This window comes from Cervus canadensis, chromosome 1 (assembly GCF_019320065.1).
Source record: "Cervus canadensis isolate Bull #8, Minnesota chromosome 1, ASM1932006v1, whole genome shotgun sequence".
NCBI classification, from domain to species: domain Eukaryota; kingdom Metazoa; phylum Chordata; class Mammalia; order Artiodactyla; family Cervidae; genus Cervus; species Cervus canadensis.
The window spans coordinates 93,141,676-93,285,854 of record NC_057386.1 but is presented as its reverse complement, the minus strand read 5'-3'; the positions used below and the strand labels follow the sequence as shown (position 1 = coordinate 93,285,854).

General features: G+C 39.1%; 1 protein-coding gene across 4 annotated transcripts; it reads right to left on the bottom strand.

Moving 5' to 3' along the window:
* Positions 1 to 31,111: 31,111 nt before the first annotated feature.
* On the bottom strand, positions 31,112 to 102,564 carry TRPC3 (transient receptor potential cation channel subfamily C member 3). Of its 4 annotated transcripts, none has more exons than XM_043487254.1 (12): positions 102,006 to 102,563; positions 80,077 to 80,848; positions 73,777 to 73,965; positions 64,388 to 64,552; positions 61,488 to 61,704; positions 59,506 to 59,739; positions 56,892 to 57,156; positions 52,712 to 52,907; positions 51,255 to 51,464; positions 47,994 to 48,077; positions 34,336 to 34,411; positions 31,112 to 31,734 (listed from the first exon to the last, which is right to left on the bottom strand). In XM_043487254.1, exons 1-12 carry the CDS (start codon positions 102,221 to 102,223, stop codon positions 31,592 to 31,594), a joined length of 2,769 nt encoding a protein of 922 aa, XP_043343189.1. In that variant the 5' UTR covers positions 102,224 to 102,563; the 3' UTR covers positions 31,112 to 31,591. The 4 variants fall into 4 exon arrangements, with proteins under 4 accessions (XP_043343189.1, XP_043343211.1, XP_043343217.1 ...); XM_043487276.1 differs by having other exon boundaries at positions 64,475 to 64,552; XM_043487282.1 differs by lacking the exon at positions 102,006 to 102,563 and adding an exon at positions 100,764 to 100,919.
* Positions 102,565 to 144,179: the final 41,615 nt, after the last annotated feature.

The window sequence follows — 144,179 nt, the reverse complement described above, 5'->3', positions numbered from 1 at the left end:
TATACCTATGACATCAGTATACCTATGACTGATTCATGTTGAGGTTTGACAGAAAACAACAAAATTCTGTAAAGCAATTATCCTTCAATAAAAAATAACTAAATTAAAAAAAAAAAGTACTGTGCCAGCATTTGTTATACCGAAGTTCCTACTATATGAATTACATATATATATACATATGTAAAATGTTAAAATGCAAAATGTTTCTAAAAGAAAAACAGATTTATGAGAGAAAATACAAGAAGTAAATAATTCAAATTGCATTTCAGAAGTACCTCTTTGGGACTTTTTTAGAATAAAGATTTGACAGATAATAGGGGGTGTAGAGTTGGAGAAGGCAATGGCACCACCCTCCAGTACTCTTGCCTGGAAAATCCCATGGACCGAGGAGCCTGGTAGGCTGCAGTCCATGGGGTCGCTAGGAGTCGGACACGACTGAACAAGTTCACTTTCACTTTTCACTTTCATGCACTGGAGAAGGAAATGGCAACCCACTCCGGTGTTCTTGCCTGGAGAATCCCAGGGATGGGGGAGCCTGGTGGGCTGCTGTCTATGGGGTCGCACAGAGTCGGACAAGACTGAAGTGACTTAGCAGCAGCAGCAGCAGCAAGGAGTGAAGAGTGGTTTTTGAAGATAGAAGAGATTGCACAAGAGAAAAGAGCTTTTTTCACACAGGAAACTGAAAGTAGGCCACAGTGACTGAGAGTGCAAAAGATAAATGAGAGAAGATACACAGAGACATACCATATACCACAGGGACATACGTAGGGTCTTGCACAAATGCTTGTAAAATATATATTTGTATGCCTAAGACAATGGGAGGCAATCAACATTTTTTCATCAAGGTAGTGCCATGACTGACTAAAGTATGGAGTCATATACTGTAGTTAAACTATGGAAGTTGATTTGACTATGTCAAGTTCAATTGATAAATTGTGAGAACCTGGTAGGAATAATAAAGAAGTTAGAAGAATTTAAATGTGTTTTATGGAAGAACAGTGGAAAATTTGAAAATGCTGTCTAATTTTTAAAAGCTATTTCATATTTCATTATTGAAAATCAGTAGTAGTTGATAACAAATTTGAGGAAAATCTTTTCTAGCAATTATTACATTTTTCTGACCTTCACAAATTTATTTTATTAAAATATATGTGACATATTATTTCCTAAAAACTTATAAAAATAATCTTCAAGATCATCTAGTCCAATGCCCACAACTTAAAAAAGATAAAAAGATAGATCTGGCTCATTACTTTTTAGTGCTGGTCTTAGTTGCTCAGTTGTGTCCAACTCTTTACACTCCCATGGACTGCAGTCACCAGGCTCCTCTGCCCATGGGGATTCTCCACACAAGAATACTGGAGTGAGTGGCCATGCCCTCTTCCAGGAGATCTTTCTGACTCAGGGATCAAACCCAGGTCTCCCACATTGCAGGCAGATTCTTTACCACCTAAGCCACCCTATTTAAATCTGGAAAATCATAGCACCTGAATATTCTGACTACTAATGAAATAAAATCTGCCTCTTAATTTTTATTTAAAGCAACTTAATTAATGATTAAGATGAGCAATGTTCACTTGAACTTTCTTAAATGTCAAATCTTGGGCACATGTTTTAAAATGTTTGGTCTTCTTTGTTGTTGTTAATGTGACAACCTAGAATGATATTGTAAAATCATTTCCTGTCCTCATTTAGTTTTCTTCAATTTTGACATTTTTACTGATAAAAGTTTATAAAAATCCATCACTGGCTCATCTACTTCTTATAAATTTAAATATTAGATTATCTACAAGTGATCTACTATTATTTATATCCTACCTCTGAAGCAGTTTAATGGGAAATAGTAAAATCGCTGGACAGCTCTGTGTTTCTTTCAGTCTGTTATATTGAAATACCAGCATTACTGGTGTTCTCTTTCAGTTTATTGTTTATTATTTCAATTTTAATCCAAATGTTTTCCATCAGTCTTCCTTTCTTGTTCTTTAGTTGTTGTGTTCAACTCTTTGACAAACACATGGACTGGAGCTCACCAGACTCCTCTGTCCATGGGATTTCCCAGGCAGGAATACTGAAGTGGGCTGCCATTTCCTTCTCCAGGGGATCTTCCCACCCAGAGACTGAACTGGCAGGCAGATTCTTTACCACTGAGCCGCCAGGGATAATAGATACACTCTGGACATAGCATATCACCTTATTCTGCATGTTTATTCATTGCTAATTACAACCTGTTCTTCAGTGGTATGTTCCATTCTTTTGCCATATTCTGTCAGTATTTTTGCCTTAGGGTATATTTAAACCCATCAGATGGTCAGTACCAAAATCAGATTGATTATGTTCTTTGCATCCAAAGATACAGAAGATCTACAGTCAGCAAAAAAAAAAAAAAAAAGACCTGGAGCTGACTGTGGTTCAGATCGTGAACTCCTTATTACAAAATTTGTGTGTTTGTGTGATTATACAGAAGGGGTGACAAACAGATTCAAGGGATTAGATCTGGTAGACAGAATGCCTGATGGAGGTTTGCAACATTTGTACAGGAGGCAGTGACCAAAATCAACCCAAAGAAAAAGAAATGCAAGAGGGCAAACTGGTTGTCTGAGGGGCTTTTACAAATAGTTGAGGAAAGAAGAGAAGTGAGAGGCAAGAGACAAGGGGAAAGATATACCCAGCTGCATGCAGAGTTTCAGAAAAGAGCAAAGAGAGATAAGAAGGCCTTCTGAAATGAACAATGCTAAGAAATAGAGGGAAAAATTGAATGGGAAAGATAAGAGATCAAGAAAATTGGATACATCAAGGGAATATTTCATGCAATAATGGGCATGATGAAGGATAGAAACAGTAAGGACCTAACAGACACAGAATAGATTAGAAGAGGTGGCAAGTATGTACAGAAGAACTATACAAGAAAGGTCTTAATACCCAAATAACCACAATCATGTGATCACTCACCTAGAGCAGGACATCCTAGAGTGTGAAATCAAATGGGCCTTAGGAAGCATTACTATGAACAAAGCTAGTGAAGGTGACAGAATTCTAGCAGAGGTAACTAAAGTCCAAAGTGATGATGCTGTTTAAAGTCCTGCACTCAATATGTCAGCAAATTTGGAAAACTTAGCTGTGGCCACAGGAGTGGAAAAGGTCAGTTTTCATCCCAATTCCAAATAATGGCAATGCCAAAGAATGTTTATACTACCATACAATTGCACCCATTTCACATGGTAGCAAGTTCTTGCTCAAAATCCTTCAAGCTATATTTCAACAGTACATGAACTGAGAACTTCCAGATGTACAAGCTGGGTTTTGAAGAGGCAGAGGAACTCGAGATCAAGTTGTCTACGTTCACCGAATCACAGAGAAAGCAAGGGAATTCCAGAAAAAATGTTTATTTCTGATTCATTCGCTACACTAATGTCTTTGATTGTGTGACTCACAACAAATCATGGAAAATTCTTAAAGAGATGGGAATGCTAGATACCTCATCTTTCTCCTGAGAAAACTGTATGTGGGTCAGGAAGCAACAGTCAGAACCAGTTCAAGTTCAATCTTGAATGTTCATTGCAAGGACTGATGCTGAAGCTAAGGCTCCAATACTTTGGCCGCTTGATGCAAAGAGCCAATTCAGCGGAAAAGGCCTCTATGATGGAAAAAGGTTAAAGGCAGAAGAAGAGGACAGCAGAGGATGAGATGATTAAATAGCATCACTGTTGAATCAATGAACATGAATTTGAGCAAACTCCAGGAGATAGTGGAGGACAGAGGAAAATGGCACGCTGCAGTCCATGGGGTTGCAAAGAATCAGACACAGCTTAAACACTGAACAACAACAACAACAAAGACTTAAATGATGAACAGAAAGTCATGATATAAACTTTTAGATTATTTCACTGAGGATTTGCTATCCCTGTTCAGATATAATCTGGAATTTTCTTTGACACTGTTAAACTGTGGCAGATGTTGCTACTCAAATTCCTCAGCGTTAATAAATGTACCAAGACATTTTTGAAGTATAAGTAATGTTTACAGAAGGAAAGAAGGAGCACACTGCAGATTTAATTAGGAATTTGGTAAGTAACTCAAAGAATACCTGTAAATGTATTGTTGAGTAGTTTAACAAAAAACTTTACTTAGAATGAATGAAGAAAGTGTGTTAGTCGGGGAGTCCCTGGTGGCTCAGATAATAAAGAATTTGCCTGCAATGTGGGAGACACAGGTTCCATCCCCAGTTTGGGAAGATCCCCTGCAGAAAGGAATGGCAACCTACTTCAGTATTCTTGACTGGGAAATCCCATGAATGAAGAAAGAATAAAACATTAGTTGAAGTCAGAATAAATACAGTTGTTCTGAATAAGACCTAGTTAATGAAAAAAAGTTATAAAAATGCTATTTTTATATAATATACAGAAAGAAGAACCTGAAGTACATCCATCTAAAATTTTTCTGTCACTGACCAGGAAACAGAAAGATAAATAGGTAGTTAAGGAGCCAGTAGCTGAGTACTTGAAAATGCCCTAGGAAGAATTCAGTGCTATAGATGAACCTGTTTCCAGGGCAGATATAATAGAGATGCAGACATCGAGAATGGACACGTGGACACAGTTGAAGAGAAACGGAGGATGGAACAAATTAGGAGACTAAAATTGATGTATATACACATGTACACAACCATGTGTAAAATTGATATCTAGTGGGAAGCTGCTTATAGCACAGGGAGCCCAGTTTGGTACTCTGTGATGACATAGAGTGGAAGAATGTAGGAGGGTGAGGGGGGCCCAAGAGGGAGGGAATATACCTATGTGTAAGGATGATTCACTTCATTGTACAATAGAAACTAACACAAATTATAAAGCAAGTATGTCCTAATTACATATATATATGTAATTTTATTACATGTTTTCTCTTTAATTACATCTTTTTGATCACTCCTATCCTCTGAAGTCAAATTCCATAAATACTTAGGGTTCCCAAGTAATATAATGATAGAATGGGTTGTCCCTAATTTGATTTCTTCAAAAGGCATTTCCTGAACATCTAACCTATTATAGGAGAAGGAAATGGCAACCCACTCCAGTACTCTTGCCTGGAGAATCCCAGGGACAGAGGAGCCTGGTGGGCTGCCATCTATGGGGTTGCACAGAATCAGACACGACTGAAGCGACTTAGCCGCAGCAGCAGCAGCAACAAGCTATTATAAACCAGGTGGTGATTAAAAAAAAATTGATAAAAATAAAAAATAATCTTTGTAATTTCAGGGTTTCTAAAAATTAAAATATAAATAATTATAATTGGCATAAATATGTATACATATGAACACATGTGTGTGCTATACACATGTGTGTTTACAGCCTGTGTATGTGTATTCTCATTAAATAACATGATGTACCAAGAAGTGTCCAGAGAAGTATATTCACCTGGAGATTTTTCTGCCTCTCAGAGCAGCAGATTAACCAGCATATTTACCTTTTAAAATTCTTTTAAGTTTTTTGAAAGGTCAATTATGAGAACACATACATGTAATTTTAAAAACCAGAACTGAATTTTTGAACAACAAATGTAGATAATAAAAATAGAGAAGTTCCTTTCAGTTTAAGGATGTCGCTCAAGTATTGGTTGTTACATTCAGCCCTTAACCAGCTGGATTTTGTCGATTGATTCCTGGGACAGAAAGTGTAGCTTCTCAGGCGGGCTGTGTACAAGTTAAGGAAGTGTCTCCACTCTTCTTAAATAAGGAGAAGGTAAACAATGCCATTGAGCTCAATTAATCATTACAAACATAAACATGATAGAAATCATGTGAAGTAGTTCCCAAGGTAAATTTCAAAAGTATAAATGCCAATTTAAAAGTGAGAGGGAAGAATGAGGAAAACACAAAGCCAAGTAGATTTTAAAATCTTTTAATTTAAAAAATTTTTATTTTATATTGGAGTATAGAAGTTGGCTTAAAGCTCAACATTCAAAAAACTAAGATCATGGCATCTGGTCCCATCACTTCATGGCAAATAGTTGGGGAAATAGTAGAAACAGTGGCTGACTTTATTTTTCTGGGCTCCAAAATCACTGCTGACAGTGATTGCAGCCATGAAATTAAAAGACGCTTACTCCTTGAAAGGAAAGTTGTAACCAACCTAGACAGCATATTGAAAAGCAGGAGCATTACTTTGTCAAAAAAGATCTGTCTAGTCAGGGCTATGGTTTTTCCAGTAGTCATGTATGGATGTGAGAGTTGGACTATAAAGAAAACCAAGCGCCAAAGAATTGATGCTTTTGAACTGTGGTATTGGAGAAGACTCTTGAGAGTTCCTTGGGCTGCAAGGAGATCCAACCAGTCCATCCTGAAGGAGATCAGTCCTGGGTGTTCATTGGAAGGACTGATGCTGAGGCTGAAACTCCAATACTTTGGACACCTGATGCAAAGAGCTGACTCACTGGAAAAGACCCTGAGGCTGGTAAAGATTGAGGGCAGGAGGAGAAGGGGATGACAAAGGATGAGATGGTTGGATGGCATCACCAACTCAATGGACATGGGTTTGGGTGGACTCCAGGAGTTGGTGATGGACAGAGAGGCCTGGCATTCTGCAGTTCATGGTGTCGCAAAGAGTTGGACACGACTGAGTGACTGAACTGAACTGATAGTTGATTTACAATGTTGTGTTAGTTTCAGATGTACAGCAAAGTAATTCAGCCATACAGATACACGTATTAATTCCTTTTCAGATTACTTTCCCATGCAGGTTAATTCAGGATATTAAGCAGAGCTTTATGTACTATGCAGTAGTTCCTTGTTGATGATCTATTTTATATATAATTGTGTGTATATCCTAACGCCAGCCTAATTTACCTCTTTCCTCTTAAGTTTCTTTTCTAAGTCTGTGGGTCTGATTCTGTTTAATAAATAAGTTCATTTATATATCATTTGTATATATTTCTCAGATCCCACATGTAAGAGTATCATATATGTCTTTGTCTGACTTATATCATTTAGTATGATGATATCTAGATCCATCCATGTAGCTGCAAATGACATTGCTTCGTTATTTTTATGGCTGAGTAATATTCATTTTGTATACATACACCGCATCTTCTTTATCCATTCCTCTGTTGATGAACATTTAGGTTGCCTCCATGTCTTGGCTATTGTAGACAGTGCTTCTTGAACATTGGGGTGCATGTATCTTTCTGAATTAAGATTTTCTCTGGGTATATAACCAGGAGTGGGATTGATGGATAACATGGTAGCTCTATTTTTAATTTTTCAAGGAACTTCCCTACTGTTCTCCATAGTGGCTGTACCAATTTACGTTGCCACCTACAGTATAGAGGGTTCACTTTTATCCATATCCACACTAGGATTTGCTGTTGGTAGACATTTTGATGACAGCTATTCTGCCAGTGTGAAGTGATACGTCATTGCAATTTTGATTTGCATTCTCTTATAATTAGCAATGGTGAACATCTATTCATGTGCCTTTAGGTCATTTGTATGTTTTCATTAGAGAAATATCTATTTATGTCTGCCCATTTTTTGATTAAGCTTTTTTTTTTTTTTTGCTTTTTGTTTGTATTTTATATTGAGCTGCATGAGCTCTTTCAACATTTTAGAGATAAATCCCTTATCTGGTGTATCATTTGCAAATATTCTGTACCATTCTGTGGGGTGTGTTTTCATTTTATGGTTTTCTTTGCTGTACAAGTTTTTAATTAAGTTCCATTTCTTTATTCTTGTTTTCATTTTAATTACTCTAAGTTGTTGTCGTTGTTCAGTCACTAAGTCATATATGACATTTTACAACTCCATAGACTGCAGCATACCAGGCTCCTCCGTCTTTCACAGTCTCCCAGAGTTTGCTCAAATTCATGTCCTTTGAGTCAATGATATTATCTAACCATCTTATCCCCGGCTGCCCCTTCTCCTTTTATCTTCAATCTTTCCCAGTATCAGGGTCTTTTCCAATGAGTTGAATCTTTTCCTCTGGTTGCCAAAATACTGGAGCTTCAACATCAGTCCTTCAAGTGCATATTCAGGGTTGATTTCCTTTAGGACTGACTGGATTGATCTCCTTGCAGTCCAAGGGACAATCAAGAGTATTCTTCAGCACCACAATTCAAAAACATCAGTTCTTCGACACTTCTTCTGTGTATACTTGCCACTTCTTAATCTATTCTGCATCTGTTAGGTCCTTACTTTTCCTGTCCTTTATTGTGACCATTCTTGCATGAAATGTTCCCTTAATAGCTCCAATTTTCTTGACATTTCAAAAAAGTGTCAAGAAAAAATTATCCTGTCTTTCCCATTCTATTGTTATCCTGTATTTCTTTGCATTGTTCATTTAAGAAAGCCTTCCTAGCTCTCCTTGCTATTCTCTAGAACTCTCCATACAGTTGAGTATACCTTTAATTTCTCCCTTGATATTTGCATGTCTTCTTTCCTCAGCTATTTGTAAAGCCTCCTCAGACAACCACTTTGCCTTCTTGAATTTCTTTTTCTTTGAGATGGTTTTGGTCACTTCCTCCTCTACAGTGTTATGAACCTCCATCCATAGTTTTCTAGGAATTCTGTATACAAGATCTAATCCCTTGAATCTATTTATAATTTCCACTGTATAATTGTAAGGGATTTGATTTAGGTCATACCTGAATGGCCTAGTGATGTTCCCTACTTTCAATATAAGCCTGAATTTTGTAACAAGGAGCTCAAGATCTGAGCCACAAGTGTTATTTTGCTGACTATATAGAGTTACTCCATTTTCACCTGAAAAGAATATATTCAATCTGATTTTAGTATTGACCCTCTGGTGAGGTCCATGTGTAGAGTCATCACTTTTGTTTTTGGAAAATGGTGTTTGCTATGACCAACATGTTCTCTTGACAAAACTCTGTTAGCCTTTGCCCTGCTTCATTTTGTACTCCAAGGCCAAACTTAACCTGTTACTCCAGGTATCTCTTGACTTCCTACTTTTGCATTCTAATCCCCTATGTTGAAATAGACATCTTTTTTTGGTATTAGTTCTAGAAGGCCTTGTAGGTCTTCATAGAACCAGTTGACTTCAGCTTCTTCAGTATTTTTGGTTGGGGCATAGACTTGGATTACTGTGATATTGAATGCTTTGCCTTAGAAACCAGCCAAAATTGTTCTGTCATTTTTTAGGTTGCACCCAGGTACTGCATTTCAGACTCTTTTGTTGACTATGAGCACTATCCCACTTCTTCTAAGGGATTCTTCCCCACAGTAGTAAATATAATGATCATCTGAATGAAATTAAAAGACACTTACTCTTTGAAAGGAGAGTTATGATCAACCTAAACAGCATATTAAAAAGCAGAGACATTACTTTGCCAACAAAGATCCATCTAGTCAAGGCTATGGTTTTTCCAGTAGTCATGTATGGATGTGAGAGTTGGACTATAAAGAAAACCAAGCGCCAAAGAATTGATGCTTTTGAACTGTGGTGTTGGAGAAGACTCTTGAGAGTTCCTTGGGCTGCAAGGAGATCCAACCAGTCCATCCTAAAGGAAATCAGTCCTGGGTGTTCATTGGAAGGACTGATGTTGAAGCTGAAACTCCAATACTTTGGCCACCTGATGTGAAGAGCTGACGCATTGGAATAGACCCTGATGCTGGGAAAGATTGAAGGTGGGAGGAGAAGGGGACAACAGAGGATAAGATAGTTGAATGGCATCACCGACTCAATGGACATGAGTTTGGGTAAACTCCGGGAGTTGATGATGGACAGGGAGGCCTGGCATGCTGCAGTCCATTGAGTTGCAAAGAGTCAGACATGACTGAACTGAACTGAACTGAATTAAATTTGCCATCATCCAATTCACAGGACCTAACATTCCAGGTTCTTATGCAATATTGTTCTTTACAGCCTCAGACTTTACTTTTACCACCAAATACATCCACAACTGAGCATCTTTTCTGCTTTGGGCCAGCTGCTTCATTCTTTCTGGAGCTTTTTATAATTGCCCTCCACTTTTCACTAGTAGCATATTGGACATCTTCTGACCAAGGGGTTCATTTTCGATGTCATATATTTTTGACTTTGCATACTGTTCATGGATTTTTCATAGTAACAATACTGGAGTGGTTTGCCATTCCCTCCTCTAGTGGACTAAAATTTGGTAGAACTCTTCACTAAGACCCATCTGTCTTGGGTGGCCCTGCATGGCATGGTTCACAGCTTAATTGAGTTATGCACACCTCTTCACCTCTACAAGGCTATGATCCATGAAGAGAAATTTCTCTAAGAAGTGGATCCAAAAAAACATTGCTGTCTTTTATGTCAGAACTTTCTGCCCATGTTTTCCTCTAAGAATTTTGTAGTATCTGGTCTTACACTTAGGTATTTAATTCATTTTTAGCTTATTTTTGTGTTGTTTTTGTTCAGTAGCTAAGTCATGTCTGACTCTTTCTGACCCCATGGAATGCATCACACCAAGCTTCCCTGTCCTTCACTCTCTTCCAGAGTTTGCTCAAACTCATGTCGATTGAGTCAATGATGCCATCCAACCATTTAATCCTCTATTGTTCCCTTCTCCCCCTGCCTTCTATATTTCCCAGCATCTGGTTGTTTTCCAATGTGTTGGCTCTTTGCATCAGATGGCCAAAGCATTGGGTCTTCAACTTCAGCAACAGTCCTTCCAATGAATATTCAGGGTTGATTTCCTTCGGGATTGACTGATTTGATCTCCTTGCTGTCCAAAGGACTCTCAAGTCTTTTGAACTCACAACAGTTCAAAAGCTTCAATTCTTTGGCCCTCAGCCTTCTTTATGGTCCAGCTAGCACATCTGTTTATGACTACTGGAAAACCATAGATTTGGTTATACAGACCTTTGTTGGCAAAATGATATCTCTGCTTTTTAATGTGCTGTCTAGATTTGTCATAGTTTTCCTTTCAAGTAGCAAGCGTCTTTAAATTTCATGGCTACAGTCATCATCAGCAGTGATTTTGGAGCTCAAGAAAACAAAATCTGTCATTGCTTCCCCATCTGTTTGCCATGAAGTGATGGGACCAGATGCCATAATCTTAGTTTTTGAATGTTGAGTTTTAAGCCAGCTTTTTCACTCTCCTCTTTTACCCCCATCAAGAGGCCCTTTAGTTCCTTTAGTTTCATGTCTTATGATTAAGTTTTTAAACCATTTTGAATGAATATTTGTATATGGTGTGATATAAAGTTCCATGTAATTGTTAAGTGTGTAGAAGTCCAATTTTTTCCAACATCATTTATTGAAGAAACTGTTCTTTTCCCATTGTATGTTCTTTGCACTCTTCTTGAAGATTAGTTGAATAGAGATGCATGGGTTTACTTTTAGGTGCTGTTCTGTCTCATTGGCTTACATACCAATTTCATGTGAGGAAAATTATTTTTATTACTCTAGTTTTATATTTTGAAGTCAAGATGTATAATACATCCTTTTTTCTTCAAGATTGCTTTGACTGGTGTCTTTTGTGGTTCTATGTACATTTTAGAATTTTTTTCTATTTTTTATAAAGAATGCCACTGGGATTTTTATGGTCAGAATTGTACTGAATCTGTAGATCATTTTGGGTAGTCTGGGCTTTATTACAACACTGATTCTTCTAATCTGGAAACATGTCTTCCAATTTTCTGTGTTGTACTCCTTCATCAATGTTTATAATTTTTAACATACATGTCTTTCGCATTTTTGGTTATATCTATTTCTATTTTATTCTTTTTGCTGCTAGTGTAAGTGGGGTTGTTAGTTATCTGTATATAGAAATATGATTAATTTTTGTATGATAATTTTGCTTACAGAAGGGCTTCCCTGGGGGCTCAGACAGTAAAGAATCTGCCCACAATGCAGGAAACCCGGGTTTGATAGCTGGGTCTGCAAGATCCCCTAGAGAAGGGAATGGCTGCTCACTCCAGTATTCTTGCCCAGAGAATTCCATGGACAGCGGAGCCTGGCGGGCTACAGTCCATGGGGTCACAAAAAGTTGGAAAGGGTTTGTATATAGAAATATGATTGATTTTTGTATGATGATTTTGTATGCTGAAACTTTATTAAATTCATTAATAATTTTAATGACTTTTGTGTGTGTATGTGTGTGTGTAATCTTAAGTGTTTCCTATATACATGATTATGTCATTGACAAACAGATAATTCTACTTATTCCACTCAGATTTTGATGCTTTTTATTTCTTTTTCTTGCCCACTTGCTCTGGATAGCACTTCTAATTCTATATTGAATAGAAATAGCAAGAGTTGGCCTCCTTCCCTGTATCAAATCTTAGAAAAAGATTTTAGCTTTTCCTCATTTATAATGTAAGCTGTGTGCTTTTCATATGTAAGCTTCATTTTATTGTGGTAAGTTTTGCCTATACTATTTTGTTGAGACTTTTTTACCATTTAAAATTGATAAATTTGTCAAATGGCTTTTCTACATCTATTGCAGTGATGACATTGTGGAGTTTTTTGGTTATTCTGCTAATAATAAAAATTATTAAATTGATTAATTTGTGAGCATTGAGCCAAACTTACGTCCCACTGGGTTATGCTATATAATAATTTAAATGTGCTATTGAATTTTGTTTGAGAATTTTTATTGAGAATTTTTGCATCTATGTTCATCCAAGATATTTACCAGTAATTCCTTTTTTGTAGTGTTTTTGTCTGGCTTTGGTCTCAGGGTGATATTCCCTCATAAAATAAATTTGGAAGTATTCCCTTTTCTATTTTTTTTGAAGATTAAGAAGAATCAGTATTAACTTTTCTTTGAATATTTGATAGAATTCACCCATGAAGCCATCTGGTCCTGGAATTGTGTTTGGTGGGGGGCCTTTGATTACTGGCTCAATCACATCGTTTCAATAGCTTCTTTCCAGTCTGGTATGACAAGATGTTGCAGATTCTTCTTGTACACTTTCTAAACCAGACTTGCAGTTACTCATTCCCTCCAGGTTATATCTGGAGACCCCACCATTTTTTAAAGGGATGTTCATTGAAACTTAAATGGCATTTTCAGGTGATACAGTTAATAATATGCTTTAACACACAATATAACATGTGTTCAAACTTAAAATTAAACTCAGGACTCAGAGTGTGTTACTTATCATTTTCTATTATAATCTTAATTTCCCTTTTCTCATTCCTTAACCTGACTCAAAGAAAAACTAAGGATGAGAGACACACGAGATAACAGAGTTTCTGGTTTGTTTTATTATATATTATATATACAACAATCTGAAAATAAAAATATTAAAGTTACAACTCAACAATAGGATTAATGATAAGCATTTCTTTTGCATGTGTATTCAGTTAGAAATATGAGATTAAATAATCTTTGGAATGACTTGTAAATTTTATGTGATATACATATATATGATATGTATGTTATATATATATATGATATATATGTTATGATATGTATTTTATATATGATATGTATACATATGTATATCCCTCAACTTTTATTTTTTACTTAAAATATGTAACTAGAGTTCTGTATCTGTTAAGAGCAGAGCAAGTTAGTCCATACTTGACTGACTCTCTCAGAAGTGAAAAACTATAAATGTTCAATAAATGGAGAAAAATTATCTGAAAGAAATAAAAAGTGAATAAATGAAGCCATTCTATAAAGGAAAAGTGACTATTGCTAGACAATAATGGTGAGTTTGCTTTTCTAAGTGTTTTGGTCTTTAGTCTGAGAATGGGTTACATTTGGCACTTTGGCCAGAGACAGCCGTATTATTTCTCATGTGAAGGAAAGAAGGCATATTTACACATAACCTCAACACTGAACAATAAGAGGGTACTTCTGTAAAGGAATGAACTAAGATAAATTGTCCCAAATTCTACTTAATAAATTATGTCAAAATTTCCCTTTAGGGGAAAAAAGAAAACTGCTATATTGGTGTCATCCCCCAAAGGTCAGCAATATTCATAATGTTCAGAATAAAAATCAGAATTTCTTGACAGACAAATATACAGAAAAGAAAAAATACACTGTGAAAAGAAAAAATAATCAAGGGAGAGCACATCTGAGATGAGGCAAATTAAGCAGTTATTACAGCACTGCTTAATGAGAAAAAGGAAAAACTGTTAATAATAAATGAAAATATAAGAAATAAGCATGGAAACATAAACTATAGAAGAAACCAAATGGAAATTACAATATTAAAGAAAAAATATATTTTAGGAATAATGGGATTGCTTAAGAGCCTAATTGTGATAAAAAGAGGAATAAGCTTGGAGAGATATATCAATAGATATTATACAATAAAAACAGTGAAAAATGCTTTAAAAGAAATAAATAAAAATTAGGAACTGGTGGGAAAATCTTAGAACATTTAGTATAAACATGATGAGAGTCACAAGAGGGAATTCAGAAAAAATATTTGTAAAAATACTGGCATATAATTTTTCAAATTTGTTGACAGGTATAAAAGTACTGATTCAAGAAGTACTTGCTGCATGAACAAAAAGAAAGAATATGATGAAAACCATGCTGAGGCACATTAGTGTCAAACAGTTGAAAGTCAATATATAAATATCTTATAAGAAACCACTGAAAAAGCATATTTTGCATACAGTCAAAAACTATTCAAATGACCACTCACCATCCTAATGAGAATTATGAAACTCAAAAATGCAGTGGAACAACATCTTTAAATGTTAGAAACAAATTGAAAGGCAAGTGAGAATTCTAAATTGAACAAAAATATCCTTCAAAATTGAAGGCAAGATACATTTTCAGATAATAAAATCTAAGATAATTTGGCGACAGAAATGCTGAAGAAAGTTATGACCAGTTTACTTGTAGTTAGATTGCCGTGATTTTATTTTCACACAGTTACTGTTTTCTGTGAAAAATTATTTATATATTATTACTTATTTTTATTATTTCTTGTATTATATTATTGTTATCTTTATCTGTTATTTATCTTTTATTATTTTAAGATATTTTTCTTGGGTAAAACATTCTATGACCGGTGGAATTCTTAGCAATCTCTCAGCAATACGAATGCTATGGCATGAAGGGCACTTTGTATACTACATCTAATACCCGTGGTGAGGTGCTCAGTCCCACTCAGCCAGTGAGTGTTAACTCAATAATCCCACCTCAGAGAATGCATCCCTGAACCACATTTGGTAATAAAATAAGATTAGATTTCTTATAAGCAGTACATTTATTTCGGGAGTGCTCTCAGGAGAGCAGTAAGGGAAATAAACTAAGGCCAGAGGAGAAAAGCAAGGCAAAAAATGGGCTCTCAGTTGGAGACTTTGCTTCCACTTCAAGACTCTGGAGCACAAAATGCACCACTGATTCAGTCTCGCCTTGAGGCAAGGGAGTTGGCTTACTACACCATGCCAGCTATTCATTGACTGAGGTTAAAGATGGGGTGTTGTGTGTCCGGTGTGAATGTGATGGGGAAGAGCCTCTAGGGACGATTAGTCAACTATGGATGAAGCATCTGGCTCTTTTTAAAAGTACAAGCTCGATTTTTCAAGCCTGACTATGAGAAATTATACAGGCTTTCCCTTACAGGCCTCATGGGGAGAAAATTGCCCTCCAAACACCACTTTCATATCATCGTGGTAAATGATTAAGCTGACTGCTATTCCATTCTGGTTTATCAGTTTAATGGCCTATTTTGACAGTTGTCAGCTCAGTGCTTCTCCAGTTCAGCTGAGTTTCTGCCAGTGAGTACATCCACCAGCTAAATGGAATCTGGGTGAGATGTCTAGGAGTGTCTACATAGCCATTCTCTGTTGTGTTTATTCACTCTGGTTAATGCATCACTTTTGAAATGACTGTTTCTTTTGTCTTCTGAAGTTCTACCATCTCAACTTTTACCTGTCAAATAAAGCTAATGTATGTGATTCTCTTTTCTGAAATCTTATTATTTCTGTGCTACTCCAGGTGAATTCTGCTCTCCACTCTTTCTACTCGGCAGGAGTTTCACCCAGGAAAAGACCTTCGATGGTTTGTTACAAGAGGTCATGTGATGAAAGGGCTTCCTAGGTGGCTCAAGCAGATGTGGTTGAACCCCTGGCTTGGGAAGATCCCCTGGAGCAGGAAACAGCAACCCATTCCAGTATTCTTGTCTGGGAAATCCCATGGACAGAAGGGACTGGCAGGCTACAGTCCATGGGGTCACAAAGAGTCGGATATGACTTAGCAACCAAACAGCAGCATGTGGTGAAGGCTTCTCAACACCCTTCAGAACATAATCAGAACCTCCTACTGACCTGTGAATTCATGTGTGCAAACTCCTCCCACTTTTAGAGTCTACAGACAGATTGTCTTCCCACAATTCCAGGGAAAGCTTGTTGGCTATTTTTTAGCTTTACTGTTTTCAGATTCCTTGCTCCTTATCTCAGCTTTCTTCCAAATGGATTTTTATATTATGCAAATCTTGTAGCTCTCAGTAATTTGTCTTCACTTTGGAGGTTCTGTGAAACCATATTACTTATCTTTACTGTACATGTCCATAAAGTTTTAGCTTCACCACCTTAGTAATTCCATAAGTTTTAAGGAAAGATTTTAAAACACTGCATCCACCCCCCCCACCCCCAGAATTTCCCTTGTCTTCTTTTTCAGTCCCTGAGGTTTTAAAATATATATTTTTTATTATTTAGGAGGCCAATGTTCATAATTGAATTATCTGAAATTAAAAATCAGTATTTACCACTGACATAATCCTGGGACTGTATGAATATAATAAATGCAACTACTCCTAAATAAGTTTAACACATGGACCTGTGTTACCTATTGTTACCTGTGTAACACATGGACCAGGTACCTATTCAGTGGAATATATAATGCAATTATTCTCTAGTTTTAATCCCAATTCTAGTCCTTGCCCATACATCTAATTTTTAAGAACTAATAATTTTCTATTCTCCAAATGTTGCCCCAATATCTCTTATCTTCAGACCTTAGCTAAAGGAGAATTAGATTCTCCTGTGTCTGAAAAATCCTATCTTAGTCTCCCTTTTCCTAAGATTTCCGGATCTTAATAGGACCTCAGTTACATTTGAATTTCAAACAAATATATTTTAGCATAAAAATGTTCCATGCAATATTTCACATAAATACATTCTAAAATTTTATTTGTATTTTTTCTGAAATTCTAATTTAACAGGGCATCTTGTATTGTTACTTGCTGAATCTAGTAAACTTTCCCTTTTTTTTTACCATTGAAAATGCATTAAAGACTCAGCTTAGAAGTCACCCACTCAAAAAGACCTGCTCTGAATTTCAAAGTTGAGTTACAGGTCTCTTTTGTGTGTAACTCTAAATATATATGCAAACATTCAGAGTGTGTACTGGATGAATCACCAATACATGTTTACACATAATTTTTTAAAGCTTAAGATTCTGAATATATGGCCATAAATTTAATAAAAAGATAGTACAGTGAGGTCACATATAATAGTTTATAAACATGGGATTATCTAAATTCAGAGTTTTAAAAATAACAATATTTATTCTTTTATTAAATTAGAAGCATAATATTTTCTTGTCCCACAGCTGAACATACTAAAAAAAAAAAAAAAAAAAAGGCAATTCTCCTCAGTAAGAAAACCAGAATTTGCCAGCCACTGACACATTTTAATATATCCAATACTGATATCACCCATACTGTGTTTTCACAAGTATAAATTCTCATTCACAAGCAGAAAATAATCATAACCTTCATAACAAGTGGTCTAGAAGATAAAGCAATGAGAACAGAGAAGTGCCGCAAATAATTGATATTGGCAATCTAATTCAATTCCATATTTCTTTTAGTCATCACTGATTTAAGTTTGTTTTCATTTGAATTGGACAACATTTTTCTATCACAGGAGAAAATTTTCAAGGTTCAGTGATGGCTTGAAAAGCAAAACACAGCCAATTTTCCCTGAAACCTGATTTTCCACAAGCATGCTTTCACTTGTGCACCTTTTATTGTTAATATATTTATACACAGATGAAGACAAATGAAGTCATATGCATTTTATGTAAAATCAAAATCAAGCTCCTTCATATATTGAGAAGAAAAGCAATGATTACTGCAATGTCATTTTTAAATTTTGTTTTCCAATCACCTTTTTTGAGTGAATAAAGCCCTAAGCTGAGTAGTGTTATAAGTTGTTGTATTATATTGTCTATGGGATTGCCATTGTTCAGTCCCTCAGTCATCTTAGACACGTTGCGACCCATGGACTGAAGCACGCCAAGCTTCCGTGTCCTTCACCATCTCCTGGAGCTTGCTCAAACTCATGTCCATTGAGTAGGTGATGCCATCCAACCATCTTGACCTCCTCTCCTCCTGCCTTCAATCTTTCCCAGCATCAGGGTCTTTTCCAATGAGTCAGTTCTTCTCATCAAGTAGCCAAAGTATTGGAGCTTCAGCTTCAGCATCAGTCCTTCCAGTGAATACTCAGGGCTGATTTCCTTTAGGACTGACTGGTGGATAAAGTTTCTTCATTGTATTGAAGCTACAATGATATGCTTAGGGGGAAAACAGTAATATAAATTCTACTAAATTGTTTCTGGGGACTGCCCTGGTGGCTCAGAGGTTAAAGCATCTGCCTGCAAGGCGAGAGACCCGGGTTCAATCCCTGGGTCAGGAAGATCCCCTGGAGAAGGAAATGGCAACCCACTCTAGCATTCTTGCCTGGAGAATCCCATGAACGGAGGAGCCTGGTAGGCTACAGCCCACGGGGTCACAAAGAGTCGGACACGACTAAGCAAAAATCAATCAATCAAAGTGTTTCTGAGTTTGATTTCCACTTAATCTTGAATACTGAAAAAGTATTTCTTGGATTAAGAGGAAGGTGGATCTAAAAGGAATTCCAGAATTAGGTATGTTACCATCCATTCTGCCATGGGAAAAATGATAGGTCAAATGCTGAGGAAACCACCACCAAGAGACTAGTATGATGAACAGGTACATCCTCTCTCAGAGAACAAGCTGCTGCCTTTAGGTAGGAACTTTTGGAAGCATGGGAGGTCAAAAATTGATGGTCTTTCAAAAACCTGGGTGAGATGACGTTAGGTGTCAAATTCATATAAGATTGCTGCGGGGCTGGAACCTTGAAGGTGTGTTATGGGAGTGGGTCCATTTCTAATTATTGGACTGTTTGAAGTAAAAGGCTGTCACTGATTGGTTTGCTTGTAAAAAAAAAAAACCTTGTCATCAATTGGATTAAAGTCCAATATGGGTGACTGCTTGATAAATAGTTAGAGAATAATTAGTCTTTCCTTAGGGCTGTGGTAATAGTTAATTCTCAGTTTCTTTTTTCAGTTTTGCACAGCCAACATCAAAGGAGAGACCATCAAGGATTGCCCGTGACTTCACTACTATTGTTAAAAGGAGGCTTCAACAACTGCTGACAAATATTTTACAGTTTGATCATTAGTCAGCATGATTTCATTCCAACTTTTTCTTTAAATCACTTTTTAAATTTTATTTTTATTTTGGAGTATAATTTATTTACAATGTTGTGTTAGTTTTAGGTGTACAACAATGTGTTTTAGTTATATATATATTCAGATTCTGTTCCCATATGGGTTACTTTTTGAATTATCTATTGAGAAAATGCCCAGAAGCATTTAAGATTCTGGACAACAAATTTCAAAGAGCTCTAAGGCAACCTTAATAGAATTATAAGAAAATAATAAAAGATTCTGGGACTATGAACCAAGACTTTCCTTGCCTAACAGAAAGCAAGACCCAAAGGCATCCTGTCTAATATTACTGGGTTTCCATTTCTCTAAACTGACATATAGCCTATTTCACATTACTGGTTCACATGAATTATTACCAGTAGCACAGACTCTCCTTTGAACAAAAGAATGAAAATCCAAGAAGAATCTATTGTTCACAGCAACTTTAATTAATAAATTCAAATGGTTTGTGCTGCCTTAAAACTTGGGCCATGCTGTTCACTATGCCAGCCAAGAGATGGACACATTCTAAATGACCACTCTCATTAACAAAATTAATATCATTAAATGTTTGTTTCACTAGTGGTAACTTGTATCCCTAGAAAGAGTGATATTAATTTAGATTCGTAATGAAGCATCATCTTCTTAGGGTACTGGAAAAACATTCACTTAAAACAGTCTACTTGCCAGACCAGTCTACATTCAGTCATGGGTCTAAGTTTGTCATTGAAAAGTCTGATTTCTGTATAGAGAAGAGAACCCAAGAGATGGAATGGTTACCTTTTCAGCCATAGTGATCTTATTCCTAGTTGTTGACAAGACAAGCATTATCATACCTTTCTTCATTAGTGTATCAACTACCACAAATGTTATTATCACTAATGTTAGTATAACTTTCTAACAATTTATAGAAACACCCACAGATTTGAAAAGGCTCAGTCTTTGGGGGGGAATTCATCTACTTTAACAAAGACATCATGGACAACATTAATAAAGGCATCTATTTATTATTTATAAGCATATTTATTATCTAAAGCTGCTCGGTTTTACATTATTGAATAAAATCTTGCAAACTCCATTTTCTAAAGAAAAAATGGGAGTTATAAATCTGGATTCAACCAGGTTATACAGCCACTGAGTAGTTGAAACAGAGAAAGTTTAACATAAATAGTTATTCATCTGTAGAATAGGAGATTAGGAGAACTGAAAAGATAGACAGATGTTACAAAATATGGTAGGGCTGAAGGAGATTATCAGAATACTGTAACACAGGCCTGCATTACAAGGCATCTGAACTGGAAGTGGGCATTATAATTGACAAGGAATTGTAACTGGCAGTGTTGTTGGAAACATGGCCATTGTAATTAGGCAGAAATGTAACATCACCAAGTGCCCGCACACACACCGCCACTGTGTCCCACAGGTGCTCTGCTCATGGACTTGGGCAGCAGGACGAAGGTAAAACAAAATATAGGAATTGAAACCAGAAACACTTTCACCTGTGATGTCCTTTCAGCGCCCTCTACTGGACGCAGCCTAACATCAGGCTCACCCTATGGAGGAAATGCCTAGTCAAGTCCGTTTTCACAGCGCAGATGATGAAGGGCGAATTGGAGCTGAGAGACAATACATAGATGGCTACCAGGGAGAAACATATAAAATCTATGCAAGGAAATTAGAGTTAAAGACATTGTAAGTTAACATAGAAAAATTATTTTAGAAACCGCCTTTCTAGTGAAATACAATAACTAATTGATCAAAAGTTTTAAGAATTTCAAATACATAAAAGAAAAACAAATTTTAAAAATAGAAAAGCTACGCATGATTTTTATAGTTATAAAATGGAAAATGCAAGCAAATTGTTACAATTAGAGAGAGTACAGCAAGTTTTCTAAATTTAAGATCAATATACACAAAATCTACTGTCTTTCAAAATGTCAGCAAAAAGAGCATCTAGAATTTTACAAAATACAATTTTAAAAAACAACCAAAAATGTCCCATGTAAACATCCCTCTGATAAAGCTGTGAAATACTTATATAACAAAAATCATACAACATAAGGAAGTGTAATTAAATGGAAACCTATATCACAGTCATACAGGAATATTCTGTATCCCTGAAAAGCAGTACTCCTTTCAAATATTTCATAATTTAAATTCATTTCCAATAAACATTACCAAATGTTTTTCAGAGATCCAGATTATGAAATATGTGCACATATATATATATACACACACACATTTATGTATGTGCGGTGCTGTGCTTAATCACTCAGTTGTGTCCAACTCTTTGTGACCCCATGGAAACTATAGCCGCCAGGCTTCTCTGTCATGGAATTCTCCAGCAAGAATGCTGGAGTGGGTTTCCATGCCCTCCTCCAGGGGATCTTCCTGACCCAGGGATTGAGCCCAGGTCTCCTGCATTGCAGGTGGATTCTTTACTGTCTATCATCTGAGCCACCAGGAAAGCCCATGAATACTGGAGTGGGTAGCCTATCCCTGATTGATGAATCAAACATCAAAACATGAAAATTATTATAACTTAGACACTGTGAGGAATTCACAGAGTTATTTGTACAATGATTTAAAAAATAGGTCATTGAAACATAGCAAATAGCCCAGATCAGAACTCACATGCACACTTGCAGTGTGGTATTTGGCACGTGCAGTATTACTTGTCAGTTGGAAAAGTGAATGTCTTTAATGGATGATCCATATGGGACAAAAAAATGAAACTGAATGGTTTATTGTCCTCTACCATTTTATGCTGCTAACAAAAAATCTGATACTTCATTGATGTTTGCATTCTTCTGTCAATATTTATTTTCAGTTTCTTCCTTTAGATACTTTCTAAGGCTTACATTGGTGACTTGAAAACTCACAAGTATACCTGTAATTGTGAGTACTCTAGTTTATCACTGGTTGAGGCTTTTACTGACAATTTATATTTTCCTTGGCTCTGCCAATTGACAGCACTGTAACTTTGATTCTTTTTCCCACTCCATTTTTTCTGTTGCCCTTTTTGGAACCTTTAGTAGGTAATCATTAAACTTTCCTTTAGTTTAAGATTAGTCTTCCACTTTTTGATATTTTCTCTTTCTTGTTCTTTTATTTATGTTTTGTAGATCCCTTATAATGTCATATACACCCTTTCAACTGATGGTCTCTTTAAAATTATCTCAATTTCTTCCTTGTTCTCTAGATATTCAATTCTCTATCATTTGGGGCTGAATAATCATTTAAATCTCTTTGATAAAAAATATGGAATTTAATTTCCTATTCTACTGTCTTTATTTATTCATTAAGCAATATCTATGTAGTGACTGCAATTGCCCAGACATTTTTCTGGGACCTCAGGATATGTTAGTACAATATGACACAGTCATTCTTTTCATGAAAGTTAAAAATCTAAACTCCTGAATAATACTGCTCCCTCCAGTAGCAGTATTATTAATATTAATTAGTTAATTAACATTAATACCTCCAGGTTTAATTCCTCAACTTTTTAACTTTGTCTTTCTCTTCTATTCCTTTTGGCTTATTCAGTTTTAAACCTGTTACCAAACCAGAGTACCAGATGCACAGCAAACCAATCTACTGACACCAGCCGGCTGCGAAGGTAAGTGCAGCATTTACCGCGGCATTTCTTGACGAGCAAGGAGTATAGGCAGCTCATGCTCAAAAGACCCAAAGTCCAAGATGGCTTTCAGGGAAGGGGTTTTAGTGTGAGGGAGAGTGTGGTGGGGTGCATGATCAGCTACTGCTCAGTTCTCTGGTTGATGTTGAGGGTGATGTTTCAGAAATCTCAATCATCAACCTTCTGATTCTAACTAGTCTAGGGTCTACGTGCTGGTGGGAAGCATACAGTTAGCTTCTTCCATCTTGTGGGAGTTGTGCCTTTTTCAAATAACTCAAGGATATGACTCAGGACATTATCTACAGCCCTGAAAGAGGGACTGGAAATTCTTCACTGTTTTATGGTTTAACTATTATTATTTTGTCTTGCTTGACTGTTTTCCATTGTTTCTGCAGTTTCTCACTTCTCTGATTAAATTTTTTCTTTGAAATTTAGGGAAGGTCTAGGAGGCTAAAACTTTTCTATTAATACAAACAAGCGGGGGTCGGGGGGAGGGAGGGCAGAAGAGGGGGTTCTGTCTTTGGGAATATCATTCAGGGTCCTGCTCAGTTTCAAACTAAACTAAATATTTGAGATGAAATAAATTAACTGATTTCATAGGTGTTAAGTAGATCCATTTCCTGAATCTGACTCATTTTTAAGAAGGAATACAAAATAAGACTCCATGTATGCAGGCAGTGCACATCACCTGGTTAAATTTAGGATTCAAAGACAGAAAATTAAAAGGTAGACTATGTACAGTTTGTAATATCAAGTATGAAGGTCTTATTCTGGGTCACCAAAACCAGTACTAAAATCTATAATTGCCCTCCAAACAAGTGGTTCCATGTTTTAGATAGGACATGCAGGAGGATTATGCAACTATAAAATGAAATATTGCCATTTGCATCAATATGGATGGACAGAGAGAATATCATACTAAGTGAAGTAAGACAGAGAATGACAAATATCATATGATATTGCTTATATGTAAATCTAAACAATAATGCAAATGAATTTATTTACAAAACAGAAACATAGTCTCAGGTATAGAAAACATAGCTATGAGTTTATCATGAATGATTATTATGTTGAGGTATATTTCCTCTATCACCTCTTTGCTGAGAATTACTATGATGAGTGTATGCTCATCAGATGCTTCTTCTGCATCTATTAAGATGATCTTATGATTTTTATCCTTCATTTTGTTAATGTGGAGTATCACATTGATTTTCTGATATTGATCCTTGCATTCCTGGAAAAAATTCTATTGACCAGGGAATATGATCCTTCTAATGCATTATTGAGTTCAGTTTGCTAAAATTTTGTTGAGAATTTTTGCATCCATGTACATCAGGAATATTAACCAGTAATTTTTTTTTGTAGTATCTTTGTCTAGTTTTTGTATCAGGGTGATGGTGGTCTTATAGAATGAGTTTGAAGTGCTCTCTCTTCATTTTTTTAGAACCCTTTAGGAAGTAAAGATATTAGCTCTTCTTTAAATGTCCTGCATACTTCACCTATGAAGCCATCTGGTTGTGAACTTTGATGCTGGTCATAGCAAACACTCTTTTCCAACAAATAGAGATGACTCTACACATGGACATCAACAGGTGGTCATGACAAAAAAATAATAATAATAATTATGTTCTTTGCAGCCAGAGCAGGAGAAGCACTATACAGCCAGTAAAAACAAGACCTGGAGTTGCCTGTGGCTCAGATAATGAGCTCCTTATTGTAAAATTTAGGCTTAAATTGAAGAAAGTAGGAAAAACCACTGGGTCATTCAGGTATGACCTAAAAAAAAAAAAAAATCCCTTATGATAATACAGTGGAGGTAATGGATACATTCAAGGGATTAGATCTAATAGATTACCTGAAGAACTATGGATGGATGTTTGTAACATTGTACAGGAGGCAGTGACCAAAACTGTCTCAAAGAAAAAGAAATACAAGAAGGGGAAGTGGTTATCTGAGGAGGCTTTACAAATAGCTGAGGAAAGAAGGTAAGTGAAAGGCAAGGGGAAAAGGGAATGATATACCCAACTAAACCCAGGGTTCCAGAGAACATCAAAAAGAGACAAGAAGCCCTTCTTTAACAATGTAAAGAAATGGAGGAAGAATGAGAAAGACTAGGGATCTCTTCAAGAAAATTGGAGATGTCAAGGCAACACTTCATGCAAGAATAAGCATCATCAAGGACAGAAAGGATAAGAACTAAAAGAAGCAGAAAGGATTAAGAAGTGACAGGCAAGAATACTCAGAAGAGCTATACAATAACGATCTTAACAACCAAGATAATCACAATGGTGTGGTCACTCACCGAGAGCTGGACATCCTGGAGGGTGAGGTCAAGAGGATCATAGGAAGCCAACAAAGGTAGTGAAGGTGACAGAATTCTAGCTGAGCTACTTAAAATCCTAAAAGATGATGTTGTTAAAGTGCTGCACTCAATATGCCAGCAAATTTGAGAAACTCAGTAGTGGCCATAAGACTAGGAAAAGTCAATTTTCATTTCAATCCCAAAGAAGAGCAATGCCAAAGGATGTTTAAACTACCGTACAATTGCACTCATTTCACATGTTAGCAAGGTTATGCTCAAAATCCTTCAAGCTAAACTTCAGTAGTACATGAACCAAGAACTTTCAGATGTACAAGCTGGGTTTCATAGAGCCAGAGGAACCGGAGTTTAATTGCCAACATTCGTTGAATCGTGGAGAAATCACGGGAATTCCAGGAAAACATCTACTTCAACTTCATTGACTATGCTAAAGCCTTTGACTATGTGGATCACAGTAAACTGTAGAAAATTTTTAAAGGTACCAGACCACCTTACCTGTCTCCTGAGAAACCTGTATGCAGGTCAAGAAGCAATAGTTAGGACTGGACATAGAATAATTCACTGGTTCAAAATTGAGAAAGGAATACAAGACTGTATATAATCACCCTGCTTATTTAACTTATATGCAGAGTACATCATGCAAAATGCTGGGCTGGATGAATCATAAGCTGGAAACAAGATTGCTGGGAGAAATATCAACAACCTCAGATATGCAGATGATACCACTCTACTAGCAGAAAGTGAAGTGGAACCAAAGAGCATCTTGAAGAAGGAGAAAGAGGAGAGGGAAAAACTGGCTTGAAACTCAACATTAAAAAAAGAGAGAGAGAGAGATTTTGGTGTCCAGTCCCATCACTTCATGGTAAATAGAAGGGGAAAAAGTGGAAACAGTGACAGATTTATTTTCTTGCACTCTGAAATCACTGTGGATGATGACTGCAGCCATGAAATTAAAAGAAGCTTACTCCTTGGAAAGAAAGCTATGACCAACCTAGGCAGCATATGAAAAAGCAGAGATATCACTTTGCCGACAAAGGTCTGTATGGTCAAAACTCTGGTTTTTCCTTTAGTCACGCACTGATGTGAAAGTTGGTCCATAAAGAAGGCTGAATGCCAAAGAATCAATGCTTCCAAATTCTTGCACTGGAGAAGTCTCTTGAGAGTCCCTGAGACTGCAAGGAGATCAAATCAGTCAACCCTAAAGCAAATAAACTCAGAATATTCATTGGAAGGACTGTTGCTGAAGCTGAAGCTTTAATATTTTGGCCTCCAGATGCAAAGAACTGATTCATTGGAAAAGATCCTGATCCTGGAAAATATTGAAGGGAAAAAGGAGAAGGGGGTGGCAGATGATGGGATGACTAGATGGCATCACTGAATCAATGGGTATGAATTTGAACAAATTCCAAGAGATAGTGGAGGACAAAGGAGCCTCATGTTCTATAGTTCAAGGGTCACAAATAGTTGGACATGACTTAGCAATGAAACAACAACAAACATTTCAGCTATGAAGCCATCTGGGTTTGAGCTTTTATTTTGGGGGCAGTTTGTTTTATATTTTTCTGATTCTATTTCATTCCTAGTAATTGGTTTGTTAAGATTTTCTATTTCTCACTCATTCAGTCATGGAAGATTGTATGTTTCTAACAATTCATCCATTTCTTCTGTATTTTCCAATTTGTCGGTTTATAACTCTTTATAGCAGGTTTTTTTTTTTTATTACACTTACGTGGTTTCAGCTGTAACTTCTATTTTATTTCTAATTTTATTTATTTGGGTCCTCTCTTTTCCTTATGAGTCTTATTAAAGGTTCATCAGTTTTTGTTTCCTTTTTGAAAAAAAATTTCCTTAGTTTTGTTTATCTTTTCAATTATGTTTTTAGTCTCTATATCACAAAATCTATGGTGCACAGAAAAAGCTATTCTAAAAGAAGCTATTCTCAGGGAAGCTATTCTGTTCTAATTAAGTTTACAGAAATACAGGATTACACCAAGAAATGAGGAACATCTCAAGTAAACAACCTAACTTTCCATCTAAAGGAGTTAGAAAATAAGAGCAAACGAAGTGGCTTATAGAACAGAAACTTATTTTCCTATGAGATCTCACAGGCTAGAAGTACAAAATCAAGGTTCCAGCAGGGAGCCAAACCAGTCCTTGGACGCACGTCTCCTTGGTGCAGCACACTGGCGTCTTCCCCGTGTCTTCTTCTGTGTTCTAATCTCCTCCTCCAATAAGGACACCAGTCATGAAGGATAAAGACTCAACCCTGTGACCTAATTTTAACTTAATTATCTCTTTAAAGGTCCTTTCTCCAAAAACAGTCACATTTTGAAGTACTAGGGGTTAGGACTTCAACAGATGGATTTGGAGATAAGGAGGGGGTCGGGGAGCGGGGACAGGCAGGTGGGGGGACACAATTCAGCCCATAACAGAAAGAAATCTGTCTCATCTTAAAAGGAATAGAATGCCCCCCAGCCCGCAGAGGGTGGGCTGTGGGAGTTCAATGGTTGCCTCTCAGAGGACATGTGGGAGAAGGGGGTGGGAGGGGGAAGCAGGGGCTCTGGTGGTTGGAGGGCAACCTCCAGATGTCAAATAAAAAAAAAATTTATAACAACAACAACAAAAGGAATAGAAGAAGCCACAAAGGTGAAAACAGATATGAAAAATAAAGATTAGACATTTCAGTGTCACAACATTTTAAAATATAAAAAAATGGGATAAATGTGTGATGTTAGTATCCTTATAAACAATTCATACAAATATTTTAAAAAGAAATACAATATTTCCAATAAGAAAAACATGAACAAAAATTCACAAAGAAGGTGACAGTTGAACAACCATGTAAAAATTTGTTACCTTCACTTGTAATCAATAATATTAAAGTAAGATATGTTTTTTTGCCTTTCAAATGAGAAAAACATTTAAATGATACCACTATATGCTGCAGAGAGAGCATGAGCTTAACTATGATGCTTTAAACTAGTTATAAAACTATTTTCAAAAGCAACTTAGTAGTACGTATCCAAGTCTATAAATTGTGTGGCTATATTTTTAACTCATAACCCCAATTTTGGATATTTAGTCTATGAAAACCACAAAAAATAGGTTAGAAGCCATACTCAAGGCATTATTTAAAACAGAAACTTAACCATCCACCAATAGGGAAATAGTGCACCTGCTTTGTAGGCTATTATGCAGCCATTGAAAGTGATAACAGGGAAGAAGCAGGATAGGAAATGGTAACAGGGAAGAAGGTAAACAAAGATTTGGTCTCAGCTGGAGTCTGTGCGGTGCTGAGTGTTGTTCTCTTTGTGACTCCATGGACTGGAGCCCGCCAGACACCTCTGTCCTTGGGGATTCTCCAGGCAAGAAAGCTGAAGTGGGTTGCCATGCCCTCCTCCAGAGGATCTTCCCAACCCAGGGACCGAACCCAGGTCTCCCGCATCGCAGGTGGATTCTTTACCATCTGAGCCACCAGGGAAGGCCTGCTGGAATCTAGCTGTAGGCTAATAATGCTTTCCAGAGTTCTGAAGCACAACTCACACCAAAAGAGTTGGCCCCACCTTGACACAAGAAAACAGCTTTTCATGCCTTCACAGAGGGTTGGTTACTACCAGACTAGGACAAGGCTGCTTTCTTTCAGCTGATGGCAATTCCCTGGGGAGCAGGATAGTTGGGTATTATTATTTTTTTTTTTTGATAGTTGGGTATTATTAAGGAGCTGACATGCAGGATCTCAGAGACACATGCACTGGTCCATTCAAAGGGATCTGGGCAGGGCATCCATAGTACTAATAGCATCTACCATGCCTTGGCATCACATCCTTCTCTTGACTCTCACCAAGAAAGTATAAAGAGAGGAAAAAGGTGAAATATCAATAACATACTAATTTTACACACGATGCTGGGACCGGAGCCCCTGGGAAGACGACCCAAGAAGAGACTCAAAGGTAACAGATCACCAACATGGACACTTTTGCTTCTGTGTGACACAAATTTCGTTATATTATTTTCGTGTTAGACTGTGATTAATTTATAACATAAGCTCCAGGAGGATGGGGATTTTTGTCTGCTACTTACACTTTTTCTCCCCTTAAACGTTATTAAACACCTATTAACATGCAATAAATACTGGTTGAATAAATAAATTCCTAAACACTGAAAAAATGCTAGTTTTACACAAACACAGTAAATACAGGAAAAACAACCTATGTTGAGAGTTCTAGAATTGCAAAAGGCATGTACTAAAATATTAGATGTATGGACTCACGTGGCACAGATGACATGAGTTTTATCTTCACTCAAGACTCTAAGAATCCTAAACTAGCTGAATTTGACACTTTTACATTCAACATCTTTCTACCCTCAGTAAAAAACATTACTTAATATTCTATTCTATAACTGTAGTCAAAAATATTCACACTTGGAATTCTAAACAATTCTATATGTAAGACTGAAAGTGTTGCCTACAATAGAAACTTGATATCTTTACTGTTTTCATATAAAGTATAGTAACACATAGCAATGAAAAAATTCAGTGTTTTATTCAGTTCTGAGGCATAACATAAAATACATAAAGTTTTTAAAATGTTTAAGACAAAATACTACTAGCATAGCACAGAAGTTAATGAAATATCCTACAATGGTAGCAAAAATGTATAAAGTTCTTTTCTTAATTTAATTAAGTCTCCAAAAGTAGAAATTAAAAAATAATCTTTAAAGAGTTTTATGTAGTTCCGTTTAATGTTCACTTTTGTCTTCACATCTAGAAAGCCTTCCTGTGTGATGTAGTGACTGTTAAAATACTGTATATTTATTTGGCTTTTAGAACCCATAAAGCAATCTTTGAACTACGACCATAATTTGTATTCTGGTATGATTTGATAAGAACAGATGGAAGAGAATCAGGACAGTAATGAGAGATTTAAACCTAGCTGGTTTAAAAAAAAAAAAATACTCTGTGTATTTTACTGTCTACGAAGAGATGAGGGAGCTTACCAGCCTGTATCCCCTTCGCTAGTAGTCAAGAGCCCTCAATATTACCAGTGTTCAGCCCACTTATATAGCAAGTCAGATACAGAAATAACACAATCTATTCAGTGTAGCAAGTGTAATTGAAATGCTTTGATAAAAAAAAAAAAAAGAAATGCTTTGATAAAAAAAAAAAAAAAAAGATGTCAATCAGCATAAGCAATAATGGCAAGAGATGCCTCAAAGGGAAACAAAACACCCCTGGTGATTCCTGGCCATGCCTTTTCAGGTACATGGCCATCTCTCCACTTCTTCCCATAGCATACCCTCCAAAACTCAGAGTCGAGCTAACAGGCAAGATACGAAGTCAGTTGTTGATAACTTATTTAGTATTACATCATCAGAGCCAGGAATTAGGAGGTTATAACTAACAGCCCTGTATAACCTCCAACTTTAAAAAAAATTCACCACTCTGCTGACTAAATTCACATTACTGAAAAACAACAAATGACAATCTAAGACAGTAAGCAAACAGTATAGTAGATACTTTAGAAAAACCTTTAATATGTTGCTTTGAACAATTCTGTGAAACAAATATGTAATGCAAGTATATTTTCTATTAACCCATTTCATTATGAAATTCTTCATTCAAGGTTCAAAGGTTCTAGGAGTATCAGTGATGCCAAAAATCTAAGAAAATCTGACCAAGTCATAGCTATTTGTAAAATTTTTTTGTTTCTTTAAAAAAAAAATCGCTTCAGCATTTGGACAAGGGAAGGTATGCTACATAGTGATGGCCTTTTAATTTTTATTTGTATTTTGTTGGCAGTTCAGTTGGTTTTGACAACATTTATTGAGCACCTACTATGTACCAGGCACTGTACTAGATGCTGGAGACATGTAGATAAATAAGACATGGTCCCTGTCCCCAAGGAGCTTACAGTCTCTTGGAGGCAAACAGGTAGTGCAAAGACAGAGTTTATTCTAAAACGGACAAAAAATGTCAGTAATGTAGTTAATCTGGGGCCTTTAAATACAAGGGCATATCATTGTTTGTAATGTCAAGGCAAACAATTAAAATGAAGACCATTTTCGTGTGATAAAACAGTAAAATCATTAAGACCTAACTTTTAAAGATTCACATGATAAAGGTAGTTAATACTAAAAATTTACACCATAGTTTTTCAAGTATTTTGTACTAAGAAATATTATTGCCCACAGTTGTGCTATAGTCAAAGCCATAATTCCAGGTTACTGACTCATTCACATCTCAGCATGCTGGGGCTCAGTTTCTCACTGAGCTTATGAATTAGAATGGCTAATTCCTCAGTCGCTTGGCTCTTGTCCTCCAAAAGTTCATAACGAAGGCTGGAGATATCTTGCTTGATTTCCTTTAATTCACCTATAGCGTTTGTATTAAAAAAACATATGATTGGTCATTTGCTCTTTGGATTTAGAAAAAAAACAAAGAGTGAAATTCACACAACATTAATACATTCGTCTCATATTGTCTCTGACATAGTTATTTTGGATTTTTTTCCTTTAAAATGTTTAAGAAATGCTTTGCCTTTAAAAATGTACTGACTCTGGAAAAAGCTATAACAGTAGTCCAACTGTGTTTTAAAAGTAAAAGTCAACTAAAGTATTGTCCTGGCTCAACCAATTTTTTACACAGGATGATTTATCTGTTGGGGCTTCCCAGGTAGCAGATTTATCTGTTAACTAGTAATCTATAATCAGGGTATCTCCTTTCTGCCTTCAGGGAGTTCCTCTGGTTCCCTAAGCCATGAGAGTTGACACCTTTTATAGATCACCTCCCACTGCTAGGCTAGAATGGAATCCTACTAAAGTGGAACATTACTAAAAATGAATCAATCAACTTAATAGGCAAATACTCACATGGAAGCAGTATATTTGAGGTTAAGTTTGAAGTAAGGGAAAGGAAGGAAAAAGAGTAAGGGTTTTTCTTAGGAAAGCCAATGGTAATGACTATGGAGTTAAGGACACAGTTTGTGTGGCACAAGCAATGATGTATTTAATACAAGGAAATAACAAGCAATGGTGAAATTAAGACGCTTAGTTGTGATACCACTGGCAAGGTTTACATACACAGAAGACTATAGGAAACTTCTGGCTATTAAAACACAACTATTCCCATAATTTAGCTTGGCAATATTTTGAGAATGTGTAGATTACAATTAAAAGCTGGATTCTCTTGCCAAGAACTGAAATGTAGATAAGTCACTGACCTTGAAAGGTAACCTTTGGGCCATGAACTTATCAAGAATCCAAGAAATGATTCTTCAAATCACTGGCACTTTAACAGCATTTTATAATAGAATCACATGTAAAATATATCTTTCATGATATGTCCTGGTATTTTTATGATGTTTTAAAGTATAATCCATGTTCTTTGATTATATTTAAAAGACAGACCCTCTTATTTTAAGGAATCCTAACTCTTCTTCAAGAATACACACAAAAGTTATTTATTGTTTTCATGGCAAAAAAAAAGTGGAGGTGCTTTTCCTTTCACATATGGCAACAGAGTGGAAATTAACTGATCAAATTTGAAATCAAAAGGCTTCCGCGGAAGAAATGGATTCTCACACCATTTACTATCATATTTGGACCATAAGCCAGTGAGCTTCCTCTTGCCTCCCTACTACCATATCCTTCTTCCTTGTTTTTGAGTTATGGGAAGCCTAACATACCAAGTGCTGTATTTACCAATACAGAAATATATTAAATGAGGACGTTACGTTGTATGATATACTCTTTTAGTTGGAACTTTGTCCAAAACTCTAAATTCTCTTTAGTCCATTAATTCTCATTAATTCATTTTCCTCTTTTGTGTAAAAGGACTTCGAAGATGGCTCCTTTTTTCTGACGTCATGGTGGCCCAATTCGCCACTTCACTTAATTTTTTTTGTCTTCAGGGAGGTTATGGCACAACTGATAAGGTTTCTGCTTTCTAAACTAAAACTCAATTTCAATTCTGTCTTTGAGATTGTTTCTGGTGACCATGATTTGATTTTTTGCTGATGCCCAAACATACATTCTTAGATTTCTGTGCTACAAACACATATGGCATTGACTCAGATTTGCAAGGGATTTCTTGCATTAATCAAGTAATGGCTTCAGAGTTCATCAACAGTTTAGTTTAGCCCTTTCTTAAAAGTGTAGATAGATCTAATAGCATCTCATTGGTGTTGAAAGCTGTAGTTTTCATTAATTTTTTTTTTTTTTATTTTTTGGCTGTGCTGCAAGGCATGCAGGATCTTAGTTCCTCAACTAGGATTGGAAAGCTCGCCCCCTGCAGTGGAAGCAAGAAGTCCCAACCACGGAACCGCCAGGGAATTCCCTGTAGTTGCCGTTTTTAGGGCAACTTATTTTTCCCTGACTGATTTCTTTCCAACCATGGACCTGTGCTTTGGCTTACATCTCAGTGCTTGATGAAAAGTTTTATAGTCCAGACTGATGTGCTGCCTAGAATATGCCTGGAAAATAGGTACGTTCAAGTAAGGTGCCAAGAAGGGAAGTGAAAAGCAAAAGAGAAACATCATATGACAAAAATGGGTTACAGATTTCTTTCTGGACAACAAGTAAAAATTTTTCTGCAAAAATGTTTGAGCTAATTCTTATTTTACCTGCATCACTGGAAAAATGTTAACACTCAGCTCACTGAAACAGAACTGAAACTACAGACTACTTATGTTACAGGGAATAAAAACTCCCAGAAAGATGACACTCTAAGAATCACTTTACACTCTAAGAATCAGTTAGAGCACTCTGTAGTGATAAACTGTCTCTGACTGACATTTTAAATAACTGTTTATTTTAAAAGACAGAGCTTTAGAAATGTAACATAAGATTTTCCTGTCAATCCTGGAAGAACTCAGTTAACCGAGACTGGATTTTTAAAAGTATCCTTCAATATGAAGTTCTCCACCGTTCATTAAATTAGTTGTAAAAGGATGTTTTTTAAGTTGAAGATGCTTACCTTCATTAACTTCATCATTTTCTTTGTCTACTTGTGCTTTCAAAACATATCGCTTTATAAGTCTTTTCATTATTTGCTGTTGGGCCAAAAAAACATTATATCACCAATGATACATATAAGTGATCTGAATCTTATTTCCAAAGAGCTTTACATACCAGTAAAGAACTCAGGGAAGAGAAACTAATGGAAGACTCATTCAGATTTCAGAATTTAATCTCTTTTCACCTGTCCTCAGTTTTTCTGCATAATCCACAGCATTCCCTTGCCCCACCCTTCACCTCCACCCTCTCACCACCAGCCACCCTATTCCAGGAATGCAAGAAGCTTTACAAGAAAAGTTGAGTTGAAAGACTTCAATTCATGATTTTCTTTCATCTAATGATTTCTCTATACTATATTATCATCTATAGACACTACTATATTTTTTAAAACATCTACAATCATATGCTCAATACACAGAATTTGGAGAGTAAAGAGAACAAAAAATAAACAAACCTCATCAATTATTCCACCATCCAAAGATAATCATTGTTGTTATTTTAGTGCTTGTTTTTCCAACATCTTTTTTAATTTTGTATATAAGCTAATTACCATATGTATTATGTTTTCTAAATACCACATATTGTTATATTATGTTTTTCTTTCACAGCAATATATACTGTGAACATATTTCAAATTAAATAAATGCTCTTACAAGATAATTGTTTATCCATACAGAAAAAATTAAATTGGAGCCCTACTTCACAGAAGCACACAAAAATGAATCCCATATGCATCTTAAATATGAAAGGCAAAGCTTCTAAATCATTTAAAAGAAAGCATAGAAGAAAACATATTTATAAATTCAGTGCACAACTGGATGTTTTCCAAACAAAATTAAAAATTCTAATATAGTAGAAAAGATTGATAAACTCAACTTCATTACAATTAAAACTTCTTTTTATAAAGATACCAGAAAGAAAGCAAGTTACACACTGGGAGAAAACACTGATGATACCTACAACCTGCAAAGAATTTGGATCCAAGATATATGAAGAGCTTTAATAAGAAAAATTCAAATAATCCAACAGGAAAATGGGCAAAAAACAAACAGGCACTTCACTGAAATGGAACTGTGAATGGTCAACAAGCAGATGAAACAATCTCAAAATGTTTTCTTTAGGGAAATACAAATTACAATTAAAAGAGATACAGGGGCATGGGGGAAAGAAGCATTGGATGAAGGCAGTCAAATGGTACAAACTTCCAGTTATAAGATAAGTAAATACTATATGTGATACACATCATAATAAATCCAATTAATGCTGCAGTAGTTCCATATGAAAGTTGGTAAGGGAGTAAATCCGAAGAGTTCTTGTCCCAAGAAAACTATTTTTTTCCTATTTCTTTAATTTTGTATCTATATGAGATCATGAATGTTCACTGAACTTACTGTGCTAATCATTTGATTATGTACATAAGTCAAATCATTATGCTGTACACCTTAACCTTATACAGAGCTGTATGTCAATTATATCTCAATAAAGCTGGAAAGAGGAAAAACGTAACACAATTTTATATCAAAAAAGGGAAAAATTAATAGATCTTACAATGCCAAGTGTTGGAAAGGCTGTGGATCAATGGGACTCTTGTACTTTACCATCATGAGTATGTGTGTGTGTGTTAGTTGCTTAGTCGTGTCCGACTCTTTGCAACCCCATAGACCGCAGCCCACCAGGCCCCTCCGTCCATGGGGTTCTCCAGGCAAGGGTACTGGAGTGGGTTGCCATTTCCTTCTCCAAAAGAAACTATAGAAAGAAAGAAAGGTATGAGTATAAGTAGATAATTTTGAAAAACAATTCGGCATTATCTTTTTTTTTTAAATACGGTTGATGTACAATATTCTACTAGCTTCAGGTGTACAATAAAGTGATTTAATATTGGTTATTAAAAAGTGGCTCTCTTTCCCTGTGCCATACAATATATCTTTGCAGCTTATTTTATACATAGTAGTTTGTGCCTCTTAATTTCCTATTGATTTGTTATTATCTTTTATTTTTTTATTTTTTTAATTTTTTATTTTTTTGATTTGTTATTATCTTTTAAAACTGAACACTTGCATATCCTTTCACCCAGAAAGTCCACTCCTTGGTACAGGAGAAACTCTGCACATGTGGACCAAGAGACAGATGTAGACAAGGTTTATAGAAACCTTGTCTGAGACGCAAAAAACCTGGAAACAATCCAAACAAATACCAAATAGACAAATCATGGTATATCACACAATGTAATGTCATTGTGTTCACCAATGAAATTCATTAGTGAAATTAATGAACCAGAGCCACACACAGTATGGATGAATCTTAGAAGCATAAATGTTGAATAAAAAATTCAAGTTGCAGACTTCATTAAGTATGAAATTATTTTCATAAAGTTAATAACAAATCTACACAATGCATTTTTCAGATTGTCTATATATGTAATAGGGTTTCCCTGGTGGCTCAGTGGCAAAGAGGTAAAGAATCCACCTGCTAATGCAGAGACTCAAGTTCAATCACTGGGTCACAAAGATCCCCTGGAGAAGGAAATAGCAACCCACTCCAGTATTCTGGCCTGGAAAATCCCACGGATAGGGGAGCCTGGCGGGCTACAGTCCATGGGGTCACAAAGAATCAGACATAACTTAGCAACTAAACAATATATAAGACATAACTTAGCAACTAAACAATATATATGCAATAAGCTTATATTTGAAAAGAAAACCAAAGCAAGAAGGTGAGAAATCCAAATTTCAGGATACTGATTACCCCTTAGGTGGAGGCAAGGGTGTGGCCTCAGGAGGAGAAGCCAAGCAGAGGCAATGAACAGACTCGGTTATCACTCTCTGGGAGGTGGTGGCTTCCTAGGTATGCACATAGTTATATATCATAATTGATTATGTGTTGCACACATTCTTCTGCATATATCATACATCACATTAAAAAGATAATAAAGGAAAACAGTCTGAACTGAAATGCAGATATAGTGAGGGTGGAAAATATACCTCAGTTTTAAGACAGTAAAAATTGTGAACTGAAGTGACCCACTAGATGCCAAGGTCACGTAAAAAGGAGAAATGCTGGACAATTAAAATGTCTGCCTCAGAGAATAAAGATAAATTGAGAAGGAAATTCATGCTATCAGGAAGGAAGAGCCCATTTTATCAGTCATAAAATATATATATATATATTATATATATGTATTTATATATAAAATGTGTTGGGTTGTGTGGAATCGGAACCTCAGGACAGACTCACGGCTGGGTGGATCTTAGCCAGGACTCATACATTCATTCACAAAATATTTAGCTCTGTGCCAGGTACCAGGTGGCAAGAATACACAGAACTATACAAAAAAGCTCATTATGACCCACATAACTATGATGGTGTGATCACACTCACCCAGAGCCAGACATTCCATCCTGGAGTGTGAAGTCAACTGGGCCTTTGTACATCACTACAAACAAAGCTAGTGGAGGTGATGGAATTCCAGTTGAGACATTTCAAATCTTAAAAGATGATGCTGTCAAAGTGCCGCACTCAATATGCCAGCAAATTTGGAAAGCTCAGCAGTGGCCACAGGACTGCACGAGGTCAGTTTTCATTCCAGTCCCAAAGAAAGGTAATGCCAAAGAATGTTCAAACAACTGCACAATTGCACTCATCTCACATGCTAGCAAAGTAACACTCAAAACTCTCCAAGCCAGGCTTCAACAGTACATGAACCATGAACCATGAACTACCAGATTTCAAGCAGGATTTTGAAAAGGCAGAGGAACCAGAGATTAAATTGCCAACATCCATTGCATCATCGAAAAAGCAAGAGAGTTCCAGAAAAACATCTACTTCCGCTTTATTGACTATGCCAAAGCCTTTCACTGCGTGTATCACAACAAACTGTGGGAAATTCTTAAAGAAATGGGAAAGCAGACCACCTGACCTGCCTCCTGAGAAGTCTGTGTGCAGGTCAGGAAGCAACAATGAGAACTGGACATGAGAACTGGTTCCAAATCGGAAAGGAGTACGTCAAGGCTGTATGTTGTCACCCTGCTTATTTAACTTATATGCAGAGTACATCATGCGAAATGTCAGGCTGGATGAAGCACAAGGTGAAATGAAGATTGCCAGGAAAAATATCAATAACCTTAGATATGCAGCTGACACCACCCTTATGGCAGAAAGTGAAGAAGCACTTGAAAGAAAGTAAAAAGCCTCTTGATGAAAGTGAAAGAGGAGAGTGAAAAAGCTGGCTTAAAACTCAACATTTAGAAAATGAAGATCATGGCATTCAGTCCCATCACTTCGTGGCAAATAGATTGGGAAACAATGGAAATAGTGACAGACTTTATTTCTTTGGGCTCCAAAACCACTGCAGATGGTGACTGCAGCCATGAAATGAAAAGACACTTGCTCCTTTGAAGAAACACTATGACCAACCTAGACAGCATATTAAAAAGCAGAGACATTACTTTGACAACAAAGGTCCATCTAATCAAAGTATAGTTTTTCCAGTAGTCATGTATGGATGTGAGAGTTGGACTCTAAAGAAAGCTGAGCACTGAAGAATTGGTGCTTTTGAACTGTGGTGTTAAAGACTCTTGAGAGTCCCTTGGACTGTAAGGAGATCCAACCAGTCCATCCTAAAGGAAATCAGTCCTGAATATTCATTGGAATGACTGATGTTGAAGCTGAAACTCCAATATTTTGGCCACCTGATGTGAAGAACTGACTCATTGGAAAGACCCTAACGCTGGGAAAGATTGAAGGCAGAAGGGGATGACAGAGGATGAGATGGTTGGATGGCATCACTACTCGATGGAGGTGAGTTTGAGTAAGGTCCAGGAGTTGGTGATGGACAGGGAAGCCTGGCGTGCTGCATTCCATGGGGTCACAAAGAGTCGGACACGACTGAGCGACTGAACTGAACTGTGTCAGGTACCATACTAGACACTGCGGATGCAACGGGGAACACGATCACTGCTCCGATGAAACTTCACCAGAAGAATTCACTATGACGCATCAACATATCAGGATGTAATTAAGTTTAGGGGACAATGTAGGCATATTCTTATAAAAGAAAAAACAAAAGTTTATCAGTTTAAAGCAGCTTCAAAGGCAGTAATACAAATCAGTAAGAAAAGACTACTCAGCAAATAGCTCTGGGATAATAGATCATCCTTACAAGGAAGTTAAAAGGATAAGCCATAAGGAAAAGGTTGATAAATCTAACCATATCAAGACAGTTTATAACTTTCATACAAGGAAGGATACCAGATAACATGCAATCTTATGTCAAATGGGATTTTTCCTATTGTCCTAGAATTGCTGATAAACTCAAAACTGATGACAAAGGATGATAAGTACCCCATGGTCTAAGACCATGTTGCCACCTGCAGTTGGAGCCAGCTACCTCCCCTCGGAGCTTACTAAGAATCTCTAGACCAGTTCTGAACCTACCAACTTGCCTGAATTTGAATGTGTTTGAATTGTTTACAGGCTACAGAATCTTGGTGACAATCTGTGTAGTGGAAATGTTAGAACATATCTTGTAAAAGGCAATAAAAGTAAATTACATAGAAGGTGCTCAATTAATGTAACTATTATTCCTTATTAGCATTTACGCTTCTTTTACAAAGCAAAGTCTTTATTAACCAATAAATAATGCTGGGACTGCAGGCAAGGATCATGAAACTTCTGAGCAATAAGTAAAAGTATCATTTAAAATATTATCTCTACTAGATTTCCAATGGAGTCTTTAATCAAAGCCAGTATCAAAAATTAAATTGGTCATTAACAGAATCATCTTCTTTCCCTTTTGGTTAAATTGCTAACTAATGCAAGGGAAGTCTATAAATTAACTTCCACATTCCACAGGCCTCCTGGAATTACCCATATATCTCTGTATGAGCCTGTGAGTCACTCTTTCAGGGAGATATTGCAACTTTATTCAGTGGACTATGATATTCTCTGTCCAGGGTATGGAAAGCTTGGTGGTAGTTACCTCAAACATTATCTCTTGCAAACAAATTTAAGTTCACTTCTCAGTCCTCCATTAAGACTGGAAGAAGGAATGAGATTTGCATGGTTGGATATTTGCTATGCTCTGCCTTTCCAAAAGGCATCAAAGCTTTTCTTTTTATTTCCTTATTTTTTACTAATTCAATTAACAATTGGTGGGACTTCCCTGGTGGTCCAGTGGTTAAGAATTCACTTTGCAATGCTGGGACATGGGTCTGATTCCCTGGTTGGGGAACTAAGATCCCACACGCCTTGGAGCAACTAAGTCCATGTGCCGCACCTAGAGAGTCTGTGTGCCGCGACGAAAGACCCAGTGTGCTGAAACTAAGACCTGATGCAGCCAGATAAAAAAATATTAAAAAATTCAACTAACAATTTTTAAGTACTCTATCAGACATTTTTACATTCACCTTCTCATTTACTCCTAGAGAGAAGTCAAAGTTGACTGACATCAGCCAAAATTGATTTGACATACATACATGCATGTATGTATGTATAGATTCATACATCTATAAAGTATGAATATAAAGTAACAAGATAGGTTTGGACAAACACAAAGAACTTGGAAGTAGACAGCAGCATTTAGGGGAGGGAAGGGACCTTGTAAATCATGTGGTTTTCATTTTTCATACCACTTATTGTGACATATCCTGACATACCATTGTGCAGCCTCTGAATAAATCACAGGGTCTGTGATTCAGACCCTGCTACTTCTTCCAGACAGCTGGTTTAGTCTATTTTGGGACAACTGTAGCTGTTAAGAAATTCCTTTGTATTGAGCCAAAAGTCTGCTTCACTGTACTTTCTTAACTACTGGTCCAAGTTTTGTTCTTTGGAGAAATGGAGAGCAGATCTGCTGCTTCTTCTGCCTGATCAGCTTTCGCCTCCTCTGCGTTTCCCTGGGTCCCCATACCATCTTATTTACATCTCACCTACACCACGGAGCCCTATCCCAGGGCTGTGTGAAGGTCCACCTGCTTTTTTCTTTCCTCCCCTTCCTCTCCATCTCTGTGCTGCCCTTCCATTCCAGTGGTGAGATCCTTGAAGCCATGGACCAGATCTCTGTAGTCTTAGAACTTAGGACCATGCATGACAGAGGATATCTTGAATGTGCCATGAAGCTTAAAGTTAGTGCCTCTTTATGCCTTGTGCTTCAGGAAAATCAAGCCTTCATGGATCAGACCAGAGACCAACATGGGGACTAACAACAGTCTAACACTCTCTGGGCCAAGGCTGTTCCCAAGCCAAAGAAGGCTGGGAAAGCAGAACTGCCACAGAAGACAGTGGAGAGAGAAGTCACAAGAGCCGACAGCTCAGCTTTTGTGGAGGAGTCTTAAAATATATTCCCATTTCTCAAAGTCAAATTAGAATATCTAAGTACTTTTAACTTGAATAGCACAGGTATTCATGAGAAGAATTTAATCATAGCCATCCCTCTAAGTCTTTATGTTCTGGAGCTGAAGTTGAAGCTCCAATACTTGGGCCACCTGATGTGAAGACAACTCATCGGAAAAGACCCTGATGCTAGGAAAGACTGAAGGCAGGAGGAGAAGGGGGCAACAGAGGGTGAGATGGTTGGATGGCATCACTGACTCAATGGACATGAGTTTGAGCAAACTCCAGGAGATGGTGAAGGACAGGGAAGCCTGGCATGCTGCAGTCCATGGGGGTCCCAAGGAACTGGACACAACTTAGCGACTGAACAAGCCCTCCAAATCTTTATGCACCCCAGAAAAATCATTCCCAGTTTCAAGAAAAATTCTTTATATACATAAAAAATTCCAGCATGCTATTAATAATTAATGGTAATATAAATAATACTGCCCTTGATCAGGGCATTTTTAAACATTTCCTTTGCTGCCCTTTGAGACACATCTGAATGTGAATGCGTTTTTGAAGTAATTGTCTTGGAGAAGAAACATTCATTTGAATGTAAAACATGTAAGGTGATGACCTGACTGGTGATGGTCACATGTTTTTTTGAGGGTAGCTGTGACTATTTTTATTTATTTTTGGTTACACTCAGTCTTTGCTGCTGCCCGCAGGCCTTCTCTATTTCTGGGGAGTGGGCGCTAGTCTTCTAGCGTTGTGGTTCATGGGCTTCTCATTGCACTGGCTTCTCTTGTTATGAAGCACAGCCCTAGGGGCATGGGTCTCAGAAGTTGTGGCACACAAGCTAAGTTGCTCCGTGGCATGTGGAATCTTCCCAGACCAGGGATTGAACCCACGTCCCCTTCACTGGCAGGCGGATTCTTATCTGGCTGTGATTGTTTTTGAAAAAATGTGAAGTCAGATGGCACTGAGCCTTGTTAATACAGCTGAGTTCAGTAATGAGAAAGTAACAAGGCATTTTTGTGTGTCTTAAAAACTAAAAAGTAATTTTTAGAGGTATTTCAAAAATATTCTGATCTGTAATAGAATGACTAGAATTAGTGTATTCTGAAAGTCACCCCTTTGAAGGAAATCTCCCCATTTAGCAGATTAAGATATGAAATTTCCTTAAGGTAAGTCATATAATCACACTACGTGAAACAAAAACTCCTAACAAATACACCAGTTGTTATCGCTCAAGGAGTTCTTAACAGGTAGACTTTATTCTAAATATAATCAAGACACTTATATGAAGTTTGCTGTGTATATAGCTGAGATCTCTTCCCCCAGTTTCTCTTTTTTCTACTATCACTTTTGGGGAGCTACAGAAGATTATACCACAAGCAGAGGGAATTCATCTCCTTAGAAAACACAAAATGTACAGGATTCTGGAGTCTCTAGGCATTTAGCAAGGACCATTTCCTCTAAAAGCACAGCAATTTTCAATGTGACAATAAACTCAGACGTTTCTCTACTTCTAAATCACTCAAAAGCTATAAGGAGAACAGGAAACAGAAACACTAACTCCTTCATTAATGAGACTTAGAGGAGCACATTTTTTTTTTAGAAAGGTTATGAAAAGGTCAAATGGGGATGTGGAGGCATGCCAAGAGCAGACATTCATGGCTAAGGACTTCCCTTGACCTTTGATACCAAGTCTTCCAAAGCTTAGAATACAGGGCTAAAAGGAAAACTGTAAAGAAAAGTTGTATTTGCTAGAAGTACTTTGTCAGTGAGGTGGAGAGGGAGAGTCTGCCATGTGAACAATCATTCAGTGCTATTCTCAACAAAGGAAAATAAAGAATAAATTGAACTCACACACACAACCCTGTGTGTCCATGTGTGATAAGTCGCATCTCATTCTTTGCAACCCCATGGACTGTGGCCCATTAGGCTCCTCTGTCCGTGGGATTCTCCAGGCAAGAATACTGAAGTGGGTTGCCATGCTCTCCTCCAAGGGATCCCCTGACCCAGGGATCCAACTGGCGTCTCTTATGTCTACCTGCATTGGCAGGTGAGTTCTCCACCACCAGCACCACCTAGGAAGCCCCACACGATCCTGTACCTAAAGGCAAATTCCTATTAGCCTGGGATGGGGCCCTGGAATTCTCTGACCCCACTCCAAATTCCTGAAAGCAGTTGGTCTGGGAGGAACTTACTTCATTCAAGACTGAGTAATAGTCAGTAAGAAATCTACAGAACATCTGTACTAAGATAGTCCAAGAAAAAGGATAAAACAAAGAGCAAATAAAGAACACGGATTAGAAAAATACAAAAGAAGAGATGAAAACACCTAATGTCATTACTGATACATAATCTTTTAAAAATAGGAGCTGATCCTGTCTTGAACCAAGAGCACAAGGAAAATATGGCAAGTCAAAGGAGGAAATGATATTTAAGTTTGAAAATCTCAGGAAGAAGAGGAAGAAAACATTAAAATCATCACAGAAATAAAAGATATATTTGAAGCAGCCCATATGAAGATAGACAGGAATAAAAGACAGGATGAGAAAAGAGAAGCCAAAGGGGGAAATGGATAAAAAAATAATTCAAAAGGCAGAGAGGAAAAAAGACGCCGCAGACTTCTGATTGGTCTCTTTGAAGAGACTCCAAATAATGGAATGGAAAAAAATATTTCAAAATATAGTTCAAAGAAATTATTCAGAAATAAAAGGCATGTACTTGAATGTACAGACTAAAAAGACATACTCTATGCCAGAAAAAATGCATACAGATCCAATCTTCAAAACAATCAAGTTGTTGGACTTAAAAGGTAAAGAAAATGTGGGCATTTGTATCAAAATCTCAGGTCAAAGGAAGAAGCATATGAGAAAAACAATCAGGTTGGCTTCAAACTTTTCCACACCAACATTCCATTCTTGGAGCAGCAGAGCAATGTTGATTAATACATCAAGAAAATTAAGTCATTATCAAAGAACTTCACAGCTGGTCAATATGAATATACAGAAAGTAGAAAATAGTTTAGGACATGAAATAACTCATAGAACGTGGTTCCCATGAGCTCTTTTTGAAGAAACTGGTGGGAGACAAACGACCTGATAAAGAGATGAACGGAAAATTAAGGCAAAAAGACTAGTGGTGACTACTGACTCTGTTTAACTAACGGACTAAAACTAGAGCAAATGTGGATTATAACCCTACAAGGTAGTGAAAAGGATCAGAAAATATACCTCTGCCCGCCGCCAAGTATACCACTGGGACATAAGAACTTTTTGTGGCTGCTGCGGCTAAGGCGCTTCAGTCGTGTCTGACTCTATGCAACCCCATAGACGGCAGCCCACCAGGCTCCTCTGTCCCTGGGATTCTCCAGGCAAGAATACTGGAGTGGGTTGCCAAAGAGCAGGAGATAAATTTCCCTTTGTGAAGGTCTACCCCCTCCCACCTCTGTCCCATACCAAGAGGAAGAGAACAACCATCATCACTAGAAACAGGAAGATAGCTCAGAGATGTGTCTGCACAAACACAAACCTCACTACAGTAACCCTAATCTTCCATAATCTCCCCACATATGTACCTTCCCACAATTAACCACCCCTGCGAGCACAAATCTCTTCATTTTGTCACTATTCCACAAATTCACTGCCACTTTTAGGATGGTATCTAAGTCCCAGATTCTAACTGCCCCTTTGAGTTATTCAGCACTGAGTCCTCCCATGTGTTTGCATTTTGCACGCATAAATAAAACTATTTTTTTTTCCTCCTGTAAACCTGCCTTTTGTCAGCTTAATTCACAGGCCCCAGCTACTGAACCTAATGGGGAGAGGAAAGATTTTATGCCCTATCCCTGCAATTCTAATATTTAACTAGCAAAAGTTGGGAGGAGGAGGAGGGGGGGAAATGGTGAAAGATAAATACACTGATTTTTTCGTATTTTAGCTTGAAACTTATAAATCAAGTAACAGATATGTGCACAGCACCAAGACAAATAATATAATCCATTCAGCAGAGACTGCCAATTCTCTTCCTTTGATTTTTAGCTCAGTACATGGAGACTAGGAATTAAGACTCATTTCCCAGCTTCTACTGCAGACATGTTGTTTGTGTAACTTTACAGAAGCTCCTTAGAGAAACGAGGCATCTTTCTTCTCTATCACTGTCTGACTATATTTTGAAATGCAGAAATAACAGCCAGAGCTCTGGTAGCTTTCTTGGACCATGAGATCATGTTCAGATGAAAGCCAATCATGACAGAAACAGCCTGGGTCTGTGACGGTGGCAGATACATAACAGCCCTGGAAGGGCCACCTCCGGAGTTCTTGGATAGAAGAGAGAAATACATTTCTATGTTCTTTTAGCTTATGCGGTGGTTGGTATTTGGCGGTTTTGTGTGATTTGCACCAGTTAATCCTAACTAATATAACACTCTGAGGAGTACTTTAAAATGATACTGGGCACAGGAATGAAAATCTGAACAAATGGAAAGGTAAAAATATTCTTAAGAAGTAAGACACAACATTATAAAGGAGTCAATTCTTCTTAAGTGAACACCATCCCAATAAAAATATCGACAGAATATTTTGCAAACTAGACAAGCTGACTCTAAAGTTTAAACAGAAAAATAAACAAGAAAGAATAATCAGGAAAATTATGCAAAATAAGAATCTTAAAGTAAGGACATATGTAAGTGTTTATATTCTGTTTGATTCTGTTTTAAACTATAATAATTAAAACAATGTGGTCCTACAGAATATTGAAAACTGAGAAATCTAAGTAGATAAGGGAATTTAGTAAATGATTAAAGTGATATTTCAAATCAACAGAAAATATAGATTATTCAACACACCCAGCTGTATGATCATCTGGAAAAAAAATATATTGGGGTCCCCACCAACACACTGCATAAAAATGTATTCTATACAGGTTAAATGTTATCATTTAAAACTGAAACATGAGTGTACCAAGGAAAATATAGGTAAAAATATTATTAAATATCCTCATACGGGAGAGGAGCATTTGAAACAGGACACAAAATCTGAAGTCGTAAAAATTTTGTGAAGTTGACCACACACAATTTTCAAAAGCTGGGGGGGGGGGGGGAAAAATATATATATATATATATATATATATGTACTAAAAAGACACACACACACAAAAAATGGGGAGGTTACTTACTACAGTATTGCTTGTAATAGCTTGTAATGGTTACATTATATTCCATTAAATGGGTGTATTTAATTTATCAGTCTTCTACTGATAGAATCAGAGCAAATACTGGCAACATGATAGAAATAGAGCAGACATTTCTATCACTAGAAGGCTGATAAATACATCCATATAATAGAATACATTGTAACCATTACAAAGGGCTTCCCTTGTAGCTCAGTTGGTAGAATCTGCCTGCAATGCAGGAGACCCAGGTTCGATTCCAGGGTGGGGAAGATCCCCTGGAGAAGGAAATGGCAACCCACTCCAGTATTCTTGCCTGGAGAATCCCACAGACAGAGGAACCTGGCGTGCTACAGTCCATAGTGTCGCAAGAGTCGGAGACAACTTAGCACTAAACCACCACCATATAACCAAGTAAGGCTTTGACAATCAGTATGCTAAGCAATTCTGTAGAATATGCTGCTTCCAAGAAAATGTTATGAAGAGGACCATACCCATTAATTGATATTATCATTCATTATAAATTCTTTGATCCTCATTCTTGTGATCTTGTACTCAGCAGCAATCTAAAGCTTTGGTAGTCAAAACGACTACCAATGGTAGTCAAAACCAGATGAGAAGAACTATACCCTCTTCTGAGTTAGAAAACAGTGCTGAAATGTCACATTCAATATCACAGTGCAATAGATACTTTATTAAGTAGTACTGATGCAACAGTGTAACCTAGGATTCCATTTGAAAAACAGATTATGTGCAGAAATGTACCAGGTTTTTGCACTGTGAGAACATTATTTTCCTAATATGCCAAATCTCCCACTGCTTTCTCCAGCTCAAGGTACATGAAAGTGACCTTTGGAAAATTGTGGCAATGCTTTGTTATCAATATCATAAAGGTACTCTTCTTCTAAAGAAAGGAAAGAAGAAGAACTTGGACTCTGATTGCTAAAGTGCTCTCCAAATAACACCATTTTCTCTGTTCCGTTTTGACCTCACAGTACATAGGAAGTGTACATAATTCTCACTATTCACACACACACAAGCACATGCAAGCACACACACAGACAGCAGCACAGAGACACGTGAGGAACTACATTCAGATAAAGATAAATGTCTGTGAATGCTTACCTGATAACGTGTTGGCTGATTGAGAATGCTGTTAAAACTGTGTGATTCAAAAACTCTTGAGTTAGACTGAGTGAAGAGGTTTAACTAGGAAAAAATACAATTAACCTAGTAAATTAGAATACATTTATTTGGAAATCATAAATACAATCCACTTTATTCTCCTTGATAACGTTTCTGGAGTCAGCATTTCCAAGGGACATTTTGTGGAAGCTGAGTTTTACAAGTGACTTGATTTCCAAAGGCAAAAATTAATGTGAGTAACATGCTCACATTTATCAAAATGTTGGCAGAATGTCCTGCAATAAAACTATTGAAAAAAATACATTTAAAAAAAATTTTTCTTGAAAAAAAAAATTTTTTTTAAGTTGGCTGGTGTTAAACAATTGTTCTTGGGGTCCTTGTATACTTGTCAAAATGCCTTCATGGATTTGAGAAGAAGTTACACGAACCAACTCCATCTGCTTGAGTCTGGTTCCTCTCCTACACTTGAACAGAAATACACTACGTGTTCAGATGGTATCATCTGGCATTTTGTAATCCAAAAACAGGACCAAACCAACATGTCTTACTAAGTGTCTTGGTCTTAGACTGTGTCAGCTTCACCACTTTGAACAGAATTGGACTCAAGTATTTGGTTTTCCTTTCTCTTTTCTTTTTTAAGGTTTAACTTTTGGGTATAAAAAGAAAACAAGAGAAGCTCCTTACTGTCTACCCTTCATGTACATGAACGAGGCCTGCATTTTATTTGCAGATACGCCACTACCTATAAGGTGTGATTCAAAGGCAGGTCCCTTTATCCAAAAATATGTACTCACTCCACCACCTGCCTTTCCAGCATCATAACTCAGGAAGAGGTGGGATACTAGGGGATAGGAAATGGCACTGATAGGCAATGATCCTCTTGATTTTGTCCTCTTTTCAACAGTGGCAGGAAAAAACTTCGGGGAACAAAGTTAATTCTCCTAATTTGCCGCTAGAGGTCAGTCTCTGTTGACTAGTAGGGCTTCCCTGGTGTTAATTCTCCTGTTTTGCCACTAGAGGTCAGTCTCTGACTGTTGACTGGGGTTAGCTGTAAAAGATTGATTTCTTGAGTCTCTTCCCTGTCTTCTAAAAAAGAAAAACAGAAACATATAATTTCTCCAATTTTTTTTTTAACTAAACTCTGGACACAGAGATTATCTATGACGATTAATAAGATTAAGGAGATAAAAGCAGCTCCATGCACAACTTAAAAAATAAAATCAAAAGGGCAGTTTACAACCTGCTATGGGGAGATGGGGAGGCTGGGCATCATGGCTCCTGAGAAATCTGTGCTCAATCTTCCTCCTGTCTCCAGCAGCTGCCCTGAAGAAAACTATTCTTCCTGCCAGTGGTACCATGCAGGCAGGAGAGGACACCCTGAACAGAATATCACCTGCTCTCCTCACATCCCTGCAAGCAAGCTGCTTTAAAGCAAATGAACAGGGGTCTAGGTGGCCACATGCCATCTGAACGTGCTCTCTTCAGCCTCTTCGTGTTTCTCCCCTTCTGCGTTATAACAATATTAGGAATGAAGTCAGAAGTCAGTGAAATCAGTTGCCTACAGAAAGAAAACTTGAAGGTGTGACATGCTAGAGCTGAGTTCCCATGCTCGAGTAACTTCCTTTTCAAATAATAAAGTCTCAGAGAATAATAATCAAATCCCCAGAGTAACAAAGTCCATCTCAGCAGTAGCAGGAATCACCCAGGATGGCATTTAGAGCCCAACTCCTTTAAGAGACCAGCTAGGCTGCAGCCGAAGGCACGGCCTGTGGGGAGGAAGAGGGGCAGAAACCCAGCCAGAGCCTCAGCTTCTGAGCAGGAGGTGGCCAGGTCCAGCAGAAAGTGCTAGACTCTGATGCTGGAAAACATGACCTGCATAACTGCCCCACACTGGTGAGCCCCTGTGACCTTGCATGAGTGAGTTATTATAATGACTTCAGTTGTCTTATCTATAAAATGGGAGTAATAATAATACCTACCTTACAGCGTTGCATGAGGTTCAAACGTACGGCAAAGCACTTTGTAAACTGTGAATGAGGAAGGGCACTGATATTTGTTGAGGCTGGAATTCTGTACATCTCATAGCATCCTCACAGTAATGCTATGAAGTTTTCTCTCTTTCAGGCGAGACCATTATGGTTCAGAGTGATGAAATGAGTTGTCCATGTGAGTTTCTAATAAGCCAGAATTCAAACCCAGGTCTAGTGCCAAGGTTCTCTTCCTTACATTATGCTGCTTTTCACTGTATATAATGAGGTATTATTTGAAGTCACAGCCAATCACTGTCATGCAACTTAATATTCTTAAGAGCCCATATTCAGGTCAAACAAAGAAGGTTTAAAAGGCTGCCTTCTTAAAGAGTAAGATGCAGGGTATTACAAATCTCGGAGATGCACATCGCTTTGAAAAAGTAAGAAATTAAATTGTGCTAATCCCATCTTTACCCTCAGCATCAACTGAGAAAAAATATGCACTTTATGGAGGTAACACTGCTATCTCATGGGCTCCCAGGCTATTACAGCTACAGACCATTTTCACAACTTTCAGGAAAAATTGTTCTTTAACACCATACATTTGCTCCTGTTTCACAACCTATTATTTGAGGTTCTGCCCATATCCTCTGTCTCCTATGCCAATTCTGTCTCTGAAAATAAAGTTCATGATAATAAAGTGCTAGCATGAAACTCATCTTTGTTAAAATTAAAGTATGACTCAGCCAGGACAACCCAAATACAAGCCATTCCTGATTATTTATAAAAGGGAGTTTTAATGGTTAATATTTGGGGGTGTTCTTAAGCCTGCATAAATTTTATGACATTAAAGGAAAGAAAGATTATTTAGCTCAATAATGGATTTCTACAAATAAGAAGAATATGGTGGTGGTGAACTATATATACAACCAACAGAAAAATTTAAGATGAGAAATATGTAACTTAGAACAACAGTTGAGAAGCATGGGAAACACACAAAGTATTTTCTGACAGTGACTTTTAACAAGTTAAAGAAGTTTTTTTGTTTGTTTTTATTTTGGTAGTTTACATGAAATTCTGACTGAAAACAAAGCATAGACTAAGTGACTTCTTGAAACATTATGAATATTTTAAGTATTAGTCTATGAAGGACTATGGAATGGACAGTTACTTTCAACATCTTCTAAGGTCACGCATTGAACAAACATCAAAAGACAAGGAGAAAGACAAAGCACTTATCTTCAGGTCTCAGCAAGCTTTTGATACCTACCCTGGACTTTGAGTTACCAATTCCCATTTCTATATCCTTCTGTAGTCTTCTCCTTCTGCATTTGGAAAAGTTAATGATCCGCATGATGAAATAAACAAATGACTTTGGACTAGGAACTAGACTGAAGGGTGGAGGTAATGTTTTTCCATCATCAAAGTAAGATAACCAAAGTTTCGAGCGAGCAAACTTCCATTCTACATCACTGTCATCCTGTGTCACAAAGATAGAAAAAATATGACAACTGCTTTTAAAAACTAAAGATTCTAGTAATTTATTCCAGGAGGGCCTTATAATGAACCTACATTATGCTTTGAAATAGAAAAAGTGGTATATGTACATTTATCTGCATATAATCTCTACTGGGCTATATAATATCCCAAGCATCGTTCTCATGATACTCATTTTTTTTTTCAATTTTCTCTTCCATATTCCTGTCTGTACCACTGAAATTTAACCAGAATTTCCTGTCCCCCATCCAAAAATAAAATAAAATAAAACAAAGCAAAAAGCACAAGAAAACTTGAGGGTCAAGGAAGGATGAAAAGATTAATTTTTTCTCCCCCCGCCGCCCCGCAATTCTGCACATTCAACAATATTTCCCCACTTTCCTTTCTCATCCACACCCATCCAAGCCAGACTGTAGATATAGCATACTGCACTCCAAGAGCGAAGGAGAAAAATGGCAGTATTCAAATGAATTGCACTTTGAAGCTTATGAGTCTTCAAAGGTCACATAAGGCCCTCAGAGGCCTGTTCCTGTCTTATAGCGCCTTCCATTCCCAGTGCTGCCCCCTGGTGGTGGGAACAACCATTCTAACTGGTAGACAGATGGAGAGAAGAAATGAAGAGCTGGTCCATGGGTGGAAGAAGTTGGCTCAGTCATTTCATCCTGCCCAGGGTCTACCATTACCACACTGAAGCAGGTGTTCAGAGCACCACAGTTTTCATCTCTGCAGTATCTAACTTCTTTGAAAACACTACCTTACATATTTTTGAAACACAGAGACTCAGTGAACTTAACAAACAGCACAGTACTAAAAAGATCCAGGACACTAAACTGGAGGAGATAAGAAAACATACACCGTTATGAAGAAAGGTACCAAATCAAGCTCAATCCAAAGCAAAAATAGACTTCTAGAATACTAAAAAGTCTGACTGCATAAAGAACATCATTAACGTTTGGGAGACATCTAGTAAGTCCTCTACCAGGATCTTTCAGACGGTTCTGAGAGAAGGCAGCATAATGGTAAATTCATGGGAACTCCGCTGTGCTCCTGAAGACACTGGGAGGTACATTACCCCCTATCCAGATGGAAAGCACAGAGGAGGGTCCTGCTTGGTGTTAAGGCTCTTTGTAGACAAGGGCAGGATGTCCACCATGGGACACAAAAGCAGACGCGGTGTGCTAGTAGAATGAAACGGTAAGGACAGACACTGTGGGTAGAAAGCAGACTTACCTCAATCTCTTGATACGAGCTATTAATCATAGCAATGAGCATGTTGAGCAAAACAACGACCATAGTTACATTATATATTCCATATAGAACATATCCTATATTCTCTATGAATTTGTGATCATACTTGAGCACGACAGAAGTGACTTCAGACAGTCCAAATATTGACCAAAACAAAGTCTTGAAACTTTCTTCTACACTGTTGAAAGAATAAAGTACACAGTAAATAAATGAACAGTTTTCAGCGCAAAAAAGTCAAAAGTAAAAACAAGTTTTGGTCTGAATGTTGCACAGATAGAAAACGCTATTGTCAAATATCATAATACCCCAAGTATAATTATTTTGGGTTTCCTTGGTGGCTCAGTGGTAAAGAATCCGCCTGCCAATGCAGAAGACACGAGTTTGATCCCTGGGTCAGGAAGATCCTCTGGAGGCAGAAATGGCAACCCACTCCAGTATTCTTGCCTGGAAAATCCCATAGACAGAGGAACTTGGTGGGCTACAGTCCATGGGGTCACAAAAGAGGCGAACATGACTTAGTGACTGAACAACAACACAATTATTTTATTATGATATTTAAAAGAAAATTTTCTCTCAGCTTTTTAGAAACTGGTGATTAAATGGTGCTGATGCCTAGTATTTCCAGGAGTTATCATCAAGTGAAAATTTTCTGAGCTCGGCAGGTGAAAACTGAAGTAATGCCCTGATACCCATTCCTTTCTCCTAAAAGGATAGAAGTTTGGGGTTTGATTTTGCAGGCGGTTTAGAATTTTAAATCAGGTTTTCTGGAACAGAACAAAATAGGGATTAAAATTATATATCCACTTCAAAAAAATTATGTACAAACTTATTCTTTGCAGCATGGCAGCAGGGAAGAATGAAAACTACCAAAATATCCATCAATAGGAAAGTGGATAAATAATTCTGGTACATCTACAAACAGCTATGCAGCCACTGGGGAAAAAACAGATCTAGCTTCATATGTTTATATAAAATGATGTCCAAGATATATTATTAGTGAAAAAATGAGATGGAGCAAGTCTGAAATAGTACACCATTTAAATAAAAAGAGGGGTATACAAATACTTATATTCTTGTTTACGTAAAAAATACCTCTGAAAGCATTCAAAAGAAACCATTGCCTCTGGACCTAAAGTGAAAGTGTTAGTCGCTCAGTCGTGTTCGATTCTTTGCAACCCCACGGACTGCAGCTCACCAGGCTCCTCTGTCCATGGATTTCTCCAGGCAAGAATATTGGAGTGGGTTGCCATTTCCTTCCCCAGTGGATCTTCCTGACCCAGGGATCAAACCTGGGTCTCCCACATTGCAGGTAGATTCTTTACCATCTGAGCCACCAATGACCCCTCTGGACCTAAGGAGAATTAAGAGACTGGGATCCAAGGCTGAGGAAGGGAACAGGCTGTAGATATTACTCTACATAGATTTTTCACTACAAGAATATATCATCTACCTAAAAACTATACTTTAGTAGAAGTGAAGAGACGGGAACAAAATTAAGAGTTCTGATTCTTTTCTCTTAATTTATATAATCTACTTCCTGATTCTTCCAACACAGCAATTAGCAAGTAAACCCTCACAGACTAATTACATCTTGGATCCCTTAAATGAACCTTGCCTGAATTTGGCTGGTTTTGTCATATAACCAAGCAGTAATCACTGATCTGTCAACTATAAGAATCATCCTTAAACAATTATACATGTAGAATTCCATTAAAAAGGAGAGTTCAAAAGTAAGTCCCCCTTTTTTTTTTCGAAGAAATATGTATGGAAGTAGTACTTTTAAAATTTGTTAGAGTCTAAACAACAATTTTATAGTTTTGTGGGTTTTAATGCTAGCTTATTGATTCATTCATTCAACAAACACTGATGGAGCACCTCGTATGTTTCAGTCATTGTGTTAGACCCTAGCGACAGAGGTTTGAATAGAAAGGTTCCTATTCATGTAGAGTTAATCTTTATTATTAAACATTTGATGGTGAAAACTAAGAAAAACTATAGTCTCTTTCCCTGCCATGAATTTAACAGCATCACAAAATGCCCCCACCCCTTCCTCTTGGTCCTTTGCAAACCTTCTCGCCTCTGACGCTGAGAATATAGATTCCCAAGAATCCATACATGTGGGGAGAGGGGGAGCGTGAGAAGGGAGAGGGGGAGAGTGAAAAGGAGAGGACATGAGCAGCTCCTGATTCCTACTGTGGGCAAGAGACTTTATATAAATTATCTTCCATGTCCTCCCAACAACCTGATTCAAACCTTATTGTGCTTATTTTAAAAACAAGGAAGCTAACACTGAGAAATGTGAAGATAATTAATCAAAAGACCACAGCGAGAAAAGAGCGGACGTTGCATTCACATCCAGGTCTGCCTGATTTCCAGCCCGTGTTCTTTGCACTCTACCGTGGGCCAGGTCCTCACACACAGCAGTGATGCCCGGGTAGGGTATAGAATGAGTCCTCCCAGAGGTCCGAGGGATGCCACCTGTGCGGGACTTCCCTGGTCCTTTCCCCTCTGGGTCCAAACGGAACTTGCTTTTCATTACAACAAAGTGAGTTTCAGTCCTCTTTCACCCCTATTATCAGCTCTATAATAACTACTTGGAAAAATTAATTCCAGAACAATTTAGATGCCTGGAAGGGCTTGATAGTGTCTTTTAGTTTACAGGGAACTCACTGAAGGTCTAGTTTGTTTCCAGCTGTGGCACTCCAGGGGATGGAGGGCTCAGAGGCAGGCAGGGGAGATTTCCGCTCTCCTCACCGGGAAGGACCACAGTACAGACAGACAGACGGCCTGCCTTCCTGACCACCGAACAGCAACAGGCGAGACAGGGTCTGGCAATGTGGAGGGAACTTACAGGGACAGTACCTAAGAGAAGTGAGCGCGGGGTGACTTCGTGAAAAAGGTGAGCCTGCAGTGCAGACCCCGGTAGGACCAAAGGAAGGAGGTGTGCTACTGCACGACATCGGCTGTAATTTCTTCTTCCTCAGCTCCCTGCACTGATTAATGATACATGAAAATAAAAGCCAACGTTCCTTTTTTTTTTTTGAAATAACAGTAATGGGTACAAAATGATGAAACTAAATTTATAATGTAAGAAATATCCAGTATTAAACATTTGCTACCCAATTCTCTTAAAATAGCTAGTTTCATCTAGGATTTGACCAAATTTTGATCCATTCTGTGATCAAACACTAAACTCAAAGAAATGTAATCTCACACAAGTACTGTTTCTGGTTTTGGGGTTTTTTTGTTTGTTTGTTCTATCCATCCCTTTCTTTTTCTCTTTTTTTTTTTTTTTTTTGAGGTAGAGTTGATGCACAATATCACGTAAGTTTCAGGTATAGGGCACAGTGATTCATGATTTTTAAAGGCTATGTCCCATTTGTGGTTGTGATGGAATACTGGCTGTTTCTCTGTGTTGTTCAGTACATCCTTAAGCCTATCTTACTCCCAGCAGTTAGGACTTCCCTCACCCCACATTGCCCCCCAGCCGGTAGCTACTAGTTTGTTTTCTGTATGAGTGACCTTTTTTGTTGTTGTTATATTCACTAGTTTGCTCTATTTTTCAGATTCCACATATAAGTGATATCATACAGTTTGTCTTTCTCTGTCTGACTTATTTTATGTAGTGATTCCAAGTCCACCCATATTGTTGCAAATGACAAAATTTCATTCTTTCTTATGCCTGAGTAGTATTTTATTTTACACACACACACACACACACACACACACACACAACTTCTCTATCCATTCATCTGTGGATGGAAACTTAGGTTGCTTCTGTATCTTGGAAATTGTAAATAATGATTCAATGAACATTGGGGTGCATGTATCTTTCTGAATTAGTGTTTTTGTTTTTTTCAGATATATACCCAGGAGTGGCACTGCTGAGTCATATGGCAATTCCACTTTTTTAAAGAAACCTCTATATTGTTTTCCACAGTGGCTGCACCAATTTACATTCCCGTTAACAGTGCACAAGGGTTCCCTTTATTCCATATACTGGCCAGCATTTGCTATTTGAGGCACTAACCATTTTTAATGGATTTTTCCTGTTCTTAAAAGCATCTTTATTACAATTATTGAAAATAATTTTTTTTTACTTCATCTAAACTTGTTAGTATTTCTGTTAATCATACATTTTTTAGTAAAATGTTTTACTTACGTGGTAAAAGCAGCATTGACTTTAGCCCCAAGGTAATAAGAATACAGTATGAACATGCCAATCATAAAGGCAAGAAACACCATAATAAAGAGGACCATGAATTTGAATATGTCCTTCACAGTCCTTCCCAGGGAGATCTGCAAGGGGCCGAAGCTCTCATTCGCCGGGAGGATATAGGCGATTCGAGAAAAGCTGAGCACAACAGCTATGGCATAGAGGCCTTCCGATATGATCTGAGGGTCAGAAGGGAGCCATTTATCTCTGGCTACAAGAAGAGAGAGAGAGATTAAAAATGGAACTTTCTATTCACGGCTAACTACACAAAATACCTTAAATAGGATCTGACTTGTAGGTAGGTGGTTTTTATCTCAGTTGAAACTACTCCACATTTAATTAACTGTCCAGACACTATTTTTCATATTAAACTAGAAACACATGAATTCTACATTCATGTGGTTTCTTTTAATGGAGGAAATACTATCAGACTTCACATTGAGCAGAAATAGAATGAAGTACAAAAGATGAAAAAAAAGAGCTGAAAATGCTTCATTAAGTTCAGACTGTGTCCATGACAACAGAACAACTGATTTGATTGGTTTGTCCCCTCAGTTACCAGGTTTATCGACCAGCCATTTTATCATGCTATGGGCTCAGTTGGCACACATGTTCTTTTCCATATTTCATGGGGAAACTAGTTTATCTAACAGCTTATGCAAGTAAAATGTCATATCACAAAAAGTGAGAATGTCGCTGAATCACAATAGGGCTGTCAGCATGATGTCTGAGCAACATTGCTGGTCCCAGAAAAGCATAAAATGCTACTGAAGTGCAAAAATCTTGGAGACAGATTCTAAATGAGGACCCCCAACACTCCTTTCAAGGTCACTTCAGTAAGTTCACAGCAGACAACTGGATACTCATTTCTCTGGAAGATCACTTAAACATTGTGTGGTTAATTCTGTGCAAACTGGGTCACTCCCAGAAGGATGGTGCATTGCATATATTTCTGACAACAACAAAAATGAACATTTATTGGATGTTTAATACATAGCAGACACTATGCTTTCAATGATCTTACGGATTTGAGGTAGTCACTCTCTTCTTAAAGATGTAGAAATCAAGACTTAGGTTAAAAACTGGATCAAAATCATAATAAGGAGTGAAGCCTAATTCACAAATTCCCCTTCAGTCATAAGCACACGTGCTGCTGCTGCTGCTAAGTCACTTCAGTCGTGTCCGACTCAGTGCGACCCCATAGATGGCAGCCCACCAGGGGGTAAATTTAAATAAAGAGGTACTGAAATAGTTATGATATCTGTTACACACAAATACAATCCAAGCTAATTCCTTAATTATAAACGGTATTCATTTATTCATTTGATCTGGCCTCACTGGTATATAAAAACTTCTGCTTGGTGACAAGAAGAGATAATGTGTTTCAATTTCACAATCTATAAAACATTAATATCTTCATTTTATTTATTTATATATTTAAAAACTTTTAATTTTATACTGGAGTATAGCCAATCAACAGTGTTGTGATAGTTTCAGGAGGACAGCAAAGGGACACAGTCATACATCTACATGCATCCATTCTCCCCCAAACTCCCCTCCCCTCTAGGCTGCCCCATAAAATTGAACAGAGTTCCCTGTGCTATACCGTATGTCCTTGCTGGTCATGCATACAACTTCATTTTAGAGCAGACACCCAGTCTTCAACAATGTTAACATGCATTGGTATGCATCACGATGTACTTATAAAGAGTCATTCCTCACAGTCAAAATGCATTTAAACTCTGTGCCTAAATGTCCTTATCTGTAAAATGAGGCTTACATAATAACTGCTAAAGTCTTTTCCAGGTTTAAGATTTTGTAGCTATATGAAAATTAGCTCACTGCGGCTCCCCAGTTAGGCCTTAAGGGAAGGAAGGCTAACACTGTTTCACATCGGTGTGCAGTGGGCTGGGATGGCATCAGTGTCTGTGCACACCAAAGGTCCCTGGGTATCTCCCTGCTCTCATGGCCTAAAGAAGACTGGCAGGAACTCCACCCCATGGTGTACTTAGAAGCACAACATCCTCCCCAGCATTTCTGCTGGTTCTGCGAAGCTTTACGGGCTCATCATCGCTATAGCTCCTATTTCCTGCCTCTGCTGAATTTTTGCTCACTTCTGTTACAGCAGTTTTTAGCACTTTTTTTTAATTATTTTATCTCCTCTAACCCAAGCTCTAAGGGACTCATCTTTCACATTAAGCAGTTTATCAAGCTATTTTCTCCCCCTCATTATGACAATTTCATGTCCTAAGAATATTTAAGAGTAACTATGTTCTTTGGCTTAAAGGTGATTTTCTCCCACCTCGAAATATCTCCTTTTTCTAGATGTGAAAACTGAGACAGAGAGAAGTAAATTAATTTGAACAAGGTCACACAGCAAGGGAGGGTCAGGGTCTTGATATGAATCCAGGTTTATACAGCTCGAAAGTTCAGGCTGTCTCCATTCTCTCTATCTTTCAACACGCATTTCATATTAAACATACCCTTCAGGGGCACTTCCTCCAAAATGTGATTCCAATACCTTCTGAGACATAAGAGGACTCTGCACCTGATCACTCACCGTAAGTGAAATACTGTATCTCTGGTGGCAGTGTAACTTCACTGAGGTCGCTCTCTTGAACATAACTGTCCACATACTGTTGTGCTTTTGTCGCCTGAAGGAAAGCCAGGAATCTGGCCGTGAAAGCAGCGATGAAGATGGAGAGCATGCCAAAGTCTAGGACATTCCACAACTGCAAAATGTACTCCCTGGGTCCTTCCAGCCAGAGCTCCTTGCACTCAGACCACATCATTCCTGTCATAAGACACACATGTTACAGACAAGAGTTTATATCTTGGATTGAGAAGCCATGATTTGGTCCATCAGTCCCCATATTTAAAATGCCCCGTGTGTAAAGCATGCCACTGGGTACCATAGAGCACTGACTTGATATCGCGCATAGAAGGGCTGGGCAGAGTTACACGAGAGAAGCTTTGACTAAAGGAATGATTCACTCCCCCAAGTTAGACTTTGGTGAAACATAGTTCTAAATGTGGCACCAGAAATGGTGCTACTCTTACGGGGGTAAGGAAGGAGGGAGGGAGGGAAATAAGGAAGGCTCTTCAAGGCAAATGATTTTGCCCCATGAAACACATGGAGGAAAGGAGAAAATTCATCTTTATAAAATGATAATGGTTAATTATCAAATAATGGTGATTACTGGAGAAATAAGCCCTTAATTGAGAAACCTACTATGCACTTTTAACAAGAACAGTTTTCCAATCATCCAGGAACACTTCCCTCATTCCCCTACCCTCTCATCTCATCTCAGCTTCATGATGAAAAGGTGAGGAATTAATGGAAAATTAAGGAGGCGGCCCTAGGGCATTATGAAGAAACTGAAAGCAGAAAATGTACCGGGGAAGAGGACAAAATATTTCAATTTAACAACTGTTTCCAGGTGGCACCAGTGGTAAAGAACCTGCCTACCAATGCAGGAGGCATAAGAGATGACGGTTTGATCCGTGGGTCGGGAAGATACCCTGGAGAAAGGTATGGAAACCCACTCCAGTATTCTTGCCTGGAGAATCCCATGGACAGAGAAGCCTGGCAGTCCATAGGGTCGCACAGAGCCGGACATAACCGAAGCAATTTAGCACACACACATGCCTGACTACATAAGGGGAAAATACTGTAGAGTTTTTAAAAGAAATGTAGTGGCTCAAAATAAAATTCATAAAACAATTACTTGACCCAGGTGAAGACCATAGGAGTTAATGAGAGGAGAAGCAATCCATTAATTCAGGAATTGAGATGATACCAAGAAACATGCTGGGTGAAATAATACACAAAATTGACTTGGATTAGTGATCAATCAATAATATGGTTTCAATCTCCATTTTTTTTAATCATATTGCTTAAAATGTTAACTTTAACACAGCTGCTGTTCAAAACAGGCTATTGTGGGACTTCTCTGGAGGCACAGTGGTTAAGATTCTGTTCTTCCAATGCTGGGGGCACAGCTTTGATCTCTGGTCAGGGAAGTAAGATCCCACATGCCTCACAGCTCAGCCAACAAAAAAATGAAAGAAAAAAAAATCCCCAAATGGGCTATTGTGAGATGAAGTAACAAACATTCCTAAAATGGAAACTCTCCTTAAAAAAACCTCTGAAAATAAAGCAATAAATGTTCTTTAATCATCAGTTAATGGCCACTAGGTTATTGCAGAACTATTTCAATTAAATGTTTGATCACCACAGTGAGTCACATTTTAAAAATTGCATTTTATTCAATAATTGAAGTTAGATTTCTGAAACATGATATTAATATTAATGCATTTATAATTAAGCTCATGTTACTCATAAAATTTGTATTTAGTGGTAAGGAATATCTGTCGGCATCATCAAGCTGCCAAATTATTCCATTACCTGCTATTCTGTTTATCTTACAATGGTAATGTTGTCACCATATAACATACCACAGAATTTTAAATAGAAAATGGCAATCATGATATAGATGCTATTTTTGGTAGAAATTAGAATACTCAAAATAAAAGGCTTACCAAGAACCCACACCATAATGAGCATTTCAGTCCAAGTGAACTGTGTGGTTTTCACCCTGAAGATCTGTTTGGGATAGTCGATAACAGTGATGTTTGGCAATGTGGTGATTCCTTCAAATCTGTCTGAAGCATTGAAAACAAGCAGGCCCAGGAAGATGATGAAAGAAGCAGCGTGTGCTACAAACTTCATAAAAGGACTTCGCAGAATTTTCCCCAGCTGTAATGAGGCAAAAAAACAAAACAATCCAAAACCTTTAACTTTAGAAAATCTGGCTTCCACTTATGAAAACTACTATATACACAGGATACAAAAAAAAATGAAGTGAGAACACTCAAAATTCTGCTTTTGTTCTGAAGAGCTACACATTGTGAAAATTACTCCTTTTAGGGGGTATTTCCTTTAAGAATAATTTAAGAAGCCTTCAAACTTCATTGTTTCTAAATATCCAATTTGTCTTAGGATGTACTTCATTCACAGATGCTTTTCTGTAAATTACAAGGCATGTACTTGTTATTCTTATTTTTATGTGAAAGACTATGCACTGTCAAGGTTTTTAGAACCTAGGAAAAGAAACTCCAAATTTGTAACGTATATTTTTTTATAACTGAAATGTTATGATGAGCTTGTTGACTCATTCATTTATAACTGAAATGTTATGATGTGTTTGTAGCACATTACAAACCCTTTGAAGATAAAAAAATACTTACTACCACAGAAGTAAATTTTTGTTCTCATTTCTAAATATTCCAAAATCAATTTGTACTCTGTACAATATAAAAAGGCAAAAAATATTATAACCAACATAAATACTTTATCTGTTACTATCCAATAAAACAGAGAGATACCCAGTAATTAAAACCTCTAAGTAGGTTAACTTAATTAAAAGTCATCCCTGGTTTTGGAAAATCATATAACCAGTTAAAAAGTATTTTTAAAGCTTAGTTTATAATGATTTTAAGGTAACTCTTTTAAAATCCCCTGTGATATAATGTCCTTAAGAGCTCTGTGTTCTAGTGGAAGTGAAAAACAATTCCTCTGTTCCAAGGGTTTCTGCAGTCTAAGAATTAGGTACATTTGGTAGATTCATCAAATAAGTTCTCTATTCTCAGACCCTACTTTCCAACTCAGCGTGTGACCTTAAAAAGCACCAAGGTTCACATTTAAAAGACTGTAACTTCAAACAAATGTTTTTGTATATCCAGAACCTTAATTTGATGTCAACAAATAACCAAAGAATGTCAAGCATTTCTGGGGTTAGACATGAATGCACACAGACAAATGTCACATTTTCCATATTAGACATAGAAAAATAAACCACACATTTACATATCACTGTGCTGTTCCACAGCTGCAGAGAGGGCACGTCCGGGTAGTTTATCCATAGCACAAAGTGATTTGCAGGGAGCTGCCAAGACTCTTTCTTTTAAAGGCTGATCTTTGAAAATGTTAAGTAACATGAAAAAAACAGCAGTCTGCCTATCTTAAAAATGGGATACATGTGGAGAATTCTTACTATACCATCTTTTCACCACAGGATAAGTGGTGTATGGCAGGTATAAACGCGGGCTCCAGGAACAACTCAATTCCCTCCTTTCCCTTCTCTGCTGGGCAGAGTCCACCACATCCTCAGCTGCGCTAAGAGAAAAAAGAATGGACTTCAAGATGCCTACTTCAAACCCAATATGTTTTAACTGAGTGAGCAGCCTTAAGAGACACATACATATAAACCCAACCTTTCCAATTCATTTCCCCCAGAAAGGGGAAATTATTTGAGTGAGATATGATTTTTGCTTTAAATGCACGCTCTCTCCTTACCTATAAAGTTTTTAGTCTTTCATGTTTTTGTATTATCAGAATCATGATTCAAAACAAAGGAAATTAGTTGAATCATCAAAACTGATCAAAATGACAACCCTTCTGCATTAAACTACAAGGGCAGCTCAACGATGAAGTGAGATGGATGAATATTCTCACATTTATGGGCCTGAAGCAGGACTCTATGGGGGGAGACCGAGAGATGACAGATTTCCAGGGTCACTTTTGAGTGGCCTTGATTCATTTGGCCTGAAACTGCCTCCATTTAAACAAAACCAGATTTGGGAATATAAAAACAGGATTAAAGGATCTCAGAACTGCTGCCTCTCCCTGGCAGTGCCCTTCATTAACTGAACACGGATTCTGTTAGCGTGACTCCTATTCCTGTCCACATCTTATCTAAGGACTCTCTTAGGCACAATTAAATGGACTGTATACTGGCCAAGTTGAGAGGGGGATAAAGGTCGTGAACAAAAATGATTCAAACAAAACTAAGAAGATAAAGAATCTAAAAAAATCCAAAAGCCCCCCGACCCCAATTCTACATTTTTTTCAATCTCCTAGAGGAACAAAGGGCTTGGGGAACCTGGTATGCGCTCTCTTGAAGACTTTGGATGATACCACTGTTCACAACCATGTTTCACACACTCAGTCTCAGATCTTTTTCACAGGTTCAACCAAGCTGCCCTTCCAGTTTTCAAGTTAACTGTCTCTTGGAACCACCGCAGGAGCGCTGTTCCTCTTCCGCAGGCCAGCCTGGTGGACTATTTAGTAAGCCAGCAATAGGACACGACTGCCTCTTCACAGCTTTTCCTCCTCCCTATCATTGTGGGGGGAGATTTTATCTTAAAAGTCTAAGTGTTATATGCCTGTGCATAGGACCTATCCCACCAGGACCAAATCCTTTTTCATCCCTTATTAGAACTAATCCGGTCATTAAAAGGCAGACTTGAGGCTCTTGAGTCAATTAACATTCAGCTGTAAAACTGATAAGAGCCTTAAGCAGGAAGCTTTTTCCTTTTTTTCATCCTCAAAGGACATGGCACATCAACCACAGAGGAAACGGGGGTGGAAAAGCCGGTACCCTGCTGCAAGGGGCGATCCAGTAGCCGACGGCAAGAAACGGAAGGCCCAAGGCCACGACCAGCACCACCAGACACTTGATAGCTACCGTCTGTTCCCGCAGGCCCGAGAGGTTCTCGTACCAGATCGTCAACAGCTGCTGCTGGCAATTGGGGTGAGCCACGAACTGGTGGTCGGACAGGGAGAGAGGGAGAGAGAGAGGAAGGTTACCACGCCATTGTCGACAGCCCAGCTACTCTAAAGCAGGTGCATCCTAGAGATACCAATGCATACCTTTCCAGAATATGGGCATCGGAAGGTTCTGGCAATATTCTTTACCTTCCCCATATTTTTCAAACTTGCTTCAGAACTATCACATGAACCAAAGTGAAAACACAAATGATGATGTTGTTCTTCATCATAATTCCTTCTGATCGAAACTCCCCATATTCACAGACTTCTCTCTGGAATATGGGTGACATATGCTTTTCTTTGTGGAAACATGTCCCATCTTGCTGTCTGCCAGCTGACTTGTATTCAGTTCAAAATGGAAAAGAAAATAGTTATTTGGTTTATTGGACCCTATGGCTAAACGAGAAATGTTTTTGTTTTCTGCGTGCACACGTGCACGCTCAGTTCTGTCTGACTTTTTGCGGCCCCATGGATTGTAGCCTGCCAGGCTCCTCTGTCCATGTGATTTTCCAGGCAAGAATACTGAAGTGGGTTGCCATCTCCTCCTCCAGGGGGTCTTCCCACCCAGAGATGGAACTTTTGTCTCCTGCATCTCCTGCATTGGCAGGAAGGCCCTTTACCACTGTGCCTCCTGGGAAGCTGGATTTATTGTTTCATGAGCAACTCCTAAACTGCTACATCTATGAAAAATGTATACATGATGTGTCCTATGTGTATGCATGTTCTACCATAGCAAATATGCAAAAGATCTGCAAAAACTCAATGAATTTCCAAATATTACGCTTAACCCACATTTGCTGTGCTTCCAGGAACTGGCATCAAATATCACTTCTTCCTATTTCAGCAATCTCTACTCTTTCTGTGGCTTCCTCTATCAGAGGTCAAAAAAACTCACACAAACATTTATCTCCATCAGTTCTTTTATAACTACAGCTTTAATCAGGAAAAAAAATGAGCAAATTAAAGCCCTGCTATTTTATTATTTTATTATTTTATTGTTGCCATCTGATTTTGCTAAGTCATCTGTCTGCATCAATTTAGAAGAACTGGGATTTCATTAAGGCCTTGTCTTTACTCGGGGAGCAGAATGTATCTGTACAAGGTCCCTATGTCAAAAGGTGCCCATTTGTTGGATATGCCTTTCTTTGAAAGGCCAGGTGTACTTTGCCCAAACTTGGGAATTATTCAGGGTCACTCACAATTCAACTATGAGTGTTGATATAGTTTTAAAAAGGAGTGCTTAGCAACACAAAAATCAACGAATCACTATCTTCTATATAAATGCAATAAACAACAAAGAACCTGTTTAGGAAATACTTGTGAAACGTGAAATATTTTTGCAAATTCTGAGATGCAAAGAAAAGCAGCTGCAGTTCTTCCTAGGCATAGCATTCAACTCTAATCAAGTTCCAGGAAACTATCTGAATGCTTTTTAGTAACTCTAGGCAATTCTTCTAGTTACTTGGATATTTATCAATAGCATACCGACAAGGAAATAAACAGGTCTTCACTCAGTGGTGTATAGTTTCCAATCAGCTGTTCTAACTTTAAAACAAGAAGAGAAAAAATAAATAGATAAATAAAACCTCTTCCCCTAGGGTGGGCGGGAAAGGTGCAATTCTCCCCAAATCCCCACTCTTTCTCCCAGTGTGCACCCGCCCTTTGGGAGATCCATTGACTCTGCTATGACAGCTGCCAACATCGTGCAGAGGCAAACTTGACAATCCATTGACAGAGGTGGTGAGGATGAATTTACAAATATCAGGTCTGACATTCTTAACTGAATTTTTTCCCCATTAACACAGGCTAGTAGGACTAGGGAGATTGAAAGTACTAAGAAAAAGGTGCAATTTTTTTTTATTGCTTGATGAGTTCAATGCAAAGGGGCATATTTTATCTTGTAAGTTCCTTTCAATTCAGTTATAGACATCCCAGGTCCAGAGGCTCACAGGTTATTGCCAGCTTCTAAGCATATATTAGATCTTCTTTCCAAATTCAAGATTCTGTCACTCTTTCAAAGTTCTAATTTTTGAAAACAGTATTTCAAGACCAATGCAGCCATTATTCAAACTCGTGATGAGATATAATCAAAGTTAAAGGCTTCCTGGGGGTCTGTGTAACAATTTCCTAGGATTCTTGCCAAGAATTTCTCCAAATTTCCACTTCTGCTCTGTACTCTACTGGATCCTTATGTTCCTGCTTCACCCCTCCTTCTATGTTAAAAATCCCCATCTCCTCCATGGTTCTTAAATGCCTGTCTCATTCATTAATTCATTTTATTCTCTACAATGTCATAAACCCTTCATAGATGCCAGGCAGGTGTTCAGTATCTGGTACAAGAAGATGAAAAGGGAGCTTCAGTGTTTCCGTAAGTCATAAATGGTCCCTGCTCTAGGGGTACACAGTAAGCTCTACATAAATGTGAAAAAGTTATTAGAACAGAGACTTGGAGTTCATGTACTTGCCAAGATAAACAATCAGCATTTAAAACAGTCTTAATTTTGAATGTTGGTCCAAATGTCTTGGGGTCTGGATGATCCCAAGTGGGATAGATGTAAATAAAAGGCAGTCCTATGACTCCAGCCAGGCTCAGCTTAGGAATGGGATGGTGCATTCAGAGAAATCTACAGGTGGAGAATACAATGTCATCAAACCAGATTAACACTTAGGAAGTCAACATGCACTTTTTTTTTTTTAAATAGGTCAAGGTTTCTGTAAAACAGAAAATCCACCTGAAGTTAAAAGGCACTTGGACATGTGTTCGTATGAAACTGACGGACACATTCCCCTTTGGTGAGTGTCCACCTCTTCTTTCCTAGGTTTCAAACTCCTGAGTACGGAAATATTAACGTTGTAGCATGGCTCCCTCTTCTTGCTCTCCATCCTTGAGCTAATCTTTGCATTTAAATCTGTAAATGCTCTGTGGCTTTAATTACACTGTGCAGGGTTTACAAAGCTCTAAAGACTTGGTGGAAACCAATCCTTTGCACATGGCCTTATGTAAAGATCAACCTTTGACCTGGTGTGACTTGTACAATACAATGCAAACACTTAACATATGTTAAATACTAGGAAAAATCATGGAGTTTGTACTTCATTTGTTATACTTTAAAATTCAGCTTAATTCAGGTGTATCTCACAGTAGTAATTCTACCTTTTTATAAAATTTTATTAGAGTATAGTTGACTTACAATGTTGCATACATTTCAGCTATACAGCAAAGTTAATCAGTTATACATATACCCATTTTTTCTTTTAGATTCTTTCAAAAAATAATTGTATTTAGTTATTTATTTATTTTTTGGCTGTGCTGGGTCTTTCTTGCTATGCGGGCTTTCCACTAGTTGTGGTGAGTAGGGGTACTCTTTAGTTGCAATGCATGGGTTTCTCATGGGATGTGGCTTCTCTTGCTGTGGAGCATGGGCTCCAGGACTTCAGGCTCATGAGATGTGGCTCCTGGGCTCCAGAACACAGGCTCCTGAGTTGTGGCACACAAACTTAGTTGCTCTGCATCCTGGGGGATCTTCCAGACCAGGAATGGAACCCATGTCTCCTGCATTGGCAGGCAGATTCTTTACCACGGAGCCCCAGGGAAGCCCTTTCTTAGGTTCGTCTCCCATATAGACCATGACAGAGTACTGAGTACAGTTCCCTGTGCAGCAGTTTCTTGTTAGTTATTAACATCTATTTAATATATAGTCAGTCCCAATCTCCCAATTTATCCCTTCCAGCTCTTAGCCCTGGTAACCATAATCTTGTTTTCTACACCAGTGATTGAGATCATAATACAGCACCATATGGCAGCTGTTGATTCCTTTTAATCCACGGAAAGAAAACACAGATAGTTTCCTGTGACAATTTAAAATCCTAATACAAGCACAGAAGGAACAGTTTTTAAAAGAAAATAAAACCAATATAATAGTAGTAAATGAGGACAAAGAAGCTAATCCCTTTAGGAGATGAGTTTTGCTGTTTTCAATGACTTTCAAAATAGGGCAGTAACCTTTATCTCCTAAAACTGTTTTACCTCCTAAAAAATCTCTTTGTGCCTCCATACCAGTCAGAGCAAGCTGAATAAAATTTGTATGCAGTTTCCTAACTTCAGTGGACCAATAAATTGAAACCATTACAGAAATAATACCCTTATTTGAGGTTTTCTGATTTAAAGGGAAAATGCTTGACATACAAGAAAAATCTCAGTCTTTCAGTGGAATAAAACTACCGGAGCATAGAGAACAACCTTTATTCCCTGTCAGATAACTGATAGATTATAAACGGAGCCACCAATAGGGGCAGCTGATAAATTTCAACTTAAATAAAATTCACATTACACTGTCTTCTTTACCAAATTAGCTTTTCCAAGAACTATATTCACGGGAATACTGTTGTACAGAAACATGGTAGGAACACTCTGTTTTTGTTTTTATTGCTGGAGCCACAGTTTATAATATTTAAAAGCAAATATTCTCGTGAACAGAAACTAGGTCATTCATCTTTTTAAAGTTCTTTGAATTGTGAAGAACTCTGCTATACAGTCGAGGTTGGCACAATACTGTAAATCAATCATGCTTCAAAAATATAAAAATTTTAAAAATCCTGAAAACTTATACTGTACATATTTTCTGTATTTCAAACCTACTGAGTGCAAAATGCTGCTACCAGGAGCTAACCCGCTGTTACCGCTCCGTGCCGGGCACACACCTGGCAGAGATCTGACATGCAGAACCCATTCCCGCTCTGGCCGGTACATTCAGCCCAAAGTCTCTGCAGTGGATTTACCACTCTTTCGTTGCATTGCTCAACTTCTGGACTTTCTTTGCACATTTTCTGCAAATACAGTGGATCATTTTAGGTGTCTATATGGCTGCATATCTCTTTTCTAGATGATCTTTCTATAGTTAAACCTAATCTCACTGTTGGAGGAAATAGAGGAAGGAGGAAAAACTTAGGAAAGGTCTCCTCTTTCTCAAGAGCTTGGTTTTCCAGATTCAATGGTCCATCAAGTTCTGGTATCTTTTTATCTTTGTCACAGGCTTCCTTAAAATACACAAGGCTCACTTGAGGTAGGTAGGACTCCTGTTATTTCTATGTGTGGGTATGGATTGATATTAATCCACAAGTCAGAGGATAGAGGTACAGTCACAATTAGAGCTCGGGACTGTGGGGGGGGGGGGCGCTAGCAAATAATCCATTACTCTAATTGGAAAACGACGAATGGTTTTGCCTAAAAGTTACTTTTCTTGTACTTATTTTCAAAAAACCAAATTTCACCCTCCACTCTTCCATAATGTGTGTAACTACAAATAGTAACAACATTTACTATCTTTTAGTTGTATGATCTACCTTAGAGACCCCTCAGAAGTAACTCAGAGATGAATAACCTTCAACATCCATTCCCTCATAGAGAACGCCTTATTGTTCATCCCCCACCAGTACTGTATGATTGCTCATTTCACTAAAAGCACTGAGATTGTAATTTTTTATAATTTTTAATTTTTTAATAATTTGAGTGAAGGCAGATGGTATTTATATGATAATATGCATCTCATATTACTAGAGGGTTTGAAATTTTTAAATGCATTTGTTAGCCATTTGAATTTTCTTTTCTGTGAATTACCTACCTATAGAAGCTTTTTGCTTATTTTTCTACAGACCTCTGGAAATTTTCCCTATAAATTTGCCTGTGCACTTTGGTTATCAAGAGTATCATTCCTGGGACTTCCCTGGTGGTCCACTGCTTAAGAATCTGCCTGCCAATGCAGGGGACACGAGTTCAGTCCTTGGTCTGGGAAGATCCCCCATGCCTCAGAGCAACTCAGCCCACATGCCACAACTATTGAACTCACGCATCCCAGAGCTGGTGCTCTGCAAAAAGAGAGGTCCGAGCACCGCAACTAGAGAGTAGCCCCTGCTTGTGGCAACTAGAGAAAGCCTACGTGCAGCAATGAAGACCCAGTGTGGCCAAAAATAAATAAATAATTTTTTAAAGGGAAAGGAATGACCTGTTTAAAAAAAAAAAAAAAGAATATCAATCCTCTGTCTCTCTAAGTTATAGTATAGAAAAAAATTCTCCTAGTTTGCCCTTCGCCTTTTTATGATCTTTTTGCTGTACAGAGTTTTAAGTTACATATGGTCAAATAATTTATATTTTTGTTTTCTATTTTTTCTACTGCTTTTATACTGAAAAAATCTTTTCCCACATAAACGTTAAACTCATGTTCAGACTTCAATTCAGATTTCTTTTGTGTTTTCATTTTCTTGATTAACTGTCATTGAGTCTCTAAGGCCTGGGGTGAACTCACAGTGATTTCTAGGGAGGACCTAAGCCCTGGGAACTCTGAGCTTAGAAAGAACTCAATAGACCCAGAATCGCAATTGGAAGCAGATATTGGAAAGATGGCAGAAGAGACATCTTGAGTTTCTTAGGGGACCTAAATAATTTAACATTATATAAAACTGGTTTCCTTGGTGGAATTATGGACTGATTTGAATAAATATGTTTATTAAATTACAAGGGGAAAAATTTCACAACAAAGTATCTTGAAATCCCAATGCCATGCATGTAGCTATGCTCAATTTCAGTGCCATAGTCTGTAGGGTTCATGAATATTACAACCCAAGAGGTTATTTTACTTGGGGACTAGAAGGGAGATGATGGGAAAAGGAAGTAGCAGAAGTGGGTGGAAGAATTTTTGCTCCTTGCTAGATGGAGACGGGTGAGTGTTGAGTGAAGAATGAAGGAAGATTTGGAGAGAAAGAAAGAAAGAGGATCTGGGGCTTTGGGGACATTACAGAATAAACTTCTTATATACATTTATTGGGTGAAGATTCCAAATCAAAGATTTTAACTAATACTTATTTTATAGCATAAAATAGACAAAACCAGAAGTATGTGCAAAGTCCTAAATCTCCTTTCAGTTCCAGATACATTTTGCTGTTGTTTTCTGCTGGTTGACTGACAGGAAATTTATTATTAACTGACACCTCATACATTGTAACCCTATACATCAATTCACTTAAAATTAACATGCAAGAAGACATTCACTCTGGAAGACAGTTTGGTTAACAGAAGCACATCTGTAGATGAGCTGTCTCTGCTAATATGACACCTTGAAAGCAATGACAAAGAACCAGTGACAACTGAAATCAATTCTCTCCTCTCAGGAGCTAAAGGCAAGAGATGCCTGTTGCAAGGTCTGTGAATAAATGTCTAGTTTTCTAAAAACAGTTTAATATCAATCTTATTCAAATCTTTTTCTTCCAGTACAGCAAAATCTCAACTAGCATGCCTGCTCTGAGAGGGGTCAGTTGAGCCAATTCAATTACCTTGTTACTGACAATTTCTTGAAGTTATTTTACAACAACATTTAATGAGAATCTTCTTATTTCACTTCTTATTAAGTAGAGGGGAGATCTGTCATTAATTGCTGACTATAATTTTGTGAAGACCACAATGTGGAAGTTCTTTACATTGTGGGAGAACTGTGTGTACATACACACACACACACACACACACACACACACACACAGATTCCCCCATGCTCACCTGCTGCTAGGGTGCAAACACTGTCCTAGGTTCCCCTGGTCAGAGGCATGTGTGCATACCTCTGATTTAGAAGGAGCCTTTTACAACAGGCAGGACTCAGGAAGTCCTTTCTGTTGGTAGGGAACTGACCCTCTGCAGCAGAGGCAGAATTGTTCTGTTTGGGTCATAGAAACGTCCTTACCAAGTTAGTTCTGGGCCTGGCTCTGGGCAAGGTTTCTGCAAGCACAGCTTAAATAATCTTGCTCTTCCACCTCTCAAAGAGTCTGTGTGCCTGCTAATATTTCTTACTCAATTCTTTTCTGTTTAAATTGGCTATAACCTACCACTAAGGACCAAACCAGCACAATAAACATGAAATGTCTTTGATGACTAAGAACTGAACTTAAGTATCATCATTCTTATTTATTTACTTCGACTGTGACAGGTTTAGGTTGTGGATCTAGTTCCACAACCAGGGATTGAACTCGGGTCCCCTGAATTGGGAGCACAAAGTTTTAGCCACTGTACCATCAGGGAAGTCTCAAGAGTCATCAGTCTGAGAATGAATTTTCAAATGCAGAAATGTGATTAGCTAATAATTACTGAGCAATCACCAGGTATTAACACTATGCCTGTGCTAATTACTTTACTTGCATTAGCTCATGTAATCCTTAAAACAACTGAAATAGTAGTTGTCTCCACCACCAATAAGCAGAACGAGGTTTAGATTGATCAAGAGGTTTGTCCTGCCAGAGAAGACAAGTCGGGACTTGAACTCTTGCAAGTTAGCTCCAGGGTCTGCCCTCTTAAACACCACACCACACTGCAGGAACAAGAGAAGATTCCACTATACACAGATTGACCAGTTCGTGAACCCAGATCTACTCCTGACAGTAGCTTACTTTTTCATGATTTAAAGCATAAAAATTTAAGTTACGTAAAATATGCATAAATGATTAGATTCTGAATAGCTGAGATTTTTATTATAAGTGGAACAACATAACTACAATTGATATGAATTATTTAAAGCCCCACACAAGTAGCAAATACATACATGTAACAGTTCTATCTGCAATACCCAGAGTAAAAAAGTAATCATAATTTTTATTTTTTTGGCAACTGCATAAAATTCCATAGCTGTATGATCTTAGACATGTTATTTAAGTCTGGTGAACCTCAGTGCCCTTATAGAATAAAAATCTCATCACCAAACACCTATTTTATAGATGAGATGGATAACAACAAACGCCTGTCCCAAGGTTAACATGAGTTAACCTGAGTACATATGTAACAGTGCCTTACAAAAATGTATACAAGTAACAAATTTTATTATCATTAACCACATTGCTATGAGCAGTTTACAAAGTTCTTCTGCATATCTTAATCCACTGAAATCCCACCAAAACCCTGATATAGGTAAGAGGTATTATTCTCCTTTTATATGAGGAAAATGAAATTTAAAGAAGTTTTATGATTTATCCAAGATCCGACAATGGATAAAAAGTGGAAAAGATTGCAGCTAGGTACTTGACTCAAAACTTCACCATGATACCATTTAATCTATTTAATAAAGGAAAAAATTTCTTTGTCAATAATATCTGTTTTTATTATTTAAAAACCTCTCCTGGGATTACGGCATAGTTGATATTACATGTTTATTTCAATATGGAGCTGGATGAAAGTAGGCCACTCACCTTTTTGACTTCATACTTAATGGCAAGTTTGACCCGACTCAGTGAAGCTTTGTGCCGATGCATCTCCAGAGGATCTGCCGATTCCAGGTCTCCATTCAGAATGGCTTCTACCTCTTCTGAGTCTCTGCAAAGATCCAGCACCCCCACCACGAAGTCTTTGCATTGCATAGAGAGCTTCCGATAGTCATTCTAAGAACAAGATGGTTAGAGTTTAATGCAGAGAATGTGCTTTAGTTCAGTGGAAAGTGTTCAGGGGTTTTGTAAATTAGAAAAAGTCTACCTAACTCTGGGCAGGAAGTTTTAGCCCCCAGGTAGATGCAAGGTTTGTTGAGTTAGATACCAGCTAGATTTGCTTCCACCTCCCTCCTTACCAAGGACCTAATACATATAAGACAGTTCTGAAAATGGTGTGCAAATAAGTAACTGGTTTTCATTAAGAAATACTGGATAAATGCTTAATGCTGAAAGGCCAGAGTATCAAATTGCGTCTCTCTTGTACAGATAAACAGTAGTTTTCTTAAAGCCAAAACAAAGCCATTTCTATGATGAAAATTCCTTAAGTGGTGATCTGACATAGAAAACTGACTATACATGAATATAACCTGTCTGGTTTACTATCCATTGCCTTATTGGAGACAGCGCTTTTCAAACTGTAGTCCTCAGGCCAGCAGCCTCAGTAGCACCTGGACATGTGTTAGAAACATAAATTCTCAGACTCCACCCAAGACATCCTGATTAGAAACTGATGATGAGGGGCAGCAATGTGTTAACACACTCTCCCAGTGTTTCTGACACACACTTGTGTTTGAGAATGACGGTTTACAGTGAAAGCAAAGAGGAGGACAGGAACCAACACAGAGGGTATTTTTTTCTTGTTTGTCTGAAGGGCACATTATCATGTCCTGTAGAACCAGAAGGACAGAAATGTCTGATTATATATAATTGAATTCTCAAGGGTTGCAGAATATCAATACCTGAGAGAAAATTTTTCAGGCCACTGGAACTGACACCTTGCTAAAAATAATCTGTGAATCTTTAATTTCATTAGCATATTTATGTAGTGCCATGGACTGGTAGAAGGCATTTGTCAGCATTCCCTGCTACCTTCTGAATGGAGCTCTATTTCCAGCCCATTGGTTCCAATCCAGGTGTTAATGACCATCTCTCAGGAAAATGTCTTCCTTCTGCAACCCCCAGCTCCACTTCTACAACTTTCACTAAAATCAGGAGAATTAATAATAATAATGATAATATTATCAGATGATAATCTAGTTTGGTTCACTTGAGGAAAATAGAATTCCTCATTTCAACATGTCCTGAGATACTGTACATGTCTAATAACTGGGTAACATTTGGGATGGCAGAATTTCTCAGTTTCCAAATATCATACTTAAAATATTTAAATCATCTTCATACAACATGAAAAATTTCCATTTTTCCCCTTAAATAATTAACTTGATTTGATGTGCAAAAATCACTGCACCAACTAAAATAAACAAGAAGAGGAAAGACTGTTTAAAGCCTACACAGACTAAAATAGTTTCCATTTCAGATATCAGAAATTCAGATAAAGAAGAGTTGCAGTTAATCCTTTTCCCCTCATAAGGGAACAAATAAAATGAATAAAAACTTCAGTCTTTGGTTTCCATTCAAGTTTGGTACCATGCAACTGATAAAATTAATAAAATGTTCAATCTCTGGTTTCTATGCAGAGTGTCAGTTAAATATCCATCTGCCTTCCATTCCTGGAAGACTAATGAAATATTTTATTATAGCATCCAGAAGAAGTATTAAATCCATGTCTGTTTCCATATAAAGCTCCCCTCTTAGTACATTTTTTAAATGAAATTTCCTCCTGTTACTCGTCAGTTCAGACTGTTCTATAAGATTTGATACGACACAGGATGGCCGATTCTCCATTGATCAGAAGTAAAAAAAGACTTTTTTCTCTTCTCAAATAAAACATAGAAACCACTTCTGCAGTAATACCCAAATACTAACTCATTATCTTTAAAATTATAACCTGTAAATTATCTGATACTAAAGAAAGCTTTGTGTTTCTTTTTCACATCCACTAAAAGATCAGTCAGGAAGCAAAAAACAAACAAGTAAGTTGCAAGGACAACACTTTGTTTTTGTAACAATTTAATCATTTCCTCCTGGAAGAAATCTGCTATCCAAGTACAGAAAATAATCTGAGATGGAGGTAATGGCGATTTCTTCTATTGGGCTTACAGAATACCATTTCGCCAATATATGCAGCTGACTCCATCAGTTCTACCATGAGGTCCTGTCTCACTACTTCACAACTCAGACCTTTCGTCTGGTCCAAATTTTCTAATGATTTTCTCTAAATTTAGTTTTGCTTGGTTATCTTTCTTGTGTGACTTTTCCATTACCACGGTCCTCCACAAATTTCCCAGATGGGTCTGCAGCCCACTGTACAGAGCAGAAACTCAAAACCTGGAAGGCCTGCTCAAGCCAGAGGAAGAACAATGAAGCCTGGGCCTCGTCACAACCTGTCTGCAGGTTTCAGGAGGTTTTTAACGTTCATGGTTTAATCGCTTTTAATTCTTAACAGGAAAACTGAAATTCAACACTAAGCAGGTTTGCTCCTGTCAGATCCTCTCCCTAATAATAAAAGAGGCAGGACAGTGTAGTGGTTAAAAGGATAAATCTGAAACCAGACTTCCTGGATTTGAATACTGGTTCCACCACTTCCTAGCTGTGTGACCTTAGAGAAGGTGAGAACTCTCTGATGAGAATAAGCCTGTCTATTATTGCTGTTGGGCTTCTCTAGGGGCTCAGGGAAAGACTCTGCCTGCAGTGTGGGAGACCTGGGTTCAATCCCTGGGTGGGTTAGATCCGCTAGAGCAGGGCATGGCAACCCACTCCAGTATTCTTGCCTAAGAAATCCCATGGACAGAGGAGCCTGGCGGGCTACAGTCCATGGGGTCACAAAGAGTCAGACATGACTGAGCAACTCAGCACAGCACAGCAAAGTACTGCTGCTATGAGGATTAAATGCTTTGAGTGGGCTTGGTCCACGTCAACTACAGAATTGCTTCCACATTACTAGGTACAGCATGTTACATAGAAGAGCTAGAACTGGGACTCAGGGCACCCAAACCTAGGCTTAGCAGATGGTACGTTGGCTATTGTCTTTCTTTTCTCACTTGTAAAATGAGAGGTCTGTATAGGCGGATGATTCCTAGAGTATTTTCCTGCTATCAAATGCTACCTTGCTTTTGGACTACATTCATTTTCCTCTTCCTTACTGTCCTACTGTGATATAACTTGAAACTGTTTTTCTACCTTACAAAAGGAAAATCTAAGGCACAGGGAAAGCACAATGCCTTTTTTTAAAGTGCATCTTTGATTCAGAATTAGGAAATTTCAGCTTAATAAATGGCTAGCTTCCTCGCCACTGACATTTGGAAGATGAGACATGGAGGTTAGCCTCTCCAATACTCCGCTTCTCCGAACAGTTTCAGACAGCATTTGCACATTGAAAATACTTCTTTAATAACCTGTCACCAAGCTGTCCTCCACTCATCTATCTAAATCTATATCCTAGAATGTCCAACTCTTGGGATAATGACCTTCATATGTTTTTGACACCATGCTGCCTGTACTCTTCAAGGACCTTTGAAGACTGCACAATAGCTGAGAACCTTCGCTGAAGCACCTAAGTGATGGCAGTCTGAGGGATGATATACTGGGTCTTACAGGCCACTGATAAGATGAATACTCTTCTGCATTTGAAATGGAAAAAAAATCATGTCTTTTTCACTAGGGAACGTGTTATTTTTTTTTTATTTCAAGGCTAGCACTTTAAGCTCAAAGTCTTTATGCAAAGAATATAATGAACACCATGGAATAGGGCAGATTAAGTGACCCTGACTCAGAAATAAGCTTTACTTCCTGCCCTTTCAGGGGAGGCAGTCTCCGGGTCAGTGCTGAAAGCACTATTTTTTCTGTCTAAAGTCCTGACAGATGGACATGAGCGTGGGATGAGAAGGCAAAGCGATGAAAAGCAGACAGATAAGAAAAGAAAAGGATAACAAAATAAGAAAAGGATAACAAGAACAAGTGAGTATGGGAAAGAAAAGAAACATTTAGTCAGGAGAGAGAGACCTATAGTCCTACAAGACCATAACTTACAAAGAACTGTCTGTATTTTGCCTTTGAAATGGTTACACTACAAAAACACCTTCCATATAATTCAGAAAAAAGGAACCGTGAGATTTCAATGAGTTTTGCATGCCCTTAGATAGCTGGCAGCTTTATGGATGCCTTCTTAAACTCAGTTGTGTTTTCTCCTCTTTTTGCCTCTTCATTTGTAATCATTTCTCATCTTTGAAAGGTTATCAGAGGTGACTCTTTATGTCAGGGTAAAGGAGATTCCATGTATTATCAATATGGGTTTAGTTGGCATCAAGGGGAGAACTATGAATAACACATTTTCTTAACATTACTTCACTGAGACTACTTCTCTGGGCAGAATTAGCTATGTCACCATCTTCTGTTAATTATTAAAACATAATCTAGGCAAATATTTGCAGAATTTCTTATATAGACTTACAGTACATACCAAGCAAAATGCATAAAAACAAGCTTTGAGTGACCCTTGGAATAGTAAAATAATAAATTTAGAATTACACTTTTTATGAAAAGTGAAAGTGTTAGTTACTTAGTCCTGTCTGACTGTTTGCAACCGCATGGGCTGTAGCCCATCAGCCTCCTCTAATCATGGGATTCTCCAGGCAAGAATACCGGAGTGGGTAGCCATCCCCTTCTCCAGGGGATCTTCCTCACCCAGGGATCAAAGTCGGGTCTCCTGCGTTTCAAGCAAATTCTTTACCATCTGAGCCACCAGGGAAGCCCATACTTTTTATTACTATGATGAAATAAAGTGACATTTAGACTTTTATCTGAATGCACTTCTATTCTTTTCAAACAGAATTTCAAGTTAGGAATTTGCTCTACCTTAGCTCTGTAAAAAAAAAAAAAATAATAATTCATTTTAGGTACAAGGAAATAAATCTTTTCAAATACCACATAAGGAATCTTTTCAAAGGGAGTAGATAGATATAGGTGATACTTATTTTCTTCTTTGTATTTTCCCACATTTTCCAAATTTTAACAATAAATATGCACAGCCTTCATATTAGAAAGAATTTAATGGAATAACAAATAAAATCATACTAAGACCAGATCTCCACCAGCACAAGATGAGTGTTGATGGATGTCAAGGAAATCTTGTGTATATGGAAGGGAAAACCCCCCAAAAAATTTCCTACCATTTTCTTTCTACTAGTTAACTTGAATTATATTGCTAGTTGCATTTGTGTGACTCTCAATAAGTAAAAAAAACTGCAATAAAACCTAAAAAACAGAACATTCACTTTTTCTGTGATCTGACACCACACCACTAAAAAAAAGATTAACTCAGCATCCAAAAAATAATTTAAGGAACTGATGCCTAGAATCATCCTCTTTGGTGGATAACGGGAATCAACAGCCTGCTAGAAAACAGTCTGACTTTCACCAGATCTACAAAGTCTCCTTCTGCCCTAGATTTAATAGCAGAACCATCTGAAATGCATAGGAAAATGTAACAATTAAACAATGTTCCACTATTAATGTATAGTTAATAAAAATAAATAATACTGTTGACTGGAGATGATGACCAGAAAAAAAGTTCACTCATAAAAAAATCTACTAAAGCAAACCACTTTTCTTTCTTTACATTTCTGGGTTGACCTGATGTCCACAGCTCACCATTCTGAATATTGTGGATTTCAATCGTGGATTTCAGTTGCAGCCACTTTTATCATAAATAAAATGATTTTAGTCATTCATTTAAAATTGTATACTAGTCTTTTGACTTTTAACTAAAAGGATATACAAATGTTTGGCCAATAAACAGTGCATACAAAACTATTTCTATATTAGGGGCCACCATACAACTAACTACAAAAGAGGAAGAACTGGGAAGGAAGACCATAACCAAATCCCTCCTTCAACAAAAGAGAAGTCTCGTGTACTACGTAACACCTAACCAGAACACAGAGCCCCACCATCATTACAGCTCTCTGATCCAGTATATACCCATCCCTGAAACAAATTTATCACAGCACCAGGCTGAGAAGAGAAAAATCATCAGATCACTTCTGAACGACGCTCCCGATCCCTTGAGATTTTAGATCCACTGGACTAAACTGATTTGGGAGCCGACTGCAGAAGGCGCCTCGCCGGGAAGTGGAAGAGGGCGCGGAGCAGCCGCGCACAGCTTACCTTGAACTCCTTCTCTATGTTGGCCAGCTTGGCCAGCTCGTTGCTGAGCTCCAGGGCAGTGAGCACAGGGTCCTCGCTAGACAGGGACAGATAAGCTGGACTGGCCAGCCCCTTGTAGGCATTGATCCGTGAGCGCGAGTGGCTGAAAGAGTCGTGCCTCTGCTTCTCCGTGCAGTCCCCGCACTTGCAGAAATAGTCGTGCGGCCGCTCGATCCTGGCGCCCTTCATCAGCAGCATATGCACCACCTCGTACTTCTGGCAGTGCGCCGCCAGGATGATGGGGGTGATGTCCGGGGAGAAGCGCGTGCCGTCCTCGTCGTAGGCGTAAAAGTCGTCGTCCTGCAGCTCCTGCTCGCAGGGGCTCAGGGTCAGGCGCTTGCTGGCCGCGAACCCGGGGTGGTTGAGGATGGCCTCCACGATGCGCACGTAGCCCTTGCTGATTGCGAGCAGCAGGGCGTCGCCGATGCGTGCCAAGTTCTCCTTCTTGAGCAGCAGCTCGGTCACCTCCAGGTGCTCATTGCCCACGGCCAGCTGCAGCGCGTTCTGGCCCATGTAGTCCACGCAGTTGACGTTCAGCGTCTTGGACTCCTCCAGCATCTTGCGCACCACGGGGATGTTGCCATACTCGGCCGCGTCGAGGAAGCGCTCCTCCTCTGCAGTGAGGCTGGTACCCCGGTCGTTGAACATGAAGGCCGGTCCCCGGACGGCTTGGCGCCGGCCCTTCTCCCGCATCGCCGTCTTGCGCCTCAGTGAAGGGCTCTCCTCCATTGACCTAACCAGCAGCAGCAAAAACAACAAAACCCCAGCTGTTGAATATTAGGGCGTATTGCTTCTTCCCACATATCGCGCCATTTCTGGAGTACAGGTCACACACACGGCAGATCTGTGGCCTGAGGACAGCCAGGTCAGATGCTAAGACTCACCTGAAGCTAACACCTGCACCCAATAAGGGCTGCTAGAACCCAGCGAGCAGAAACCCTTCAGAACAAGAGTTCTTGTTCCGCAGAGAAGCCATCACCAACCTTTTTGGCACCAGGGACCTGTTTTGTGGGAGGCAATTTTTCCCCCAGGGTGGAGGGGATGGTTTCCGGATGATTCAAGCACATTACATCTATTGTGCACTTCATTGCTCATCTAATGCCCTGGCTGATCTGACCCGAGGTTGGGGACCCCTGCCATAGAGAATGACATTCATAAGGAATAATAACATAAACGATTTCCAGGTCTCCCTTTGTGACCCTGATAAAGACAGGAACTCATCATACCTGTGGGAATAAACTTACTGCTCCTTTAAAAAGTCTTGAAAATAGGGACAAACAGGTACTTGGCACCAAAGCACTAGGCTTGAAGGCTAAAGATATTAAATTTTTCAAGAATTAGGCCAGAACAATCCTCTCAAGTCATTGCATATTTTTAACTAAATAAGATCATTGACACACACACACAAAGTCCAGTATTTAGGCCAAGTACTATCTTTCAGGATCTTAGATTTTCTATCTTTTCTATTACGGGTATCCCAACATACTCAGGATCTTAGATTTTCTATCTTTTCTATTACGGGTATCCCAACATACTCCCCACCCTCCAAAAAACTTACAAAATTCATTTTTTTTTTAGTGATACAGACAAGATTTAGCAATTATAAAATGAGAATTCAGTCTAGATTTATTTTTGAAAGTAACTGTGCCTTTGTAATAGGAGTTGTTTAATGACCTATATTATGTAGTCTCTTTGAACTAAAAGGATATATAGTATGATTTATGGTTTAAAAAATCACAAGTAGTACTCTATGAATAAGGCAGTGTTAGTCACTCAGTTGTATCCAACTCTTAGCCACCCCATGGCTGTAGCCCACCAGGCTCCTCTGTCCATGAAATTCTCTAGGCAAGAATACTGGAGTGGGTAGCCATTCCTTTCTCCAGGGGATCTTCCCCAACCCAGGGATAGAACCTGGGTCTCCTGCATTGCAGGCTTACCATCTGAGCCACCAGGAATAAAGCAACAGGGCACCAATTGTGTATCCAGAACAACATGCACTGAGATCCTAACACCTACCATATTAGTTAAGATTTAGCTGCATTATAAAAGTCATGTCATTAATTGATGTGTACAGCAATTTGAGTTCATTTTTAAATTTCTGTGATGTTGGGTAAATAATTTCATTTCCCTGGGCTCCCTTACCCCAGATGTAAAATGGAAATTTATAAAAGGCTCTTGATTTTCCTCAAGGGCTCATGAATAAAAAGCATTTTTGGAAGTTCTGAGTCTCTAAAAATGATGCTAAACAAGCAATATAATTTTTAACATTGTGATTATTCTTAATATTTCAACAGCTATTATTATAAATACACATCTGCACCTTAACCCAGTTCTAACATTCTTACTGATTGAAATAATTAAGGTAACTTCATTTTTTAAAATCTGTGATTTTTATCTTTTGTATGAATTAAAGGTACCAGTTAAACTCTTTCATATTACTGACCTTTGAATAAGAACAAATAAGAGTTCCAAGTTAAAAGTGAACATCTGGGGAAAAAATGCTTTCCTTCTATAATATATATTCCAGAAATACCTTCTACCCATTAGCATTCACATAGTCAGGGGTTGAAAACTAACTTGAGAAGACATTGGCCTCTCTCGGGGTCTGGAAATGGACCTTAAGGAGCATCTCTAGCTGGTGAATTCAGAGGTGGGCACCAGCATTCACTCAATTCTTAGTTCTGTGGGCCTCAAACTAAGAAAGGAACACTGAAGCTACTGGCAGAGATTTCCCAGATAGAGACCAAGGAAATGTGGCCAGGCAAACCTACAGAAGTAAGGAAACCAAAGATGTTCCTGGACAAGCTTGTAAACTTGTCCAAGGGCAGGGGGGTGCTGTGACTGACCCCTCATTCTAACTGCTCAACTAGTATCAGGTGGTTAACTTTAGAAAACTAAATACATACACAGTCATACACACACACACACACATATGTACCCACACACATACCTGTTCGTGGGAGTTTCTAGAAAGCAATACAAGAAGCCTTTCATTGTATTTATACCTGGGGCTCTGGGGAGTAGAACTAAGGAGCCACAGGGGAAGGGAGAGTTTACTTTAAACTTATACCCTTTTATACATTTTGAATAGTTTTAACCATAGTTGAATATTTTTATTAAAAATAAAATTTATGCTTAAATTAAAAAAATCTTCATCCCTTAGTTGACAAAATTTTTAAAAATATAAGTACATACCAGCAATCATTATATTATAATGCTTCTGAAGCTAAATAAACGCCATATGTTTTTGTTGTTCAGTCCCTAAGTCGACAGTGTCTGACTCTGCGACCCCATGGGCTGCAGCACACCAGGCTCCTCTGTCCATGGGATTTCTCAGGCAAGAATACTGGAGTGGGTTGACATTTCCTTCTCCAGGGGATCTTCCTGACCTAGGGATCGAACCCACATCTCCTGCATTGGCAGGTGGGCTCTTTACCACTGAGCCACAAGGACAGCCCAAATGCCATATGTTTGACCATTATTAGTAGGTGTGATGTGTAAGAATAATGGAGTGAGGTGTGTAAACTATGTGGTGTGTGTGGGAAACCAGGAGGTTCAAGGCTGGGTTGAGGAGGCCTGTGTTTGTGTGTGGTTTTTGTGCTGTGTGTATGTGCCTTTCTATAATGATAATTTTCACATGGACAAGAACTGGAAAATAGCATTCACTGAACTGCATAGAGGAGACATTTGTTTCAAAACCAAACTCTATGACAAGGGGTTTTTTTTTTAAATCTTAAAAACATTGTCACTGTAAAAAGTTGACATACTCACTTATTACATTAGTGGTACTGACTTCATTAGATCAACATTTTACTATTAAACTGGCACTCTTCAAATGGCTAGAATTTCTATCTTGTATAAATGATGAATTTTGTGCTTACTATTGATAATATATTGACATTATTCATGACTACAGAATATATATGCAGAATGTGTTAAGTCTGTGGAATTCCAATCTATCCCAGATGGGTTATCTTTGGGGAAATAAACTCATTATTAAAGTGTCACATCTGAATAGAATGGGGTTTTTTACCTGATGATTGCTACCCACAAAGATAATCACTCATAAAACCCTACCTTTTCTCCCCAAAGACAGTGATCTGAAAATACCAGAAAATGACTCTTTCAAAATTTTTTTCTTTGCATTTCTTAGTAAAGTTTTTTTTCTTAGTATCTCTTCTTCTTTTGGAACCTATACCTCCGTTTTTGCATTTAAGCCAAAATGTGGGGTTTTAATACTATACAACACAAGTCACATGAGTCATTTTGATTTCGTCTTTAAAAGATTCTAACACTGAGTTAAGTGTGAAGTAAGATTTTTCAGCTGGAACAAATTATACTGCTCTTTCAAAATAAAAGTACTGTGAATGCTACTTGTTTTCATTTGTGAATCCACATAAGAAGTGTCTTTTTTTTAAACCTTTCCTTACAGTATTAAGATATGCTTCATTAATCCAGACTGATAAAATGGTATGAGTCACAATCAATTCCCCCATAATGCATAAACGTGGCCCAAATCTCAGATGGTCTTGACAGAGCATCTCCTCCAGGATGAGAAGTAAAGAAGGGGTAAGGGTGAATGGGAGAGGATGTCTAACTTTAGTAGTGCTAACAATAAAATCATTTTGCCAGACATGTTTTTACCTTTAAATCCCCATGCAATGGATCGACTCATCTAGCACTGCAAGGGTAAATCGGATAGGGCCTTCCTTCTGGTAAGAGCACTGGAGAACCACTGACCTAAATCAATTGCCCTACAAGCACCAGCTCCTTCATAGCTGATACAGATGGCAGGTAACATTAGATTACTCTGGACTGAACTGTGTGCCCCCACATATCCGTATGTTGAAGCTGTAACCCCCAATGCAGGCTTCCCGGTGGCTCAATGTCTGAACCTGCCTGCCAACGCAGGAGATGCAGATTTGATTCCTGAGTTGAGAAGATCCCCTGGAGAAGGAAATGTCAACCCACTCCAGTGTTCTTGCCCGGGAAATCCCATGGACAGAGGAGCCTGGCAGGCTACAGTCCATGGGGTTGCAAAGAGTTGGACACAACTTAGCAACTAAACAACAAAACCCCCAATATGGTATCTGGAGATTAGGTCTTTGGGAGGTGATTAGGGTTAGATAAGGCTATGAACATAGAACCCTCATGGTGGAATCAGCACCCTAAGGAAATAGAGAGTTTGCTTCTGGCTTCACCCTCTCCTTGTGAGGACACAGTGAGATGGCAGCCATCTGTAAGAACCTGACCATACTGGTACCATGATCTCAGACTTCTGGCTTCCAGCACTGTGAGAAAATACGTTTGTGTTGTTTAAGCCACCCAGGCTGTGGTACTTAGTTATGACAGCCTAAGCTGAGTAAGACACTGACCATGCATCCTAAGGCAAAAAGATTTTTTTTCATGGTTTATGAAACAAACTTTGGGTTCTTAGTAATTGTCCAAACACTCAAGCAGATAAAAAGTTCTTCCTAAGGAATATTTTTCCACACCCAAAGGCAATCTTTTGCCCCATTCTATTCAGCGGCAAAACAAGCAACACTCAGTTTTCATAACTTTGTCATCCACTCCCCTGATTTATAATGGTGGGACGGGAAGCCCACCTGCCTAAGATTACTTGGAGTACCTATTAAAATTCAGATTTCTGGATCCCATTCAAGATGAACTAAATCAGAATCTCTCAGGGCTGGGGCCCTGCAATATGGGGGGAGGTTGGAATATGTATATTAAATGAGCATCCTTTGCGATTCCTATACACACTGAAGGTTGGAAACTTCCAGTATAAAAACAACAGAGCTATCCTGGATCAGTGACCCCAGACGAGGAGGCCTGTAAACACTTGTCACACTAGTCCCACTAAAAGCCAAGTTGGAATAACATGTTTGAGCAGTGCCAGGTAAGGGACAATATTTGCCTTACGTTCATGTAGATTCTCTGTCCTTTATTACCACTTAAAACCTGCTCTTCCTGTACCAGATCCTTCCTTCCAGTTCTCATTGCCAACATTAGCCTCTAGATCTTAAGCGCATCATGGATGGTTAATTACAACAGCTTTCCAGCAGAGATGGCATGAGAGAAGGCGACTAAACCTTACTGAGTATCTGGTGTATGTGCATGCTTTTCATGCACTATCATCTTTACTTCTCCGAACATTGCTATGAAGCAGGTATTATTTTTCCCTGTTTCATAAATAAGAAAACTTATTAAAGAGTTCAAAAGAAATTGGGTTCAAAAGAAATTGGCCAAGGTAATACAGAGAGTAAATCAAAGACTGGGATCCAACCTAGGGCTGTCTGACTCCTGTTCTCTCTCTCCTGCTGCTTCTGATTGCCTCTTTGTACCCCACAGGCACCCCCAGCAGCTGGTGCTGCTTCAGTTCTGCTTTTACCATCACACTTCTCTTAAAAACAAAACATAAAAACAAACGAGGTCCTCCACCTGGTTTTTCCAGGATGTTGACAGCCTGCCCCACTCTCCCTAACCGACCTTCTTTTCCTTGCTCCTCAGATTCATTCTTCACTGTCCTACAAACACATTACATTGCTTATTTCTGTACTATCAAGGGTAGTAAGCATATTATTCTGCTTATTTTGGTTCTATCAATGGTATTCCTATACCATCAAGGATATTTTTTGAAAAATTAGCAAGGAGCTTTTCTCTTTTGCAAGATCTTTTTAAAGATCTTGGCCCTGGTTAACTTGGGACATCTTGCTTCAGCCTTGGAGGTAAAAGGTGGAGAATGGAGTTGGGTGGATTTAGGGGAAAATAAGATAAACTTTAGAGGAGGAGTGCACATAGAGGGAGTAAGGTTATGTTTAAGTCTTGGGGGTTTTTTGCAAGAAAAATGGGATTTTGCAAGCAGAATCTGGGAAAGGGGAAATTGTCTTGAGCAAGGATTTGCTTAGTTCCTTTAAGTCTCTAATGAATTCTGACAGAACCTGATCCCTGACTGCTCTCATCATGTAGACAGGGTAGATCTCCCACTTTTAACAGTAAAGCCACGATGCTTACTCTCCTGGGAGAGAAAGAAATAACAGAAAGGAAGTCAGAGCCAAGGTGTGGATCCAATTAGTGAGGAACCCCTGAGGGTGGGGGGGATTCTTGACCCGCTGGTTTGATCTGGAGATCAGAACAGTCCTGCCTGGTTACGCAGGGCATGGTTTGGGCTTTCTCGAGCCACCCTCAGCTCCCATGTAGTGTGGACGCTGCACTGACAGCCAGGGAGCCTGCACCAAGACTAGAGATGACCGCTGGTACTGTGAGACGATGTTGCAGCGGTTATGAGAGCTCTGTAGCCCCAGGAGCTGAGCTGAAACCACACACGCCAGAGGGCACATCCGGGTGGCAAAGGCAAGTCAGCCAAGATCAAGTCACTGCCACTGATAAAGCAGCACCCGAACAGATAATGAACAATGCCTAGAGACCAAGAGTCAGAGAATCCCACCCTTTCGCCCCTCCAAGGGACACATAAACTCCCCTTCCCCAAAGGCCAGATGCTACTGAGAAGAGCAGGGGAAGGAGCAGCTTTCCAAGAACATGAGCAAAGGCTTCTCCGGTAGCTCAGGAGGTAAAGCATTCTACCAAGAACATGAGCAATCTTACCCAAGTAAACAAACTTATAGAATCAAACTAAGATGAATGAAACTGGCCTCACAGCATCTCTCCTGAGTGCCCTGAAGCAGGGATGGTCATGCGGACCAGAAAGAGACCGCAAGGAGACCGCAGGGAGGAATCCATAAGCAAAGGTCCCTTAGACACCAGCTCACGGCCCAGGAAGACACTGTCCTAGTTGACTACATCCCTGTGATAATGTAGGGCATGCCCTCCCTTCTTATTAACTTACATAATTGCTTAATTAACTGCTTAATTTACTGATTGTTTCATTCACTTGTTGAATGAGAATACGTGTCTGTTAGCAAGCAAAAAACAAAACAGAGTTTGAAAAACTAATTTAACCCATAGATTGAACATCCGGTCACCTTCTTTCTCCCCTTGTCAGCAGGTGGGACGCTCAGGGGAAAGGCCTGTTCTGCGGGCTACATGTCACTACATGCCCATCCAAGTCATTCAGCTGCCTTGTTCCTGCTACACTTGCCTCTGGGGTGTTCCTTTTGTTTCCATCCTGGGCATACTCTTATTTTGGCCCTTCATCAATTCAAATCCCTCCTACCTTCTGTGGTCCAGCTTGCATCACACCTCTGAAAACAGAGGGTAAAACTTCACAGGATTAATAACTAGAAGACCTGCAATCTTCTGTTCACTCTGGAACCTTTCTGAAACTATTCTGGACCATTTCAGTCTGACCTTTTGTATTACTGCTAATCTGCCCATAAACCTATACTTCCCCCCCACCACTCCTTGATTTTGTCTCCTGTGATATTCATGTCCCCTAAGTTTGATTGAGAATAAATGCCCTATACTTCCTAATTTTTCACACTTCTTAGCCACCTCCATAGTGCCTGATATAGCGCATTATATGTTCAAAAATACTTGTCAGCTGATGCTAATTCTACAGATAAAGTGACTTACTCAGAACATTAGCTTCCTTAAGGTCGCTGAAAGAAAGAGAAGTGAGAGTTCAGAGGCTCCCTCAGTAGTGTTTCTCTACTTTACCATGCTGTCTCTAGGGAACAAGAAAAATGAATAACAAGTTGCAAATCAAAATAACACTATTAATGCATGTTTAAGAACTTCCCCGGTGGTCCAATGGTTAAGACTTTGCCTTCCAAAGCAAGGGGTGTGGGTTTGATCTCTGGTCATGGAGTTAAGATCCCACGTGCCTTGTGGCCTAACCCTCTGCACCCCCCAAACCCATAAAAACCAGAAACAATAATGTAACAAATTCAATAAAGATTTTAAAAACGGTCTGCTGCTGCTGCTGCTAAGTCGCTTCAGTCATGTCCGACTCTGTGCGACCCCATAGACGGCAGCCCACCAAGGCTCCCCTATCCCTGGGATTCTCCAGGCAAGAACACTGGAGTGGGTTGCCATTTCCTTCTCCAATGCATGAAAGTGAAGAGTGAAAGTGAAGTCGCTCAGTCATGTCCGACTCTTAGCCACCCCATGGACTGCAGCCTACCAGGCTCCTCTGTCCATGGGATTTTCCAAGGCATGAGTACTGGAGTGGGGTGTCATTGCCTTCTCTACATCCCCCCCAAAAAAATTCTTAGAAAAATATGTGTTTAGCTTGTGTGCTGGAAAACTTTGGTTCTATGAAAACAGTTTCTAAAATGGCTCTTTGGATTGAATCACAAATTCTTTAGCACTCAGCAACAAATGAACACTAGTAAAGAAGTCACCTCAAATCTTTTATTTAAATGATGTTAAGAATTAACCAGCTACTCAATCCATCTAGCAAAGTAAACCCCATCACCAGTGTGAGCTAAAGCAGTAAGAATAACAGTCAAATTGCTTTAACTATTTCGTTCACCACACTAAAGAAGCAGAAGGTGCCCACCGGCTAGGTTCCAGTCTGTCCTTCTGTGAAGGGCAAAAAAAAAATAGTAGAAGGAGCCTTGGAAGATAAGTAGTGAGAAGAGCACAGAGGAGGGGGGACAGGTGTTAGAGAGCAACCACCATGGTAGTTCTCGTATTGGGGATGGTGATAATTGGAAGTAGTAATGAAGGTGGGAAGCAGCAGGCACTAATGACAAGACAGTCAGAGATGAAAAGTTAAAATTATAGACACACCGCACAGTCCCCCTGGCACACGCCACCTGTCGGTCAATGCAACTGCCCCTGGAGACACCGGAGAGCTACACTCTGTGCCTACACGTGAGTGTGTCTGGAAAAAGGAAAGGGCATCTGACAGCCTCGATAATGTCATCAAAAACAAAACGTTTGGAAAATCTCTTACTCTGTGTATTGAGGAGGCGAAGAAGTAGAGTGGGGGGGACGCTCTGAACTTGAGAAGCCCCAAGAGCACCAGCGTGCAAGGCTGGAGGGAAGGGGCCCACTCGGCTCGAGCGTCTCGTGCAGGGGACAGCGCTGCGGCTGCTGCCGGGTCCCACACCGCCTCCTCCTCAGCCTGCATCTACCGCCACCAAGGGCGCTCAACAGCACGTCGTCCCGGAAGCAGGATGAGGCACTCCATTTCAGAAATAGGAAAGCATCACTTCCAAGTCTAAGGGTTCCCACCCCAGAAAACAGTTAACATGTGGAGATTCCAGCACTTACAGGTCGGGAGAGATATTTGAGTCTCCACTGTAATTAATCCCTGAGAGTTTCTGTTGGCCAGTGTTATCTTCAGAATTCTCCATGTATCATTTTAATAAATCTATTAGACATCTGCTAATTTTGGTACATGTCCTAGGGACTAAGTCGGAGACAAGAAGCTTTGTTGGAGGGAAGCTCCCATCTCTGCTCTTCATCACTTTCTCTGTCCTCTCAGGAAAGCTCCCTGTCCTCTCAAGGGTCACTGACGCTTGAGCAGCTGAGACCAGAAAAGCAAAAAACCATTTAAGAATGTGTTGTTCCCTCCAATGGTCCGCTGGGAGCAGAGGTAAGGACCCCTAACCACTGCCTACAAGAGTTCTTGGTGATTCTTCTTAAACATATGTGCCCCCCAAAACATTCAAGTAAATGCCTTCTAGAAAGTAGATGTTTCTGTTTCCAGGAACCACATTTTGTGTGTAACTCCACTGAACTGACTATTGAGTTGCTTTATGATTGTTTGCTTTCATGCCAGTCTCCTCAACAATAACTGTAACATGTTAATGCTTCAGCAGAAAAACCTGTATTTCTGTAGGCCTGGCTGTTAGTACGTGACTAATGAATATCTATCTGTTGGAGACGTAGATATATGTGTGCTTAAATCAGTATTTAAGACTGAAGGCTTTGAAAGCGGACACTCTTCAGATTAAAGAATACCCTTCACATGAAATAATGTGTGGAAGCAGTGGTGGAGGGGAATTTGGAGTAATTCTTCTATAAAAAAGAACACTGCGAAAACTTTAACATAAACTAATTCTCAGGAATTAAAGTAACATAAACAATCATTCTTCTTTAAAAGCAGATTTCTGCTTAATCGCACTTAATTCTTAATTACACTGCAAAAAGTAACTGATGAATCTTATAGCTCTTGATTTCAATCTTACATAAAGTTGTTTTGTCAGGATAATCTGAGGGCAAACAGAGGATACATCTTAGAATTAGTGAGCTCTTATAGTTAATAATTAAGCTTATCTTCAAAACCAAACTCATTCATAAAACTCAATATTTTCGAAGACAAATTTTTATTATTTCAGGAAGACCAGTGACAATGAAATTAGACGTGAAATACAAATTCAGTCTATAACTGAACAAGAATTGAGACAATAATGAACTCAATAATAAAATAAAAAACCTCTACTGACCCAAGGGAAGTTCATATTTGTCTATTTATATCAGTCACTATCAATTATATATATATAAACCTCTAATGTTATTAAAAGCAAAAAGATCTTGTTTTCTACCATTATCATCCATATCCGAAGTCAAAAGTCTGAGGTTTTTAGATTTTTGCTCCCATCTCATCACCCTGAGATCTAGTTTTCAACAGAAAATCCATATACATCAGTCCTATTTGACAAAATGTATACAGAAATGCAAAACTGGTGTAAAATATTTAGTACTGTCATGCTCTTTCCTTCACAGGTCATGTACCTGTGGACATTTAATTCTCATTTTTTAAAAAAGGTTTATTCTAGGACTAAATTCATACTGTCACCAATTATTTGAATAGTGCAAAGAAAAGGGAGTTTTCTTTTGAACAGGGACTTTTTTTGACTAGATAAGTGTAGACAAATATCCCCAACCTAGATGCTAAATTTAAAAAAAAAATGCTATAACAATCCTAATTAATCTCATAAAGTCACTTCTGAGCCCCTTATACGTAAGTGTTAAGTCGGCAGCCCTAGTTCCCAACTCCGGACCTTTTGTCTGGGGCCAGATTCCTCTTTGTACACCCTCCATAGGCCATTCATCTGGCTCCCCTGCCAGACTGACGCTGTGGTGTTGACTGCCTGATGAGGGCAACCTCACCCGTGAGCCAGGAAGTTGAAAGCATTCCTTCCTATGGAGAGCAGAGAGCTCTGCAAAAGCAGTTTTCCTCCCATTACATTTCCTGTGAAGTTTTACAAGGAGAAAACATGAATAGACAGACATCTGCTACCCTAGCACAGTAATGAAAAACTCCTGAAGTTCTAACCTAGTCTTCAGATGATGTCCAGGATCCTTTCACCTCCTAGATGTTAAGAAAAGAGAACCCTATCAGTGACATTTGGCAGGGGTCAACTGTTCCTTGAGACATTCTTATCTCCTCTCTCTCTGCCCCGTTCTAAATTCTCCTGCTGAGCTTACAAACTTTCTCCAGTTGGTCTGCCATCAGTAGTCAAATTGAAATGATGAATTAATTGAATCTCATAAATGAGTTAATACTTAATTTTCTGGGCTGCTCCTCCTAGGAGTAAATGCCTCTCAAATTTCTCTGAGGAAGACAGAAATGCTTAACCCAAGCCCACAGTGTAAACAAAACAGCGAAGGGAACTGGAGATTTCAGAAGGCCTGGGACTGCCGTGAATTCAATGTTGACCTCCAGTTTCAGTTTTTCAACTTGTTTAAGAAGATACCCGACTAGATGAAGTCCTTTTCGACTCAGACATTCTTTTCTTCTTCAAAACACTGTACATCAGTTAAATTTGGGGAGTGTGGTTCTAAGGTGATTTCAGGTGGGGCACTTCAGATGACTGACAGATCACACTATAAAGATTACTGTTAAAAAAAAAAAAAAAAGATTACTGTTTACTCCATTAGTCTAACAAGATCAGTCATAATTAGTCTTAAAAATTAATTAATCTTCCTTCTTCAATCTTGGACCTGTTAATAATTCTGTCTTCACTTAGGCTTAAAATGAATACCTAAAACACAACGGTAGGGATGTTTGCTTTCAAGATGATGGAAAAAAAAAAAAAAAAAAGAATAAAAAAAAAAAAAAAGATGATGGAATAAAGGCCTTCTTCACCCCTTCACCTCTTGAAAATTACCCCCCCTAAACAACACAGAGAACAAAAAACACAAATTTCATCTTCCATGAAATCAGAAGTACTACAATATATGAAAAAGAGATAAGTCGGAAAAATGGTGAGTGATTTGACAGAGAGAAGGAAGGTGCAACCAGAGTGCTTGTAACAAAAAGCAAGCCGGTCCAGTCAATACCAGAAAAGACTAGGAAATTAAAGGTAAAAGAAATCCCACAAGAGACAAGGCAGGAGCCTAAAATGGAGGAATGAGCTAAAATTTTGTGTAAGCGGTGTGTAGTAACCCTCCCCCTAGATCGCTGACCTCCAACTGATATGATCAAGTGACAATCCTCCCACATCCCTATAAGAAATATAAGATACCAAATCTCTGGAGAAATAGTAGCAGAGATTCTCTAAATGTGGAGATACCAGGCCCAGGGGAGGCTAGGAACCTAAGAACAGGGAGGGAGATCCCCGGCCAGTTCTAGAATATTAACAGCCAGGTTTATTATCTCCCAATCCTTTTTCCCTTGAAAAATTAAAAAAAAAGAAATATTTCATCTCTGAAATAAGACAGAAAGCTATAACAAAGAAATACTCATTAGACAAAAAGAGCTCTTAGAGATTAAAAATATAATAGATAAAATGGGGAAAAAAACTCAGTGAAAGTTGGGAAATATAGTCAAGGAAATATCTCAGAAAGAACAGAAAAGACAATTGCTAGAAAAAATCGTAGAAGAGATACAAAAACTAGGGGATCAGTCCAGGAGATCCAAAATCCAAATAACAGAAATTCCAGAAAGAAGGAAGAAATATGAAAATAGTGCATAGGAATAATAAAAGGAATAATACAAGAAAACCTCTCCAAACTGAAGGGCATAATATCCAAATACTGAAAGGGTTTATCAATGAAGCATTCACTGAATTAAAAAAGACTCATATCAAGGCATCATTTAGACATTTCAGAACAACACTAACGAATAGCTCAATCTAAAAGCTTCCTGAAGAATAAAAAAAGAATTAAAAATGACAAACCAAGTCAGAGGGTTTTAGAAGGGATGTCTCCAGAAAAAACACACAGAAACTAAAGGATTTCGCTGAAAAGGAAAGAACAAGATAGACAAAATATGCCAAGAAAGACAACTAATTATAAAAGAAAAGAAATGCAATTATACTATACTACTTGACTCTGCAGTGAATAATAATTACATGATCATCATAATGAATTATTAACCACAGATTGTGATAAATCATGTGATGGGAGGATGGGGGAGAATAAAAGTTATAAGTGAGTGAAATGTTCACCTGAGAACAATGATGCTATCTAAAACACATGAATACAAGCATGCGATCCTTGAAGGAGTTTTAAGTGTAATGAAATGGAGGGGACAGGAAGAAAAAAGGAAAAAAAAACAGGGAATTGTCACGGGCTTGCTGTTGATATTATAAGCCTTTTTTTTTTTTTAGGCATTAAGTTTTAAAACTGTATTCATGCATTACTTTGATATTATACAAAAGTAATTTTGGACTTCCCAGGTGGCGCTAGTGGAGATACAAGAGAGGGGAGTTTGATCCCTGGGTCAGGAAGATACCCTGGAGAAGGAAATGGCAACCACTCCAGTTTTTTTGCCTGCAGAATCCCATGGACAGAGGAGCCTGGCTGGCAGTCCATAGGGTCGCAAAGAGTCTGACACGTCTGAAGTGAAGTAAGCAAGCAAGAAAAAATAATTTACAACAAACCAGCAAAATGACTCTGTATTATATATAGTGAAATTACTGCTCTATGGGACAAACTAAAAATACAACTCAAAATTTCAGATTATTAAAGGTCTCAAGTCTAACATTCATTGGAAGGACTACTGCTTGAAGCTGAAGCTCCAATACTTAGGCTACCTGATGCAAGGAGCCAACTCCCCGGAAAAGACGCTGATGCTGGGAAAGATTAAAGGCAGGAGATGGGGACCACAGAGAATCTGAGATGGTTGGATGGCATCACTGACTCAATGGACATGAGTTTGAGCAAGCTCCAGGAGATGGTGAAGGACAGGGAAGCCTGGCGTGCTGCAGCCCATGGGGTCACAAAGAGTCGGACACGACTAAGCGACTGAACAAATCTAATGCCGTGCTGTGCTATTCTTGACAATTATAACTAAAGAGAAACCTGGCTCTTCCTTAACAATGCTAGTCTGACTTTAGTCCTTAAAGTCCAAATTCCTCTGGAATTCCTCTGGAGATTCTCCAGTGACAGCCAAGCTAAGCCTAGGTTGAAAGACTGTCATGGGCCAGCACCACAGAAACTAACATTCAAGTAAATAATCTGAGTTACAAGGCATTGTGTGATCATCTTCAGATTTTCTATCAAAGCTGAGCATCAGACACTCTGGTATTTTTTAAATCTTCTAATCACTCTGTAGCTTTATTTTATATAATTTTCAAAATAAAAATTGCATACATTTATGGTGTATAATAATAGGATTTGATATACATACACAGTGGACCCTTGAACAACATAGGTTTGAACTGTGCAGGTCCATTTGTACACATATTTTTTTTTAAGTATATTGGAAAACGATTTGGAGATTTGTGACAATTTGAAAAAAGAAAACTTCTGAACTCTGTAGCTTGGAAATACTGAAAAAACTAAGAAAAAGTTAGGTATGTCATGAAAGCATACGATGTATGTAAATACTAGTCTATCCCTTAAGTAGGCATAAGGTGAGTGACATTTAATTATCATATGCTTAAATAATTATATACTTTAAATATATTTAATAAAAATAATGTTAGTTTTGTTACTGCTTTATAACTCTGCTTTCAAAGAATTACATTATCATATAGTATGCCCCTGTCTCTCTCCCTTCCTCTCTTCCAGTTGGAGAAACTGCAGCAGCCTATCATCAGTTAAGTGGTTTTAAAAAAAACAAATAAAAAAAATAAATAAATAAATAAACAAATCATGTTTCCAATACTGTATCATGAAGATGTCACAGTGATATTGTATGCCATAAAATGTTTGCAATGGTTCATTCTTTAGCCAATAGGCTGAGCTACTGTGAAGCAGCTGTATCAATTACATCAGGCTACCCTAAAAGCAATCACATTGCTGCTTCTTTGTTATCAATGCAGGAATCATTACACCTGCAAATAAACATGAATTTTTTTCACATTATTTATTCATTTTTGATATCCAGTGTTAGTAATACATAGAACGTCTACAGTATTTTGTATAAGACAACACTTGTAGGTACTGATAGATGGTTAATTTTGTAAACAGACAACACAAGCATGGTGTCAATACATATAGTGCAATACTGTAAATGTAAATTTTCCTTATGCTTTTTTAAAAAAATTAATTTATTTTTAATTGAAGTATAATTGCTTTATAATTTTGCGTTTGTTTCTGCCACATAACAACATGAATCAGCCACAGATATACATATGTCCCCTTCCTCTTGAACCTTCCTCCCACCTCCAACCCCATCTCAACTCTCCAGGTTACCACAAAGCATCAGATTTGAGCTCCCTGGATCATACAGTACATTTCCACTGGCTATCTAATTTTCCACGTGGTAACGTATATGTTTCAATGCTACTCTCTCGATTCGTCCCCCCCTTCCTTCCCTGCCTGTGTCCACAAGTCTGTTCTCTATGTCTGTGTCTCCATTGCTGTCCTGCAAGGAGGTTTATCGGTACCATCTTTCTATTAATAGATTCCATATATGAGCATTAACATACAATATTAGTCTTTCTCTGATTTATTTCACTCGGCATAATAGGCTCTTTCTTGATAACATCTTCTTGCTCTAACTCATTCTCCTGAAGAATGAGTGCCTGTGTGTGCTCAGTGACTCCCTCATGTCCAACTTTGGTGACCCCGTGGACTGAAGCCCTCCAGACTCCTCTGTCCATGGAATTTGTCAGGCAAGAAATCTAGAGTGGGCTAGCCATTTCCTTCTCCAGGGGATCTTCCTGACCCAGGGATCGAACTCACATCTCCTGCATTGTCAGGCAGATTCTTTACCACTGCAGCACCTATTGAAGAATACAATTGTATAATAAAAAACATAGAAAATATGTGTATTTTGTACACATAAACAATGTCTTTGTTATCTGCCAGGCTCTGGTCAAGAGTAGACTATAGTAAGTTTCAGGGGGAGTCAAAAGTTATATGTGGATTTCAGACTGTGGCGGCAGGGGGTGGGGGTTGGTGCTCTTAACCTCTGTGTTTACTACAGGCAAAGTAATGAACATATCTAGCTCCTCACACAGTTATCTTTGGGGTGTGTATTAATGAGAAACCCTGAAATCTACCCTCTTAGCAAACAGCCAAAATACGGACACAGAGTGTCATAGACTATGAATGGAAAAAGAAACTGTGGTATATATGTATGCAATGCAGTATTATTTCACCTCAACAAAGGAGATACTGCAATTTGTGACATGGATGAATCTGGAAGACATTAGGCTAAGTGAAATAAGCCAGGCACAGGGAAAAAAAATAAAACTGCATGATCTCACTTATATGTGGAATCTTAAAAAGTCAAATACATAGAAGCAGAGAGTAGAACCATAGTTACCAAGGGCTGGAAGGTGGGAAAATTGGGGAGATGTTGGTCAAAGTGTACAAAGTTTCAGTTATGTAGGATGAATAAGCCTAGAGATCTTATGTAGAATGTGGGGACTATAGTTAATAATACTCTATAGAATACAGAAGCTCTGTTATTGATTTACTAATTAATCTTTAGAAACTGACTTGACTTCACTATGTATCAGTTTCCTCATTTGCCAAATGATAAAACCTGCTTTAAAGAGGTGTGATTCAAGTTAATTCATATAAATAACAGCATGAGGTATTACATAAATACAAATTACAGCTTTTATTATGACAAATTTTTGACAGCATGTCTTCCAAGAAAAACTAAACAGAATCTTTTCTTCTTTTTTTTTAAAGTATGTTCATTGCTGTTTTTTTGGTTTGTTTTTTTTTTTGGCCTAGCTGCTTGCGAGATCTTAGTTCTCAGACCAGGAATTTAACTAGGGCCACAGCAGCTAAAGCACTGAGTCCTAACCACTGGACCACCAGGGAATTCCCCAGAATCCTCTCTTGCAGAAGCCTTCTCTCTTCAAGATAACACTGCTGAGAAATCTAATGGTTTTGTGCATGTACGTTACAGTGTAAGGGATGAGTCTTCTTACTAAAAGTAGACTCAGAAAGTTTCTCTCTCTCTCTCTTTTTTTTTTTTTGGCCAAGCTATTCAGCTTGTTCCCCAACCAGGTACCGAACACTGGCCCTTGACAGCAAATCCTAACCACTGGGCCACTAGGTAATTCCCACCAAGTTCCTCTCTTGATTTACCAAGTGTTTGCCAACCGTGGGTCAATTCTTACCTTTTCATTTTATTTTTAAACTTTTTATTTTATATTGGCATATAGCTGATTAACAATAGCTGTGATAGTTTCAGGTGGACCACAAAGGGACTTCGCCTTACTATTCTTCCCTTTTCTTGAAATTCTTCTCTCTGGGCAGCCTCGCTTTTGTACCACCTGCTGCTTCATCTTTTTCCGTGTCTTTTGCTTGCTACTCTTTCTTTTTGCCCCTCTAAACAAAGAAATTTCTCTCAGAAAACTAACTCAGGCTTCCTTTGTTTCTCTCTTCGAACTCCTTCCTTGGGTAATATCATGAATTTACACAACTTAAAAACAATTCCCATCAGACAGCAGACTCTCAAATTCTCTCAAGCTTTAAACTTACATTCCTTTCTTCCTGTTTGACATGTATTTGAAAATTATCTGAAAAGTCAGATCATTTAGTTTCTTTTTTTTCAACAGTGACATCATGATCTTAGTCATCTACATCAAAATCACAAAGTCACCTCTGACCCTGCTTTCTCTTTAAACCCCTCATGGATAGGCAAATTTCCATAGATTCTTTCTGTGTATCCCCCCTTCCTATCTCTCCCTATTCCATCCCACCAGTCCTACACTATCACAGATCCTAATCTCAGCCTGGAAAGCCACAGTAGTTTTCTAAGGTATTTACTCACATTCTGCCAATTGCCACTTCAATCCATCCCCTTCTCAGAATGACTTGGATCAAACCTTTGCTGCTCTGAAACAATCAATGACTCCCTATTGCCTCTCCATGATATAGAAGATCCTATACATTAATGCCCCAAACTAATACATCCAGCTAAATCTCACTGCTGTCTTACACATAATCTATGTTCCAGTAAAACTTAATATTCCCTCAACATTCCCTGGACATGCCAGGCACTTTGGAATAGTGGGTGAAGTGGGGTGGGGTGCTTGAATTAACTGCCCACTCTCTTTCTGCCTCCAATCTTATTTACCTTTTCAGGCTCATAAAAGGTTTTCTTGATTTCTCCACAATCTTATGTTATCCATTTCCTCTTGGCACTTCACTCTGCAGAGCTCTCTCCTCATATGTATGTATTTATGCACTCATTCTAGTCTAATAGCATAATTATTTACGCCCAGCTTCATTTCCACCTCTCCCTTACGAGATTTTAAACTCCTTGAGTGCAGTAAAGTTGCCATACTCATCTTTGTGGCTTGCTGTACCTAGTCTGAACTTTGCACATGTAAATGTTTAAGGAATGTCTTCAGATTAAAACTCACAAGAACTGACTTCAAATGCTTTTGGAGTTCATTAAATATTTTTAAAAACTTTGAGGCTGAATTAATCATGCAAATGGTATACTACTTGTTCCTAGGTTTGCAAACAATTGGGAAAAGGGAAGTCTTGGCTTGAATCAGTGGCTACATCAAGAATTTTATCAAAGGATAATTAAAAAAAAAAAAAAAACCTCTTGCTAGTGATATAGCGGATGACACTATTCCCCCGAGTCAGTCTATTTAAAATTCCCAAATGGAATACTGGAGCATGGAGCAGTGAAATGAGCAAAAGGGTTATGTCAAGGAATCTTTTTGGTAAAAGCAGGATTCTACCCTCAGCATCCCTCTGACTGTTAAATTCGGCTGTTCTATTCTGCCTACTGAAAATGACCCTGGGTCTTTGATAGACTGGGTATCCTCCAATTTCATCCTGGGGCTGTGTTCACTGTCTGAGCTATTAAACTGTGGCCATATTCCACTCAAAGTTGGAATAAACAGCTAATCTCTGCTACAAATATCCAGTTAGTCTCTGCTATTACCACGTGACAGGCCTGGAAAAAAACATGAAGTGCTTGCGGCTCTACCTTTAGAAGCAACGTTTATTAATGGTATCTCCTTCACATGACAGTCTTTTCAGCCGCTTTACAAAGTAAATATACGACAACATTTACCTGTTGAGTTATGTAAAGTCAGCAGATAGCCAGGAAAGATGTTCTATTACCAGTTAGACAGCAAGTCTACATTAGAATTTGTCCCAGCGCTTTGAGTGATTGACCTCAAGCTTCAAAAAGCAAAGAGTGTAATCTTTGCTTCGCCCTACTTTCTCAGACAAGCGCGCTCTGGTGTCCCATTTAGTGTGGATTTAAGACAAAAGAAAAAAAAATGTAAGAATCAAGAAATTGAGTTGGGTTCTAAAAACCAAACTGGCAAAAGGGAATATGGACAATGTCTTAAAACCTTAGGGGAGACGAGGAAGCGAGCTAGCCGGGGCTTTAATCTCAAAGGACCTACCTTCCGTCCATTCCCTGGGCCATTTCCACTCCAGGTAATCTTCAGCAATAACTAAGCCACGTTGGGATGCGTCGTTCATTTAAAATCAGAAGCCTTTCCCAGCCACTGAGTTCTCTTTTTAATTAGGCCGGTCCAGCCGAGCTAGGAGCGGACCCAGACCTGCTCAGCCTTGCACTATCCTGCCGGGTCGAGGTCGCCGCAGAAGCTTCACACCCTAGCTCTGTGCAGCTCGCGGGCAGCAGGGGGCGCTGCGGAACCTCCGTCCCTTCCCGGGAGAACCCCCTTCCCCGGCCCAAGCGGTTAGCGCCGCCCGCAAAGACCGGCCCCAAGGTCTCTACCTATCTGTGCGTTCTTCCTAAAAAGACAGTAACCCCGCGACACGTCCAAGGTACGTGACAAAAGAAAGAGAGCATGCACCCTATAAAACTAACTACTTTCTTCTTCATCCTCTCTGCGTCTCAGAGAGGCTGTTTCCAAGATTTGGAAATGAAGAAAAGTTGTTCTTACTCACTCATTAAAGCGCGGACCTCTACCTTCCTTTAAAAAAAAGGAACAGCTACTGACCCTAAGCCGCCAGGGAACGCCAACCAAGTAGATCTACGGCGGTTCCCGCGGCGGCCCGCGCTCACTCTCCCGGGGGAGACCCACTGGGCTTCGGCTCCAGGTTAGCCCCAGCTGTGAATGGACGGTCGGGGAAAGCCGCGCCCGGACAGACAGACCTTCCACCCACACACCGTCCGCTCCTTTCTCCCCACTCCCGACGGCCAGGAGCGTCGGAAGGGACTCAGGTTCCCGGGGTGGCTCCACGCTGAACGCCGGGGCCTAAGCACACCGTCCCCTTCTCTGACCTCCCGGGGGCAGTTCGGGGACCCCAGGGAACACTTTCCGCGAGGCCCCCAGACCACCGGCGGCGATGCGCGCATCCTCGGTTGTAGGAGAGCGGGCGTCTGCTTACTGGGCAGCGTGTCTGGCGCCCGTTGTTTCCGTCCGCGGGGCTGGTCCGTGCGCTCCAGCCGGGACCGAGACCCCGGCCACGCCTTCGGGCGTCTCCGGAGTCCCTCCACAGAGCAGGACCCAGAGGGGCGAGACCCCGGCCTAGGTCTACCGCCCACCCGAGTTGCCCCGAATAGGACTGCCACGGAGGGTGGACTTTGGGGGTCCGGGGCACAGCGCGGGGCGGCCAGGGGCGCGCCTGCCCGCCCCCCGCCCGAGGCGCGGGCCGCGGGCCAGCCGGATACTCACATGTCGGGCCCCGGGGAGAAGGGCGGCGGGCAGTAGGCGCGCGGTCCCCGCTGCGGGGGCGCCGAGCGCGGCTCGAGCCCCCCGTTGACGCCCCTCCAGCCCCGCCGGCGGCGCTGCGGCTCCGCGCCTTCGTCCTCACCCTCCTGCTCCTCCTCCTCCTCCGGCGCGGGGAAGGTCACCCTCGCTTGCTCCTTGCACTTCCTGACCTTGCTGGACATCGCGCCGGCCGCGGTCCGAGCGCGGGGATGCCGGCCGCCGGCCTCGGTCTCCACCGCCGGCGAGGCGCGTTCTCCCCGCGGCGCCCTTTCCCCACCTCCAGCGGGCCCCGGGCGGCCCCGGGCGGGGAGGCAGGAAGAGAGACCCGCGCAGCCGGAGACCGAGCAGTTAGAGGCGGGAGCCAAAGCCGGGTCGCCGGCGCCCACCTTCAAACCGCGGGGGCAGCAGCCGCGCCCGTGGCCGCGAGGAGGGAGCTCTGGGCCGAGCGGGGCGCGGGTGCTGGGAAACGCTCTCCCGCCCCGCGGCGGCGGCGGCGGTGCCTCCTCCGTGCCCGTCTCCTGTCTCCGACAGCATCACTTGCTAGGACAGTACCGTGACTGAGGGCGAAGGAAGAGAGAGGGAGGGAGGGAGGGAGGGAGGGAGAGGAGTGGAAGAATCAATTCCTTATCAGACAGCGAGAACTGGAGAGGAAAGCAGACAGATCAGCAGGCAGGGCATAAAGAAATCAGAGAAACTTCCCTCCCAATCTCTCCTTTCTCTTCCAGAAGAGCCCTTTTCCCCTTAGAGATACAGGTTTCCCAAGGAAGGGGAAAAGGAAATCGTCTGGCTTGTTAATTTTCCTGCAGTTGTATTTACCCTATTCAGCTTTATATTTCTTTCAAGAGGTACATTTGTTCGTTGTGTTACTCACTCTAAAACTTAGTTGAACCTACTGAGGTTTAAGTACATTCCCCTGAGTGCCAAGAATGGTAATGTTTTAATCGTGCATAATGCTTCAGATAGATTTTTTTTAATTAATTTCCAAACATCTAACAAGATTTATATACTTTCCAAGAACTATTTTCTGGCAAATTTTAAAGTATCCTTTTTAAAACGTAAAAATTGCCTTTAAAGATTCAAGAGCAGTATTTCTTCTGGGAGAAAAAGCTTCGTGGGATTTTAGACAGAAGGAATTTTAAGGATCAAGAAATTTATCTCTTTAGAAATAAGAAATTTATTTTAAAATATTATTAGAATTATATACTTTTAATATTAAATAATAATTGTATAGAATTAATATTATTAGAATAATATAGAAGAGTATTATTTTATAAATAAGAAAACTGAGCCCTAGTGAGACTGAGTAAACTACTCAAAATAGGTAATAGAAAACTCAGAGCTAGGCAAGTGTATTTTCCAAAGTTTTCTAGTGCCTCAAATAAACACTTTCCAGCAATTCCAACTTAGAAGAATCACAAATGCACCAGATATACTATGATGAAATAAGATACTCATTTTTACCTGTATCCAGTTACACTGTATGTTTTTAAAGAGCAATTATCCTCAAATTTAAACAAAACACAAGGAAATTTAGCTCTTTTGAATTATAGTCTTAAAAAGTAAATAATATATTGTGTGTTTTATTAAGATGATAATGTCTGTATGTTTAAGGAAGCAATGATATTTATATTTATTTATACATCTGGTACAGAAAAAATAAATACTATCTAGTGTCTTACAGTTGGAAACACCTTTCCCATACTAGCACACATAGAAGTTGAAGTGTTAAAATCCCCATAGAGCAAGCTTCCAGACCCCTGCGGTATTTCTAAAGCAGGACTGCTTTCTGCACCCCCAAACCACTGCTTCAGTTAAGGCTTTATCATCCTCCCTGCCATCCAGTCTTTCTGCAGCCCACCTTTTCCCCAAACCATTTCATTCTCCAGGCTACCAGAGAGATCATGCTCGGAGCAAGTCTGATCATGACTTTTCACTGCAAAAATCTCTGGTGGCTTCCCACTGCTTTCAGGTTAAAATCCAAATTTGGCATACCCAACTCTTTGTGGTCTGACCCTAATCTTTCAGTCCCTCCTCCCAGCCTCCCGCATATCATCCTAACTCCAATTATCCTGGCCTTCTCATCCATCACCTGACATTCCACCCACTTTCCTATTTCCTACCTTTGTCTGTGGTACTCCTGTCATTGAAATGTCTCTCTCCCCTCATCTCCTTAGCACACTTTTACTTTTTACTAAAGACTTAGACTAGGTATGGCATCCTATTTGATACCCCTCCTGCCTTCCCGTGAAGTTCCCATAGCCCTTGGTCCTCACCTGTGGCACGCTGTGCATACTACAGTCTCACCAACAGTGACCGCACATTGAAATTAACTCCTTATATGCCTGTCTACTTTTAAGACTGTGAATTCTGGAGGATGGTTTGGGGTCTTATTTTACCCTTGAGCTTCTTGAGTGTTCCTCTTTTTTCCTTGCATTTAGCTCAGTACCTGATGCACAGAACAAGCTCAATAAGTGTTTGTTGAATGAATTCAAGAAGTCTATAGGTTCTTTATAATTATGTTAGCAAGTGTCAGATCTGCTTTTAAGAGGCTCTGGATCAAAGCACTGTGGGAGTGCTGGAGTCACAAAGGTTTACTCTTATGTATGGTATTCGTTTGCCATAAGAAAGTGTCACAGACTGTCAGAGTGGCTTAAACAACAGAAATGCATTTTCTGACAGTTCTGTAACCTGGAAGTCTGAGATCAAGTTGTTGACAGCATTGGTTTCTTCCGAGACCTCTCTCCTTGGCTGTCTTCTCCCCGAGTCTTCACTTGGACTTACTTTATCTGTGTCCTGATCTCCTCTTCTTAAAAGGACACAAGTCAGACTGAATTAGGGCCCATTGTAGTGACCTCATTTTTAGCTTAGTTACCTCTTTAAAAACTTGTAATCAATTATAGTCACACTCTGAGGTATAGTAGTTAGGATTTCAACATATATATGAGGGACGGGGACACAATTCAGCATATAAGACAAATCATCTCTCCTGGGCTGAGGGAATTGCTCCATTCAGAGTCTGCCGACATTTTTATTCTTAAGAAGTACATTCATGAGATTAATGAAAATCCAGGGGAAGGGAAATCTAAAAGAAAGTAGGTTCTTAGAAGAGAAAAAATACGGACCTCCACGGCATAAACCAGCTTTGTCTTTTTCATTCTCTTCTTCTGTAAAAGAGGATCTCCCACTGTATATAAGTTGTTGACTGTCTGTATACTCATGAAATCAGTGTTTACCTAACATACATTCAAAATCCATTACTCCTTTGGAAAACAGCAATAACAAAATCAGTATTCAATATTCAGGAAATCAACTGTTGAGGCAGGTTATTTTCAAGTAGAGATGGTCACGAAGGCAGAGAAGAAGCTAAGAAATGCTATACCTTCTATAAAATCTGTTTCACACTCGGTGGAAGGCTTTGTTCTCTGTCTCTCTGTCTCCTCTCTCTCCCTCGGTCTTCTTCCAGGATTGTCTGTAACAGACCTAATAAGAAGGCACTGTTGAGCAGTAATTCTTGTATCTTGGGATTAAGGTTAGACTTAGCAATTTTCTCAAGGGAGGAAGAGCATGGACATAGTTATAATATTCCAAACAGTGCACATTTTTTCCTCCTTAAGAATAGATATTCTCTTATAAGGGGACTTTGCTTTGCTTTAAAGAAAAATAGACTTTATTTTTTTTTTTTCAGAGAAGTTTTAGATTCACAGCAAAAAGGAGTGCAAAGTATAAAAAGTTCTCTTATACCTCCCACCCTGACACTTGCATCTTTCTGTGTTAGTTGCTTAGTTGTGTCCGACTCTGCAACCCCATGGACTATAGCCCACCAGTCTCCTCTGTCCATGGCATTTTCCAGAAAAGAGTACTGGAGTGGGTAGCCATTTCCTCCTCCAGGGGATCTTCCTGACCCAGGGATTGAACCCAGGACCCCTGCATTGCAGGCAGATTCTTTACCATCTGGGCCACCAGGGAAGCCTTGACACTCGCACAGCTCTCCCCCAATATTAACATTCTTCACCAGAGTATTACATTTGCTACAACTGATAAATCTATAGTCACACATTTTATCACCCAGAGTCCATAGTTTGCATTACAGTTTACTTTTTGTATTGTATTGTACATTCTGTGGATTTGGACAAATTTACTATGACATATTGATATATCCATCACACAGAGTACTTTCACTGCCCTAAAAATCCTCTGTGCTTTACATATTCATCCCACCCTTGCACCTAACCCTTAACAACCACTGATTGTTTTATTGTCTCTATAGTTTTGCCTTTTCCAGAATATTGTATAGTTGGAATTATATCTTTGTATATGTACATAGCCATTTCAAATTGGCTTTTTTTCACTTAGATTAAAATTCTACCATGTCCTTTCATGGCTTGAAAGTTCATTTCTTTTTAGCACTGAGTAATATTTCATTATCTGAATGCACCACAGTTTCTTTATCCATTCCCCTATTGAAAGACATCTTGGTTGCTTCAAAATTTTGGCATTGATGAACAAAGCTGCTATAAACAAGTGTGTGCAGGTTTGTGTATAGACATAAGTTTCAACTCCTTTGGGTAAATATCAAACAGTGCAATTATTGGGAATGGTAAAAGTATGTTTAGTTTTATAAGAAACCTCCAAACTATCTTTCAAAATGACCACATCATTTTGCATTTTCACCAGCAGTGAATGAAAGTTCCTGTTGCTCCACATCCTTGCCAGCATTTGGTGTTGTCAATTTCTGGTTTTTGGCCATTCTAAAAGGTAAGTAGTGGTAGCTCATTGTTGTTTTCATTTGAATTTCCCTGATGAGATATGCAACATCTTTTCACGTGCTTATTTGCCATCGGTATATCTTCTTTAGTGAGGTGTCTGTTAAGATCTTTGGCCCATTTTTGGTCTCGTTGTTTGTTTGTTTTCTTATCATTGAATTTTAAGAGTTCTTTGTACATTATGGATAACAGTCTGTTATCAGATATGCCTTTTGCAAATAGAGTAGCCTTCTCTTATTTGCAGTTTCACTTTCCATGATTTGAAAATATTAAGTGGAAAATTCCAGAAAACAAAGTTTTAAATCACGGGCTTTTCTGAGTAGCGTGATGAAGTCTTGCACGACCCCACTCAGGACATGGTCTATTCCTTCATCCCGCTGATTCTGTTAGTCTATTAATAGCCATCTCAGTTATCAGATCCACTGTTGTGGTCTCACAGTGCTTAAGCTCAAGTATTTTACTTGATAAACACCTCAAAACACAAGAGTAGTAGTTCTGGCGATTCGAATATGCCAAAGAGAAGCCGTAAAGTGCTTCTTGGAGGTGAAAAACTGAAAGTTTTCGACATGAGAAAAAAAAAATCGTATGCCACATTTGCTAAGATATACGGTAAGACTGAATCTTCTCTTCATGGAATTCTGAGGAAGGAAAAAGAAATCTAGTTTTGCTGTCACATTTCAAACTGCAAAGGTTATGGCTACAGTGCATAAGCTCTTAGGATGGAAAAAGCATTGCGTTTGTACAATAAGCTATTTTGAGAGAGCTTATTGTACAATAAGCTCCACATTTCCATAACTTTTATCACAGAATATTGTTATAATCGTTCTATTTTGTTAGTTATTGTTGGTAATCTCTTACTGTGCCTCATTTATAAATTAAACTTTACTATGGGTACGCATGTATAAGAAAAGACTTAGGGTTGGGTGCTATTCGTGATTTCAGACATCCATATCCCTCAAGGATAAGGGGGAACTACTGTATTTTCTCCCTGTCTGTGGCTTGTCTTTTCAGGCTCTTGATTCTTTGCTTTTTACAGGAAATATAAGTCATTAATTTTTCTTAGCAGCATAAACTTGTAATATGGGAATGCTACATATGAGGATCATTGAACCTGAAAAAAGAGCATCACTGAATGTATGACGTGGAGATTGGTACTCTCGTGACTTTTACACAGAATCAGCAGTGTTCTCTTAACAGCGTTTCACTAATGCTTGCAGCCTAGGAGGTCTCAGGTAGTTTCCTACCTTAAAACATTTTTTTGAAAATTTGTTCATGGGTCACAAGTTTGGAACCCCAAATTTACTTAGTCATAGATATAAGGTTTAAGTGATGGTTATATATTTTAAACAGCTCACAAACGCTTACTTAACTTAAACTGGTTTCAGTGACAGTATAGGGAAGTATCTAAGAACATGTACTCTGGGCCAGAGACGCCTGGAGTCCAATCCTATGTCTGCTACTCTGTGAGTTTAGGAAAGCTCCCTAACCTCTCTGAGCTTCAGTTTCTTCCTCTGTAAAATGAAGATATAATCATAGTACCCATTTTATAGGGATGCTATAAAGATTCTCATGTTAATCGCATGGAAAACTTACCCAAAGATATTGTGTGAGAATTATCTACTATTAGTTCACTATTGGATAGAAGTCTGAAGTCTGGATCCTAAGGCAAGGAGCTGCCATGTCTGATTTAGATGCCTCTCTATATAAAAGCATTTACTAAATTGTGTAATTGTACTTAGTAAATAGCATTTACTAAATTGCATAACTGTTGACTTACTTGTCTGTCTCCCCCACTGCTAAGCTCTATTGAAGGCAGAGACAGTGTCTTATCTGACACTGTCACATTGTGTAATCATAAATGTGGAAACAGCAAGTGTTCAAGAAGTGGTAACTAGTAATAGTAGCAGAGTGACAATTGCGGCAGCAGATATTCAGAAAATATTTATGGAATGAAAATTCAGGTGTGAGGAGGAGAAGGGAGAGAATGGCCTCTGCTTTGGACACAGTGCCAACTTCAAATAAAAACTGGGAATGGGCAAAATTCCTCTTTGGTATCTTTGTCGTCTTTTCTTCTCTCACCTATTTTCCAACTTTATGGTGCATGCCTTCCCTGGCTCTTATGGGCTCAGTGGTTTTATATGGTTTGAATTATCCCACAATGTTATCTCTCTGGCCTGCTATACCTCAAAAGTGCTCCAAGCTTTACAATCGCCCTTCTATCCCCTGCCAGTCAAAATTATTCTTGCTTCAGGGCAACCAATCTCAGCTAGATGTTAAATGAAAAGTTTCTTACACAAATTCATGCTAATGTGTGTGAACATCTGAGAGTCTTTAATCCTCCAAGAGATTTAAGTTTTTCAAAAATTGCAATGAATATCCATTTAGTGGAACTATTAGCTGTGTATTAAAGTGAAGTGAAAGGAATATACTTTTTTAGAGGGATGGGAAGGGGTGAGAAACTGCCAAGGAGCAAGCTGGTGGAGGGGGAAGTTTCCTACAGGGTTTCTGACTTTTATCTTCCCTGTTACTAAAGTTACCATTCCCAAATGTTTTACATTTGCCCCCCTAAAGCCTTTTCATCAGAATCTTCCCATTACACTCTCAAGAAAGGGTGATGTTTGACAGAAGTCAAAGTGTTAGTCTCTCGATCGTGTCCAACTCTCTATGATCCCATGGACTGTTAGCCTGTCAGGTTCCTCTGTCCATGGAATTTTCCAGGCAAGAGTACTGGAGTGGGTTTCCATTCCCTTCTCCAGGGGATCTTCTGACCCAGGAATTGAACCCAGGTCTCCTCCATTGCAGGCAGATTCTTTACCGTCTGAGTCACTAGGGAGCAATTTGAAGAGGGAGTCGAAAATGGACTAAGAGGCACAGCTAGAGATTTTATGGTAGTGGTGGTGGTTTAGTTGCTAAGTCATGTCCAACTCTGTGATCCCATGGACTGTATCCTGCCAGGCTCCTCTGTCCATGGTCTTCTCCAGGCAAGAATATTGGAGTAGGCTGCAATTTCCTTCTCCAGGGGATCTTCCCAACCCAGGGATCGAACCTGCATCTCCTGCTTTGGCAGGCAGGTTCTTTACCACTGACCCACCTGGGAAGCCTCCTAGACTTTATGTATAGCCCCAATCTTGAGAAAATAGGGACAGAAATGTGTTATTGTTGGAAGACAATCCTCCATGAATGCCTCCTATTTCTATACATCTTGCAAGCAGAGACAGAGTCTGCCTTTGTTCTGGAATATCTTTGCAAGAGTATTTGTAAAAGGCCAACAGCTTTGGAAGGCAGAGATAGTGTCCCTCTCTGGACAAAGAGTAGGTTTGTCTACTGTCCAGTATAATAAAGATGATGCTCCCACTGGGTAAAGGGCAAGCAAGCTTACTGATCAGTATAGAAGATTTGGTTGCCCAGGTGTGGAGTTCCTCTCAAGTGAGGCAACCCACTGCATGTCCAGGAATCATCTGGTCCCCTTCCTGTCACTTTGTGGAAGTTGACACTCTGGAAACTGGCACAAATGCTGATGCTCCAGCTACTGTTATTGCTGTGAGTAAAAAACTGTCCTTTGTTTCTGGTCCAGGAGTTTTGTGCCTTCTGCTAGCATCCATGAAACAGTTATTGACCAAATTGTTAGCTTGCAAATAGTGTAATATCTCAGAGTTCTTGACAATTATTATATTTTACAGATAAAAAAAATCCACAGTCCTCCCCAGAGCAGTAATCTCCAAGAGTAAATTAGGTTCTGAAAGAGGTCGGAATAACTTTCCCATGGGAATAAATGCATTAACTTATTAATTAATTTTTCAATGTTTGCTGATGATTTTTTATGTGAAATCAGTACTGAAGGAAAGCAATACCCTCTACTTAGTAAGATACAGACTTGATGAATGCTTATAGTTTTGTGTTGACAGTCTGAGGAGTGACCTAACACTCAGCCAACACTGCTACTCAAGGCTTAGAGTGCTGTTGTGTTTGAGACTTGAGGAGAGGTGAAGGTGAATACTTAGCTTTCACTTCCTTGACCTCTGTCTGCATGTACATGCAGAAATCAAATCTGTCCAGCCTCTATATTTGGCATGGGCAAGAACAACTCTGCCTCATCCTAATCCTTATGATTCCTGCTCACCCCCTTTCAAAGCCTATTTAAAGACATATTCCTCAAAGTTATATTTGTCTTTCCTTGAGGGAAGAAAAAAGTCCTGATCACTTACAAATGGGAAACTGGCAGAAATGTGTCTAAGTCACCTGTCAGATAGGGAGGTTGAGAAAATAGGGTAGTTCAAGTTTTCCAATCATAGTATTTTCACCATTAGTGAAATGAGCTAAGTAGTCATTTCTTATTCATATTATTCTTTTCGAGGTGAGTCCTTAGAATACAGTAAAAATGGTGATTAAAACTAAAGTGCAATTCTCTTTCCTTTTCTTACTCATATACTTTTTCATGTCTAATTTATTCTGTGCTACATGCACATCACTTTCAGGCTGCAAATGCAATCCCATTCCAAGGTCGGAATTGTTCAGCAACAGAATTAGGATAAAGTTGTCAGTCTCCTTATTACCAGTTTGCTTCCTTTGTTTGGTTGAAAAGCATGAGTATCTACTTACCACCAGTGGATGAGAAGAGACTTGACTTTTGGACACTTAATCAGGTCTAAGTAGGTATGGATTTAGGGAAGGGGAAGTGGGCCTCTCTTAAACATTCTACATGTGTAAAGGACATGTTTCCCCTTTGCTTTAAGCCAGACCCTTACTCCTCTACCCCATTTAGCTGTCCCTCATCTTCAGATGTAACTCCTTTACCTTGTAACTCAACTTAGGCAAAGATTGCTTGCCTGCGTGTGTGCCAGATCGCTTCAGGCATGTTCGACTCTTTGAGGCCCCATGGACTGTGGCCTGCCTGTCTCCTCTGTCCATGGGATTCTCCAAGCAAGAAAACTGGAGTGGGTTGCCCTCCTCCAGGAGATCTTCCCAACCCAGGGATTGAACCCATGTCCCTTAGGTCTTCTGAATTGGCAAGTGGGTTCTTTACCACCATTTCCACCTGGGAAGCCCAGGCAAAGAGTTAAGAGAATAAAAAAAGAAAAAGAAATAGAAGAGAAGACTTATAAAGTTTTCTACTTCTTTCTCTTTATATTCACCTGGAATAATTTATCTCGAAAATATATGAAATATCCACATTCATGGGATGCTCAGTGGACTCATTTTAATGCAAATTTTGATTAAAAATTAAAATTACAAGATAGTCACATAGCAACATAAAATATATAGCTAAATTATTAATACCTCTGATATAATATTATAACAACAGAATGTCTTTAAGTACTTTAGGGATAGAGGATGGAGGATATTATACTGTCTAAAAAATCATGAACTATGGATTTGAAATATATCTGAAAGAACATCTAGTCTGATCACCTTATAATACTTGAATCCCTCTGTGCTGTCCTGGCTAAATGTTTGAACATATATATTAATATCTTTATAATGTCAATAGTTTTATCCACTTACCTCTGTAGAGCAATAGATTTGTTTTTTGTTTTTTTAGTGCAATAAATCCTTTCTTAGAGTTTCAGATGCTGGGGAAAATTGTGTAGCATACATCATTTAAAAAAATTAATATATTTTTAATTGGAAGATAATTGTTTTACAATATTGTGTTGGTTTCTGCTGTAGAACAGTGTGAATCCGTCATGGCTTTATATATATATATATATATATATATATATATATATATATATATATCCCCTCCCTTATGAGCCTTCCTGCCAACTCCCTATCCCACCCCTCTAGATCGTCACAGATCACCAGGCTGGACTTCCTGTGTTATATAGCAACTTCCCACTGTGTGTCTGTTTTACACATAATAGTGTATATGTGTCAATGCTACTTTCTCAATTTGTCCCACCCATACCTTCCCCCACTATGTCCACAAGTCCATTCTCTACATCTGTGTTTCCATTCCTTCCATGCAATAGGTTATGTGGTTTACGTCTTAATCAATGAGTCAAGGGTTTCCCAGGTGGTGCTAGAGGTAAAGAACCCAGCTACCAATGCAGGAGACTTATAAGAGAGGGGGGTTCGATCCCTGGGTCAGGAAGATCCCCTGGAGAAGGAAATGGCAACCCACTCCAGTATCTTGCCTGGAGAATCCCATGGACAGAGGAGCCTTGTGGGCTAGAGTCCATGGGGTCTCAAAGAGTCGGATATGACAGAAGCAACTTAGCACATGTGTGCGCAATGAATCAAATCTGTGAGTAACTGCCCTTATAGGGAAGATTGTTGAATCTCTTTGCAATGGAATAAGTGTTCAAAGGGAAAGTTTTAAGTGATGCCTATGAGGGTTCCTGGGAAGCAATGTTGTTCAATACCACCTGCAAGGACTAGAAAAGTCCAACTGGACATGTACAAATCAAATGGGGACAACTGAGTCTCCATCGAAAGTTTGGGTTTTTAAAATGTAAGCGTTGGATACAACACAATCAGAACTTCTTAGGATTGTGAGTTGGAGGTGGGAATGGAGAGCAGTTATAGGATCTGTGTGTGTGCGTGCGCTTAGTCGCTCAGACGTGTCTGACTCTTTGCAATCCCCTGGACTGTAGCCCACCAGGCTCCTTGGTCCATGGAATTTTCCAGGGAAGAATACTGGAGTGGTTTGCCATTTCCTACTCAAGGGGATCTTCCAAATTCAGAGATCGATCCCTGTAAGGATCTACATTATTGTAAACCAAAGAGAAGACAAATTATAGTTTTTGCATACACTAGATTTCAGTTTGACCATAGATCAGGAGAAATATAATTGAAAGTGAAAATCAATTGAAAGTATAATTGAAAATGAAAGCTTTGAAGCTTGGCTTAAATTTGATTTCTCCTGGAAAGGGAGCTTTGTTGGCAATCCTGTGAAGGTGCCACTTGCTGCAGAGTCCAGGTACAATAACAAAAGATCTGTTATCTGTAACAATTCCTGCACACTAAAGTGTTCCTCATAAACGTTAGACATTAGTCTCAGCTACTGAACCACAAAAAGGAGGCATTTCTTTGGGATGTTTTGTTTATTTCATGTGGACTCTTTTCTCTGCTCAACTGTTTAGCCAGCAGCTTCAAATTCTGAAATCCCAAAGGAGAGAGAGGCTTCTCACACATCCAAAAGAACATGGCAGGCTCCCAGACCGTAAATGGCTTCAATTTTTATGTAAAGCCAGCTTAGTGAATCATAGGTGGATTCTTACCAAAAATGCATTGATGGGCCTATGCCATCAATAACACCTTATTTAAAAATAATAAGCTTATCCTTGGCTGGATATATTATGCATAGTGTAGCCAAAAACATTAGAACATCAACAAAGACACCTTTGGAGGTAATTCAGGAAAAACCCAATATCCACAAATGAGCTGATTTCAGGAGGAATAATAAAAGCTTGTAATGTGGAGTGTTTAATGTGGGGTGAACCTCAATAGAATGATGAGCTTAAATTAAACCCTCAAGCAAAGAATAGTGAGATGTCCACCACTTAAAACCCTTCAAAGTCTCCTCATTGACTCCAGATAATGTCCTTTACTTAACACTTAAGACTCGATGATCTTTCCCTTGCCTATCTTTCTGGCCTTATTTTCTACTCTCCTCCCTTTGAGACTTTGTGTATGTGTCCCCTCTGCCTAGATTACATCCATTCAAAAAGGTTAATTAATACCAATTATATGTCCCTCCTTGAATGTCTGCCTGGCAAACTCTTCAGCTTTCAGAACTCAAAAGTCCCCTCCTCCTTGAAGTTTCATTCCTCAAGGCAAGTTAATAACCATATGCTTACCCTTTTAAATAATGCCACCACTGTACTTTGCACATAATCTGATGCAGACTTGTACACAACCCTGGTGGAACCATACAGTGACTTCTTTTTGAGAGAGTAAAAAAAATTACACAAGTGAATATATTCTAATTGTTAGAAGTTTTCGTCTTTTCAGAAATAACTATAGTTGACAGTTAGGGACATATTTTTTCTAATTTTTTTTCTATGTATTTATATACCCGATAGGCAATTTAGTGTACTTAAAAACACAGACCATAGACCCAGGCTGCTCAGGAGAAAATTCAAGCTCTACCCCATAACATTTTGGGGTTCTTGTGCAAATTACGTACACTGTCTGTGTCTCAGTTTCCTTATCTACAGAATAGTAATAATGATAATTCATAGCTGATTGAGTTAATACATAAAGCACCTAAAACAGTGCCCTGCGTGTAGTATACTCTTCAAAGTGCTTGCTGTGTATGTTAGACAAGCATCGGTTTTTATGATTTTTTAAAATTATATAAAGGACGTTATACTATGCTTACTGTTCTGCAGCTTTTAACTTTGCTTAGCTATCTATCCTATATTATAATATGAATTTACTGTATACTGATGCTGGGAAAGACATAGGGCAGGAGGAGAAGGGGGCAACAGAGGATGAGATGGTTGGATGGCAACACCAGCTCAATGGACATGAGTTTGAGCAAACTCCAGGAGATGGTGAAAGACAGGGAAACCTGGCATGCTGCAATCCATGAGGTCACAAAGAGTCAGACATGACTGAGTGACTGAACAACAACAAATTTAATTATTGATTATATTTTTTATATCTATTTTTTGTGTGTGTGTGCTTCTCTGGGTCTTGGTTACAGTATGTCAAATCTAGTTCCCCTGACCAGGGATCGAACCTGGGCTCCCTGCATTTTGAGCGTGGAGTCCTAGCCACTGAACCATCAGAGAAGACCCCAAGATAGGGTCTACCCACACTTATGGCTACTTGGAGTATTCCTTCTCAATTATGTCCTAAACTTACCATTGATTATTTAATTTGCTTCTAAGTCGATTGCTACATGACAATATTTTGCAGGAAAATTCCTAAAATTTTTGAGTCAAAGTATATATTCACTTTTTGTTTACTTAGGTACTATGGAATTCCCCTATAAAGAGGCTGTAGTCAGTTATTAAATTCCCATTTGCAGTCCTGACAAGCAGGGGTCAAAGGTGAGTCTAGTACACATTGAGTAAGACACATCTCCCAGGTCACACAGCCTCGTCAGTAGGTGTCAAGAAGGCTCGGAAATAGGGTTTCTCTGGTTCCTTATCTCTAACTCTTGAGGTCATAAATGAGCCCTGAATATACTGCAGATCTTCTTTCCCTGCCGCTCACATACACAGCCTTCCTATGACCCCACTATCTGCCTTGAGTCTACCAGGACTGTCTCCATGCTGCCTTTGTCTAAGTGTTTATGTCATTCACCACAAGAAACTCCATATTCCAGGTCACCCCTTCTCTCTCACCAGCTCTGCTCATTTCTAATTCTAACCCTGTCTCTCACATACCCTTCACCAAATTAGTGAATCACATTAAATCAAGACCGTGGATATCAAATGGGCTCTTTGGCCATCAGACCATCACAATGTAGAAGACAGTGGGGGATGGAGGCAAGTAGAAATATGTGAAGAGTTATGTCTTATGTTGGGGAAGGGCAACTGTGTAGATTAACTCTATAAGGTGATGAAAAATAGGCATTTAAATATGCATTATTGGGACTTCCCTGGTGGCTCAGTGGTTAACTACCCACCTGCCAGCATAGGAGGCACGAGTTCAAGCCCTGTCTTGGAGGATCCTACATGCCGTGAGCAGCTGGGCCAGTTGGCCACAACTATCTGTCGAGCCTGTGCTCTGGAGTCTGGCAGCTGCAACAACTGAAGCCCATGTGCCCAAGAGCACTGCTCGGCAACAAGACAAGTCTCTGCGATGAGAAGCCTGTGCATCACTAGAGTGTAGCCCCCACTCACTGCAACTAGAGAAAGCCCACGTGCAGCAGCAAAGGCCCAGCACAGCCAAAATAAATAAATAAAATTTAAATATGCATCATTTATGAGCGACCTTGAAGGTTCAGTGGTAAAGAATTTACCTGCAACGCAGAAGCAGGTTCATTCCCTGAGTTGGGAAGATCCCCTGGAGAAGGAAATGGCACGCACTCCAGTATTCTTGTCTGGGAAATCCTATGGAAAGAGTATCCTGGCGGGCCACAGTTCTTGGGATTGCAAAAGAGTTGGACACAGCTTAGCGAATAAAGAACAACAACAAAACCTGCTGTTTTTACAAATCGTTCTCCCTTCCAGGTGGTACTCTTGAGGACTATATTTATTCATTCTTGAGTTCTAGCAACCTATTGCTTAATAAATGCCTGGGAAATCATTTTTGACCAGAACATTCCTTTGTTATAAGTAATGATGTAAATTGATAAAAATGGTGGTGGGAACGGGAGTGACGGTGATGATGTGGGTCTAGACACTTTGTAAATGTATTTTATCTAAACATATTCCTCTCAGAACTTTGATAGTCTTTATGTCATTATTAAGCAATAACCGGTTGTAGTTACAGGGCTAGATTTACAATTTTAATTCTGAGAATAGTGTGAATTATTTAGTCCTAGATTCTTTGTGAATTTCTTCATCCCATTGCTTAATTCCATTTTGTATCTTTTCCTGTTGATATTTTCTTTTATTATTCTTTTACTTGTTGGTCCTTATTTAAGGTATAAAGCTACTTCAGGTGCAAGGGATCAAATTGGATAAAAGACTGATAATCTTAGTAATAATACTTTCCCTTAAAGCCTTTTTTATTTTTTATTTTTTTAAAGCCTTTTTTATTAATAATTTGATGTTTTATCTCCTATTGAAATTTTTGGGTAAAAAAAAGATCACCAACTATCAGTAGGGCTAACCGATGAAAAGAAGTAAAAACAAATAGTTCATGCACTGATTCCTTTAAAGAGCATATTCTGAGATATTTTTGAGTTTTTTTCATCCACCTGTATTGATGATAGTTATTTTTTAGAAATCTGATATTGGCCTGTGATAGATGGTCTCATTATACTGAGAATTAAATAAGTATGTAACTATAATCTAGAATTTTAGGCTTTAAGAAAAAGCAATATAGGTTTTTACATGTGACACAAGACTGAAATTGAGCAATGATCATCTATCAATTCATTCAGCATTTATATAATTTGTATAGAATGCATTTGTTTTCAAACTTACCTGAATTAGCTAGAATTCTCCTCATATTTCTTTTTTAGTAACTCACTAAGATACAGAAAATTGTGCAGAAAGTAAATGCAGGGCCTTTTGTTTGCTCCACTGTTAAATGATTTAAGGCTTTGATTATCAATAGTCACATTATTCTCTAAAAATAGAAATTAGTCACTTTATCAAGGCATACTTTTTTTCTTGAAAAATCTTAGTATTTTATTTCTTAGCCACACTTCAAAACTCAAGAGGTTGGTAATTTTTCTATATGAAAATGTAATGTCTGTAATACATGATTATACAAATCCATTTAATTTCTTAATTCCATTCTTTGTCTCCTTTAAATTAAATGTCCTGCCTTAGCAGAGCTTATCAATCAATCACTTGATTAATTATTAATTGCTGTGTGTATTTGATATGATATGAACATGGATAATCACAGTAGAATAATTTATAATGGAAAAATGAGAGACAATAAGATTTTGGCAAAGTAATTGAGGTACTCCCATGAAATGGAATACTATATTGGCACAAAAGTCATATTATAAAAGAATGTTTATTGATGGGAAAAAGTTCTATACTATTAAGTAAAAACTGTTGGGCATTGAACTTTATGTGTAGCTTTATACAGTTTTTTCTCTTACAAACCAACGTAGCAAAAAGACTAAGAATTTTCAGTTATTTCTAAGGGTAGAAGAGGAGTAGGGAAAAGACTGTGAAGATCAATAAAGTGAAATCGCATTTAAAATGCAGCTGGGAAACCCTGAACGAGGAGCTCTCAGGCTCCTCTCAGAGCTCACTCTACATTCCTGGGCAGGAAGATGCTTATTTTACTACTCTAGCAGGAAAAAGGAAGATTTTTTTCCTTGCACAGCAACAGCCCAGCCAATGAGAATTGCAACTACTCAGCCAATGGGCAACCGTTACCACCTGAACTGTCCACCATTAAATTTCCACCAATGGACTTTCAGTTCAAAGCAGCCTTCTCCCAACTCTGCCCCCACCCTTTTTTTCTTTTCCCTATAAAATTAAACATTCCTCACCTTTGTTGTCTGAACTGGCCTACAGTTTGCCATAGTTTGCATGTCATGAATTATAATTTCTCTGTCATTTCCAAACTCATTTTGCTGGTAAAATAAATAACTGGTGGTTTTATTTGTAAAATTGACAGGGTGTTTAGGATTTGTGATGACTCTTTAATTTTCCTTTAGCTTTTCTGTGTTTTTCACAATTTCTCCAATGACCATGTGTTATTTCTAAGTAGAAAAAAAACAGTTCATTGAATTGCTCAAATTAAAATCAATTTTTGTTTAATTTCCTTGTTGTTGTTCAGTCACTCAGCCCTACCCAACTCTTTGTGACCTCATGGACTGCAGCATGCCAGCCTTGCCTGTCCTTTACTATCTCCTAGAGTTTGCTCAAACTCATGTCCCATCGAGTCGGTGATGGCATCCAACCATCTCATCCTCTGTTGTCCCCTTCTCTTGCCTCCAATCTTTCCCAGCGTCAGGGTATTTTCTAATGAGTCAGCTCTTCACATCAGGTGGCCAAAGTATTGGCGCTTTGGCTTCACCATCAGTCCTTCTAATGAATATTCAGGATTGATTTCCTTTATGATTGGCTGGTTTGATCTCCTTGCCGTCCAGAGGGGCCTTCTCCAACACCACGGTTCAAAAGCATCAATTCTTCGGTGCTCAGCCTTATCCAAACCAGTACTTATTGAATACCCAACCTAGTGCCAGACGTTATAGGAAGTTATTTTTAAAAGATAATTTTTCTGGCTATCAAGGAGTTCCCAGCTATGTCTTAGAAGGATTGGATATAAAAATTTTTAATGTTAAAAAATCAATATGGTTTAAATAACAAGTCATGCCAGGAGTAGAAGGAGAATAAGCACATTTGATTAATTATATTGACAGTTGTTGCTATAGGAAGAATCACATCTCTGCTTAACATCTCTCTGTTTAATCTGATACATCATGAATCTAACCAATTCTCTTTCCTATTTGTATATAAACCCAGTTGTGCTTCATTGATGACCTCATCATTTGTGAATAATCCTCTTCTTGAATTCATTTCCAGGGATGTTTAGCAAAGCACAATTCTGAAACCTCCTAGTTCTTTGACTGCAAGTCACTCAGTGACATGTGAGAACTTTACAAGGTAGAGTTGTCATTTCAATCTCTACCTTTTAGTCTGAGATTTCAATTTGGATATAGCACTTAAAACTTTCTGCCTCCTCTGTTGTCTGAATGTATTAGAAGATGTTGAGGAAAACAGTCATTTTTTATCAAATGAGGTCAGGTTGCAATTTTAGTTTATTAAAAAAATTTTTAACTATTAGAGTATAATTGATTTACAATGTTGTGTTAGTTTCAGGTGTAGAGTAAAGTGAATCAGTATACCCTGGTAACCATTAATTTGATTTCTATATCTGTGAAAAGTCACATATATTTACTCTGGAGCTCTTGATTTATTTTATGGGCTATAGAAGGGAGGGTACAGTAAGTTAACTCATCATTTAATCAAAGGCTAGTTCGTGAGAAGTGTGTAGAAATGTGCTAGTGCCAAAGCACGATGCTGCATGTTAGTCAGGAAGTGGGAAAATAAAGTGAGTTGAACTGAGGGACTCAATGTATTTCCAATAAGGACCCTAACCTTGGTTGTTTTTCTCCCTCAGTATTTAACCATGTTTGTTAACTCTTCCAGTGGGAAAGATTGGGAATGAATTATTGTCATTCAGATAAGCTAATTCCACTGTAAGGAAATATATTACTTAGTACCAAAAGAAAATCAGCGTTATTACCTATAATAATGGAAAATATTGGTTTAAATTTCCCTAAATGTTACCTATGGGGTAGGTAAGACAAAATAACTATTGAGTCACATTTTTCTGTTGCATTTTATATATGTATATATATATATTTTCACAGAATCCCTTCCAGAGTGATTTTCAAAATCCTGCATGAGGGTATGTATTTTTCCCCAGAGGGGGCTTAAGCATAGGATAAACTTAAAAAGTGATACAATAAAAATGATAGCAGGGTCTTAATGATATTTCTTCATGCCTGGTAAGTGAGAAAAATGCAGGGATAAATAGTTCCCAATAGCACTTGTGAGTTATATTTACCTAGTGAAAATTTATTTTTTTTCTTCCTCATTATGGATTTCTCCTTTCTTTCTTTCCATCTTATTTTCTTACAATAATTTACATACACGTTTGAAGTTAGATTTCCATAGCTACCACTGAAGAGTGACTGAGGCTTTTCTCACTGATTTAACAAATACAAAAGTTTATAAATCCTGTTGTCTGGGAACAAAGCAAATATAGTAGCCCAAAGAAAAACAACAGTCGCCTCCTTCTTGAAAGAGAACTTTTCAACAGCTTCTTAAAAACCTAAAATTAATTTATTTGAATTTAAAGAACCATAACCAAATGAATGCTTTTTTTTTCAAGTAATGTATTTTGTGTAAAATTTTTTGCATAACTACTTCCCCAAAATACTAGAACATTGCTTCTCTGAAATAGAAGTCATTTCTAAAGGATGACTTCTGAACATTGCACTCACTCTTGCACAACTATAAGCCTGTTAAAACACACAAATTGCTCATTTAAGTGATAGCATTATCATTTTCCTAAGATAATATTCACTGAGTATTTTTATATACCTGAAGCTAGAAATTCTGCTTATACTGATGGATAAGCAGTATAGTTGATTTACATAGTTGATTCCGTACTGATGGAAAAGAGATAGAATTTCTTCTGAGTAAGCCATTTATTACCCTCCCCCCCAACCCACTGTTTACATTATTAACTTTATATGAAGTAAATGTAGGATTTTTAAAAAAGGAAATGAGAATTGCTTTTTTTCTGCTGCTTTTGGCCAAGCTCAATATTTTAATGTTATATTTTACCTGAAAATTTTGAAGTTCTGAATAATTTATTAGGCTTTAAATCTCCAGAGGACAAAAAGAATAGGAACAGGAGACTATGACCCTTCCAAGGTCCACTCTGCCTCGCAGAGGTCAGAGCAGTAAACACAATAGTGAGAATTGAAGGGCTTGGGAGGAGAAGCACCCCGCCTCCCTACCCACTGCGGGGGAAACACTAGAGCTTGCTCAGCACCCTCGTTTTGCACATGAAGAGAATGTGATATAAAGGGGCCAATGACTTCCTGGAGGTCACTCAGTCAGCCAACTCCCTTAAAAACCTGCACTTCCCTTCATCACCCTCCCAGTTACTTGGATAAGTTGGCCCTAAGTTATTTGTCTTGATTTCTTATGAGTTCAGCATTTCTCTTAAAAGCATGCTTTTGAAAATGTATTAAGGAATTGGCAGTGTGATAGTAGAGAATCATTCAGAGTATCTAGTCTGCCATGATTTGCCATTCCTTTCTCCAGAAATATATTTCCTCCAGAAATAGAGGAAAACAATAGAATGGGAAAGACTAGAGATCTCTTCAAGAAAATTAGAGATACCAAGGGAACATTTCATGCAAAGATGGGCTTAATAAAGGACAGAAATGGTATGGACCTAACAGAAGCAGAAGATATTAAGAAGAGGTGGCAAGAATACACAGAAGAACTGTACAAAAAAGATCTTCATGATACTGATAACCGTGATGGTGTGGTCACTCACCTAGAGCCAGACATCCTGGAATGTGAAGTCAAGTGGGCCTTAGAAAGCATCACTGTGAACAAAGCTAGTGGAGGTGATGGAATTCCAGTTGAGCTATTTCAAATCCTGAAAGATGATGCTGTGAAAGTGTTGCATTCAATACATCAGTAAATTTGGAAAACTCAGCAGTGGCCACAGGACAGGAAAAGGTCAGTTTTCATTCCAATCCCTAAGAAAGGCAATCCCAAAGAATGCTCAAACTACCGCACAATTACACTCATCTCACATGCAGGCAAAGTAATGCTCAAAATTCTCCAAGCCAGGCTTGAAGCAATACGTGAACCATGAACTTCCAGATGTTCAAGCTGTTTTAGAAAAGGCAGAGGAACCAGAGTTCAAATTGCCAATATCCGCTGGATCATCGAAAAAGCACGAGAGTTCCAGAAAAACATCTATTTCTGCTTTATTGACTATGCCAAAGCCTTTGACTACATGGATCACAATAAACTGTGGAAAATTCTTCAAGAGATGGGAATACCAGACCACCTGACCTACCTCTTAAGAAACCCGTATGGAGGTCAGGAAGCAACAGTTAGAACTGGACATGGAACAACAGACTGGTTCCAAATAGGAAAAGGAGTACATCAAGGCTGTATATTGTCACCCTGCTTATTTAACTTATATGCAGAGTACATCATGAGAAACACTGGGCTGCAAGAAGCACAAGCTGGAATCAAGATTGCCAGGAGAAATATCAATAACCTCGGATATGCAGATGACACCACCCTTATGGCAGAAAGTGAAGAAGAACTAAAGAGCCTCTTGATGAAAGTGAAAGAGGAGAGTGAAAAAGTTGGCTTAAAGCTCAACATTCAGAAAACTAAGATCATGGCATCCGGTCCAGTCACTTCCTGGCATATAGATGGGGAAACAGTGGAAACAGTGTCAAACTTTGTTTTTTTGGGTTCCAAAATCACTGCAGGTGGTGATTGCAGCCATGAAATTAAAAGACGCTTACTTCTTGGAAGGAAGGTTATGACCAACTTAGACATCATATTAAAAAGCAGAGACGTTACTTTGTCAACAAAGGTCCATCTAATCAAGGCTATGGTTTTTCCAGTAGTCATGTATGGGTGTGAGAGGTGGACTGTGAAGAAAGCTGAGCGCCGAAGAATTGATGCTTTTGAACTGTGGTGCTAGAGAGGACTCTTGAGAGTCCCTTGGACTGCAAGAAGATCCAACCAGTCCTTCCTAGAGGAGATCAGTCCTGTGTGTTAATTGGAAGGACTGATGTTGAAGCTGAAACTCCATTACTTTGGCCACCTGATGTGAAGAGCTGACTCATTTGAAAAGACCCTGATGCTGGGAAAGATTGAAGGCAGAAGGAGAAGGGAACGACAGAGGATGAGATGGTTGGGTGGCATCGTCGACTCAATAGACATGAGTTTGGGTAAACTCCAGGAGTTGGTGATGGACAGGGAGGCCTGGCATGCTGTGGTTCATGGAGTCACAAAGAGTCAGACATGACTCAGCAACTGAACTGAACTGAACTGAGTCTGCCATGGTGCCAGGACTGAACTCGGCCCAGAGTCACCTTTGCATTTCCCACCCTGCTCCTTTTCACTCATTCAGCATCCCTCCCTCACCACACTAGTTGCTTGGCCTGACCACACCTAATGCCCAAATGCCTTTGTCTGTGCTCCTCTACTCTCAAGAAATGAACTTGCTTATGTTTCTTCCTGCCTGGAGAAGTTCTGTTTTTAAGCCTAAGTAGTGGATCTAGTCAGTAAGTGCTCTTTCCCGTCCCTGTTCCTCCTTGATTAAAGGTACAGATCAAGGCTGTAAGAAAACTGGGGTAGGAATTTAGATCATCTGACTTGCAGACCATTTAGCTTCCCGCTCATTCCTTTCAGCCGAGCTGTAAGGCCTGTCAGTTTCTTCATGGAGGTTACTTCCAGTCTCTTAGACACAGAAGTAGGATTCCCTTCACGACGGGTGCTGAGTTTGCTCTTGGCTGATGACAGTTCCCTTCTATGATGTTCCTTTGCCCTCAGGATAAGGCCGCCGCCTTAACAAAACCAAAAAGGCTTCCGTTGACCTCTCCAGCGTTTATGTGTGCTCTTCCCTTAAACGCCCAGATCCGGTCATGCTGACTTAGTCTCAAGTGGTCTGTTATCTCTGCATTCACAGCAACCCTTCATCCCTCACCAGGCAAATTCATACCCACAAACACACTGTGTTTGTTTCGGCTGACATATCATCCTTTTTTGGAAAGCCTTTCCCAACCTTGGATTTGATGCCTCATATCACAGAAACTGTCCTAACACCATATAATGATGGGCTATGGACTTATGACCCTGGAGAAGGAAATAGCAACCCACTCCAGTATTCTTGCCTGGAGAGTTCCATGGACAGCGGAGCCTGGCGGGCTACGGTCCATGGGGTCACAAAGAGTCAGACACGACTGGGGGACTAACACACACGCACGGACTCATGAATCCTCCACTCAGCTATGAAGCCCTTGAATCTGGAGTAGGCTTTGTTTGCCTCAGTATCTGTAATACTTGCACAGCACTTCATGCTCTAATTTCATTTTTGAATGTTTACCTTTTTAATTGAAGTAAAACAGGCATCTCAAAAAGCACAGAAATCATATATTCACAGCTGGATGGATTTTCACAAATTAAAGTCATGCTGTGTAACTAGCAGAAATCAAGAAACAGAACATTATCCCTCGAATTCCTCTTCATGCCCCCTTCCAGTCTTTGCCCCTCTGATTTCTAACACAAAAGAATGTTGCCTGAACTTTATATAAATGGAATCATACAGTACATATCCTCTTTTGTGTCTGTCTGCTTTCTCTCAATATTATGTTTGTAAGATTCTAAAAGCTTTTTTTAAAAGAAATAAGCAATATTTCAGTATCTAAGATTTTAATCAATGTGAGATGTTTTCTGTATCACCAGTTCAGAAAGAAGACAGCTATTAAGAGGCATGCATGAAATTTCTCTCTAGAGGATGCCTGCCCAGCATTCTTTACTGTCACTCCTAACAGAACCCACTTTTGTTCCTGTGTCCCATACAACCAATATGCATATGGAGGGGCTGAGCCTGACTGGTTATCTTGTCCTTCCTTGTCCATTTTCTGGGGCTCCTGGGAAACTTTTTGCTCACTTCTCCAGGAACATTTGCAGAAGTGACCCAGAAACTCTTTCTGGATGTTGTGTGTAGGTATGAGACTCAGACTTCTAAGGATACCCATCACCAGGCTTGAGGAGGAAGTCAGTATGAAGAGAAAGACAGTACCAAGAATCACTAGGAAACAGGGCTGTCTATAGGATTAAGTCATCCTTCACCCTATCCCACCTCAAGTTTGCAGAGCTGTCAATCAGCAAATCTCATTATAGTTTAATCCAGTTAGAGGTTTTTCTTGTTTGTTCATTTTGGGGTTTTTTGATACTTTAAGGGCATTTTAACCAATATATCTCCTAAAGGCTTGGATGCTTACTGCAAGGCACATTTACCTGAATGGAGAGTGATGTGAAGCTTTGTTCGTGGTAATGAGACGCAAGTCAGGAAGCAAGAGGAGGCTGCCTACCTTGCATGGGATGGAGGCTCTAGCTAGAGTGTGAGACTGAGAAGGAAACCCCTCAGCAACAAGCTATTCTGGCACTGCCCATGTTACCTTGGGCAAAGGCTCCGGGGCTACAATGGTGTAGACTTGAGGAGTCAAGTAACCAAAGTCCATCAGCGTTCTGAGTGGTCGGAGAAAGATGCAGCTGTGTGTGCCTGAAGGTAGAGAGGCTTTTCCTTCTGTCCCTCCTGTGGAGGAAATGATGGCAGAGGAATAACAGTCATGCAATCCTAGGTGTTTCCAAGGATATTTCTTTGTTTCTTTTTTTGAGAGGGGGGCCCCACACCACCTGTGAGGCATGCAGGAACTTAGTTCTCTGACCAGGGATCGAACCCACACCCACTGCAGTGGAAGCATGGAGTCTTAACCACTGGACCACCAGGGAAGCCTCCAAGGGAATTTCTTCAGAGGATGGTAGTATGTGTCCAAGAAGACAAGGATTCTCAAATAATGGACATGAAGTGTGGCACAGGTGTGACACCACTCTCTTGGTGTTTTCCCAACAGTGTAGTGTGGTAATGAGAGCAAAGAGGGTGAAAGGAAAGGGCCTCTTGGCTTATAAACACGTTTTCTGTTTTTCTGGCCCCCTCCCCTGGAGATGGTCTACTGAAGAAGGGAATAGCAAACCACTTCAGCATTCTTGCCTTGAGAACCCCATGAACAGTGTGAAAAGGCTCTTCAAAAAGATATGACGTTGAAAATGAACTCCTCAGAAGGACAGGGATGCCTGGCGTGCTGCAGTCCATGGGGTTGCCCAGAGTTGGACACCACTGCAGGTCTGCACAACACAGCAACAAGCCCTGGAGATGAGAGTAATTGCTACTGCCCACGGGACCTGAGACAGCATGCCTAGGGGTGCTGGAGTTACCATGGAGGGCAGCTCTCCCATAGGAAGGATATTCTGTAAAACAGAGCCTCAGAGTGACTTAAGCTGAAATGAGAACTAGTTCTTCCACTCAGGCTGGGGAAGTGGGTTAGATTGGTCCCACTTACATGGAGATATTAGGGAGATGTTGTGAATAAGGCGGCATCAGATTTGACCCAAGAAGGAGAGAGAGCATTTACACTAGAAGTGATAAGGATGATGTTTCAGTTAAAGGGAACTGAAAGTGCAGAAGCAGAAGGGAAGACAAGAGTAGGTACAGGACAGAGTGAGGAGGTGAACTTGATTCTGCCAGAGTACCTGTGAGAGTGGGGGGGCTGAGGAGAGTGGGCAAGAGAAGTGGTGTCAAGAAGGAGGAGTGTTGTGCATGCCTCAGAAGAAGTGTGAAGCTTACCCGGTAGGTAATGGAGAACAAGGAAAGAATTTTAAACATGTCAGTATTAAACATAATACTGAAGTGTGTCTCAAGATTATTAAAATCAGAATGGACAGGAAAGAGAAAGACAGGAACTGGGGAGACCCAATTAGAACCAAAAGCAAAAGAATAGAGGAAAGGAAGTGAATTAGGGCAGTGGTTGTAGACAGCTGTTGACAGACGTTTAAGTTGAAAACTCCAATACTTTGGCCACCTGATGTGAAGAGCTGACTCATTTGAAAAGACCCTGATGCTGGGAAAGACTGAGGGCAGGAGGAGAAGGGGACGACAGAGGATGAGATGGTTGGATGGCATCACCAACTCAATGGACACGGGTTTGGGTAAACTTTGGGAGTTGGTGATGGACAGGGAGGCCTGGCGTGCTGCGGTTTATGGGGTCGCAAAGAGTCGGACACGACTGAGCAACTGAACTGGACTGTAGACAGTAGAGAAATGGGAGGATTTACAGAGGTCAGCTTGACAGGAGTCAATATCTGATTGGCTGTGAGTATTGCATCATTAAGAAGAACTGGATCTTGTCACAAAACCTGGCCCCAGAGGTTGATAAGTTTTTCACACCATGTTACATTTTCCCCATAACCATTTTGCTAGTGAAATTATTCCCAATTTACAGGCAATTTGTGACAAAATGAAACAAACAAAAAACAGTAATGAAGTGCTACATGTGAAAAGAATTTGCCCAAAACAGACTTTTCTGTCCCATGTGGTTAACAGTTGTACTGCTTTTGACCAAGCACAATTGTGCGTTCCAGTGACGGTAATGGAAAGAGAAGTGTGTTTAGAGCCCTTTGCACCTTCACTGTCCTCCTGACTCACTGTCCGAACCTGCCAGAGCTCAACCTCTGATTGCCAAGCAATTAAGGATGTATTTTTCATAGTTTTCAGAATCTAGTTTATTGGTTAGAGTGCATGCATTTTCTAAGCAGGAAAACTGAGCTTGGAACTTGATAACAAAGCGTAATTGTCTTTATTATTAAAGAGAAGGAATTGTGAATGCTTTTTTTTAAGAGAAGGATGCCAAAAAGCTTTCTTGATGATGATGGAGGTAACAATACCTTTTAAAGGAGTGTTTTTCAAAGAATGACTTCAATATCTCTCTCCCTGAGGGAAAACCACAGCCTCTTTATCAAAGGGCATAATGTCATGATCATACCAGATGCTTGGTAAATATCTCTGAGATAAATAGCAGAAAAGACTGCAGCAAAAAGAGAAGGCCTGAGATGGGAGGAATACTAAGCAGTGGTGGAGTTCTAAAGCTTTTATGCCAGGACAGACCTCTTCCAGTCAAATAATAGACCTTCAGAGAAGAAAATAAAGAGAGAAGGGTGTTTACTCCTGAAAACTATTTGGTTCATTCATTTATAAGATTTGACTTAAGAGTTGGGATTAAGTTTAGAGGGAAATCTCAGTTCTAGAGATTCTAAACAGACTTGAAGTTACTCATATCCTTTAATAATGTTAGACTCGAGGACATCATGGGGACTTATGAAAAATCCCCAAGGCCCATTGTTTCTTCCTCAAGAAGAATCTAGAGCTCACAGTGTTCACTTAATCAGGACTTCGGATGTTTAATAGACTATTTAGTCTTTCAGATTTACCTTGCTTTGTGTAATCTAGAGATCTAATTTTTGTAGCATATAATTGAATGACTAGCAATCCTCAAAAGATAATCTTGAATATCTGAGTTATATTTTACTTTGTAGTCAATCCTGCAGAGCATCAGAAAGGAAAAGTAGTAGTGTTTAATGTGGAGCAATTAGTAACATGTAATAAAAAGGAAAGGGCTTCCCTGGTGGCTCAGTGGTAAAGAACCCACATGCAGCTGCAAGAGATATGAGTTCAATCCCTGGGTCAGGAAGATCCCCTGGAGGAGGGAATGGCTGCTCACTCCAGTATTCTTGCCTGGAGAATCCCATGGGCAGAGAATCCTGGCGGGCTACAGTCCATGGGGTCACAAAAGAATCAGACACAACTTAGAAACCACACAACAACAGCAATAAAAATGAAAAGCATTAAGTAGCAAGGAGATAGTATCCCCCAAACAATCCTTCCAATTCTATCGTTTGCTGAATATTTTCCAAAAGAAAATGGAAATATAAGGATCCTATTTTAATTGCACAACAAGAGGGAAAGTGCTCAAATGCCAAAAGAACATGTTGAAAAGCAGATGGATTTTGAACCAAAACATGAAGGTAATATTCTGCCTTTGGAAATTCTATGACTCCACTGTGATTTAAAGTGTTGTAGCTTACAGTAATCATCTTGGCAAAAACAAAAAAATGAATAAGAAGTCTGAGTAATTATCATGAATCTGCATTTCAAGCTGTAAGGGAAAAAGACATAACCCAGCTAAAATTCTCATCCAAGGCAATTCTCCTTTAAATGCATTAAGGCATTGTTAGAGATAATTTCATCTTGAGACAATGAGCCAAGTATCACTATCCTAAGTCTGATCAAAAAATCAATAATGAAAGCTCTTATTCTTACAGATTCATCACTCCATTATATTTCCTTTTGTCACCATTCAGAAACTTAACATTAAGTGACTTGGATGTAACTTGAACCCCTTTCTTCTCTCTCCATCCTTTCCTCCTTGCCTTCCTCCTTCCATTCTTTTGAATGGAGCGATGAAGTAGCCAGATGTTAACATTTCCAAAACCAAGAAAATCAGTTCAGGATTTTCATGGACTTGCTAGCTGTATCAGCTGCTATTGTCAAACAAACCTCAGAACAATGACTTCAAACAACCATTTATTTAGTTCATGATACTGCAAGTCAAATTGGTAATTTAGGCTGGTATCACCTGGGCTCCCTTATGTGTCTGCATGCAACCATTTGATGGTGAGGTAACTCTGCTTCCAAGGCTTGCCTGGCACCTCTTGACTCTCCCCTATGTGATTTCTCATTCTGCAGGAGGCTAGCCAGAGTTAGTGCTCAAGATGGAATCAGATGTCCAAGAGAGAAAGTAGAAAGAAGCAAGGGTTCTTGGGGACCAGGCTTAACACTGACACAAATTCACTTCTGCCCTATTCTGTTAGCCTAAGCAAGTAATAAGACCAACTTAAATTTAAGACGTGGGAAGCAGACTTTACCTCTTGATGCAGGGAGAGGCAAAGTTACTTTCAAAAGGTGTGAATACAGGAAGGCTGTTAATGGGGACTGTCAGGCGACCAGTCTACCATACTAGCTAGTTTTGTTCTAACACTTTAAATCATTTATTTAAGAAGCATATTTTTATTTCTGATTTTATCAAGACTTTTTATTCAGGAGTAAATATTCCATGTTACTAAATGCTATCCCCTCATTTTTGCATATGTGAAGATGATCATGAATTGGAGTTTTTCTTCTTTGAACCATAGGATTGATGATCTTAATAGATTTTCTAATATTGGACTTTCTTTGCCTGCCTGGAAAGAACTATACTTGATTAAGTTATAGATTTTTGTTGTTGTTATACTGATTAATCTCTTTGCTAGTATTAAGACTTCACATGTTTATAAATGAAGTGTAGTTTTCTTTTTCTTGTGATACATTTGTTAGATTTTGGTATTAGTTATAACTCTTCTGCCAGAGCAAAGTTTCTAACATAACAGACTTTGTCCTAAAGAACATTGTATCATAGATTGCTAAATTCTGGCTGAATTTTTACATCCCTTTCTCAATCCCTTTTACTCTTGACTAGATAACCAACTCTCTGATTCCTCCCAATTTTCCCTATCTCCTCAATACTCTAAACATACCTCTTTTATTGATTCATAGTGTGACAAGGGTAGTTTCTGACCTGGCCTCCAGAGAGTCCCACTTCCTGGTAGTCATGCCTTCTTGTAATACCTTCATCTTGAATGCAGAAGGACCTGTGACTTGTTTCTATCAAGAGAATAGGGCAAAATGCTGGAATGTCACATCCGTGGCTAGGTTACACAGTAAGTCACAGTTAAGGTAGGTCACTCTTATCTTGTTAACAGACTGCTTACATACTGATAACACAAGTTCCCATATTGGAGAGGCCCACATGCTAAGAAAATGAGAGTGATCTATGGCGACCTACGGCCCTCAGTACAATACCCTTTGAAGAACTGAAACAACCAGATCCTTCCCCATTCAAATCTTCACTTGAGACCTCGGCCCTGGTCAGAGCTTCATTGCAGCAGAGAACTCAGCTGAACCATCGCTAGATTCCTGACTTACAGAAACTGAAATAATAAATGTGTATTGTTTTAAGCTACTATACTTGTAGTCATTTGTTAGTCGGTAATGGATAACTAATACATATCAAATAATAAATTCTCAGGTTGGGAAGAACTTTTTTAAAAATCACACAGTCCAACCTTTTTAAAAAATTAATTGTAACTGGAGTATAGTTGATTTAAGGTGTTGTGTTAGTTTCTGCAGTACAGCAGTCGAGTCAGTTTTATGTGTACATATATCCACTCATTTTTAGATTCTATTCCTATGTAACTCATTACAGAGCATTGAGGAGACTTCCCTGTGCTATACAGTAGTTTCTTATTAGTTATCTCTTCTATATATAGTAGTGTGTATATGCACACAGTCCAACCTTACATTCTAATGTGACTGTCCACCAAGTGCATGTCTAACTTATGTTTAAATGGCACAGGTGACGTGAAAGTTACTACTATAAAAAGTAGTTCATTCCGTCTTAAGGAAATTATCATTTTTAGGAAACTGTTCACTTTAATAAGTTAAATATTTTACTCACAGGTCCTGAATCTTACCTAGGTGTTATATCCATTTTTTAAAACATGATAAACCTTAAATTATTCCCAGTTCTTCCAAAAGTTCCTAACATGATGTGTTTTTTTTGCCCTCTTTCATCATCTTTGTCCCCTTTGTCTTAGCAAGGTGCCCATAAATGACCTTAACGTGAAGGTTTGGTTTATATAGTACAAAGGAATGGGGCACTATCATTTAGAGTAATTAATGAGCCCACTGTTGAAATTGTTCATTCATGTTGGACTCACTGTCCAAGAAAATCTTTGTTTTTATCTTATAGGAGCTGTACTAAGTCCTGTCATTACTATGTTATATTTACCCTGCTTAATTTCAGTTTATTTGTTCACACCAAGAAGTTGAGGTCTTCTTTGGTACTAATTTATCACCTAATATAGTTTCCTTTGATCCTAATTGCACATTATCCGCAGATTTGTTAGACATTTTTATAACTTTATCTACACTTTGAATATAGTGTTAAAGTGTGGCTAATCATTTCTATGATTGATACCTATTTATTCATTCAGTTCAGTTCAGTCGCTCAGTCGTATCTGACTCTTTGTGACCCCATGAATCGCAACATGTCAGGCCTCCCTGTCCATCACCAACTCCCGGAGTTTAAATCAGACTCATGTCCATCGAGTCGGTGATGCCATCCAGCCATCTCATCCTCTGTCATCCCCTTCTCCTCCTGCCCCCAATCCGTCCCCGCATCAGGGTCTTTTCCAGTGAGACAACTCTTCGCATGAGGTGGCCAAAGTATTGGAGTTTCAGCTTCAACATCAGTCCTTCCAATGAACACCCAGGACTGATCTCCTTTAGGATGGACTGGTTGGATCTCCTTGCAGTCCAAGGGACTCTCAAGAGTCTTCTGCAATACCACAGTTCAAAAGCATCAATTTTTTGGCGCTCAGCTTTCTTCACAGTCCAACTCTCACATCCATACATGACCGCTGGAAAAACCATAGCCTTGACTAAATGGACCTTTGTTGGCAAAGTAATATCTCTGCTTTTTAATATGCTTAGTAGTTCTTAAAGAATTTTCCTTGTGCAAACTGTTATAATAGCTTTTTAATTGTTGTCTTCATCATTTATCCACATGCTTCCCTGGTGGTTAAGTGATAAAGAATCTGCCTGCCAGTGCAGGAGGTGTGGGTTAAATCCTTGGGTCAGGAAGATCCCCTGGAGAAGGAAATGGCAAACCACTCAGTATTCTTACCTGCGCAATCCCATGGAGAGTGGAACCTAGTGGGCTACAGTCCATGGGGTCACAAAGAGTAGGATACGACTTAGCGACTAAAACAGCAACAATCATTATCTTTCTTAAATTCCTCCTTTACAAAGCAACCATTTTATAGTTTTCTATTTCCTAATGTCTTCAAGCTTATCTTTTATTTGTTTCAACAAAGTCAGCACAGTTCTTTTACTGTCTGCCACCGAAGTCTTTTGGGGTTGCAAATCTAGTTTCCTTATATTCCTGGTTTTCTCTAGGTATAGAATTCTATATTTGAAAATTATTTGTAGAAATAATTGGAGGCCCACAGATGAAGGTATTTAACTCCAGAGAGAATTTTTTTCTGTTTTTGCTAGACTTCTGGGGGACATTGCCATCCCAAGCTATAAGTTTAAGTCTTGAGATAGCAATTAAATTAGAGGTTTTAAGTTTTCTTCTGGGCTGTCTCCCTTCTGATTCATGTCTGTCCTGAATGTGCAGCCCTTTGGAGGAGGGTTCTCAGTTTATTGAAAGGAGGGTCTTCCACTAGATTCTCCACTGAGTCATCTCTCTTGTCCAACAAGGCCATCAAAACAAAGCTTCTGATTTACCCAGATGGGGAAATGCCTTCAAGTCAAAAACAGTTTCAGTGCCCACTTCCCTTCTGTACCCATTACCTTCCAGAGCTCTCATTTTCCTTCAATTTTGGTCTCTTTAAAAACTGTCTTATCTCTTTAATGATTTTAAGATGAGGTTCTTTGAGGTATTTTGGTTATTTTCAGCAGGACAGTTGATTCAAATATCGTAGCCCATCATTACATAGGAATCTGCTTCACTTCAAATCCTCATTCTATTACTGTGTATCTGTATGACTTTGGATAAATCATTTAAGCTACATGAACTTCAGTTTCCTCATCTGTAAAATAGGGATAATAGTACCTATAGTACAGGATTACATGTGAAGACTGTAGTATTCAGGCACATAATAAGTATTCAATAAATGTTAGCTATTATTGTATATTTTCATATCATCTTATTTATTTCCTTTAGGCACTTACCACTCTCAAAGATTGCCTTGTTTATTTTTTACTGTTGTTATTTTTTCTTTCCATAAAATATAAGCTCCGTATTTTACTATTTAGCACTATAAATTGAGCCATATCATTTAAAATGAATTAATGAATATATTCAAGTTTTTCGCTAAAACAGTAGCTTTGATTCAATCCTGATAACCCACAAATGAAAAACAGGCCATTTTATGTGAAAAAATAAAGTCTATTCTATAGTACATTATTTTTAAAAAATAGAAAATTAAAAGCCCACCTTAATCCAAGAAAAGTGAAAGAATAATTAGACTAGATTTTACAATTTAATTGCCAAAAATCACTTGGAAAATCAGTACATTCCATATGTGTTTGGACAAACGATGCTCCTCTTCAAATTTTAAAAACCACAATCCCTTAGTTCAAGTATCTTTTAAAACTTACATGTGTTCTCATTTGTAGAATGTCTCAGTCTTTCACCATTTATTACAATTCTAGTGATTTCTTATTCCATGGAGCCATTACTCCATTCACAGGAATTGAGGGGTGTTCAGCATTAATTTCTTACATGAGAAACTTTTGATAAAAACACTGCATTATGCATGCTATTCTGTGCCAGTGAATGGAATGGAATGAACTGTAAATATGTCTGATTGTGTGAGTGCCTCTCTGTGGGTGGAGACGCCACTTGAATTATAGTTCAACGGGTGAAAACTTCCCTATCATCTCTGTCTTCTCCTCATGCAGTGTCTCAGAAGGATGTGGATCATATTAGATGTGATATTGGGCTTGTCTTAAGAAATGCTCCTTACTCTCTGACTTGGACACAGATGTCTCTGTTCCACTATCCATGGGGAGAACAGGCAAAGATTTCCTCTGCAGAGAGAGCCCAGGAGATCCCATCCTTCAGGAAATTCCATCCTTCATGGAGTCCTTCTCAAGCTCTCTTTAGTGGCTTTCCACTGGGCAACTTTATTGGCTCTAATTTTTTTTTTTTTTTTTTTTTTTTAGTATAGTGGGCTACCTAAAGAGCCTCTTGATGAAAGTGAAAGAGGAGAGTGAAAAAGTTGGCTTAAAGCTCAACATTCAGAAAACTAAGATCATGGTATCTGGTCCCATCACTTCATGGCAAATAGGTGGGGAAACAATGGAAACAGTGACAGACTTTATTTTGGGGGGCTTCAAAATCACTGCAGATGGTGACTGCAACCATGACATTAAAAGACACTTGCTCCTTGGAAGAAAAATTATGACCAACCTCAACAGCATATTAAAAAACAGAGACATTACTTTGACAACAAAGGTCCGTCTAATCAAAGCTATGGTTTTTCCAGTAGTCATGTATGGATGTGAATGCTAGACTATAAAGAAAGCTGAGTGCCAAAGAACTGATGCTTTTGAAATGTGGTTTTGGGGAAGACTCTTGAGAGTTGCTTGGACTCCAAGGAGATCCAACCAGTCCATCCTAAAGGAGATCAGTCCTGGGTGTTCATTGGAAGGACTGATGTTGAAGCTAAAACTCCAATACTTTGGCCACCTGATACGAAGAACTGACTCATTGGGAAAGACCCTGATGCTGGGAAAGATTGAAGGCAGGAGGAGAAGGGGACGACAGAGGATGAGATGGTTGGATGGCATCACCAACTCGATTGACATGAGTTTGAGGAGTTGGTGATGGACAAGGAAGCCTGGCGTGCAGCAGTCCATGGTGTCGCAGAGTCGGACACGACTGAGCGACTGAACTGACTGATAGTGGGCTAGTTTTAAACACACAGCTTTTATATTCTTGCTGCTTGCAAGAATATAGTCCTTTGCAAAGAAATATCTAAAAGCTAACACACATTTGTGTAGTATATTCAACTTTATGCAAATATTCCCCCCAAAGTTATGAACGTACTAGATTTTTGTAAATTAAATCACAATCAATTATACTAAAGGGTCTTTACATTAAAAAAATAAAAAAATAGGTGGGGGCTTCCCTGGTGGTCTAGTGGTTGAGAATATGCCTGCTAATGCAGGAGTCATGGATTTGATCCCTGGTCTGGGAAATTCCCACATGCCACGGAGGAACTAAGCTCTGAGTGCCACAACTTACTGAGCCAGTGCTCTGGAGGCCGTGAGTCACGATCCCTGAGCCCCAGGAGCTGCATCTACTGAAGCCCATGTGCCTACAACCTGTGTTCTGCAACAAGAGAAGCCACTGCAATAAGAAGCCTGTGCACTGCAAGGAAGAGTAGCCCACCCCATTCCCTCCCCCAATCACAATTAAAGTCTGTGCGCAGCAATGAAGACCAAGCAAAGCCAGCAATAAATAAATAAATCTTAAAAAAACAAGCAAACAGGTGAATTTTTTTTTTAAAGCATAGAGAGAAGGGGAGGAGTAAAAGGAGATGAAGTTCTATAGGTAGGAAGGGCCAAATTCTGAAGATAGTTATATTTTATTACTTGTATGAAATAAGTTACATGCTAAGCATTGCCTGACCAGCACTGTTGTGATACAGGGTCATACTAGAAGTATCTGTGGGGTATCTTTGTATTCCTCATACCACAACATATAGTGATGTACAAAGGGAAGCTTGCAGTAATCTACAGAAGGGAAGTGAAGTGGCAATATTTGGAAATCAAACACAAATTCATTTCTTTTAGGGTATGTAGTCTTTAAGTCTTGAGTAAAGGAAGAGAACTAGAGAAAAATAATCTCTAAGACTAACTGTGTCTAAGTGAGAAAATTATTAAGAAATGGCAGAAAGATGATGCTGAACTTTCCTATTAAAATATTTTTTTTTTCTTGTGGGTGACAAAGTATCACCAAATGGCCTGCAAGAAGGAAATAATGTGATAAAAATTTTGTTTTATTAAGATAACACTGAGAGTCAGCAGGTGAAGAATTAGAAGGACAAGTGACTAGAGACATAGAATCCCACTGCAAAGTAATTACAGTACTTACGGCAAAAAAAGTGAGAGCCTAATGTTGTGTTCCCAGGTAGCACAGTGGTAAAGAATCAGAATGCTAATACAGGAGACACAAGTTCAATCCCTGGGTCAGGAAGATCCCCTGGAGGAGAAAATGTTAACTCTAGTATTCTTGCCTGGGAAATCCCATGGACAAAGGAGCCTTGTAGGCTGCAGCCCATGGGGTTGCAAAGAGTCAGATACAACTTAGAGACTAAACAGAAACAACAAGCGTGGGAGAAGAGATGGAGAGTTATTTGGGGGTTGAGTTGATTGAACATAGATTTTAGTAAGACTCAGTTTCCTGTTTTGCACTCATGATAAATTGTGGTGCCTTTATTCACTAAAACAGGGAATGCAGGATGAAGGGTAGCTTGACTGAGTAGGAAATAGAGTGAAATTAAGGAGTAAAGGGAATGAGTTCTGTCTTTGACATCCTGGAGCTATCCATGAATACCAAGATAAAAGTTTTTCAGTATAGGCATTGGATACAAATGACTGGAATTCAAGACAGAGATAAAGGTTTGAACATTATTGGCATGTAGGTTGTAGGTCAAAGCCATGGAAATGGATAAGATGACTCCTGAAGATCAGTGAAATGAGAAGAGGAGTATGAAGAGGAAAGAATGGCTGGGGTAAAAAAAAAGAAAGATAAGCAAAAAAGGTGTGTCTTAGAGGCCTAAGGGGGAAAAGTGCCAAAGGAGAAGAATGTTTTAGGAAGGAAGGATTGTTAACAATACCAGAAGGTCCAGAGAAATCTAGTATGATTAAATTCTGAAAGGGTTTCACTGGATTTGACAAGTGGAAGGCCTTGTTGCTCTGCCAGAGTGCTAGAGAAGTGAAACTCAAATCCTGCTCCGTGCTGATTGGCTGAATCCACCAGGCCTGATTGGACCTGGCCAGTCAAAGGATAGGTGTGCAAAGGCAGGTCACACTTACTGTCCCTTAGTTTTCTAAGTAGATATTAAACAATTGGAAATATAGCAAATGAAATTTCCTTCAAAACACATCTGTTCCTTAAAAACGGATGAAAATACTTACCACTTACATTAGCCAAGTATATACATAAGCAATATGTATCAGTCAGATCTCTTTAGATTAAAAAGGAGTGGATTAAGCCTAACTGATTTAAACCAAAAAGAGAACTTGTTGGTCCTCCTAACTGAAAGTCTTGGTGACAGTTCAAGTTCATCTGAACCGAAATGCTCAAATACTGTCATTAGAAATCTGTCTCCCTCCACTTCTTAGTGCTACTTATCTCTATGCTAATAACTTCACTCCCAGTTTCTAACCAAGTCATGAGAAGAAGTGGTCACCAGCAGCTGTAAACTTACATCCTATCAGTCCATGAACTCCAGCAAATAGTGGACAGCTCTTCCCTGATTGTTCCAGCAGATATCCTAGAGCGACATTTTGTTTAATGCAATGGCGAAGTAAAGTGTCCATTCCTGAAATAACCTCTGAGTCCAGGGGACTGGACTTTACCTATAGGCCAGGCTTACACCATGGCCTGCTTCCAAAAGTGGGGCTGAGAGTGGAGGTCAACCACACAAACAGCTGCATGGATACATGTGCTGCGTTCCTGTGTTAGGTCTTTTTTTAGGTCTTAAGGTTTTATTGGACCGCGCTGAAGTGTGCCGGCTGCGAGGGACCGTGCAGAAGCGTGGCCGTGAGGAGCTACCCCCATGCCTGAGGTCAGGGGCAGTAACCGAGAGCGCCAGGCTGCAACGGCTCAGGAGTGGCCGAGAGGAGCTCCCCATGTCTGAGGTCAGGGGCGGCAGCCGAGAGGAAATACTCCACGCCCGAGGTCAGGAGAGGTAGCTGTGAGGAGATACTCCTCCTCCAAGGTAAGAGAAACCCAAGTAAGACTGTAGGTATTGCAAGAGGGCATCAAAGGGCAGACACACTAAAACCATAATCACAGAAAACTAGCCAATCTGATCACAGGACCACAGCCTTGTCTAACTCAATGAAACTAAGCCACGCCATGTGGGGCCACCCAAGACGGACGGGTCATGGTGGAGAGTTCTGACAGAATGTGGTCCACTGGAGAAGGGAATGGCAAACCACTTCAGTACTCTTGCCTTGAGAACCCCATGAACAGTATGAAAAGGCAAAATGATAGGATACTGAAAGAGAAACTCCCCAGGTCGGTAGGTGCCCAATATGCTACTGGAGATCAGTGGAGAAATAACTCCAGGAAGAATGAAGGGATGGAGCCAAAGCAAAAACAATATCCAGTTGTGGATGTGACTGGTGATAGAAGCAAGGTCCGATGCTGTAAAGAGCAATATTGCATAGGAACCTGGAATGTTAGGTCCATGAATCAAGGCAAATTGGAAGTGGTCAAACAGGAGATGGCAAGAGTGAATGTCAACATTCTAGGAATCAGTGAACTAAAATGGACTGGAAAGGGTGAATTTAACTCAGATGACCATTATATCTACTACTGTGGGCAGGAATCCCCTAGAAGAAATGGAGTAGCCATCATGGTCAACAAAAGAGTCTGAAATGCAGTATTTGGATGCAATCTCAAAAATGACAAAATGATATCTGTTCGTTTCCAAGGCAAACCATTCAATATCACAGTAATCCAAGCCTATGCCCCAACCAGTAACACTGAAAAAGCTGAAGTTGAACGGTTCTGTGAAGACCTACAACGCCTTTTAAAACTAACACCCCCCAAAAAATGTCCTTTTCATTATAGGGTTCTGGAATGCAAAAGTAGCAAGTCAAGAAACATCTGGAGTAACAGGCAAATTTGGCCTTGGAGTACGAATGAAGCAGGGCAAAGGCTAATAGAGTTTTGCCAAGAGAACACACTGGTCATAGCAAACACCCTCTTCCAACAACACAAGAGAAGACTCTACACATGGACATCACCAGACGGTCAACACTGAAATCAGATTGATTATATTCTTTGCAGCCAAAGATGGAGAAGCTCTATACAGCCAGCAAAAACAAGACCGGGAGCTGACTGTGACTCAGATCATGAACTCCTTATTGCCAAATTCAGACTTAAATTGAAGAAAGAAGGGAAAACCACTAGACCATTCAGGTATGACCTAAATCAAATCCCTATGACTATACAGTGGAAGTGAGAAATAGATTTAAGGGACTAGATCTGATAGACAGAGTGCCTGATGAACTATGGACAGAGGTTTGTGACATTGCCCAGGAGACAGGGATCAAGACCATCCCCATGGAAAAGAAATGCAAAAAGTCAGAATGGTTGTCTGAGGAAGACTTACAAATAGCTGTGAAAAGAAGAGAAGTGAAAAGCAAAGGAGAAAAGGAAAGATATTCCCATTTGAATGCAGAGTTCCAAAGAATAGCAAGGAGAGATAAGAAAGCCTTCCTCAGTGATCAATGCAAAGAAATAGAGGAAAACAACAGAATGGGAAAGACTAGAGATCTCTTCAAGAAAATTAGAGATACCAAGGGAACATTTCATGCAAAGATGGGCTTAATAAAGGACAGAAATGGTATGGACCTAACAGAAGCAGAAGATATTAAGAAGAGGTGGCAAGAATACACAAAAGAACTGTACAAAAAAGATCTTCACAACCCAGATAATCACGATGGTGTGATCACTCATCTAGAGCCAGACAGACATCCTGGAATGTGAAGTCAGATGGGCCTTAGAAAGCATCACTATGAACAAAGCTAGTGGAGGTGATGGAATTCCAGTTGAGCTGTTTCAAATCCTGAAAGATGATGCTGTGAAAGTGCTGCACTCAATATGCCAGCAAATTTGGAAAACTCAGCAGTGGCCACAGAACTAGAAAAGGTCCATTTTCATTCCAATCCCAAAGAATGCTCAAACTACTGCACAGTTGCATTCATCTCACACGCTGATAAAGTAATGCTCAAAATTCTCCAAGCCAGGCTTCAGCAATACGTGAACAGTGAACTTCCAGATGTTCAAGCTGGTTTTAGAAAAGGCAGAGGAACCAGAGTTCAAATTGCCAATATCCGCTGGATCATCGAAAAAGCAAGAGAGTTCCAGAAAAACATCTATTTCTGCTTTATTGACTATGCCAAAGCCTTTGACTGTGGATCACAATAAACTGTGGATAATTCTTCAAGAGATGGGAATACCAGACCACCTGACTCACCTCTTGAGAAACCTATGTGGAGGTCAGGAAGCAACAGTTAGAACTGGACATGGAACAACAGACTGGTTCCAAATAGGAAAAGGAGTACATCAAGGCTGTATATTGTCACCCTGCTTATTTAACTTATATGCAGAGTACATCATGAGAAACGCTGGGCTGGAAGAAGCACAAGCTGGAATCAAGATTGCCAGGAGAAATATCAATAACCTCAGATATGCAGATGACACCACCCTGATGGCAGAAAGTGAAGAAGAACTAAAAAGCCTCTGATGAAAGTGAAAAAGAAGAATGAAAAAGTTGGCTTAAAACTCAACATTTGGAAAACAAAGATCATGGCATCTGGTCCCATCACTTCCTGGCATATAGATGGGGAAACAGTGGAAGCAGTGTCAGACTTTATTTTTGGGGGGCTCCAAAATCACTGCAGGTGGTGATTGCAGCCATGAAATTAAAAGATGCTTACTCTTGGAAGGGAAGTTATGACCCACCTGGATAGCATATTAAAAAGCAGAGATATTACTTTGCCAACAAGGGTCCATCTAGTCAAGGCTATAGTTTTTCCAGTGGTCATGTATGGATGTGAGAGTTGGACTGTGAAGAAAGCTGAGCACCGAAAAATTGATGCTTTTGAACTGTGGTGTTGGAGAAGACTCTTGAGAGTCCCTTGGACTGCAAGGAGATCCAACCAGTCCATCCTAAAGGAGATCAGTCCTGGGTGTTCATTGGAAGGACTGATGCTGAAGCTGAAACTCCAATACTTTGGCCACCTCATGTGAAGAGTTGACTCATTGGAAAAGACCCTAATGCTGGGAAGGATTGGGGGCAGGAGGAGAAGGGGATGACAGAGGATGAGATGGTTGGATGGCATCACCAACTTGATGGACAGGGAGGCCTGGCGTGCTGCGATTCATGGGGTCACAAAGAGTCGGACATGAGTGAGCCACTGAACTGAACTGAACTGAACTAGGGTTTTACTAGGGTTCTGCTCAAATCCCATGTTCTCACCAGGCCTTTGCACTTGTAGGTGAGGTAGGCCCCTCTTTACCTAACAGCAGAAACTGTTCTTGAAAAGAGGAGAGTATAACTGATGTGAGGGAAGCAGCCCTCTAACAAAAAAAAATGAGAGACAGGAAGGAAAAAAAAAGGAACAGCATGAAAAAGAAATCAGGCGTTAACAGGACGATTTAAAATAAACAAACAAAAATAACTGTAAACAAATATAAGGATCATTAAAAAGCTAGAAAGTTAATCACAGCACTTGCCTTGACCAATTCCTGCAGAAGACACCCTTCCTTGGTAATAAGCCCCCTGAGAACGAGCTGTGTTGACCTGTCCTGGTACATCCCCAGGGTGTATTTCTTTCTTGTCTTTTCCTTGTTTTCTACTTTTCATCTTCTGTCCCCATATATATAAAATTTCATTTATTTATTTTTGGCTGTGCTGGGTCTTCACTGCTCCATGGCCTTCTCTCTAGTTACACCGAGCCGCGGCTACTCTCTAGTTGCCCAGTGCACAAGCTTCTCATTGTGGTGGCTTCTCTTATGGAGCATGGGCCCTAGGTGCACAGGCTTCAGCAGCATGCGGGCTCAGTAGTTGTAGCTCCTGGATCCCAGAGCATAGGCTCAGTGGTTGCAGCTCCTGGATCCTGGAGCACAGTCTCAGCAGTGTGGCACATGGGCTTAGTTTCTCTGAGGCATGTGAGAGTTTCCTGGATCAGGGATGGAACCCGCGTCTCCTGCACTGGCAGCAGATTCTTTACCACTGAGCCACCAGGGAAGCCCCTGTCCCTTCTTTACTCTTTCTGATGGCTCCCATCTCTACTGAGGGCTTTCTCCTTACATTCGTAGCTACTGACTCCGATCTTCTTTTTGTTTTACCTCTCCACAGGGACGTTTTATTACACATTCCAAGGAGAGAAGGAAAAGAAAAATATGAAGAAGACACTCTACCTAGCCGCTAGCATAGTTACTTAATTTGCCACGGATGCTACATAATTTTCAGAGCCCTTTGTTCAAAATGCATTAAGAATTTCATGACAGCAGAGCATTAAACTAAGACTAAGGTCCGTCTAGGGCTGGCTCTGTGCTGTTGTCAAGGATGTACATTCATGATACCAATCCAGGGCAGAACTCTGGTTACTTCCCAATTGCCATCCTCAGATACTCCTTTGCATTCACATGACCATCCTTTTAGGTAGGGGTAGCTTATCCCATCCTCAAATCAAGAGAGTGGAGTAAGTCAATATTATATCTCCATTTCCTTTGTCAGAAATTGGTTTAAGCATGACTTATGAGACACTTCCAGCCAATGAGATCTGATTTCATTTTTGATGAAAAGAGACACAAGAGAAGAAACAGCTCCGCTTTCCCTAGACTTTATCATCTGTGCAATTATGCCCCTCATTGCCATAGCCATCTTGCTGAATGAGGAACACTTGACTGAAGGTGGCAAAATAAAAAGAAAGAAAGGAAGCCACCAATTGGCTGTTGAATTAACTAGCCACGAACCCATTTCCACTTAGGCTTCTTGCTATGTAAAATAATACATTTTTATATTAAGTCATTTGAGTCATAATAGCAGCTCAATTGGTATGTCTTAGTAATCAAAGAAGTTCTTGGATGAAAGTAAATTCTTAGATAAAAAGAACAGAAAAAATAGAAATGTAAATTGTGGTGCAGGAAGAAGGAGAAGGTTTCTTGAAAGCATTACTC

Excerpts from the sequence above, each read along its gene's own strand:
- TRPC3 (XM_043487254.1), bottom strand. The coding sequence starts at position 102,223 with ATGTCCAGCAAGGTCAGGAAGTGCAAGGAGCAAGCGAGGGTGACCTTC. Across the intron at positions 57,157-59,505 it reads GATACAGTATTTCACTTACG|CCAGAGATAAATGGCTCCCT; the intron begins GTGAGTGATCAG and ends CTCTTCTTGTAG. Across the intron at positions 34,412-47,993 it reads ATCAGCCAACACGTTATCAG|CAAATAATGAAAAGACTTAT; the intron begins GTAAGCATTCAC and ends TTGGCCCAACAG.